This window comes from Elephas maximus, chromosome 15, assembly GCF_024166365.1.
Source record: "Elephas maximus indicus isolate mEleMax1 chromosome 15, mEleMax1 primary haplotype, whole genome shotgun sequence".
In the NCBI taxonomy this organism is placed as follows: Eukaryota; Metazoa; Chordata; class Mammalia; order Proboscidea; family Elephantidae; genus Elephas; species Elephas maximus.
This window is the reverse complement of record NC_064833.1, coordinates 38,941,927-39,086,105: the sequence shown is the minus strand read 5'-3', so window position 1 is coordinate 39,086,105 and position 144,179 is coordinate 38,941,927. Positions and strand designations below refer to the sequence as shown.

Genomic DNA, 144,179 nt, shown 5'->3' with positions numbered 1-144,179 from the left:
GCATATACAGCGTCAATGTGCATATATGTGTGTGGATACATTTCTTTACAAAAATAGCATCATACTATACGTATGCACACATAAAAACACAGTTTCAAGACCACCTTTGAATGAAATAATTTTATGACAGACTTTTCTATGCCACAACATTCTTGGGAAGAAAAATGATCAGAAATGAGAATATCTTGCAATTTATTTGATAAATGCTGGGAGGAAACCGTTCAAATTTATTTTGTAATTTGCACTGCACTGGCCTAGCTGTTCAATATTGACTGGCGGGTGGTACAGGGTAGAGGTTAAGCATACAGGCTTTGAAGCCAGACTTTCTGCGCTTGAATCCTAGCTCCTCTACTTACTAACTATGCAACCTTGGGCAAATTGCTTATCCTTTCTTTGCCTCATTTTTCTGACCTGTATAAAAGGGACTAACAGTGCCTTGGTGTTAATGATTAACACAGTCAGCTGCTAACCAAAAGTTTGGAGGTTCGGGTCCACCCAGAGGCACCTTGGAAGAAAGGCCTGGCAATCTACTTCTAAAAACATCAGCCATTGAAAACCCTGTGGAGCAGTTCTACCCCAACACGCATGGAGCTGCCATGAGTTGGAGTCAACTGGATGGCAAATGTAAAATGCTTAGAACAGTGCCAGGCACCTGGTAACATTCAATGTATGTTTGTATTTCAAAATGCATTTATCTGTCCTCTTTAAACATTTGAGTTGCTAAATCATTCATCCAAGAAAACCCAAAGGGTCAGTTTGACACAGCTGAGGTAGATACAAGAGAATTTGTTCTGGTTGATTCCTGGGGTAGGCCTGGGAATCTGTATTCTTAAAGAGCTACCCAAGTGGGTGGGTCTTAGGATCAGTTGGGTTTATGAGCCATGGGTCTAGAACACCGAACATAGTTGGACAGCAGTTAGATGGTGAGTGAGACTAGAAAGATTCAAAACAGTGACTTTGAGACAACCGGTTCAGAGACAGTGGGTCTTTGTAAGTAGCAAAGCAAGGGTGATATTAAAAGTGAACTTTGTTAACTGAAAATTGATTGAGATAAGAGGGTCAAAGCAATGAAAGGTTGGGAGAAACCTGCAGATAGAGTAGGTTTGTTTTTGAAGTTAATCAGTACTTTTTGCAGATACTTTTTTCTTTTTGTTCTGTTTGGTTTTGTATGCCTTACTTTTAAAATCATTCAGAGATATATTTTTTTCCTTTTGCATGATTACAGCTAATGTTTACTGAGTATGAATCCGGCATAGTGCTAGCATTTTTAAGGTTTTATTTCATGTACACTTCAGGACAGCCATCTGAGGTATGTACAATTGTTCCCATTTTACAAATGAAAAATTAAAAGTTTGGAGAGGAAATAACCAGCACAAGGTGCAATATTCACTTTCCCTTTCTTCTTTAGTAACCAAAAAACCAAACCAAACCAGTTGTCATCGAGCAGATTCTCTTTACTAACAGTATGCCGGTTTTATTTGGAATGGCAAATGAATCCAATTTAAAGACTACATTTCCCAGTGCCCCTTGCAGTTTGGTGTGGCCCTATAACTAAGTTCTAGTCAATGAGATACAAATGAAAGTCTTATGTGGGCCTCCTGGGAAGGTTCCTTAAAGGGTTGACTGGGCCATGAGTGTCCCTATTTGCCCTTCCCCCTTACCTTTTTGTGATGCCTAAAATGCAGATGTGGTGACTGGAGCTTCAGTGGCCATTTTGGGCTTTGTCGTCATTGTTTGCTGTCAAGTTAATTCCAACTCATAGTGACCCTGTAGGACAGAGTAGAACTGCCCCACACGGTTTCCAGGGAGTACCTGGTGGATTCCAAATGCTGACCTTTTGGTTAGCAGCCTGAGCTCTTAACCACTTCACCACCAAACTACATCGTAACTGCCAAACCACTGAGAATCATGACCCACACCTTCGATGATCACAGCAGCTGAGCACTTAACTAAACCACTGTGGCACCAGGGCTTCTACTAAGAAATAAACAAACAAGAAAGTATCAGGCACAACCAGTGCTAAAAAGGAAAGAAATGTGTGGTGGGGGCTCTTTAGGAAGGTTTCAATGAGAAGGAGATCACTGAGTTGAAACTTAAAAGGTAAGAAGCGGGTTCCTCTGCAACCTTTGCCATGAGACCAGAAGAGCTGGATGGTGCCCTGCTACCATTACTGAACATTTTGATCAAAGATTCTATAGAAGAATCCTGGTCAAAAGGAAGAAAATGCAGAACAGAATTTCTGGAGCTGTGGAGGCCGGACGAACCCCTGAAACTATTGCCCTAAAATAAGCTTTAAACCTTAAACCATAAATATCCCCTGAGGTCCTGTTAAAACTAAACCATAGTTTAGCTTAACTAGTAAAGACTGTCTGCCTTGAGCATTATGCTCTTGTAAGATCTATCTGTATTGGATCAAATTGACAACAGCAACTGGAAAGATGAGATAGGAAACATAGAGGGTAGTGAGTTTATGCTAGTGGGGGAGGAACAACTTAGACAAGGAAGGTGAGAAAGTTTGCACAACTCGAAGCATGTAATCAATATCACTGAATTGTACAGGTAGAAATTGTTGAATTGGTGCATGTCTGCTGTGTATATTCTCAACAACAAAAATAAAATTAAAAAATTGAAAAAAAATGTTTCCTTGAGAAGAGCAGGGAAGGGTCTTCCAGGCTGAGGGAACAGTGATTGGGGTTGAAATGAGCATGGCATGTTCAAGGGACAGAAAGCAATCCTATGTAACAGGAACATGAACAAGGGACAGTGGATTAGATGAAGTCAGGTGGGGACAGATCCTGCTAGTCATGAAGGTTTGGGGATTTACTCTAAATGAGAGGGGAAGATATTAAAGGGTTTTAAACAATGTAGTAGACATTCATCGCTCTGGCTGCCCAGAATTCAAAAACCCTGCTGATTTTGGGGAATCACAAAAGTGGTGGGAGGCAGGGCCCCAGTCCCCACTACGGAAGCCAAGGCTCAGGATGAAGAGAGGAGATATTCTCTCTCCCTTCCCACTAGTCCCTTGATGGTGCAAACAGTTAAGCTCTTGACTTCTAGCCAAAAGGTTGGAGCCTGGGAAGACAGGCTCCTGAAAGGTCACAGCCTTTAAAACCCTGTGGAGCAGTTCTACTCTGCACACATGACGTTGCGATGAGTTGGAATCAACTCAACAGCAGCTAACAACAACCCCCTGGCTGCTAGAGCAAGGTCAATTAGATGTTCCTATCCAGGACTTTAATCATGAGAGAATGCCTCAAAGATGCAAGGTTAGTCAGAAATTATTAGGGTGGCCGTGGGGGAGTCAGGAGAGCTCAGGGGTAAGTGTGCAGGGGCAACAGAGTCCCACGTACAGTGACCAGTAGCCACTGGCCCCTCTACTGCCTGTATATGTCCTGGGAGATGGTGTTGGAGGAAGCGTCCTGAGCAAACCATTCCAAGAACTAGCTGTACAACCTTCCTTGGTACCTGTCTCGGTCTTCTTGTTCACTCTCTGAGTTCCCCAACCACCTTTCCATAAATTCCTCTTTAGGTTAGCCACTGCCATTTTCTGTTGTTTGAGACCAAGCACTCTGTTTTAGGGCAGTGACATTATTCTGTATGAAACCACAATGGGGGACACATGACATGCATTTGCCAAAACCCCAAAGACTGTATAACACCAGGAAGAAACCCTAATGTAAACTATGGACTTTAGTTAATAACAGTGTATCAACATTGGTCTGTCAATGTAACAAATATAAGATATTAATAATAGGAGAAACTGTGGAGGAGGGAGAAGAGATATGGGGGAACTCTCTGTACTCTTTGCACAATTTTACTGTTTGCTCTTTTAAAAAAAAAAGTCTATTAAAGAACAACGACAACAAAAACTAGCACTTCGACGAGTATAGCAGGGAAGTGATATAACATCACTCACATTTTCAAAAGATAGCTGGCTGCTATTTGCCAAATGAAAGGGTTATCAATCAGGGGCCAGTCAGAAACAAACCATACAATTTCAAACAGAGAATGCATGGATTGAATTGAAAAAATTCTATTGACATCCTAACTCCTATACTGGTAGTATGACCCTGTTTGGAAATAGGGATTTTTTTGTTATGTTAATGAGACCATACCAGTAGGGTAGGTCCTAAACCTAATCCCTTCTACATGGTATCTTATAAAGGGGAAAACAGACCCAGAGAAACAAACACACAGAGGGGAGACACACACCATGCGATGATGGAGACAGGTACATCTGCAAGCCCAGGATTGCCAAGGATTGCTGGAAATTACCAGAAACTAGGAGAGAGGCCCACAGAAGGAATCCACATGGCTGAGACCCTGATATGGACTTTTAGCCTTCAAAGCTATGAGAAAATAAATTTCTGTTCTTTAAAGTCACCCATTTTTGGAATTTGTGTTAGGATAGCGCTAAGTCAGTAAGATAGAGGGGTTTTCATACAAGTAATTTTTTTCCCCAGGCAGGAGAGTCCAAAAGCATAAAAGAAAAAAGGTAGAGGATGTGGTAACCCAGAGATTAATAACTGTGAGAAACAGATCTCACCTTCTAAGGCTGGAGAACCGGAGGGAAGTTGGGAGCTTGGAGGAGGGGCCAAGTGGGGCTAGTGCTTAGATCTCTGGAGGAAGCTCTGCCCCACTCAGACCTCTGCGGAGGGGGTTGCTGTGTGGCTGGTGCTTGCACCAAGGAGTGAGTCTCCATGGGTGCTCAGACCTCCCAGGGGCACAGTCCAACAGGTAAGGAGTGTGGCATGGGTGGTCTCCCAGGCCTGGCTGGCTGCTGCTGGCAGCTCAGGAGTGAGGGAAGGCACAGCAAGGTTGGAGCTGGGAGTATTCAAAGGAGCTAAAAAATAGAGCCAATTTTCTACTGCTACTGGAGCAACACTGAAAACAGGAAGCAAAAAATAGGAAAGGAGCCCCTTCCTCCTTCCAATCTCCTTCTATTGCCTTGCACCTCGCATTGCAGCACTAATAGGAAGCCAGCTAGCAGGGAGGCGGGGAGATTTGGTTTGCGAAATACCAACCCCAGTATTACAGAAGAGAGTGCAGAAGGGTATCTTGGAGCCCATAGAGAAATAACCAGAACAGAGAGAGCATCAAGTCCCATTAGGAGGTATTACAGGAACCCAGGAGGGAGAAGATGGGGCACAGACTAGTGCAGATAGCAAGAAATAGATTCGAGATTAGAAAGAACTGACAAGAATTTTCTCTGAGAGCTTAGCTATTAATTTAATATTAATAATAAAAAAATTAATAATATAGCTACTAAATTCCAGGGCAGGGTCCCTGGGTAGCACAAACAGGAGTTTGGCTACAAACTGAAAGTTTGGCAGGTGGAATCCATCCAGAGGCACCTTGGAATAAAGGCCTGGTGATCTACTTCCAAAAGGTTGCAGCCACTGAAACCCTAGGGAGCACAGTTCTACTCTGACACACATCGGGTCGCCATGAGTTGGAACTGACTCCACAGCATATGGTTTGTTTTTTTTCGGTTACTAAAAAAAAAAAAAAAAAAAAACAGTGCTAGATGCCCAATATTATACCTTCCTGATGGTTGGCAGGGTTAAGCGCCCAGCAAGAGGAAGGAGAAACGCCAGAGACTCAAACAGAAGGAAGCTGTTAGCACCCCTAGGCCTGATGGGGCAGGGGAGGGAATTACAGCCAAGGAAGAGGGGCCAAGGACAGGTGTTCTTGAACACAGCCACTGCCAAACCGTGACCAGGCAAGCAGGGAGCTGTGGAATGGGTGAGTAAGTACTCTGCCAGCTTCTCTTTCCTCCAACCCTCCAAGCAGAATATCCAACATAGATGTTATAGATGTTGTCTCCAATTGAAGCAAAGATGCTGGGCCTTTATAACACCTCAATGACCAGTCATTCACCAACCATTGGACTATCCCTGCATCAGGATTGTACCCTTGGAGGAGGCAGCACCCTTCAGCCAAGGGCAATTCCAGGGGATGGACTCATCTGTGAGCCTATAACAGGAAACACTCCCCATAGATGGGGGAAAGAGTGCCTCAGTGTTGAAGGGATGATGTGGGCAATGCCCCACAGCATTCGCCTATCCAGGCACAATTTATTTATAACTCTGTCTCCTGCTCTGGACACTAAGCACTTTGAAGGCAGAAACCAGATATGCCCAACAGAGTACCCGGAATAGAGTACACATTCAATTAGTAGAAAATAGATAAATGAATACATGCATGCTTGAAAGAGTAAATATAAACCCACTGACTCTATAATAAATTAAGTATTGGTTGCATTTATGCAGAACTTTACATATGCAAATTATTCTGCTAAAAATATATGTTATAGATATGTAAAGTGCTGCAAGCAATAGTTTCTAATAAGACCTGTCATCAAAGTGAATTAATATTTAGTGGGCACAAGCTATGAGCATGACCCTGCGTTAATCAACTCTCCCAGAATCCATCTGCCTTAATAATAGAACTATTTTAAGGTTTCAGAGCTGGTATCCTAATTCATCTTTTAATTGCTCTTTAGACCTTCTACTTAGTTTAGATACATCTCCACTCCTCATGTCTAACTCTTGTCTTCATTACATAGTGTTTCCAAAGTTTATTGAGCATTTTATCCTTGCTCTTGAACCGTTCAATCTTGGCTGTTTTGCACCTCCTGATCCTTGTAATTCTCTTGCTAATAGTCCTATTTTTCTTGAGCATTTATTGTTTTGACTGTCTAGAACAGCAGCTTCCTTCTTCTGGGAAAGGCTCCTTTAAACCATGTGATCCTAGTGGGTGGGGGCTGCCAATCATATAACTCTGCCTCAGGGCCACAGTGGTTGGTCCACGGTTAGGCACATGACCTAAGCTGGACCAATCGCTCTTCTTCCCTGGGAACTTTTTACCCTGAACTGAGAAAGAAAAGTGCTTTATTTCTGCCTGCCTGCCTGTGAAGCTGTTTGCTAGGCTAGGAGCCCACAGGTGGCAGATGTCATCCCCTACCCTATGACAGAGCCCTCCTGCAATAGGAGCAAATGAAGTCAATCTGAGGAAAGGAAAAAGGTGAGAGGTAGGAAGGCCCTGGGAGTTTTCAAATCCCTGGTTCCAGGAGCTGAAACCCCAGAGATGCTCTGTTTCCTGGCCTTCCAAGCCTTAGCTGTCAACTTCATCCTTCATTCTGGGAGCCATCTCAGTTTGTTGCCAAAAATCTCCCTTTTAACTTAAGCTAGTTTAAGTTGTTTCTATCAATTCCTATCCAGAGAGCCCTCCTCCACACAAATTTTCTAGGATCATTTTGTAAAATCCATAGGATTTGAACACTAATCTGAATACTAACCTTGCAAACTTTGCGCTGTTAAGGCAGGCCACCTACACAAGGCAATACAGCATAGGGCTTATGAGCATGTCTTAGTGATCTAGTGGTGCTGTAACAGAAATACCACAAGTGGTTGGCTTTAACAAACAGAAGTTTATTCCCTCACAGTCTAGCAGGCTAGAAGTCCGAATTCAGGGCGTCAGCTTCAGGGGAGGATTTCTCCGTCGACTCTGGAAGAAGGTCCTTGTCATCAATCTTCCTCTGGTCAAGGAGCTCCTCTGAACAGGAATCTGAGGTCCCAAGGATGCACTCTGCTCCTGGTACTGCTTTTTTGGTGGTATGAGGTCCCCAACTCTCTGCTCACTTCTCTCTCCTTTTATCTCTTGTAAGAGGTGATACAGGCCACACCCTAGGAAAACACCCTTTACATTGGGTCAGGGATGTGATCTGAGTAAGGGTGTTACATCCCACCCTAATCCTCTTCAACATAATCTAATCTTGCCTCATTAACCACAGGCAGAGATTAGGATTTACAACACATAGAAAAATTACATCAATCACAAAATGGAGGACAACCACACAACACTAGGAATCATGGCCTCACCAAGTTGACACATATTTTGGGGGAGACACAATTCAGTCTATAACAGTATCCTACCTTCATCTTCAAGTAGCTAAGTGATCTTGAGTAAGGTATTTAAATTTTACCTTAGTTTTGCATCTGTACAGTTTTCATAATGATAAGAGTCTTATTATAAGCATTAAATGAGATTATATCTTTAAAGTCATAGGACAGCAGCTGGTACAAAGCAAGAACTCAATAAATACAATTACTTTGACCTCTTTCCTCTTTTATCATTGATATCTCCTATGGTACAATCACCGCATGGAATTTAATACACATTAACTCATTTCCAGAATCTCGAATTTCTTTCATTTTTACTTTTAAGTTATTAAATAAATGTTTTTGACATTTCATAGGCTTTCTCTTGGACCACATTCTACTTCTTTCTCTTTTTGCCAATAGTTCGATCCTGATTATTGTTCTTTCCATATTTCTTCTCAATTCTTTTCCACGAGGCCATCTATTCCTATCTTCCAACATTGTACTATTCTGTCATGGATTTGTGTCCCCCAGAGATGTCTGTCTGCTTGGCTGGGTCATGATTCCCAGTGTTGTGTGACCGTCCATCATTTTGTCATTTGATGAGATTTTCCTATGTGTTGTAAATCCTATTATTATGATGTAATGAGACGGATTAGTGGCAATTATGTTGATGAGATCTACAAGATTACATAGTGTCTCAAACCAATCTCTTTTGAGATATAAAAGAGGAAAGTGAGCAAAGAGACAGGGAAACTCATGCCACCAAGAAAGCTGTGTCAGAAGCAGAGCGTGTCCTTTGGACCTGAGGTTCCTGTGCAGAGACATTCCTAGGTCAGGGGAAGACTGATGACAAGAACCTTCCTCTAGAGCTGACAGAGAAAGCCTTCCCCTGGAGCTGACGCCCTGAATTTGGACTTGTAGCCTACTAGGCTGTGAGAGAATAAATTTCTTTATTAAAGCCATCCAAAAAAAAAAAATTTTTTTTTCTTGCGATATTTCTGTTACAGCAGCACTAGATGACCAAGACATCTTCCTTCCTTATAAAATGTTTCTTATTATGCCTACACATTAAAACATTCCTACTATAAGGAGAGATTTGCTATGTGTTTATTTTCTTTGGAATCATCTCTCCTTTATGGAAGAAAGATTAATTATCTCCCTAGGATGTAGCTCTTCCTGGTTTGGTTCAGACATGCTGCAAACTGCCCCTGTAATTGTAAATCCCTGTAATAAAGCCTTTTTTTTTTTTTTTGGCCAGGACATAACAACCACAGTCAGAAAGGTTTTCCTGAGTTCTGAAGGTCAAGCAATCAGAATTTAGAGTTTTCATTCTTTTACAAGAATGACATTTTAGAAACAGGGCCTCCTGTCAGAGGATCTCTGCCTGTAATTCTTTGGGGGAACACTGGACTTGAAATTGGGGGCACCCAAGTTCTAGTTCTGGCTCTGCTACCTCTTGTCAGGGCATCTGTCAAGCTAGTTACTTTCCTTCTCTGAGCCTCAATTTTCTCATCTATAACATAGGTTTACAGAGGCATCACCTTGATTTTGTGTGAAAATTAAAATGAAACAATATGGTAGTCTGTGAACTGCATAACCAAAAAAACCAAACCCATTGCTGTTAAGTTGATTTCAACTCATAGCAACCCTACAGGACAAAGTAGAACTGCCCCATAGGGTTTCCAAGGAGCAGCTGGTGGATTCAAACTGCCAACCTTTTGGTTAGCAGCTGAACTCTTGGCACTGTGGTCAAGAGTGAACTGTAATGTGCTGCATAAGTGGGAGATGCATAGCACAAGTCTCAACAGAACATTCTGGAAGTATAGGAAGGTGACTAACACTGCCTGGGGAAGTGGGGAAGACTTCACAAAGAGCTAATTTTAGAGCTAATTCCTGAAGGCCAAGGAGTGTTGCCAGAAGGTAGAGTGTTGAGAAGGAATCGTGCTCCCCGCATCCCTATAGAGGGAACAGCATGTGCTTTTGACAAAGGCATGAGAGAGCTTGTTGTGTTCGGGCAACAGCAAGTATTGAGCCAGGGCTGGTAGTGTTGAGGAGGAAGATGGGAGGAGGCTGCCCTGCTACCCCACCACGTCTGTCTTTCACAGCTATGAAGAGACATCATGTTTCTGTTACAAATCGAAGGTAATTTTGTAAGGTGCTCTTTGAGCCAATCTTTGACAGGTATTAAAATAACTTTCAGGGTGAACGATTTGACCAGTCTCTTGGGGTAGCTTCTCCATCTCCTTCTTCTCTTTTAATCTCAGCATCTATTTTGAGCCCTTCATCAGTCTTCCTACCTGGAGACACAGGGATTGCAAATAAGGCTCTGGTGGCCTGCTATGACAGCCCATAGTTACCAAGGTCAGTATTCAGATCAAGATTTGAATTTCTCCCATACTGTGTAGTAGCTGTGAACTGGAGCAAGCTACTTAACTGGTCCCTGCCTTAGTTTCCTCATTGGTTAAAGGGCTTTATCAAGTATTAATTTAGATAATGTATGGGCTTCTCTATCTCAAAGCTGGCTTTTTCCCAGTTGTCCCTATCTTGATGAAAGACATCAAGATTAACCCAATTACTAAAACCAGAAACGTGGAAGTCATTCTTTTCTTGTTGCTGTTGTTGGGGGAAAATACGTATGTATTTGACAATTCAGTGTTTTTCACGTGTACAATTTAATGACGTCAATTACATTAATCATATTATGCAGCCATCACCAATGTCCGTTGCCATGTTTTCTATCACCATAAACAGAAACCTGAGAGTCATTCTTAACTTCTCCTTTCCTATCAGTTCTAAATATACCCTTTATCTCTCCACTTCTACTTCCTTAGTCCAGGTCAACACCATCTCTCATTTGACTACTGGATTATCATGCCCAGCTGCTTTTCCTATTTCCACTCATAATGTCCACAAGGTAGCCAGAGTGATAGTTTAAAAATGTTAATCAAATTGTTTCATGCCCCAGCTAAAACTCTCTAAGGGTATTCCACTCTGAGTCAACTCCAAACTCCTTGTCGTGGCCTACAAGGCCCAAGCCCAAATGATTTGGCTTCTCCTTGCTTGTGCTTCTCTCCCTATTACTACTTGCCCTCCATCCACAGTAGTTTTTGGACAATTCCTAGTAAATTACAAGCTCTTTCATGCCTGGAGAACTTTGTCCTTTTTTCCCCTCTGTCTGAATACTATGCCTCTACTTTTCACATAGCTAGTTCCTTCTCATCTGAAAAGTCACCTCCTTGGGTGCCCTTTCCTGTCATTCCTATCTAAAGTAGGTCCCACCATTATTCTCTGTCACAATACTCCTTTCCTCATAGACTCATCATGGCTTATACTTATTTACTTACTTGCTGTCTTAGGTAGAGCTCCCCAGGACTAGAGCCTGAAGTGAAGATTCCTGTGCAAGCAATTTATTAAGGAAATGCACCCAGGTAGATGCCTTGCATTCTTGCTCACCGTTATATCGCTAATGCCATTTGCGTAGTACTTGCCACAGGGCTAGCAATCATTAAATTATTTGAATGAATGATGCTTCCAGTGCAATGTGTGGCATATGTTGTTGTTGGGTGTCATTGAGTCAATTCCGACTCACAGCAACCCTGTAAGGACAGAGCAGTGAATTAATTGTCATGAAGTGAATTAAACACACATAGTCCCTAACCTCATCTCCAACCCTGCCCAATACAGATTCTAATACAGAAAATTCTGATACAGACCTTGTAATGGTTAAACTGGAAGCACAGCAATTGTACTTCAACATCACAGGCTACTCCTGCTGAAGCTTCCTCTTTCCTCTCAATGCAAACTAACCTCCTCATCATGCAGGCCTAGGGTCTCCATCTGTTAGCTATCTTTCTATCTACCCATGTCTTAATCATTAAATCATTAAAACCATTAAAACCAGGACTGTACTCTGTTTCCAGCCAAGGAAACGTACTACCTCTTACCCCACCATTCTGTGGTTTTTGAGTTGTCAAAATCATCTCTGCTTTTCATCGAACATCAAATGCTAAGGCCATGATAGGCCTGCTATTTCACTCTAGACTTTTCCTCTCCCTCTATATGCTGTCCTTGAAGAATCCATCCATTTTTCAGCCTTTTTTGGATAACTTCAAAATCTATAATCTTAGCCCTGACTTCTCTCTTGAGCTCTAACCCCTCATTTCTAAAGGTCTGGTAAATATTTCTAAGTAGATATGGAACTGTTAGTCTCTGGGTGGTGCAAATGGCTAAAGCACTTGGCTGCCAACCTAGAGTCTGGAAGTTTGAGTCCACCCAGAGGTGCCTTGGAAGAAAAGCCCGGTGATCTACTTTTGAAAAACCAGCCATTGAAAACCCTGTGGAGCACGGCTCTAGTCTGACACACATGGCAACTGTTTTCTTGTTTTGTTTTGTTTCATGGGCCTATTAAACCTTGTATCTAAAACAAAGCACATCCCCACCCCCTCAAGCCACTCTCCTTTCTACTATTCCTATGTCTATTAATGATATCAAGTTTTTCCATTCAACAAAGGCCCAGAATAGAAATACCTTTTCTTCCCCCTTCCATCATATTTAACCAGTCACTAAGTTCTGATGAAATTGCCTCTTTGCGTCTGTTTCCATGGCCATCCCACTCCCTCAAACATTTATCCCCTTATGCTTGGAGTAACCCAACAGCCTCCAGTCTCTTTCTCCTCCAATCCAGTTGGAGGAACCATTCTAAAACAGCCCTTTGTTTATGTCACAGTCTTATAGGGAACACCCATATTAGGAATCCCTCACCTTTCTGGGTCACCATACACTTTGACCTGATCATCACGGGGCAGAAACAGATCCAAGTTACATAAAGCCTTTTATTTCCTATTAAATTCTGTGGCTAAAACACACTTAGATTTCATTGATTTGGTTTTCAATGCTCTGCCTGAAGGTAGGAAATTTCCATTGTCTGAAATTCCAGAGCCTCTCTTCTCACTTGTCAACCAAATCATACCCTTTCTCAGGTTCTTTGGACTCCATGAAACCTTCTCATGCTACTCCATACCTTCAGGATGTCTTGTTTCCTTGAATGGTTTGCTGATTTAATATATAAATTCCTTATAGATGATAGTGACTAGAATGCTTTTCCCTATCCTTCCAGGTGGAGAAAACTCCACTGACATGACTCTCTTGGCCCCTCTCGGCCCCTTTACTCCCTCTGCTCGGGGGAGGTTGAGGGACTGACCTGAGAAGTAGATGCGGGGGGAATAACTGGGCATGCACAGCCCAGCGTGGCCTCCTTTCTTTTGAGAGAGTATCTCTCTGCAAAGATGAAGTTGCCCCTGCCTCCCTCCACTCTGTGTGGGAAGGCCGGCCTATCCCATTCAGCATGAAATTCCTTGTAAACTTGTGACTGGCTGGTAAGTCCACCTGATTCTGGGGTTCAGTATCAGCAAGCCCACTTGCCTGCACATATAAGCATTGGCCTCCGACCTGCCCTCTATTAGAAATAAAGAAGATATTTTGACCTCCTTATTTACTGTTTCCCCCCTCCGCCCTCAAATTGTTCAGAACATGGGCAGGGAATAGGATGCTATTTATCAGAGCCGTCTCAAAACTCCCAAACATAGACTTGCCCTAGTTTTTTTTTTTTTATGAAAAAAAAATTTTTTTTAATTACAAAAATGATTAATGCTTACTGTAAATGAGTCAAACAATACAAAAGAGTATAAAGGAGAACATAAAAATTACTGGAAATGCCAGTGGAAAGGGATACCGCTATTGACCTTCTAGTGACACTTTGTTTCTTTAATCTCTAGGCACACACACACACACACACACACACACACACACACACACTTTACATAGTGGGCTGCTGTTATACATGCTATTTTCGTTGGGAACTATTTTATTTTTTGTGAGCTATTTTATATTTTCCCTGTAGTTTTCTTTGCTTACTTTCCTCCCTCCATTTTCCCACAAATTAATATTAATAGCCTCACGTATATTCATCACTCATTTCTCTACCCTCATAAAATCTGATATAGACATGTTGTTGTTGTGTGCCATCGAGTAGATTTTGACTCATAGTAACCCTATAGGACAGAGTAAAATTTTCCCATAGGATTTCCTAGGCTGTAATCTTATGGAAGGAGATTGCCAGGTCTTTTCTCCTGTGGAGCAGCTGGTGGGTTTGGACCACTGACCTTTTGGTTAGCAGCTGAGAGCTTAACTATTGTACCACCAGGGCTCCTTGATATAGACACAGCTACATATTTATATTGTAATATAAATATATTGGCATTGTTATTTTTAAATGAGATTATTATATAGACTTCTTTGGATTCCATTTAACAAAAAATAAATAAAACATGGAAATCTCCCAAAGTCTATTTTAATTCATTTTTTAAATAAGGGAATACTATTTTTTTTTTTTATGGATTGTCATGGATTGAATTGTATCTCCCGAAAATATCTCTCAACTTGGCTAGGTCACAATTCCCAGTATTATATGATTGTCTACCATTTTGTCATCTGATGTGATATAATGAGATGGACTAGTGACAGTTATGTTGGTGAGATCTACAAGATTAGATAGTGTCTTAAGCCAATCCTTTTTGAGATATAAAAGAGAGAAGCAAGCAGAGACACATGGGGACCTCATACAACCAAGAAAGCAGAACTGGCAGCAGAGTTCATCTTTGGACCCGAGGTTCCTGTGCTGAGATTCTCCCAGACCGAGGGAAGACTGATGACAATGACCTTTCTCCAGAGCCAACAGAGAAAGAAAGCCATCTCCCAGAGCCAGCGCCCTGAATTCAGACTTCTAGCCTACTGGCCCGTGAGAGAATAAACTTCTCTTTGTTAAAGCCATCCACTTGTGGCATTTCTGTTATAGCAGCACTGCATGGCCAAGACATGGATGTACCACAATTACCCTAGTGATTGGTGTTCATATCATTGCCAAACTTTTGCCACTAGGAATAAATGCACTGTTTCTATGGAATATCTTCCTTGAAAGAGGGTTACTAGGTCAAAGGATACATTTTTATTGTTTAGCTTTTTATTAAAATATATATACAGAAATAATATACATTAAAATGTAATATACGTAAGTGTACAGCTTAATGAAATTTTATAAACTGAACTAATTGTAACTAACACTGGGGTCAAGAAACATAACAGGATGGATGTCCTAGAAGCTCTCTTCAGGCTCAAAGGGTCGATATATTTTAGATTTTAATAGAATTGCTGGATTGCTTTCTAAAAGGCTGCACAACTCATACATGAAGATGCACTTTTCCCTCCTGGAGCTGGGCTGCTGCAGATGGCATGCAAACTGTGCACCATGAAGTAGGATACAGTTCTGATCAGCCATTCAGGGCAGTGGCCCTGGAAGCACTCTCCTTATGGTTCTTTAGCTTTTCTTATATGTATGAGATTGTGTCATTCTCCTTTATGTGTATCCCTCATAGTAATGAACACAGTAAACCCTTGAGAAGTATTTGCTGAATTGATCATTGAAACCCATTGCTATTGAGTCTATTCCGACTCATAGCAACCCTATAGGACAGAGTAGAACTGCCCCATAGAGTTTCCAAGGAGCGCCTGGTGGATCTGAACTGGCAACCCTTTGGTTAGCAGCCTTAGCACTTAACCGCTATGCTACCAGGGTTTCTGAATTGATCATTAGAATGACAAAAAGGTAGAACAACATGTCTCTTCCTCTTCTCAAAATACTTCCAAAACTTCACCTTTGGGTCCAATAGTGAATGCTCTGTTGCATGTTGAGCAAAAAGAAAATGGAATTTAGAATCAGAAAACTTGAGTTCAAGCTTCAGCTGCGTGATATTGGGAAATAAGTGTAACTTTTTAGGGTTACAAATTTCTGAATCTGTAAAATAGAAGAAGAGAGAGAAACCTCAAATAACAAATATTCCTTCCTCACAATTATAAAAGTAATTAAACAATAACACACGTGAGGAACACACTTCTTAGTTCAATCAAGTATATGAGACCAAATGGGCAACACCTGCCCAAAAGCAAAGATGAGAAAGTGGGAAGGGCCAGGAAAACTGGACAAATGGACATGGGGAGCCAGGGGTGGAAAGGGAAAGGGCGAGAGTGGGGACTGTGGGAATTGCAACCAATGTCACAAAACAATTGTGTATAAATTTTTGAATGAGAAACTAATTTGCATTGTAAACTGTCACCTAAAGCACAATTTAAAAAAAAAAAGGGAATTTAGAGAATATATGTAAAAAGCTTTTTGTAAACTGACAAGTGCTGTTTAACTGTTAGTTAATATTAATAGCTATTCATCCCTTAAGATGTATTTAACTATTATTTATAAAAATACAAGTTTTATTTTTTATTCCACATTCAAACACATTTTATTCCTTGAGCATATATATTTGCCTTCCTCTTACTGATTTGAAAAGAAATTAAAAATATTTTTTCTTTACTATTATATGTTTGGAGCCCTGCTGACGCAGTGGTTGAGAGCTACGGTGTGCTACGGCTGCTAGCCAAGAGGTTGGCAGTTCAAATCCACCAGCCCCTCCTTGGAAACCCTATGGAGCAGTTCTACTCTGTCCTACAGGGTCGCTATGAGTCAGAATCAACTCAATGGCAACTGGTTTATCTATTTTTATTTTTACTTTTTGAAACAGGGACTATAGAAGAACCTCCTAAAAGCTGAACACTGAGTGAACACAAAGAATTCGATATCGGTGGCCCTCAGTAGGGTTGGAGAGAAGAAACAATCAATACTGACTTCTCAGCCTTGCCCAGCCACCTCTTCATCTTCATCTTCCTACTGTTGTTAGCTGCTGCTGAGTCAGCCTAGACTCACGGCGGCCTCATGTGCAACTGAACCAAACATTACCTGGTTCTACATCATATTCACGATCATTAGTGTGCTCGAGTCTATTGTTTTGGCCACTGTGTATTTTGAGCACCTTCCAACCTAGGGGCTCATCTTCCAGCACTATATCAAAAAACATTCTTTTTTAAAAAAATGTTTTATTGTGCATTAGGTGAAAGCTTACAGAGCAAATTAGTTTCCCATTCAATAGATTGTACATAAAGTGTTCTGTAACATTGGTTTCATCCCCCACAATGTATTGGTACTCTCAAAAAATATTCTGCTATGACCCATAGGGTTTTCATTGGCTAATTTTCAGAAGTAGACTACCAGGCCTTTTTTCCTAGTGTATCTTAATCTGGAAGCTCTGCTGAAACCTGCTCGCCATGGGTGATCCTGCTGGTACTTGAAATACTGGTGGCATAGCTTCTAGGATCATAGCAACATGCAAGCCACCACAGTACAACAAACTGACAGGCGGGTGGTAGTCTTCCTACCACCTCCCTTGAAAGTCTATTGGTGCCCCCAGGTTCTTTCAGCTCTTTGACCTTGGGCTGCAGTAGCTATCTGCTCCTTCCCCAAAGCATTTTCCCATACTTCAGTTATTCTCCTACCAAATTACAATTTGTGATATGCATGTACCGTCAGTACACAGATACAGAATATTTACGTAACTGTTGTTATTGTTAAGTGCCATCAAGTCGATTTATTTCAACTCATAGTGACCCCATGTGACAGAGTAGAACTACCTTATATGGTTTTCTAGGCTGTAATCTTTTTTTTTTTTTTTTAACCTTTATGGAAGCAGATGGGTCGCCAGGTCTTTCTCCTACAGAGCGGCCGTGTGGGTTTGAGCTGCTGACCCTTTGTTTAGCAGTTGCTTGCTTAACTATTTAACTATTTCATATAAATCAGTTTACTTTTATAAACTTAGATACATCTGTACCATTATTATATCAGTTCATTTTACCTGTATTTTATTAATATAAAATGCATTTATTTTTCAAAGGAAATGTTACTACTCTAAATGGATAAAACAGCTAACTGTAAAAATAAATAAAATAAAAACAAAACAATGTCATTATATTTCAGCTAGTTGCCATTGGCAACTGTAGGCCCTAAGCCCCAAGACTTTATTAAAAAAAAAAAAAAAAAGACTAGCAAGTGTGGAGAAGTATTAAAAGCCAAGTGGTACCTAACTGAGGAGGTCTGGTGGCGCAACTTTTAAGCCTCAGGCTGCTAACTGAAATGTTGATGATTCGAACCCACCCCATGGCTTCATGGGAGAAAGACCTGGTGATTTGCTTCCTTAAAGACTACAGCCTAAAAAAAAAAAAAAAAAGATTACAGTCTAGAACACCCTATGGGGCACCTATGAGTTGAAATCAAGTCAAGGCACCCAACAACTGTGCCTAATTGAGACTTCCCTCTTCAAATAATCAGAACATGCTTAAATGAATTTTAAGAGGAGCTACTGAGGCAGCCTATCACGGGGTGTGGGAAGAGATGCACAGAGGGTGGTTGGGTGGGCAGGGCAGCTGGTGAGTAAGCACAATGAAATAAACAACAACAACAAAAAAAACCCAAAACCATTGCTATCAAGTCAGTTCCAACTCATAGCGACCCTATAGGACTGAGTAAAACCGAACCAAACCCCTTGCTGTCAAGTCAATTCCTACTCATAGTGACCCTACAGGATAGGGTAGAACTGCCCAAGAGGGTTTCCAAAGAGCAGCTGGTGGATTTGAACTGTCAACCTTTTGGTTAGCAGCCAAGTTCTTAACCACTAGGCCACCAGAGCTCTGGGAATAGGAAAAAAAAAAAAAAACCCATTGCCATCAAGTCAATTCCGACTTATAGTGACCCTATAGGACAGAGTAGAACTGCCTCATAGGGTTTCCAAGGAATGTCTGGTGGATTTGAACTGGTTAGCAGTGGAACTCTTTAACCACCATGCCACCAGGAATTCCAGGTAATATGAATAGCGTGTGGCAAATCTAAGAGAGAGACAATGCTAACCAATACACATCAAGGTTTAAACCATTTGCAGATCATAAGCAACAACAACAAAACCAAGGTAAGAAACCAAGCTGAAGGAGAAAATTTAAAAATCCGATTCCCACTGACTGCTGTGTAACTCTGTGACTCACCTCTTTAGAAAATGGGCACAAAAACATCCAATTAAAGCACATTGTTAATCTGGCGGAGGACCATGACCCAGAGGCACACGTAACTATTTCCTTATTGAGAATGAAAATATCGCATAAAAAATGGGCAAGCATAATTCATTATAATATATGTCCACCTTCCTAGGGTTTCCTTTGCCTTATTACTCATTACCTTTTAAAATCCTCAAGAGCTGGAGTTTAGCTTTAGAAAAAGAATTCATTTAAAACTCTTCAAAGCCACCAATGAAATGCTTGACCAGCAAAGAGACTAGATAAACACTGAGTTAATTGTGTTGACCAGTATCTTCAAAGCTAAGTGGGGAGTGGCAGCTGAGTGGGAGGACTCCAGATTTTAGCTTTACTTTCTAACAGATTTTTCAGCTGGTCATCCCCAGAGCAGGAAGGCTACCGTTTGCAGAGTGAATGCTCTGATCTAGCTTGTGGCATCAGAATGTTAATTGACGTTTGATGGTTGGCATTGAGTAAATCTCTGCATCAACCTAAATTAAAATGAAAATCTTCAGGGCTTTTTTTTTCCCCCTTGGTAAGGAAGTGACCTAGTCTGAAAAAACAAAACCCATTGCAGTCAAGTCGATTCCGACTCGCAATCCAATAGGACAGAGTAGAACTGCCCCATAGAGTTTCCAAGGAACACCTGATGGATTCGAAGTGCTGACCTTTTGGTTAGCAGCTGTAGCACCTAACCACTAAGCCACCAGGGTTTCCTGACCTAGTCTAGGGGTCAACAAACTATTGTTGGCTAGCAAATCTGGCCCCTCCATCTGTTTCTATATGGCCGTTAAGCTAAGGAGTCCCTGTGTGGTGCAAAAAGTTAAGCACTTAGCTGCTAACTGAAAGATTGGTATATCACAATCCACACATAGGCACGTTGGAAGAAAGCCCCGATAATCTACTTCTAAGAGTTCACAGCTCTTGAGAATTCTATGGAGCATGGTTCTACTCTGACCCACATGGTGGTCACCAAAGTTGGAATCAACTCCACGGCAACTCATTTTTTTAAGCTAAGGCTGACTTTTTATTTCTCTATGGTGGTAACAATCAAGAGAAGAATAATATTTTGTGACTTATGAAATTCCAATTTCAGTGTTCAGCATCAGTTTTAGTGAAATTTAGCCACACTCATTCATTTATATATTATCTTTGGGTGATTTCACACTACAGTGGCAGAGTTGAGCAGTTACAACAGAGACAGCCATAAAGCCTAAAATATCTACTATCTGACCCCTGTCTTAGACCAAAAACCCACTGCTGTTGAGTTGATTCTGACTTAGAGAGACCCAATAGGACAGAGTAGAACTGTACCACCGTGCTTAACTGCTGTACCACCAGGGCTCCTTTGTCCTAGACCATTGGTTTCAAACTTGGCTGCATGTTAGAATCACCCAGGAAACTTAAAGAAATACTGATGGTACTGTTGCTTGGGTCCCAACTCAGAGATTCACATTAAGAACTAGGGTCAACAAACATATGAGTCACCTGGGGATCTTGTTAAAATGCAGGTCCTGATTGACTAGGTCTGGAGAGGGGCATTTCTAACAAGCTCCCAGTTCCCTAGGTGTGCAATGAGTTTGCACTCGACTACTAACCTAAAGGTTGGCAGTTCGAATTCACCCAGTGGTGCTACAAAAGAAAGGCCTTGCACTCTGCTTCCGTAAAGATTACAGTCAAGAAAACCCTATAGAGCAGTTCTGCTCTAACACACAGGGTCATCATGAGTTGAAACTGACTCCATAGCAACAGATTTGGTTTTTTCGGTTTAACAAAAAAAACTCCCAGGTAGTAGGTACCAAAGCTACCAGTCCACGGACAACACTTTGAGTAACAAGCACCTATCCTAAGCTGTCTCAGAAAGCAGAGAGAACAAAACTTTTCCACATGTCTTTTATCTTCTCTTAAATGTAGGTTAGATAATGCCATAGAACAAATGTAGCTCATAAAATTAATCACAGACTTGTTTAAAAAAACCTGTTGTCATTGAGTCAATTCTGACTCACAGCAAGTCTATAGGACACAGTAGAATTCCCCCCACAGGGCTTCCAAGGCTGTAATCCTTACAGGAGCAGAATGCCACCTCTTTCTCCCAAGGAGCAGCTGGTGGGTTGAAACTGCCGAACTTACGGTTAGTAGCCAGTCTTTTTAACCACTGGGACATCAGGGCTCTTCAAGCTACCTCCGACTCAAACTACCTTGTATGCTAAAAGGGATTTTGATCTTTTCCCAGAAAATAAATGGTTTTGAGTGCCTGCCTTAACATCAATAGGCGTAGACGTTCCATATTCATTGAAGCTCTGAAAGAGTAATTACAGCCTTCTCCTTTCTCCCCGCCCCCCCCATTCCTTGAAGAAAGTTTTTGAGGACTTTGTATAAAGAAATCCTCTGTTGGTTGATGGCCTTGAAATTGTGGGTGGATTAAGAATTAGTCCGATGCCAATATTTTAGGAAAACACGTTCCTGATTGGCTGTGGTTGCATGTTAGGAATTAACTAGGAGGAATACAATGCTCTGGAATCTAAGTTGGCATGAGTCATTCGAAACCCCTTTGGACTAAAATTGAAAAGGGGAACACTACGAGATCTCATGCAGACATTTTATCCCCAATTTCTCTATCCTTTGCTATGAAGAGGATTAAAAACGTGGAATTTCCGAATCTCTTATCTCATTGTTAGGTTGGTAGATGAAAAATATGCAGTTCTTTTAAATACTTTGCCTGCCACTTAGAGAATGTTGAGTGTTTTGTCACCCTAAACCTATATATTATTGGGATCTACGTAGTCTGGTGAAACCCTGCTGGCGTAGTGTTTGGAGCTACAGCTGCTAAGCAAAAGGTCAACAGTTCAAATCCACCAGCTGCTCCTTGGAAACTCTACAAGGCAGTTGTACTCTGTCCTGTAGGGTCACTATGAGTTGGAACTGATTCCAAGGCAATGGGTTTGGTTTACTCAGTCTTTGGAAATACAAATATTCATGAAACCTTAGATACGTTAAAGTGATATTGATGACTTCTGTGAATATAAGTTTTACTTCCTATTTCCTCGTTTCTGAAACGAAAAGCCATCTCAAAGATATTGTCTTATTGTAGCCTCAATTTCGTGAGAGAAGTCTTCATTCCCTTTGAAATTTACTTAACCTGATAGTGACTGGAAACCCTGGTGGTGTAGTGGTTAAGAGCTACTGCTGCTAACCAAAAGGTTGGCAGTTCGAATCCACCAGGTGCTCCTTGGAAACTCTATGCGGCAGTTCTACTCTGTCCCATAGGGTCACTAGGAGTCTGAATCGACTCGACGGCAATTGGTTTGGTTTTTTGGGGGTTGATAGTGACTGAAACTTTGACAACTCAACCCCAAGTTGCACTCTGCAACTGAAAACCCAAACAGAATGAAGACCCCACGATGCCATAAAAGACCCTGGAAGTAAATATACTGTGGGGGTAGGAGGCTTTTAAGGGATACAGGTGCTCAGCTAGAAACACCTGGATTAGCCCACATGCAATCAGATGTTGACTTCTTTATACACACCCCTACACCTCACACTTGTCTCTGCCCTCATTCTTTGCTCTTCCGAGAATTTCTTTTATTAATGGAGGCAGAGTGATAATGAACAAGGAAGAGACGGAGGTGTCTGCTGTTTTTTTTTTTTTAAATATATTACAATTTTATTGAGATAGAATTATAATTCACACACTATGAAATTCACACTGCTAAAAGGTAAAATTTGGTTGTTTTTCGTATATTCTCTGAATTGTACAACCATCACCATTATCTAATTTTCATCATCTCCAAAAAGAAACCTTGTACCCTTTAGCCATAAAAAAAAGCTCCCCATATTTCCCACCTGCAGCCCTGGCAGCCACAATCCACTTTCTGTCTTTACGGAATTGAGGAAGAAGGATTTTGTGGTTGGAAGTCTGGGTGCTGGTTTCAAAATTGGGCCCCAAGATGGCTCCTTCACTCTGGATGAATCCCTTCACCTCTCTGGGCCTTGGCCTCCTCATCTGCCGGATCCATGATTCTCAGCCTTGGCTGCACATTAGAATCAGAGAATTAAAAAAAAAAAAAAAAATACTGATGCTCAGGCCCCATCCTTAGAGATTCTAATTCAATTGATTTGGAGTGTAGCTATCAACAAACACTCGCCAAGCTGTTTGTTGTCGGTTTATTGTGCCCCCATGTGTATCATAGCAGAACTGTGCTCCGTAGGGTTTTCAATGGCTGCTTTTTTGGTAGCAGAGTGTCAGGCATTTCTTCAGAGGTGCCTCTGGGTGGATTCGAATTTCCAGCCTTTTGGTTAGCAGCCAAGTGCATTAAGCATGTATGCCACCCAGAGGCTTAGGCATTGGAATTTTTAATAAGCTCTGTAATCAGATGGGCTCCAAGGCCTTGCTATCAAAATGTGGTGGGGCGGGGTGGGGGGACCAGCAGAATCGGCATCATGCAGGAGCTTGTTAGAAAAGCAGACTCTCAGGCCCCTCCCCAGACCTATGGAATGTTTATCTGCATGCTAACAGGCCCCCCAGGTGATTCGTGTGCACTTTAAAGTTTGATATGCCCTGCTTCTAGGTCCCATCCAGCTCCAACCAGCTGTGATTTTGTGATTCCTGCTCCATCCTTCATGGACTACCAGGTGATTTTAGGAATCAGTTCCCACAAACCAAAGTTTACCCCACACTGGAAAGTTGGCTGTCAGTTTGCTTGCTGAACAGGATATAGAACTATACCACTGGCAAAGCCTTACAAGAAGTTTGTTCAGTGATAGTTAATTACACAGTAATTTGGAAGAACATCAAGTCACTTTAGAGCTTTTTTTATCTACTGTCCAGGAGGAAAAAAAGGAATCTGGTGTTTAGGTCACTACCTGTAGCCAATTTTGATGCAGCCTGTGCTTTGCACAAGTCACCAGTCAGGCAGGCAATCGGTTTGCATTTAAAGGAGTAGGAGCAGAGCTTTTCTGCCTTAGCTGCCCATTAGAATCACCTGGGAGCTTTTAATACTCCCAATGGCGAGGCTCTCCCACCCAGGCCAATTAAATCAGAACCTTGGTATTTTTTGAAGCTCCTCAGTTGACTCTAATATTCAGCCAAAGTTGAGCATCACTGGTATAGAGGCTTTTCATTTTATTTTATTTTTTTATTGTACTTTAGATGAAGGTTTCCAGAGCAAATTAGTTTCTCCTTAAACAATACACATATTGTTTTATGACGTTGGTTGCCAACCCTACTACATGTCAACACTCTCCCCTCCCCAACCTTGAGTTCCCTGTTGCCAGCTTTCTTGTCCCCTCCTGCCTTCTGGTCCTTGCCTCTGGGCTGGTGCACCCCTTTACTCTTGTTTTGTTTTACCTGCCTGTTTAATCTTTGGCTGAAGGGTAATGGTATAGAGGTTTTACTATTTTTATCCTGTTTTGAATGTGCAGAAAATTCTGGGTTTGTACTTTCTTAAGGTCTAAGGAGAAGCCCTGGTAGCACAGTGGTTAAGCGCTCAGTTGCTAACCAAAAGGTCAGCGGTTTGAATTTACCACCCACACCATGGGAGAAAGATGTGGCAGTCGACTTCCATAAAGATAACAGCCTTGGAAACCCTATGGGGCAGTTCCACTCTGTCCTACAGGGTCACTCTGACTCAGAATGACTCCATGGCAATGGGTTGCTGTAAAGTCTAAAGAAAGAGCCCTGGTGGCGCAATGATTAACCACTTGCCCGGTAACTGAGCTGTTGGCGGTTTGAACCCACCCGGCAGCTCTGTGGGAGAAAAGGCCTGGCTACCTTCTCCCATAGAGATTATAGCCTAGAAAACCCTAGGAGACAGTTCTGCTCTGCCACATGGGGTCACTATGAGTTGGAATCGACTCAATGGCACCTAACAATAACAACAACAACACAGTCTACGGCTGTATTTCCAATGAATTATCATTATCGTGATTCAATAGCCATGTGCAGAGCAATGTCTTAATGTCTCGAGCACCACCAGCAGGATTTGAGAGAAAGAATACCAGTGAAGGAGACCTCAACAGAAGCTCAGAGAAGGCAGATGCATTAACTCTTTGCTTGACCAAGCTCAGGATAGTGGCAGCCCTGACATGTTGCGTGATTTCTCCAGAGTCCCACATGCACAGGAAAGCCTGTGCTGGCATTTTAAACAGGACTTTCCCAAGTTGCCTGTAGATTTCAGGAAGTAAGTCATTGGATATGCATGTTTAACTTTTCTCATGGCTCTCGAATTCATGATTGTGGTGCTAAAACGTTAATTAGCCAACAGATATGTACAGAAAATGGTGCCCAACACCTAAGGGAGGGGCTGGAGAAGAAGCCCTAGGCCTCCGGGATCTGACCAATGACATACTTGTTCTTAGGGTGCCATCAAATCAGTTCTGACCGATAGTGACCCTAGGTACAACAGAACAAAAGACTGCCCGGTCCTGCGGCACCCTCACAATCGTTGCTATGTTTGAGTCCATTGTTGCAGCCACTGAGTCACTCCAACTCATTGAGGGTCTTCCTCTTTTTTGATGACCTTCTACTTTAACAAGCATGATGTACTTCTCCAGAGACTGGTCCCTCCTGATAACATGTTCAAAGTATGTGAGACGAAGTCTTGTCATCCTTGCTTCTAAGGAGCATTCTGGCTGTACTTCTTTCAAGACAGATTTGTTTGTTCTTCTGGTAGTCCATGGTATATTCAATAGTCTTCACCAACACCATAATTCAAAGGCATCAATTTTTCTCCCGTCTTCCTTATTCATTGTTCAGCTTTCACATGTATATGAGGCAATTGAAAATACCACAGCTTGGGTCAGGCGCACCTTAGTCCTCAAGGTGACATCTTTGTTTTTTAACACTTTAAAGAGGTCTTTTACAGCAGATTGGCCCAGTGCAATACATCGTTTGACTTCTTGGCTGCTGTTTCTATGGGTGTCGATTGTGGACACAAGTAAAATGAGATCTTTGGCAATGTCAATATTTTCTCCATTTATCATGATGTTTCTTATTGATCCAGTTTTGAGGATTTTTGTTTTGTGTTAAGGTATAATCCATACTGGAGGTGGTAGTCTTTGATCTTCATCAGTAAATGTTTCAAGTTCTCTTCACTTTCAGCAAGCAAGGTTGTATCATCTACATATTGCAGGTTGTTAATGAGCCTTCCTCCAATCCTGATGCTACATTTTTCTTCATACAGTCCAGTTTCTTGGATTATTTGCTCACCACACAGATTGAATAAGTATAGTGAAAGGATACAACCCTCATGTACACCTTTCCTGATTTTAAACCATGCAGTATCCTCTTGTTCTGTTTGAACGACTGCTGTTTGGTCCATATACAGGTTCTGCAGGAGCACAATTAAGTGTTCTGGAATTCCCATTCTTCGCAATGTTACCCATAATTTGTTATGATCCTGTAAAGCTAACTTCAAAAAGGGGAAGGAGAATCAAGATCAACAACCCAAGGCTGATTCCTATGAGGTGGAGGTCAGACATGCTTCCTCTCTCTGCTGTTTTTACTAATTCTGATACCAACTGTCCCTCCGCAGCACTCTCCACTTCTCTGCTGGGTTTGATAATTCATTGCAGTAGCTACACAGAACTCACAGACCATACTCACAACTATGAGGCTTATTAGGGAAGTAACAGGTTACAAATCAGGCTCAGGAACACTCAAGGATACAGTCCTTCCGTTAGTACAACCTCTCCCCAACCGTGCGCGAAGATGCACCTCTCCCTGGCCCTAGGCCTCTGCTCAGAGGCACTCAATTTTTTCTCTCCTTGGGCTAGGAAGCTCACCACACTGTCTCCTGCTGCTGGGTCTCTGCTGCCACTGCTTCTCACTGTCTTCAAGTTGACAGCTCACTCTCTCTCTGTCTTCTGGTCCCAGAAGCCTCCCAGTGCTGGGATCCTGGTCCTAAGGACGTGCTGGCTCTTCTTCCTTGGTGGTGGTGGTATATTCTCTTCCTTCCCGCCTCTGGGGTGGCTCATTTCAAGCCCAGCGGGATGGCAGAACTAATCCTTTGGCAGCCACAATTACCCTATCACACACTCCTGTCCAATCACTTGTGTGGGAGTTACAAGACCATAGCTGGAAATGCCAAACACAAAAGTGATCTGTCACACCACAGATCCACATTCAAATGCCTTTGCGTAGTCAGTAAAACACAGGGAAACATCTTTCTGATATTCTCTGCTTTCAGCCATGATCCATCTGACATCTGTGATGATATCCCTTGTTGCAAGTCCTCTTCTGCATCTGCCTTGAATTTCCAGCAGTTCTCTGTCAATGTACTGCTGCAACTGTTTTTGAATTATCTTTAGCATAAGTTTACTTGCATGTTATATTAATTATATTGTTCAGTAATTTCTGCATTCTATTGGCTCACCTTTCTCTGGAACAAGCATGAATATGGACCTCTTCTAGTTGGTTGGCCAGGTAGCTGTCTTCCAAATTTCTTGGTATAGATGAGTGAATGCTTCCAGTGTTGCGTCCGTTTGTTGAAACATTTCAGTTGGTGTCTTAGTCATCTAGTGCTGCTGTAACAGAAATACCACAAGTGGTTGGCTTCAACAAAGAGAAATTTATTTCCTCACCGTAAAGTAGGCTAAAAGTCCAAATTCAGGGTATCAGCTCCAGGGGAATGCTTTCTCTCTCTGTGGGCTCTGGAGGAAGGTCCTTGTCTTCAATCTTTCTCTGGTTGAAATGCTTCTCAGGCACAGGGACCCCAGGCGCTAACGACACGCTCTGGTCCCAGTGCTGCTTTCTTGGTAGTATGAGGTCCTCAACTCTCTGCTTGCTTCCCTTTCTTTTTTATCTCTTGAGAGATAAAAGGTGGTACAGGCTACACTGCAGGGAAACTCCCTTTACATTGGATCAGGAATGTGACCTGGGTAAGAGTACTACAATCCCATCCTAATCCTCTTTAACATAAAATTACAATCACAAAATAGAGGACATCCACACAATCCTGGAAATCATGGCCCGGCCAAATTGAAACACACATTTTTTGGGGGACATAATTCAATCCATGACAATTTGTATTCCATCAATTCCTGGAGCATTGTTTTTCACCGATGCCTTCAGTGCAGCTTGGACTTCTTCCTTTAGAACCATCAGTTCCTGATCATATGCTACCTCCTGAAACAGTTGAACACAGATCAATTTTTTTTGGTACAGTGATTCTGTGTATTCCTTCCATCTTCTTTTGATGCTTCCTGCATCATTAAATTTTTTGCCCATAGAATCCTTTGGTATTGCAACTCGAGGCTTGAATTTTTTTTGCAGTTCCTTCAGCTTGAAAAATACCAAGTATGTACTTCCCATCCAGTTTTCTAACTCCAGGTCTTTGCACACTTCATTATAATACTTTTTTATCTTCTCGAGTCACTGTTTGAAATTGTCTGTTTAGCTCTTTTACTTCGTTTCTTCCTTTCGCTTTAGCTACTCTATGTTCAAGAGCAACTTTCAGAGTCTCTTCTGACACCAATTTGGGTCTTTTCTGTCTTTTTAATAACCTTTTGCTTTCTTTGTGGATGATGTTCTTGATGTCATCCCACAACTCATCTGGTCTTCAGTCATTAGTGTTCAATGTGTCAAATCTATTCTTGAGGTGGTCTCTAAATTTAGGTGGGATGTACTTTGGTTCTCATGGACTTGTTTTAATTTATGGACATTAGGGGTCCAGAAATAGAGCAGTTAGTAAACAGTGTTTGCAGAATGTAATTGAGGTCTCAGTTGATAAAATCATCAAGAACTGCAGGAATTTCGAGGAATAGAAATCAAAAACCACTGGGATAGGACTGATAAGCTTCATAACAAAGATGGCTCAGGGAGGGGGTGAAGAGGGTCTTGGAGGAGGTAAACAATTTATATGGTATTCTTGTTATATAGAACACTGTTTGTTGCATTTACTATGAACCAGGCATTGTGCTACAAGATTTCCATGTATTATTTATTCCTCACAGCATTATAAGATAAGAACTACAACTATCCCCATTCTATGGATGATGATAATGAAACGCAGAGAAATGTTAAAAGAAATAAAAATGGAATCATGTGGTTGACAAAATGACAATGGTGTTCAGGTGGACAATGTCCCTAAGACTTGTCTTTACTGAAACTTAAACCTAGCTTTCCTTAAATTAGGCCACTCTCATTGACCAATGAGATCCTGACAGAGCTTCTACCATTGTTGACCGATGAAATCCTGACAGTGTTTTGATAGTAAATTATATAAGCCAATCAGAAATAAGCTTCTATATTTTTGTCAATTAAAAAAGTCACTGCTGGTACTCGGCAGAGTATCTTTCTACACGTGGTTTGGTGCTACCGATACCTAAACCTTCTGCTTGAATAAACCTCATCCAACAGATTAATTTTATTATTAAGTGTCTTATGACAGAAATAACTTGTTCAAGGTCACAATGCAGGTAAGAGACAAAGGAAGGATTTGAACCAATTTTGTAATGCTCCCAAGTCTATGCACTCCACCATGATATATTGAATATTCACTTAACGTTTATTAAGTGCTTACTGTCTGCCAGGAACCAGGCTCTTAACATTTTACATGTATTATCTTATTTAATCCTGAAGACAACCCTTTCAGACAGGCAGTACCATTATTCTTAAGTTCTGCATAAAGAAATTTGGGCATAGAGAGGTTCAATAACTTGCCCAAGGTCTAGGATTGCCAGATAAAATACAGGACACTCAGTCAAATTTGATAAATAAAAAACAATTTATTAGTACAAATATTGCACAGGACATGGTTACACTAAAAATTATTCATTGTTTATGTGAAATTCAAGGAGCTCTGGTGGCGCAGTGGTTAAAAGCTCGGCTGCTAACCAAGAGGTCAGCAATTCTAATTCACCAGTCACTCCTTGGAAACCCATGAGGGAGTTCTACTCTGTCCTACAGGGCCTTGATGAGTCAGAATCGATTCAACAGCAATGAGATCGATTTGGCACATGAAATTCAAATTTAACTGGGCATCTGTTAGTGTTTGTTTTTGCGAAAATATGGTAATTCTACTGAGGTGGCCCTACTGGTCAGTTGAATCCAGGTCTGGCTCTAGGGCCCACACTCTTTTTTGTTGTTGTCATTGAAAATATATGCAGCAAAAAATATACATGTACAATATAGGGACATTGATTACATGCAGCCTCCTTTTCCTATCTGTTTCTCCACTATTGAGATAAACTCACTTTCCCCATTCTTCCTATCTAGGCTTTCAAATTGCTGTTTTCAATTTGATCCCATATAGATGGTTCTTTAGGAGAGCACAATGCTCATAGCAGATACTTTTTCACTAGTTAAGCTGGATTGTTGTTTGGTTTAAAGAAGGCTTTAGGGGATATTTTCAGTTTAGGTTTCAGGTTTAAAGATTATCTCAGGGCAATAGTTTTGGAGGTTCATCCAGCCTACTAGGGCCCACATTAACCACCACATTCCAGTTTGGCTGGAGACCACGGGTCAGAAATAATACCAGCACATTGGGGGAAAAGTGAGTGAACTTGCCTTCCTGAGATTAAGTTGAGGAGGAGTGAAAGGAAGCCAAGGACTCTTTTACCCCTTCTCCACCCCCATGCCCACTTGCTCGTGGTAAAAGAGTTAAAGGCATTTGGTAACAAATGCTTGGTTCTGATACCTAGTATAGAAGGCAAAGGAAAATAGGGAAAAAGAGAGAATATCAGGCATTCTGCAGACACTGTCATGCTTAATGCTTTCCTATACGAATCACAAAAAGGATCCCTGGTGGCACAATGGGTAAGTACTTGTCTGCTAACCAAAAGGCTGGTGGTTCAAACCCACCAGCAGCTCAACAGGAGAAAAGTCCTGGCGATTTGCCCCCGTAAAGATTACAGCCTAGGAAACCCTATGGGGCAGTTCTACTCTTTCATATAGGGTCACATGAGTAGGAATTGACTCGATGGCACACAACAACATATAAGTCACAGTTCAACCTGCAGTCAATCATGAGGATGGTGCAGGACCAGGCAGCATCTTGTTCCGTTGTGCATGGGGTCACCACAAGTCGGGTATTAACTTGAGGGCAGCTAAAACAACAACAAATATAAATCACTGGACCTCCCCACATGGGTAGGTATGTATACCAAAAAGCAACCACAGAAACAGAGGGTACAGTTATGGAACCATTTTGTGGGCCACTATTGACCAGAAAACTAAAGCTTGTCAGGGAGCCTTCAGACAATCAGCCAAAGTAGACCCAAGCGCCATCAGACCTGGGGCCATGTGGCTGGGGTGTCTCTTAGAGAACCAAGAGGCCTGAGAAAGTGTGACTTCTCCAGGGTAGGGGTGGAATATAGCCCCAACCCTTAACATCATGGAAGTCTGGCTTAGCATACTGAGCAGCAGGGGCACACAGCTGCAGGAACAACATTTTCTGTAGTCAAAAGGAGAGAGCAACTCATATACTTGAACAGCAAGCAAATACAGAACAAATCTGAGAGCTTAATGGGAACAGTGTAATAGTCAGGAAAGGGCAATAAGAATTAGCCGTGAGAGGATAAGCAAAAACAGATAAACTATTCCCTCTTGTGGAGGAACAGGGATTCATAAAAGAATTTAACATGTATATAAAGGTATACACACATATTTATGTTTGGTAAAGCTATACAATATGTTGTATAGCTTCTATTTAGTATAAAAAATACCTGTATTATTTCTATTTATTGTTTTCTAAAGGCCTGATTTCTTTAAAGGCCTAAGAGGAAGGATATACATGAGTAGTGCCTGAAATGGCTGAGTTGTAGCCCAAAGATGCCAAGGAGTGGCAGTTTAGATTTCTTCCCAAGACTATTTTAAAAATTTATTAGCCAGCCGCCCTACTCCCAGTCTACCTGCCCTCCAGTTATCCCTCCATACTGCCACTAGAGGTATTCCTGTAGAACATAGATGGGTTAGATCACTATCAATTGCGTAAAAGAGCCCTGGTGGTGCGATCAATGGTCAAGAGCTCAGCTGTTACTCGAAAGGTCATGGTTCTAATCCACCAGTAGCTCCACAGGAGAAAAGACTTGGTGATCTGCTTCCATAAAGATTACAGCCTAGGAAACCCTATGAGGCAGTTCTACCTTGTCATATAGAGCTGAAATAAATTTCACAGCACCCAATAGCAAGAAGAGTGAGTTCAAGGTGCCCCGGTTGCTCCAATGGTTAAGCACTTGGCTGCCAGCTGGAAGGTTGGCAGTTCAAACCCACCTAGGGTCACAATGAGTTGAAATGGACTCAAAGACTCCCAACAACAAGATGAATTCATTGTCACTGCTTGTCAGTTTGTCATACTGTGGTGACTTGCATGTTGCTGTGATGCTGGAAACTCTGCCACTGGTATTTCAAATACCAGCAGGTCATCCATGGTGGACAGGTGGCAATCTACTTCTAAAAATTAGCCATCGAAAACCCTATAGGTCACAAAAGAATATTGTCTGTTATGGTGCTGGAAGATGAGCCCCCTAGGTTGGAAGTTACTCAGAATAACATAGTGGCTGCAACAATGGACTCGAGCATACCAGTGAAGATGGTGCAGGACTGGGCAATGTTTTGTTCGGTTGTAAGTGGAGTCACTACGGGTCGCAGCCAACTCAATAGCAGATAATAACAACAGGGTGGGTTCAATGCATTTTGCAATTTCTTCCCAAACTGTTTTCCAAATTCTTCATAACCTGCTTCTCTCATTATAGGTCACACCTGTCTTTTCTTCATGCATAATCTGGTTCAGACAGCGCATGCTTCTCCATTTCCATCTCTTCCTCAGCCCCTATCTCACACTGTGCAGGACAACAGCCAACTAAACACCAGAGATTTTCAAACATCCATGCCTTCACATGTACTGTTTCTTCTGGTCCTTCCAGTGTTGTGCTGAAGCCAGCTAGAACTAGCTCATCCACATCTAGTACCAACTTAGTGGGCAGTGACATCATATCTGCCACAGTAGGAGTATTTACAAGGAGCCCTGGTGACGCAACAGTTAAGCGGTTGGTTGCTAACTGAAAGGTTGCAGGTTGGAACCCACTGAAAAGTTCCATAAAAGAAAGATCTGACCATCTGTTTCTGGCAAAATTAAGCCAAGAAAACCCTATGGGGCAGTTCTACTTTGTCATACGGGGTCACTATAAGTCAGAGTTGACTCGACAGCTCCCAACAACATCAATAGGAGTATTTACACCACGGAAATTGGCAAATGCTACAAATCGAGTTTTATTCCCCCTCCTAGAGTGCCAGCAGTTAAACATTTACCAGCAAACTGTTGTCATCTCCCATTCTGTGCCTGGAAGACTCCTACTTATCCTTCTCTGTGAAGCATTCTTAGGCTCTCACAAAGGAACAGGGAGAAGAAAGCAACTCCTCTGTACTAAGCACTGGAGCTGGGAGCTTTACATACATAATTTTCATGTTTCTATTAAAGCAGTTGTATCGTAATTATCTGTGATTGTCTTCCTGATAAGTACTAATGGCAAAGATTGCAATCTATATTGATCTTTGAAACTCCAGGAAGCTTCAAAGTATTCTATAAATAGTGAGTTCTTAGTGAATGTCAAAGTATTTAAGTAAGAACTGGAATGAAAAAAATCCATTCCTTTGCTTCATCTGGCTCTGTTCACCCAGAGGGCACCCGCTCACACCACAAGCAATGCCAGATATTTTCCCAAGGTCTTCTGATGAGTGACTTTGCATCTATATGAAACAAATTCACACAAAGGTATCATGGCTTACAGATGTAAAAGGAGGTTGTAGGAACAGATGATGGAGTCCCTGGGTGGTACAAACAGTTAATGTGCTCCACTGCTAATAGGAAGGTTACAGGTTCAAGTCTACTCAGAGGTGCCTTGGAAGATAAGATTGGCAATCTACTTCAAAAAAATCAACCGCTGAAAGCCCTATGGAGTACAGGTCTACTCTGACACACACGGGGTTGCCATGAGTGAGAATCAACTGGAGCTGATGTATAAAGATGGAAATTTTAGGTCTGTGGCTGGAGATGGGGAAGGCATTTTTGGCTAAAAGAGCTCTTTAGTGACTGCTCTTCTTCTGCGAGGGTAAAAGAGGCACTCAGCATAGCGCTCGGTCTAAGATATGGACTTTATAACGGTAGCTATCACTGCCACCACCACCCCCATCTTCATCTTCATCATGGAATACTGGTGATGAGCAAGGCTAAGCAAAGCTAAGAAAACATTCAACTGACTTGAACCTGTGTTTGGAAGCACGCAATTTTCCTTGTTTCACTCTTTCTCAAATTTACTGAAGCACCAAAACATTACATAAGAAAGCTTTTTTCTGTGGCAGTTGGATGCTTTGTAAATATGACTCATCCACCCTCACCTCCCAGTGAGAGAGGAAGGGAGTATTTCTTTATCCTGATTTGAATAGATACTGTGAAATGGTTGGCTGAGAGGACCTCTCATGTAATTTATTCAAGTCAACGTAACCAAAAGATGTTGTTGTTGTTAGATGCTGTTGAGTTGATTTTTGACTCATAGAGGCCCCATGTGACAGAGTAGAACTTCCCCATAGGGTTCCCTAGGCCAATACCTTTATGGGAGCATATCACCAGGTATCCCTCTCAGTCACTGAGTGGGTTCGAACGGCCCGGGCTCCTAAGCTAAAGTTAGGGTATAGATACAAATTACGTCATGTCCATCCTTAAAAAAAAAAAAAAAGAAAGAAACATCACATACAGAAGCAACAGTAAAGCAGTCTTTAAAGGCCAAAGAATTGCAGCAATAAGATCACAATACAGATTATTGTGAACTTTGGAGGGGGCTTCATGGAAGAGATGAGACCTGAACGGGGACAGATACGAATAGAGTATGAAGGATGCCCTGAGGAAGAAAGCAACAGGGCTAAATGCTCTGTGTTTTGCAAAAAAGGCAGTTGGCAAAGGAGGTTCGGTGACCAAAGAAGTTTGGGAAATACAGTAAGTGTCCAGGTTATGAATGTCCGACTTAGGGACAACTCATATTGCCCTTTAATATTATATTTAACGTTATATAAATGTGTCCTCACTTTGACAGAATGGAACCAACCCCTACTTCTTCATCACAAGCACCTGCACTTGCTGCATGTGCGGCTTTTACACCGAAGGTGAAATAAGAACGGTACGACCTGTTCCGCTTACCTCCAAATTCTTAAAGACGCGCTTAGGAACTGACCTCGTTTGTAACCCGGGGACTGCTTGTACGGCATACACCCATCTTGGTTTAGAGGTGGGTATATGCACTGAGAAGACTTGAAGTAAAGAAACCTGTTTTGTTTAATCTAAATTTCCCATACGTGCTTCATCACAGAATCTGCTTGTTAAGAATACCGACAGACATCTTCCAGAATGTTCATGTTCCATGGAATGCTGTTGGAAAGCACTAATTTACAGCATGATATTTTTAATGCTATTATTTATTGTGGCATTTTTTGAGACCTCAGAAAGAATTCATCTTAATCCCCAGTTCATAATATCATAACATTCTAGACAGGGTGCCTCTTTTATTTTATTTCGTTTTCCCCCCTTCATCCCTAATTCCCATTCTCCCCCATAAGTATCCACTTTCATGTTTTTCATACATATCATTAAATATGTCTATATTGTATAAAGTATATTTTTTATGTATATATGTGCTATAAATTTATTCTTAGTATTTTTTGTCACTTATCACTATATTTTAAAGAGCTAAGCTTGTTGTTGTATATTCATTTAGTTTATTTTTAACTGCTAACGTTCCACAGTATGCGGTCTACCCTCTTTACTTATCCATTCCCCTGCAAATGGACTCCAGGGTTGGTGGCATCAGGGAATCTTGAGATCGGAGCATCAGAGCAGAAAGAATAGTGATAGCTACTGGATAAATAGTTTGAATGACTTTCTTCTACAAAACTGATCATGACTTGACCTGCTCAAGTCCTAGGAATGATAAAGAGTGAATTTCAGAAGCAGCAGCTTTTGAATGTTTTGCTAGAGCAGGGACTTAAAATCACTTCATCCAGATTGTCCAAATCTGTTATCTTTATGCAATTTCTAAAATTGTGCCTTAGACCTGAAGTGTGACTGTTGCAAATATTTTCTTAAAAATGCAGAAGGAGAAAAAAATGATTGAAGAAAGGAAAAGAAATGATCAATTACAGACTTATGGCAAGTGGCCTCCATCTGGGGCTTGAACGACCTACCCGGTTCAGCAGGTCAGGGAAGCAGGAAGTTGGGCATAAGGTCCTGATGAGTTTCATGGGAAGTTCATAATGAGACACAGCAACCGTCCCCCACTTCTCTTCTCCATCCTCAAGACCAAAGCCTCCCCGTGTAGTGGACTGGACAAAGTGTTCAATGTGAAGAATCCCACTATATCAGGTAGTAACTATAGAAGAGAATCATGGCAATTTGGGGGAGTCAAGAGCAATACTAACCTCAGTTACGTTGTGAAGCAATGATGAGACCCACAGCTCTGGTCAGAAGAAGAATCTACTGATGTGAAACAGGAAGTATCATGGAGTTCAGGAACTTCTGAGCAATGGAGGAAACTCTTCCAGGTAATTAAAGTACTTAGAACTTGTTGTCAACTTGAAGCTGTTCACTTCCCTCCAAGAGTGATTGTGAAACCCTTCTCAATACTGTACTGCTGTTCAGATGGACATTTGCATTTCCAGGCAAACGGGGTGACTGGACAAGTGGCTTCAGGCTGAATTGTGAAAAATATATATTGAAAAAGAGATTTCTTCAATTCCAGCTTATGTGGATTCCTGCCATGGCTAACATTCATGAATATTTTTGGCAAAGAGGTGAATAAAGTTAGAGAATGAACTTTGTGTATCTACAGATGGAGAGATGGGAAACTTTCTGAAGTTGGGATTAAAAACCGCAAACAGGATGGTCTTGAGTAGAGTGTGGCAGAAAAAGCTTCCTGGACAACAGAAGGAAAGGATCTGAACTAGACCATAACAGCTAGACTTCTGGATGAGAACATCTAAGAGTTTTTACCAATTCGCTATGGAGGGAGGATGGGTTTATACAAGAATAACATTATATATTATTTGTAGTGTTATTCCATGCCTTTTTGGCTCAGTAGCTCAGTGCTTGGAACATAAGAGGCACTCAGTAAATATCTGTTGGATGAACGAATGAATACAAGTAACTTAAATTAGCTGGTAACTACTACATAGAGCTCATTTTATTCTGGAGATTTATAAAGCCGTAAGTTAGAACCTCTTTAGATACTTATCAGTGTGAACTACATCCGAAAATTTGTCAAGGCAGGTGACTATTGCCATCACACTCACTGTCTGCTTCCTTGTCTCGCACCTTGCTCCAGATCCTTCAATTCCAAGAGAGAAATAAGTGTGAGCAGTCGTTACTACTACTACTTATTATTTAGTGGGAAGTTTTTTTTTTTTTTTACCTATTTGATGGATCTGAATTAAAGTAAATCTACCATCCATCCTTTGAGGGATAAAAGGTGTTAAAAAGTAGAATGCCTTTCAAAAAAACACAGTGTATGGGCTCCAAACACTAGTTTTCAAGCCCCCTTCCATTCGTAACAGTCCTCTGACTTTCTTTAGAGGAGCTGCCCCTCTCCCACCCTCTGTCCAAGTGCTTTGAGTGGGGCTCTGACCCAGACTCCAGAACTGTCCTCGACACTCAGGACCAATGATGGACCCAATCGGAGTGAATCCCAGGTCTTCTTCTCTCTCAGGAAGAGTCTGCCCTTCTACCTGAACCTGGAAGGACGTAAAGCTGGAAGTGCTGCAACAAATTTATCACCACAGGGGAGACACTGCCTCAAAAGGAGCCAACACAGAAGCAGCAGAGCGAAGAGATGGAGACATAGAAGAGAGATCCCAATGACATTATTGGAGTGCCTGAAGCCTTGGACTTTTCAGTTCCTTCAACCTAAAGGCTTTCTTCTTGGCTTAACTTAGGTTGGGTTTTCTGTCATGTGCAGAAAGAGCCCTAACTTTTCCAAATATTCTTTTTTTAAATAACAACCATTTTATTGAAGAGACTCACCAAATGTCCACATACATATGCACCCACTTCTGCACAGGACTCCCCCATCGAACCAGTATTGCATGAGAATAGCAGCACCTGATAAAAGGGGAGAAGTAATTTCATGTTACAAATTGTTCCATCAGAACGCTCATACTTTCAGATGCAAGAAGGGTCACCTATCATGTTACATTACTGTCTTTTTAAAATCAAGACTTTTTGCTCCTCATCTAATTCTATCCCACCTTTCACAGGTAGAAGATTGGGCAGTGTGTGTGTCCAAGGAATCCTGTTGTCCTGAAAGATGGGACTCATACCAAATACATGACAATCCATTCCATAATCTCGACAACCATTTATAAGATTCCAGTGTTCTTTTCTGTGCAGACTGGCCCTGGTCAGATTTCCAGGCATCCTGTTGACCTGGGTGATATTCTGACACCTTGGGGACTTAGTGAATAGTGGATCCTATTTGTTATGTGTGCGTTTAACCAGTTCAACTTCTCTCCAGGATTGAGGTCCTTCCTTTGGCCCTCTGCATTACTGTCTGAAGTATTATGGACACACGTTGGAATGTCTGCTTCGAGCATTTGATTGTAAACTTTCTAAGGCAGAGATCATGTCTTATTCATCTCTACGTCGCCCAGATATCGCACATGGTACTTTACACTTAGAAATGCAATATGTGTATGCCTGCTTCCAAATTAACAAAGACAGAAACACGTGTAGCATATAACCACAGTGATGGATTTCATTGGAAGATAAGAAAACTTAGAAACACACGTATTTGGCTACCAGATAAAAATACCAGAGCCAACTGCTGTGGAGTTGATTCAGACTCATGGTGACCCATAGGGTTTTCAAGTCTTTGAACTTTTGCAAGTCGATCACCAAGTGTTTCTTCCAAGGAACCTCTGGGTGGGTTTGAACCACCAAGCTTTCAGTTGGTCAACAAGCCTTTAACTCTTTGTGCCATCCAGACTCCTTAGATTAAAAACAGAAGCCATTTAAAATTTAAATTTTAAGCCAAAGATTCTCCCTCAAATTCCTTTCCTTTGGATTTCTCCTAGCCCCTCCTTTCACTTTAGCAGCCACACTGGCTCCCCTTTCTTTACACAAGGCTCGTTGTCTTTTTTGGAACCTTCTTCTGGGTCATCACAGGGCTTCACAGACTCCAAGAGAATATGGACAAATGTATTGTAAAATCTCAGCTCTTCAGAGTTTTTAGGAACACAGTTTGGCTGGGTTTTCTGAACAACCGAGGATTGGAGGCTTTAAGCGTTGGGACCATAAGATGAAACTACATTTTGAAAGAGCTGTCTTTGCGAGATATACTACATATCGTCTGCTTTCTTAAACCAAGCATAAACCCGTTGCCCTCAAGTCAATTCTGACTCATAGCAACCCTATAGGACAGAGTAGAGCTGCCCCATAGGGTTTCCAAGGCTGTAAATCTTTACAGAAGCCGACGGCCACATCTTTCTCCCACAGAGTGGCTAGTGGGTTTGAACCACCGAACTTTTGGTTAGCAGCCAAGCATCTTAACCACTGCACCACCAGGGCCGCTAAACCAAGCATAGCAAGCATAATTAAACTCTTTGTAGATGATTCAGATAATCTTTTTTAAATTTTTGATCAACTTTTGTTATTATGCTATACTAAAGGTATCACTATAGATATTATTATAATACCTAAATTTGGGTATCATAGATTAAGGTAGGGTCAAATGGAGATGCCCAAAGTGGTCATGGAATTTGCTTGCTAAAAATGTTCCTTTGGTCACTTGCTTTTGGTTATCTGCCTCTTTCTAGGAAGACAGAAATTCCAAATTTCCTGGACAGAGTAATGTGATTTCTGAAAAATTAATTAGAAGTTAAAGCGTGAAATAGCTTTTTCCCAGGAGTATCACCCTCCAAAATCTGTTTTCCCCAGGTGTCACGGCCTGAGTCTCTTCCACTTCAACTCCACTCAAAACCTTTTGATTGCAGCCAGAGTAGATAGGCCTGTGGAGCAATAAATTACAATAGAACATGTGTGATTAATGCAACCACAAAATATGTGCTTAGATCACTGTCTTAGTCACCTTGTGCTGCTATAACAGAAATACCACAAGTGGATGGCTTTAACAAAGAGAAATTTATTTCTTCACAGTAAAGCAGGCTAAAAGTCCAAATTCAGGGTGTTAGCTCCAGGGGAAGGCTTTCTCTCTCTGTTCACCCAGACTAGGGGCTTCTCTGGCGCAGGGACCCCAGGTCCAAAGGACGCGCTCTGCTCCCAGCGCTGCTTTCTTGGTGGTATGAGGTCCCCCTGCCTCTCTGCTTGCTTCTTTTGTATCTCAAGAGATTGCCTCAAGACACAATCCAATCCTGTAGATTGAGTCCTGCCTCACTAACACAACTGCCGCCCATCTTTCCTCATTAACATCATAGAGTCAGGATTTACAACATACAGGAAAATCACATGATACGGGGAATCATGGCCCAGCCAAATTGATACACACATTTTGTGGGGACATAATTTAATCCATGACAATCAGAGACAGAGCAAAGAGTGATTACTTGTCTGATGGGTGATGGAGTGGAGGCTTCATGAAAGAGGTGACACGTTAGGTTTTGCACGATATGTAGGAGTTTGTGAGGTCAATGGGATAAGCTAGGGGTTGGTGTGGTATTATTTATAGGAAGTTGCATGTGCCAAGTCACAGAGTTCCAAACCAACCTGGCGTGTCTTGGGGAGGTGCTTGGCAGCCTTTTCCCTAGAAGCCTAGATCAGAGCTAAACTCCACTAAAGGAACCTAGTTTGAGCTGGACTCTAAGGAAAACTGTCATTTTCTCTGCCTCATTCAGGCTCTGAACTGGGAGTTGAGGTATCTACATTTTAGTGTTAGTTCTGTTCCTAACTAGCCATGTGACAAAGTCACTTATTTTATGTGAGCTTGCTTCCTTATTTGTAAAGTTTGGGGTTGTTCTGGGTCAGGGGTTGATAAACTTTTTTTAATGGGCCAGATAGTAAATGTTTTAGGCTTTGTGAACCATTCAGTCTCTGTTGCAACAACTGAACAGTACCATTGTAGTATGAAAGCAGCCAGAGACGATCAGTAAATGAATGAGCATGACTGTGTTCCAATAAAACTTTATTTAAAAAATAGGAGGCAGGATGGATTTGGTCTGCTGGCCATAATTTGCCAACTCTTGTTCTACATTGTCTTGGAGAGTCTGTCTGGCTTTAAAATATAAAAGGTCTGATGATCAGCACTGTTCCTATTAGTGTCCTTTTACTTTTTTTACCATCTGGCAACCTACTTCCAAAAATCACTCAATGAAAACCCTATGAATCACAATGGTCCTATCCAGTTGTGCATGGGATCACCTTGTGCTGATCTGGCTCAAAGGCAGCTACAACAACAGCAACCACCACCACCGCCATAGTCGAACATTTAATCTCTATCGACAATACAATGGTGAGAATCATCACCACTATTTGTCTACCTTCCGGCCAAGCATTTTTTGTAACTTTATACATTCTTCCCAGTAATCCTATTTAAATAGAAAACCATTGCCATGAAGTCAATTCCAACTCATAGAGAGACCCTACAGGACAGAGTAGAACTGCCTCATAGGGTTTCCAAGTCTGTAATCTTTACAGAAGCAGATCGCCATACCTTTCTCCAGATAATCCCATTACCAGTGCCATCGAGTCGATTCCAACTCATAGAGAGCCTATTAGACAGGCACTATTATAGCCCCCGGAGCCCTGGTGGCCCAGTGGTTAAGAGCTAGGCTGCTAACCAATAAGGTCGGCAGTTTGAATCCCACCAGCCACTCCTTGGAAACCCTACGGGGCAGTTCTACCGTGTCCTGTAGGATCACTATGAGTCAGAATCAACTCGATGGCAACAGGTTTGGTTTTACATAGGAGGGAGCTGAAGGTCAGAGAGGTCCCCTGACAGGTCCAAGGTCACAGAGCTGGTAAGAGCAAAAGGCAGGCTGGTATGACTCCAAAAACTTTACTGGATTTTCTCCACCTCACATCTTCTATATTAAAGGATTTTTTAGCATAGTAGGGAATCTGATTTCTTTGACGGCTATCGGGGGAATAAGAGACAAAACTTTAAATGTGGAAAGCTAAAGATTAAGCTATGAAAATTCCACACAGCCTATTTTTGAATTATAAATAACTAAAGTGATTAGTTGTCATCTTAAATGCTAGCTCTCAAGACACAAAACCAGCAAAAGAACATGTTGGTGCCCTCAAAGAACTTGCCATCTGTCTGGTAAGACTTATAAAATCGGTGAACAAAAATACATCTCTGGATTAATTGGTTACAATAGAAACTTTTTTTAAGTGTTGTCACACTGCATTTTTTTAATACACTTAATTTTTTAAAGCAATTTTGTGTTCAGAAAAATTGTACAGAGAGTTCCCATATGCCCTTGCCCAAAGTCTCTCTGTTATTCATATCTTGCACTAATGTGGTACATCTGTTACATTGATGAACTGATACTGATACATTATTGTTAACTAACCAATCATGTCACTTGTTTCAGAGTCTGTTGGTGATTGGTCTCTATGCAGCTGTTACTCAGTTCACCCACAGACAGCAAGAGGTGTAGCTGTGTTGACTCCTTGTTTCCCATTGAATAAATCCAAATGACATTTTATAAAAACAGATTACTCAGAATTGACCAAAAAGATAGATACTCAGAGATAAACAAAAAGTGGTAACACTGGAAGTAAAAATTGAGTTAGACTTAAATGGAGTTTAGAAGAAAGAGCTCATGGTGGGAATGTTGACGCTGCCGCCTTTGGAGAGACTCTAGATATGCAGCCAGAGGAACTTATTGAAGGCGAACGTGCCCACATAAATTGTGACAAAAAATGACAAAGATGTCCCAAAGGAAGTGACACTGGCAAAGGACTTCACATTGAAGCAACTCTTGGACATTGACAGTGCAAAGGATAAAATGCTGGAAGCTGGTCCAGACTTGGAGTATGACAACGCAACAAGGCACAGGAAAGATGCTTGCTCTGAATCACGAGTCACAGGACGAGAAGAAAGCAAGCACTGTTCAACAACGCTTCATAACTTTTTAAAGAAAGAACTAAACCACTTTCACTTTCAAAGATTCTAATATTTTTAATTAAGAGTGCTCAAAATATTAGTTGGGGAGCCCTGGTGGCACAGTGGTTAAAGTGCTCAGCTGCTAACCAAAAGGTTGGCAGTTCAAATCCACCAGTTGCTCCTAAGGAGAAAAATGTGGCACTGGCGTCTGCTTTCATAAAGATTTACAGCTCTGGAAACCCTATGAGGGCAGTCCTACTCTGTCCTATAGGGCTGCTAAGAGTTGGAATGTACTTGACAGCAGTAGGTTTGGATTTTTGGTTTTAAATATTAGTTTTACTATTTTTTTTTTTTTCATTTCTCTATACATTTATAACCAGCAGTAAGACAGTATCTAATGTATTGACAAACACTTCTAAAGGTCATGGAACAATCATAATTTTTTTCCATTAATTATTAAGATTGCTTTACATGGCTTCAGCTTGCATGGTCATTCTTACAGTCCCACACTACCATGCAAAGCAAGGACTGCTTGTATGTGCGACTGGAAGTTTATGTGGCCTCTGAATCTACCACTGTGGCCATCCTGGGGTGGTCAATGATTTAGAAGGTTCAGTGTCTGAGATGTCAAAATCTTTGCGCGGATCAACCAAGATGTCTCTGTTCCATCTGCCAAAGTTAAAGGTTTTTCCAACCCAGGCCCTGACCTTGGCACAGATCTGCTATGGTTGAGCCTTTAGCCTTTTCCTTGAAGTTCATTCACTCGGACTATTAGGTCTTCAGTTTGGTCCTCATTTTTTCCATCTGCCATTGCAGGGCAGAAGGAGCTTCTTTGTATGTATTCAACAAGGCCCTCTGCTTTCACTCTTGGCTGCTCCGTAACTTTTTGTAGAGCATGAGTGACAACAGTCATCCAACTCTGTTATCCATCCTTATGTCTACCTTGTCCTTCAAAGTCTCAAATGCCTGACACATTGCACCTCCTAGTGTATTCACTCCCACTGGTACATACTCCAATTCACCCTCAGTGGGAGATTTAACAATTGAACGACCACCTTGTACTGGTGGTGTCTGGGCTCTACCTACTGCCAGCGATGGCATCCCCATGGCCAGCTGGGTGGTGAGTGATCCAGTTCCAAAATCTCATCTTATCGCCTGGCTTTCTCGAACTACTCCTAACACCAACTGTTGCAGGTTAGAGTCTCTGGAAATTTGGGGCATAAGATGTTTATTAAAAATCAACAGCAAAATGATAAAGATGGTGAAAAGATCAGAGTCAAGGAGAAGGGGGAGGACTGAATAGATGAAGCACAAGGCATTTTTAGGGCAGTGAAGCTATTCTGTTTGATACTGTAATGGTGAACACATGACATTAACCACTTGTCAAAGGCCATAGGACTGTATAACACAAAGAGTGAACCTAATATAAACTATGGACTTTAGTTAATAATAATGTATTGATATTGGTTTATCAATTATAACAAATGTGCCAGAGAAATGCAAGATGTTAACAGGAGAAACAATATGTAGGGGCCAGGGGGCAAATGGGAACTCTCTGTACTTTCTGCACATTTTTTCTGTAAACCTAAAACTGCTTTAAAAAATAGTCTATTTAAAAAAACCAGTTATACATTTAAAAAAAAAGAAAGATCAATACCTGTGAAAGGATGTGAGCCAAACAGGACTGGACAGGTGAAGAAGTTAACTAAGACAACCAGGTAGCGTTTCGTTCCATTGGGTATGGGGTTATCATGAATCCAGGACGACTCAACGGCAGCTAACAACAAAAATAACAATGATGACAACAAAGCCTTTGGCAACCTAGCAGGAAAATCTAGAGCAAGTATTGCTTGACAGAGTTTCTCCTGTAAGGCCAAAATGGCTGGGCCTTTGTATCCCCCTTCCTTGGGTCACTGGATTCCGGCTGTCCTGGGAAGGGATGACCTTGAGTGGGTGGCTCTCTGCAGCTGGGGCCTACCTTCAAGCAGCTGACTGCTGGAGGCCTTTGCTGACCATGCTCCTCACAGCTGGATAGTGCATCCTTCTTTGAAGAGGGCTCTGGGCTGCCCATCTCTGTGTTTACCATACATATCTTTGGGGTTACATCCCTCACACCCAGCTCTGTTCCAGATGATAGCCTTGACAAAAGTTCATTCCAGTGGCAAACTGACTGTTGGATACCAGGAAACTGGAATAAAAGTCTAGCAGCAGAACTTTCACCCTGAGACTGAAAAAAAAAAAAAAAAAATCACTTATTCATACATTAAAAAAAAAAACAACTCTCTACTATTTCTTTATTACAGCATAGATACAAAGAAAAAATCCATTTATATTTCTCTCTTTTAAATTTTCTAGGGAAAAAAAACAAACTCGAATGATATTTCTTTTCCAGTATCCCTTTAGTTAAATTTCCAAAAGATGATGTTGGAAAAGCAAAGTCATCTAGTGACCCCTATTACTAACATACAATTAAACTGTTCAAAATTAAACACATTTCACATGACTGTCATGGGTTCCCTCTGGAGAGCTGAATCACACAGACAAAAGCAAACTCCCCTGAAATAATAACAGACACACAGGAAAAGAGAGGAAATCTCACTGTTAGAGACTCTGCTGGAAGGGAGCCTGGAGCCTAGCCATGACCTGAATTCCTAAGGTGCTAAAATAGTAAGATGATTTTAGTTAAGCAACAAATGTTTCCCTAGTACCTTCAATATTACAACATCTAATATTGGCCTGAGTGGAGGCTGAGGACCACAGGGACTAATTGACTCCCCAGGGTCATGTTGCTGGTTTCTGGCAAAGCTGGGACTAAAGCCCAGGTGTCCAGACTCCTGGTACAATGCTCTTTCCTCTATCAGGTTGTTTTCTCTTCAGCACTGAATGCTAGGTTTGGTGTTGTTGTTAGGTGCCATGGAGTCAATTCTGACTCCTACCTACCCCATTTGACAAAGTAGAACAGTACCATAAGGTTTTCTTGGCTGTAATCTTTATGGAAGTAGACTACCAGGTGTTTCTCCCATGGGTTCAAACTGCCAAACTTTTGGTTAGCAGTTGAGTGCTTAACTGTTGGGTCACCAGTGCTCCTTTCTTGGAAAATAAGGATTATATATTGTTTCCTTTTATGAAATGGCTCCCCACATGCTTTGACTCCTGCCAGCCAACACCTTCTTCTCTTTGTTGAGATTTTCCTCAGGCTGCCGCTCGCAGAGAGCTGGATGTACCTGGAGTTATCCTGCCCCTCTACATCCACTCCACCTCCCAGGAGTGGCTCTTAATCAACGACTGACAGGTATGGGAGTATCAATATTCCCAGTCCCTGGTGGCATAGTGGTTAAGATCTATGGCTGCTAATCAAAAAGGTCAGCAGTTTGAATCTACCAGCAGTTCCTTGGAAACCCTATGGGGCAGTTTTACTCTGTCCTATAGGGTTGCTAGGAGTCAGAATTGACTTGACAGCAGTAGGTTCCCTCTGCAGAAACAGCTCTGAGATGTGACCTATACTGTCCCCAGAACCAAAGGCAACTCTGCTTTATATCACTCCTTGATATTCACCTTCTTCCCACTTAGGCCCCACTTCTTTACTCTCCTAATGATTTTTCCTGGAAGTAAAAAAAAAAAAAGTACTCCCTAATAAATCATTTTTATATGAATTTTTGTATGAATTCTCCTCACCTCAGAATCTGCTGGAGAACTCAAAAAACCATCAGTTCCTAAATTATACTATCATCACCATCATCATCATAATTACTATTATTATAACCACCCTTTCTTGAACATCTATTATATGGAGGAGAATGTCAGAGAACCTTGGTTAAAATCCTGCATCCACTACTGACTAGCTGTTTGACTTCAGACATTTCACTAAAACTCTTGAATCTAAGTCTCCTCATCTGTAAAACATAGAGCATGACCTCTCTCTCAAGGATGGTAAATGCCCCTTTGTATGTGGGTGTGTGACAGGGGCTGTGCACTCAATTAGAGGGAGGGCCAGGTTGGTGCCCTGGTGTCCCCTCAGTAGTATGCAGTGAGACTGCTCCCAGATAACTTGTAGACTTGTCCATCTCTGATGCCTGTGATCCTAGAGTGAAAAAAAAAAAAATTCCAAACCTTGCTAATCAGTGGAGCAAGAAAAATGGTATTTTTCTGTATCCCTCATGGGACTAGACCACTGAAGGTTTCATGTAAGATCTTTTTGACAGGCTGGTGAACATAGATGGGCAAGTTCTCAGCAGGACTTGGAGCTCTGTAGCCTAGGGGAAGGCAGGCAAAAGTGAGGGAAGCTCAAGGGGAGGGAGTGGAGGAGGCACAAGCTTGAGCATCAAGCCTGATATGTGGAGGGGACAAAGGGGATCTAATACAATGAGGTCGTGGGGACTTGAGCTGAAGACTACGGAGAAGGAGGATACCATAGGAGTGGGAAGTCTTGGGGTATAATTGGAAGAGGTGAAACTGGATGGTGACACAGGCAAACACCCAGAGAAGAGAAACTTCCAGGAATGAAAAATAGGCCCCGATTCAAAAAAATATTTTTTGATCACTTACTAAGTACCAAGCAGCGTGGTGGGTAAAGGGCAGAGGCTTATGCCTCAAAAAATTGCAACACGCATGTCATAGATTGAATTGTATCCCCCAAGATATCTGTCAACTTGATTACCAGTATTGTATGACTGTCTACCATTTTATCATCTGATGTGATTTCCCTATGTGTTGTAAATCCTATCACTATGATGTAATGAGATGGATTAGCAGCAGCTATATTGTTGAGATCTACAAGATTAGATAGTGCCTTAAGCCAATCTCTTTTGAGACATAAAATAGTGAAGTGAGCAGAGAGACACGGGGACCTCATACCACCAAGAAAGCAGAGCCAGGAGCAGTGTATCCTTTGGATCTAAGGTTCCTGTGCTGAGATGCTCCCAGACCAAGGGAAGACTGATGCATCACAATGACCTTCTTCCAGAGCCAACAGACAGAGGAAGCCTTCCCCTGGAGCCAGCACTCTGAATTTGGACTTCTAGTCCACTAGGCTGTGAGAGAATAAATTTCTCTTTGTTTAAGCCATCTACTCATGGCATTTCTGTTATAGCAGCGCTAGATAACTAAGACAACGCCCTATCTATATAACAAGAGCAGGCAAGCTGCCTGTGTGTGGTGATTTGAGACTTTCTGAAAAGATACCCCCAGATAGTTCCTTGTGCAGCCACAATGCCTGGGATGACTGAAGTTAACCAAACCATTTGATTAAGGCAAGATTTCTTTTTTTTTTTTTTTTAATGTTTTCAAAAAGTGATTTTAAAAAAAAACATTAAAAATTTTAAATTAAAAATACAAAGTGTGAAAAGTGGGTATCCACTTTTTTTTTTTTTTTTTTTTTTTTTATAATAACTTTTATTAAGCTTCAAGTGAACGTTTACAAATCCAATCAGTCTGTCACATATAAGTTTACATACATCTCACTCCCTACTCCCACTTACTCTCCCCGTCTTGAGTCAGCCCTTTCAGTCTCTCCTTTCTTGACAATTTTGCCGGCTTCCCCTCTCTCTATCCTCCCATCCCCCCTCCAGACAAGAGTTGCCAACACAATCTCAAGTGTACACCTGATATAATTAGCTCACTCTTCATCAGCGTCTCTCTCCCACCCGCTGACCAGTCCCTTTCATGTCTGATGAGTTGTCTTCAGGGATGGTTCCTGTCCTGTGTCAACAGAAGGTCTGGAGAGCATGACCGCCGGGATTCCTCCAGTCTCAGTCAGACCATTAAGTTTGGTCTTCTTATGAGAATTTGGGGTCTGCATCCCACTGCTCTCCTGCTCCCTCAGGGGTCCTCTGCTGAGCTCCCTGTCAGGGCAGTCATCGATTGTGGCCGGGCACCAACTAGTTCTTCTGGTCTCAGGATGATGTAGGTCTCTGGTTCATGTGGCCCTTTCTGTCTCTTGGGCTCTTAGTTGTCATGTGGGCTTGGTGTTCTTCATTTTCCTTTGCTCCAGGTGGGTTGAGACCAATTGCTGCATCTTAGATGGCTGCTTGTTAGCATTTAAGACCCCAGACGCCACATTTCAAAGTGGGATGCAGAATGATTTCATAATAGAATTATTTTGCCAATTGACTTAGAAGTCCCCGCAAACCATGTTCCCCAGACCCCCGCGCTTGCTCCGCTGAGCTTTGAAGCATTCATTTTATCCCGGAAACTTCTTTGCTTTTGGTCCAGTCCAATTGAGCTGACCTTCCATGTATTGAGTGTTGTCTTTCCCTTCACCTAAAGCAGTTCTTATCTACTGATTAATCAATAAAAGAACCCTCTCCCACCCCCCCTCCCTCCCCCCCTCGTAACCACAAAAGTATGTGTTCTTCTCAGGTTTACTATTTCTCAAGATCTTATAATAGTGGTCTTATACAATATTTGTCCTTTTGCCTCTGACTCATTTCGCTCAGCATAATGCCTTCCAGGTTCCTCCATGTTATGAAATGTTTCAGAGATTCGTCACTGTTCTTTATCGATGCGTAGTATTCCATTGTGTGAATATACCACAATTTATTTACCCATTCATCCGTTGATGGACACCTTGGTTGCTTCCAACTTTTTGCTATTGTAAACAGAGCTGCAATAAACATGGGTGTGCATATATCTGTTTGTATGAAGGCTCTTGTATCTCTAGGGTATATTCCGAGGAGTGGGATTTCTGGGTTGTATGGTAGTTCTATTTCTAACTGTTTAAGATAACGCCAGATAGATTTCCAAAGTGGTTGTACCATTTTACATTCCCACCAGCAGTGTATGAGAGTTCCAATCTCTCCGCAGCCTCTCCAACATTTATTATTTTGTGTTTTTTGGATTAATGCCAGCCTTGCTGGTGTGAGATGGAATCTCATCGTAGTTTTAATTTGCATTTCTCTAATGGCTAATGATCGAGAGCATTTTCTCATGTATCTGTTGGCTGCCTGAATATCTTCTTTAGAGAAATGTGTGTTCATATCCTTTGCCCACTTCTTGATTGGGTTGTTTGTCTTTTTGTGGTTGAGTTTTGACAGAATCATGTAGATTTTAGAGATCAGGCGCTGGTCGGAGATGTCATAGCTGAAAATTCTTTCCCAATCTGTAGGTGGTCTTTTTACTCTTTTGGTGAAGTCTTTAGATGAGCATAGGTGTTTGATTTTTAGGAGCTCCCAGTTATCGGGTTTCTCTTCATCATTTTTGGTAATGTTTTGTATTCTGTTTATACCTTGTATTAGGGCTCCTAGGGTTGTCCCAATTTTTTCTTCCATGATCTTTATCGTTTTAGTCTTTATGTTTAGGTCTTTGATCCACTTGGAGTTAGTTTTTGTGCATGGTGTGAGGTATGGGTCCTGTTTCATTTTTTTGCAAATGGATATCCAGTTATGCCAGCACCATTTGTTAAAAAGGCTGTCTTTTCCCCAGTTAATTGACACTGGTCCTTTGTCAAATATCAGCTGCTCATACGTGGATGGATCTATGTCTGGGTTCTCAATTCTGTTCCATTGGTCTATGTGTCTGTTGTTGTACCAATACCAGGCTGTTTTGACTACTGTGGCTGTATAATAGGTTCTGAAGTCAGGTAAGGTGAGGCCTCCCACTTTCTTCTTCTTTTTCAGTAGTGCTTTGCTTATCCGGGGCTTCTTTCCCTTCCATATGAAATTGGTGATTTGTTTCTCTATCCCCTTAAAATATGACATTGGAATTTGGATCGGAAGTGCGTTAAATGTATAGATGGCTTTTGGTAGAATAGACATTTTTACTATGTTAAGTCTTCCTATCCATGAGCAAGGTATGTTTTTCCACTTAAGTATGTCCTTTTGAATTTCTTGTAGTAGAGCTTTGTAGTTTTCTTTGTATAGGTCTTTTACATCCTTGGTAAGATTTATTCCTAAGTATCTTATCTTCTTGGGGGCTACTGTGAATGGTATTGATTTGGTTATTTCCTCTTCGGTGTTCTTTTTGTTGATGTAGAGGAATCCAAGTGATTTTTGTATGTTTATTTTATAACCTGAGACTCTGCCAAACTCTTCTATTAGTTTCAGTAGTTTTCTGGAGGATTCCTTAGGGTTTTCTGTGTATATAATCATGTCATCTGCAAATAGTGATAACTTTACTTCTTCCTTGCCAATCCGGATACCTTTTATTTCTTTGTCTAGCCTGATTGCCCTGGCTAAGACTTCCAACACGATGTTGAATAAGAGCGGTGATAAAGGGCATCCTTGTCTGGTTCCCGTTCTCAAGGGAAATGCTTTCAGGTTCTCTCCATTTAGAGTGATATTGGCTGTTGGCTTTGCATAGATGCCCTTTATTATGTTGAGGAATTTTCCTTCAATTCCTATTTTGGTAAGAGTTTTTATCATAAATGGGTGTTGGACTTTGTCAAATGCCTTTTCTGCATCAATTGATAAGATCATGTGGTTTTTGTCTTTTGTTTTATTTATGTGATGGATTACATTAATGGTTTTTCTGATATTAAACCAGCCTTGCATACCTGGTATAAATCCCACTTGATCAGGGTGAATTATTTTTTTGATGTGTTGTTGGATTCTATTGGCTAGAATTTTGTTGAGGATTTTTGCATCAATGTTCATGAGGGATATAGGTCTATAATTTTCTTTTTTTGTAATGTCTTTACCTGGTTTTGGTATCAGGGAGATGGTGGCTTCATAGAATGAGTTGGGTAGTATTCCGTCATTTTCTATGCTTTGGAATACCTTTAGTAGTAGTGGTGTTAACTCTTCTCTGAAAATTTGGTAGAACTCTGCAGTGAAGCCGTCCGGGCCAGGACTTTTTTTTGTTGGGAGTTTTTTGATTACCGTTTCAATCTCTTTTTTTGTTATGGGTCTATTTAGTTGTTCTGCTTCTGAATGTGTTAGTTTAGGTAGGTAGTGTTTTTCAAGGAATTCATCCATTTCTTCTAGGTTTTCAAATTTGTTAGAGTACAATTTTTCATAATAATCTGAAATGATTCTTTTAATTTCATTTGGTTCTGTTGTGATGTGGTCCTTCTCATTTCTTATTCGGGTTATTTGTTTTCTTTCCTGTATTTCTTTAGTCAGTCTAGCCATTGGTTTATCAATTTTGTTAATTTTTTCAAAGAACCAGCTTTTGGCTTTGTTAATTCTTTCAATTGTTTTTCTGTTCTCTAATTCATTTAGTTCAGCTCTAATTTTTATTATTTGTTTTCTTCTGGTGCCTGATGGATTCTTTTGTTGCTCAGTTTCTATTTGTTCAAGTTGTAGGGACAGTTCTCTGATTTTGGCTCTTTCTTCTTTTTGTATGTGTGCATTTATTGATATAAATTGACCTCTGAGCACTGCTTTTGCTGTGTCCCAGAGGTTTTGATAGGAAGTATTTTCATTCTCGTTGCTTTCTATGAATTTCCTTATTCCCTCCTTGATGTCTTCTATAACCCAGTCTTTTTTCAGGAGGGTATTGTTCATTTTCCAAGTATTTGATTTCTTTTCCCTCGTTCTTCTGTTATTGATCTCTAGTTTTATTGCCTTGTGGTCTGAGAAGATGCTTTGTAATATTTCGATGTTTTGGACTCTGCAAAGGTTTGTTTTATGACCTAATATGTGGTCTATTCTAGAGAATGTTCCATGTGCGCTAGAAAAAAAAGTATATTTTGCAGCAGTTGGGTGGAGAGTTCTGTATAAGTCAATGAGGTCAAGTTGGTTGATTGTTGTAATTAGATCTTCCGTGTCTCTGTTGAGCTTCTTACTGGATGTCCTGTCCTTCTCCGAAAGGGGTGTGTTGAAGTCTCCTACTATAATTGTGGAGGTATCTATCTCGCTTTTCAGTTCTGTTAAAATTTGATTTATATATCTTGCAGCCCTGTCATTGGGTGCGTAAATATTTAATATGGTTATGTCTTCCTGATCAATTGTACCTTTTATCATTATATAGTGTCCTTCTTTATCCTTTGTGGTGGATTTAAGTCTAAAGTCTATTTTGTCAGAAATTAATATTGCTACTCCTCTTCTTTTTTGCTTATTGTTTGCTTGATATACTTTTTTCCATCCTTTGAGTTTTAGTTTGTTTGTGTCTCTAAGTCTAAGGTGTGTCTCTTGTAGGCAGCATATAGATGGATCGTGTTTCTTTATCCAGTCTGTGACTCTCTGTCTCTTTATTGGTGCATTTAGTCCATTTACATTCAGGGTAATTATAGATAAATAAGTTTTTAGTGCTGTCATTTTGATGCCTTTTTATGTGTGTTGTTGACAATTTCATTTTTCCACATACTTTTTTGTGCTGAGGCGTTTTTCTTAGTAAATTGTGAGATCCTCACTTTCATAGTGTTTGACTTTATGTTAGTTGAGTCGTTACGTTTTTCTTGGTTTTTGTCTTGAGTTATAGAGTTGTTATACCTTTTTGTGGTTACCTCATTATATACCCCTATTTTTCTAAGTAAAAACCTAACTTGTATTGTTCTATATCGCCTTGTATCACTCTCCATATGGCAGTTCAATGCCTCCTGTATTTAGTCCCTCTTTTTGATTATTGTGATCTTTTACCTATTGACTTCCATGATTCCCTGTTATGTGTATTTTTTTTTTTAATTAATCTTAATTTGTTTGTTTTTGTGATTTCCCTATTTGAGTTGATATCAGGACGTTCTGTTTTGTGACCTTGTGTTGTGCTGATATCTGATATTATTGGTTCTCTGACCAAACAATAACCTTTAGTATTTCTTGTAGCTTTGGTTTGGTTTTTGCAAATTCTCTAAACTTGTGTTTGTCTGTAAATATCTTAATTTCGCCTTCATATTTCAGAGAGAGTTTTGCTGGATATATGATCCTTGGTTGGCAGTTTTTCTCCTTCAGTGTTCTGTATATGTCGTCCCATTCCCTTCTTGCCTGCATGGTTTCTGCTGAGTAGTCAGAACATATTCTTATTGATTCTCCCTTGAAAGAAACCTTTCTTTTCTCCCTGGCTGCTTTTAAAATTTTCTGTTTATCTTTGGTTTTGGTGAGTTTGATGATAATATGTCTTGGTGTTTTTCTTTTTGGATCAATCTTAAATGGGGTTCGATGAGCATCTTGGATAGATATCCTTTCGTCTTTCATGATGTCAGGGAAGTTTTCTGTCAGAAGTTCTTCAACTATTTTCTCTGTGTTTTCTGTCCCCCCTCCCTGTTCTGGGACTCCAATCACCCGCAGGTTATCCTTCTTGATAGAGTCCCACATAATTCTTAGGGTTTCTTCATTTTTTTTTAATTCTTTTATCTGATTTTTTTTCAGCTATGTTGGTGTTGATTCCCTGGTCCTCCAGATGTCCCAGTCTGCATTCTAATTGCTCGAGTCTGCTCCTCTGACTTCCTAGTGTGTTGTCTAATTCTGTTATTTTATTGTTAATCTTTTGGATTTCTACATGTTGTCTCTCTATGGATTCTTGCAACTTATTAATTTTTCCAGTATGTTCTTGAATAATCTTTTTGAGTTCTTCAACAGTTTTATCAGTGTGTTCCTTGGCTTTTTCTGCAGATATCCTAATTTCATTTGTGATATCATTAAGCATTCTGTAAATTAGTTTTTTATATTCTGTATCTGATAATTCCAAAATTGTATCTTCATTTGGGAAAGATTTTGATTCTTTTGTTTGGGGAGTTGGAGAAGCTGTCACGGTCTGCTTCTTTAAGTGGTTTGATATGGATTGTTGTCTCCGAGCCATCACTGGGAAACTAGTTTTTCCAGAAAATCCGCTAAAAAAAAACTGCAGTCAGATCCCTATCAGAGTTCTCCCTCTGGCTCAGGCTATTCAGATGTTAATGAAGCCGCCTGGGGAGGGTGGGGGAGGGAACAGAGAGATAGGAGAGTAGCACCTCAGAATATAGCCAGAGTTGCTTGTCTTGCTTGGAATGACTATTATATCTGAGATTCCCGCGGGCGCGTCGCCTATGTGTGCTGTCTGTGTGGAGATTGCCCCCGGGGGGTCTGGCCCGCTGGAGTCACGGTCAGATCCTCCGCTTCCAGCCCCACGCCCAGCGTCAAGGCTCCCCTACTGGGACGGTGCACTCTCGACTCCAAAATCAGTCGCTGCCTCCCGGGGACTTCTCGTCCCTCCAGCCGCGTGGCCGTGCCGCCCCCGTGAACCAGGTGGGCCCCCTCCCGGGGTTAGTTCAGATGGGTGGAGTAGCTCCCCGTGCTTGTGCCGCGACCGAGTGTCCCGGCTGGAACGCTGTTCTCCCCGCTCCAATACCAGTCGCTGCCTCCCGGGGACTTCTCCTACCGGCTGCGTCCCACGCCGCCCGCGCGACCCGGATGGTCACCTTCCCGGGGTTAGTTCAGGGGGTGGAGCAACTCTCCGTGTTTATGGCGTACCTGCGTGCAGTCCAAATCCCTGTGGGACGGTTCCCCGGCTCGGATGCTGCTCTTTCTGCTCCAAGATCAGTCACTGCCTCCCGGGGACTTCTCCTAACGGCTGCGTCCCACGCCGCCCGTGGAACCGGCTAGTCCCCCTCCCGGGGTTAGTTCAGGGGGGTGGAGCAGGTCTCTGTGCTTGTGCCGTACCTGACTGGTACGCTGGCTCCAGGCTCTGGAAACAATCGCTGCTTCCCCGTATTAGTTCGTTCTCCGTCTCTAAATCTGTGTTTGTTGTTCAGGGTTCGTAGATTGTTATGTATGTGATCGATTCACTTGTTTTTCCGTGTCTTTGTTGTAAGAGGGATCCGAGGTAGCGTCTGCCTAGTCCGCCATCTTGGCTCCGCCTCTCTCGGGTATCCACTTTTAAATCAAACTTAATTAAAGCTGAAAACAATTTAATTTTTGAAAATTTAATTATCTTACATAATTTTTATTATATTTATATTAAAAAAAATATGCAGTTCTAGCATTCAATGTCCATCTAGTTATACTTCATGCTTGCTATGTCTGCTGTCTTTAGCTGCCATGGACTAGGCCCCCAACTCTTAACCTGGGGCCCAAGGACCTTGAATTCAGAGGGTCTGTCAACTTGAGTTGGGAAAAAAAAATTCTAACTTCAGTTTTACTACCATCTAATTGAAAGTCCAAGGATGAATGTAATCAACAAACCCTAACACTAAGACTTTGTCACTAATAGAAATCATAGATATTTTCAAATAACATTACAATTGCTATGGATATTTCAAAATATTATTTATGCTCATGATATTTAGAAATTAAGATATCTGACTCCAGAGCTAAACCTACCTTTAGATCTCATTTTTTAATGTATTAATAAAGAAGACCACATATAATTATTTCACATTTTAAAACATATTTTGATAACAGTACTTCAATGTAACCAGTTTCCTTTTTATTTAGTGTTATGCACTCTGAAAAGAGTCTAAAAACCAAAAAAAAAAAACCAAACTCGTTGCCATTGAGTCGATTCTGACTTATTGTTACCCTATAGGACAGAATAGAACTGCCCCATAGGGTTTCCAAGGAGTGGCTGGTAGATCCAAACTGCTGACTTTTTGGTTAGCAACTGAGCTCTTAACCACTGTACCGCCAGGGCTCTAAATACACAGTAACCCCCAAAAAACCAAACCCACTTCCACTGAGTCAATTCCAACTCATAGTGACCCTACAGGACAGAGTAGAACTGCCCCATAGAGTTTCCAAGGAATGCCTGGTGGATTCAAACTGCTGACCTCTTGGTTAGCAGCCACAGCACTTAACCACTATGCCACCAGGGGTTTCCAGAAATACATAGTAGTGCACTCTAAATGCTAAATGGACAATACAGTCATAGTACAGAGATTCAGAAGAAGGACTGCTCAGCGAGTTCTAGGTATCAAATCTAGTGAAGTCCTATTAAAATGCAGATATTCAGGTCCTGTTAAAATCCAGATATTCAGAACCCCCAAAATTCTGGTATGTTGTTTTTCATGGTCCCCAGGTATATGAATGTTTAACAATAACTCCAGGTGCTTTCAGTACAAGCTCCATTGGTATTAGGGAGGGTAGTTATAAGGGTGTGGTTCGGGAAGGTAGGTATAAAACAAACAAAAAACCATTTAATGAATTATCAAATTAAAGAGCTAGTTGTCTGCTTTCTAATATTTGTAAAGTGGTTGCTAGGATCCACGAAGTGGTTTATAGTTCTAACCAAAGAACATATATTCAAGGAGAATTTAGTGTGCAACTTGTCCCTTCTGGGCTTAAAGTTATTGACTGATGAGGGGAAAGATGAACTGCGTCTTCACAATTAAGCAATGTTTTCAAGTTTAAAGGTATTCGTTTTATTTTAGGATACACTCAAAATTATCAGGTTGCTCTTTCATAAATGAATAGAAACATTTGCTTATACATACGCTTTCCCAACATCAAGTTTTCCCCCTGGATTTATTTATAATAAGAAGCCCTGGTGGCACAGTGGTTAAAGTGCTCAGCTGTGAACTGAAAGGTCAGCAGTTCAAACCCACCAGCCACTGCAAGTGTGCTGATGTGGCCCAGCACACTTACGGATGTAGAGGTACACTTCTAGATCCTCTCTGATTGGAAAATCTACTTTTATTGAAAGACTTAAGTTCATCACAGCTCACGTTTAACTGTCTAAAGTGAAGAAATAGAGTCTAAATTCCAGCTAGCATGTTCTGTCATGTTGGCAATGTCATTTTCATTTACATTCCATTTGTGATTTTATTTCTTAATTCACCCTTTTAATTTTAGGTTGTAGGTTGTAGTCACCCCCTATGCTTGATTTGTGTGTGTGCACGCACACAAGAAAAATAAAAATCATAAAACCAAACCCGTTGCCGTCAAGTTGATTCTGACTCTCGACGACCCCACATGTTACAGTGTAGAACTGCTCCATAGGGCTTTCTTGATTGTAATCTTTATGGAAGTGGTTTGCCAGGCCTTTTTTCTGTGGAGATGTTGGGTAGGTTCCAACTGCCAACCTTTAGATTAGCAGCTGATCCGTGAGTGTTTTAATAGAAAATAGGTTGTAATTATTCACAACCTGTAGTTCTTTAGATATTGCTTGTGTTTAGCTTCTGTAGTAGACTCCCGACTTCGCTCTAGTTTCTGGTACCAGCCCTTAGGAGCAGAAATGGGAGGCTCTCTAGTCTACCATGCTGAAAATCTTATCGCCCTGGTGCCTAGCTGACCTGGTGTCTTTCTCCTGGTAACTTGGTTACTGCCTTCTTGGGATTCAATTCCCTTCCTTTTACTCCAGTTATATTCATAAAAATGATAATAAAACAATGATAACTATAGCTAGCATTTTGGGAGGAGTCACCATGTGCCTGCTACTATCTTAAACGCGTTATGAATGTTCTCTCATTTAATCCTTCCAATAAGCTCATTAGAGGGTCTTTACAGATGAGAAAACTGAGATTCATACACAACAAAACCAGCCCACCTTACCCTCTGCATTCAGGTCCCCGCCTAACACCCAGTTCAAGCTCATGAATTACAACCCCTCTTCCTTTTATTGAGCCCATGCTCCCTTTTGAAAATCACAGAAGTCTCACAGACCTTAGCCCAATTAATGTTTGCCTTGAGCATTTTTTTTTTTGAATTATCTACCGGTACATGAGCTTAAACTGACAACAGTTCATCTAAAGCACAGATGAGAACTTTAAGAGGCAGAGAGCCTAAATTAATGGTGACGAAATAATATAGGTAGAGATAGTGAGAATGGTGACATAATGTGAAGTATGTAAGGAATGTTATTGAACTGCTCACGTAGAAAATGTGAATGGATGTGTATTTGGTTGTGTATATTGCTACCCCCAACCCCCGCACCCCCCCCAAAAATCTCATGGACAAGTTAGTCTGCCACAGTTTAATGGATGCTGGTATAAGACACAAGACCCCTGGATCAGAGACAAAGGACGTTATTACTCACAGCCCAGCAAGCATCATGACTCACTGAATGTCTGCCTGAGTCCTGTCTGTGTGCTAGGCTGATGTGATCTACTGCATAGGGCAGTCCTCCTCATCCTCCCTCATATTCACGCCGTGCTGACCTCACAGCTACAGTATCTGAGGTCTGTTCCTGCATCCTCCAGATACCCGGTTTTACTAGTCTGTCTAGCCTTCTCTCACATCTGGCAGATGGCTTTTCCGTGTATAACTCCAAACACTACCCCCCTCTCCCCATCAATGTTTTACTCCCATAGGACTCTACAGTCTGTTCCAGTCTGTTCTCCCCTTCAATTAATAGGCAAAGGCTGATTGAATCCTGAGGTATGACCAAGATCTATGAAGAGACCAGCCTGACCTCTGACCTCAAATTCTATACAACTATTAAAATGGATTGTTTGCCCATTTCAGTTCATTTCAATATATATTCATCAAGCAGAAACTTGGTCCCTGCCTTCCAGGAATTTACAATCATGTAGGATCTGGGGAGCAGATTATCAAGAACTGTGAAGGGTTTGAGGGTTTTTTATCCTGTTTGCAAGCTAACGGGTTAAGTCTGCCACAGTTTAATGGATACAGGTATAAGACACAAGACTCCACAGCCCAGCAATAGCATAATAATAGCAATTAGCATATTTGCATCAGTTCCCTTTGCCTCTAAGTTCCACAAGGTGACATGGATGGACTTAGACGGATGCCTGAAAAAACAGTGGGTTGCATTACAGGAGAGAAATCAACCCTAAGCTTAGGGAACCTGAGTCTTTTAGATTGAACAGTATAAATTTACCTAGACATTTGTATCCTAATGTTAATATAGTTGAAACTAGGTGTAGAGTGTATGGGAGCTCTCTGTACTATGTTCAGAACGTTTCTGTACATCCAAAACTATTTTAAAATAAAATGTCTATTAAAAAAAAAAAAGCTTACCTGCTGTGATGGTTGTATGTCAGCTTGGCTGGGCCATGATTTTCAGTGGTTCGGCAGATAAGATGTAATCATGTTGTGAGCAGCCAGTCAGTTGGAAGGGGAGTTTCTTTGGAGGTATGGCCTGCATCCAATATACATGGATGTTCTGGCAAAACTCGCCCTGTCTCAATCCTGCATCTGACTCATCACCCTCTGAACTCCAGTTCTTGGGATGTGAGCCAGCAGTCTGCTGTCTAACCTGCCAGTTTTGGGTTTGACAGGCCCTGCAACCACGTGAGTCAGAAGAAGCCTCAAGCCTGATGACTGACCCATGGATTTGGGACTTGCCAGCCTTCACAATCATATGAGCCATTTCCTTGAAATAAATTCTCTCTCTCTATATATATACAGGAAAACCTGGTAGCGTAGTGGTTAAGTGCTACAGCTGCTAACCAAAGGGCTGGCAGTTCAAATCCGCCAGGCGCTCCTTGGAAACTCTATTGGGCAGTTCTACTCTGTCCTATAGGGTCGCTTGGAGTTGGAATTGACTCGGTGGCACTGGGTTTGGTTTTTTTGGTCTCCATATATATTTATATATACACTTCACTAGTTTTGCTCCTCTAGAGAGCCCAGCCTAAGGACCTGACCTTTGCTCTGCACAGAGACACTATCTCTGTACTCCAAACCTATTTATTATACAATCATCCTTGAAAAGAGAGTCCTGCACAATGGCAGGCAGTGCCTCTGTTTGCAAGAGATGCAGAAATTGGTGGAGCTGTGTCCCAACAATACCTATCTCTTGTTTCTACACTTATCTTTGTTTCTGGTGACTTTTCCCATAAATGCCATTCCACTGGCCACTCTGATTAACCTAACTGACAGAGGTTGGGACCATATCTGTTCAATGTGCCTCATACAGTATCTAATGAAGGCCACAATTAGCAGGAATCCAAGCAGCTGAAGGAGATCATACTACATTGTTAAACTCAACCATGCCTCACCCCACCCCAGGATCTCAGAATCAACCAGCTGAACAAATCCCATAAACTGCCAGAGCCTAACTTAAGTCAGGGGCTCTCTCAAATTTCTGCATGGACATTCTCCCTTGGCTCAAGGCATTAATGTAAAGGTATAGCAGACTCCTCTTTGGCCCACAAGAAGGAAGTCTAAAGCAATTTATCATCTATAACAACCCTGGCCAACAAGCTGAGGCTGACTTGAATGTCTTCCAGGGCCAAGGGCTAAAGTCAGGGACAAATTTTGAACTACCTTTTCTATCTGGACGACTTTCATTGTAGCAATAACTGGCCACAGATTTTGCAGAGTAGTAAGTCAGTTATCCCTCTGGGAAGCTCCTGTGGATAGTCAAAGGAAACTTCATTTTGGAGAAATCTTCACAGTTGTCTGAGGGCTACATGCTCTATTGGTAGTGTTTCCTTAAACACTTGAAGGTCTCTTACGATCACCCCTTAAGGTACAAGTCACCATGCTTTGGGAGAGAGCAAAGATAATGCCTGTGCTTTCAAAAAACACACATGGTAACCCTAGAAAGAAAGTGTTGTTAACAATTATTGGCGCCCTCCAGATGGAACGTATACCATGCAGTGGGCACGCATTGACTGTGTCTCTGATGTGGCCTCCTAGTCAGCTGGTAAACTTTGAATAATTAAACCTAATCCTTGTTTTTGGAGGAACTGCCTGAGGGCGGTCAGCCTAACCTCTCCTGTTTTTCCATGCCACCAGCCAGGTGGCATTTATATACCCCACGGGATGACTGGGCACTGGCTATGGGAATAGGCGTGGGGAAGACATTGACAGAGATGCTGACAGGTGTTCTGCATGGGAGGTGAAGGAGTAGAGACCATCCCCTGCTGTTTCAGATAGACTTCTTCGTAAAATTAAGGAGAATGGTGACCAAACCATGGTTAGAGCCACCTGGCAGGGGATAGCCAAACCAGCATCTAGTTAAATTTAAGGTGCTTGCAACAGTTTAGGAGAGCCACACAACGATGTTTTCCTTCCTGAGGAAGGCTCCCAGGATGACTATGGGATATATTATTTAATTTTCATCTTATTTCCACTTATAGTCTAAAAACAACAGCCCAGGAAGTTAGTATTTAGTAGATACAATGTATCCGTCAGTTTAACACCAACACTGCCACCACCACCACCAAAAAAAATTAATATATTATTATAAACAGCTTCTCTCCAGTCTGCTTTCATTGTAACAACTAATTCCCAAATTTCTGGAATTTACAAATATCCTTCAAAATGGTTAATAACGCACAGAGCAGTTAACTGACTGAAAGGAAGAGGGTATCTGGCCAAAGAGTTATCAACAGAAATACTGCACTGATTTTAAGTGCTATTGAGTTCTTCTATGACAAAGATTAAGGTCCTTTCTTCCCATGTGCCTGCCAAGGTCTAAGATGCTACTTCCCTAGATACTGGGTTGTTCTCCCTCCACTGTCACAATAGGACAGTGTCCTATTTCAGTACAACTTCACCTTTTTTTTCCCCAGTCATTCCCTCCTCACATCCAGACTTTCCATCTAAGAACAGCCATGTAAAAGGACAAGGGCATTTTTTCAAATCTTACAGAGGCCTCTATGTCTCCCTTTTGCCCGTATGGGCCACTGTAGGGGGACTTGATGAGTTGTGTACTCAACCAAGCGGCCATATCCTTATGATCTCTGTTACTGTTGTTTGATAGAGTATGGAACTTTCTGCTTACCCAGGACAAATATTGGTACTAGTCATTACAGTGGGGCAGACCTAGGCTAACTGCCAGACTGCTAAGGAAGTATGTCAGCCCAGAGAAGAGTAACAAGCAGTGTACTATTTGAGCAGCTTCCTTGGACTTGTTGCCCAGTAATGGCCTGTAACCACCTCCCCAATTCCTCCTCATCAACAGCAATAAAGTGAATAAAGTGGAGGGACATTTATTGTTCGGTTATTCACACAATTTGGCCTATTTCCAAATGCCAGGGACTATACAGTTTGGCTTATTACTCATTCCCATGGACTTCCCTCAAATTCCATTAACTGGCACATGAGCTCTACATCTTTCCTCTTTCAGAAAGCTATGTCTCTGACGTATTCCATCCTTGTCACCAACACTATTGAGAACTGTGAAGAAGGGTCTGAGATTTTACTCTACAAGTTAGCCTGGCCCATTAGTTTCATAGGTGTTGATAGGAGAAACAAGACTCTGGGGTCAAAGACGGAGGGCTTTCTTACTTACAACCCAGGAAGCAGCAAGAGCATCAGTATATTTGCATCAGCCTCCCTTGTCCTCAGTTCCCACAGGGGAGGCGTGAATGGGCCCAGATGGATGCCTGGACATACCCAGGTTTCATTACAGGACCATAACCCTGAGCTTAAACCTAAAAAAAAAAAAAAAAAACCAAACCCATTGCCGTCAAGTCGATTCCGACTTATAGCATCCCTATAAGACAGAGTAGAACTGGGTTCTCTAACCCTGAGCTTAGAGAACCCAAATCTTTTATACCATAGGCTAAGTGTGGCTTTCCATTGCTTCAGCAGGAGACACTATCTCTGCTTTTCAATGCTGTTTGTTATAGAAACATTACTGAAAAAATAGTCTAGAATAAAGGCATTCAGAGCTTCTGCTCTCAAGACATGCAGAAATGTGAAAGATTCACGAAGAATTGTTTCCCAACAGAAGTCACATAAATAAAAATTGTAAAGACTAAGATAGAAGAACTCAATGGCACTTAAAATCAGTGCAGTATTTCTGCCGATAACTTTTTGGCCAGACACCCTCTTCCCTTCAGTCAATCAACTGCCCTGTGCATTATTAACCGTTTTGAAGGATGTTTGTAAATTCTGGAAATACAGGAATTAGTTGTAACAATGAAAGGGAACTAGAGAGAAGGTGTTTATAAAACATATAATTTTTGTTGTTGGTGGTGGTGGTGTTAAACTGATGGGTACATTGTACCTACTAAATACTAACATCCTGGGCTGTTATTTTTAGACTATAAGTGGAAATAAGATGAAAATTAAATAGATTTAGTCCATAGGCAACCATTTCTTTTTACAAAACAGTGGTTGTTCAAAATCTTTCCCTCTGTGTTGTTCAGAGCCAGATTGAGCAAATCAGAAACTAGTAATAAAGAGAACAAAATTGTTAAATAAATGTGGGAGGGCAGAACTACTTTTTTTTTTTTAATATCTTACTTTCACGTTTCTATGAACATTTGCTTCTCCAAAGAAGTTTTCATAAAATTCAATGGAGATAATGACAAAGATGATCATTTCCATTACTTTAGGGACGAAGAACACAGAAAAAAAGGAGCTTACAGGTTTTCTCAGGTAACACAGTATCTCTTCCCTTTCCCTCTGTCATAAAATGTTTGAAATCTGGCCTTGCTTTTGGCTGTGAGATCAATTCAGCTATCATCTATTAAATGTTTACCCTACACAATGCATGTTCAAGACTGAGTAAAAGGTGGTCTTGGTGGGGGTGATAAAATGTAGCCAGTGAAGTTAGCTAAATGCTGTAACACTGCCATGAGATTTTAGAATTATACATTTTGTTTAGTTTGAAGAGTGTAAAAGGATTATGTCTAAGAAAGACAGTGTGAGAGGCTTTATGCTGCAGAGGTTAAAAGCATGGACTCTGGAAACAGCCTGGGTTCAGAACTCAGGTTTGCCACTTACTAACTGGTCAAATAACATAATCACTCTGTGACTTAGTTTCCTCATATGTAAAATACCAATCTTCTAAATTGTCATGAGAATGAAATAAGTTAATTTTTGTAAAGGCACACAAAATAGTGCCTGGCACATAGCTAAGTGCCATGGAAATTATAGCTGTTATTGTTATATCGGATTATGGGGATCACAAAAGGCTTCATGGATGAGGAGGCATTAGAGGCAAACGTGGTCATTAGCAGGGAATGAAATGGAGACGCCCCATATATGACAGCCAAGCTGAGGCACCAGCAGGGTGGATCTCCTCAGCAAGTGCTCTAGGGATGGGTTAGACACAGACACTCCCCTTCTGTTGCCCTGAGCCCATCGCACAGGTTGAATGCATATAAATATTCTCCAGAGGTGCACCAAAGTGATTTTCCCTGGGCAATAAGGAGCCCTGGTGCTAACCAAAAGTTTGGTGGTTCAAACCCACCAGCTGCTCCATTGGAGAAAGATGTGGCAGTCTGCTTCCATAAAGATTACAGCCTTGGACACCCTACAGAGGCAGTTCTGCCCCATAGGTAGAATTGACTGTACAGCAACAGGTTTAGTTTGGTTTGGTTTTACTAACCTAAATGTTGGTGGTTCGAACTCACTCAGTGGCACTGTAGAAGAAAGGCCTGGCGATCTGTTTCTGTAAAGATTACAGCCAAGAAAGCGCCATGGAGCAGTTCTACCCTGTAGCACATGGGGTTGCCATGAGTCAGATCGGCTTGATGGCAATGGGGTTGGTGAGATAATGGGGTGATGTTTATTTTCTTCTTTTTGCTTATCTATACTTTCTAGTTATTGAACAATTAATACGTATTAAATGTCATAGGGGAAAAAAATGAAAGACAAGTTTTAAAAAGCTGTGATTCATTAAATACTTAGCATTTATAAACACAAAAATTATTTATATTCTTCCCAAGCAAGGGCCTATGGCATGTAAAAATTTGTGATCCTGATGAGTCAGGAATTCACTATGAAGCTGGCATATGGGAGCCAATTGCCTAGCTAGTGAGTGAGCCTAGCTGACTGCCTGATGTTCACATCTCAAAGTGGCAATGTCACTGTAATTTGTTACATGGTTCTATTTAATTCTCTCAAGACTAGAGGTAGATATTATTGTCTCAATTTTACAGATTAAAAAACCGAAGGTCTTATATACTATGTTGGTAATCGAGAATTTGGGAGCCTGAGAATATCATGGGTCTAACATACGGTTTCTTAGCCTCAGCACTACTGACATTTTGGATCAGATAATTCTTTGTGTGGGGGTTGTCCTGTGTATTGTAGGATGTTTAACAGCATCCCTAGCCTCTATCCACTAGATGCCAGTAGCACCCACCTCCCAGTTGTGACAACCAAAAGTATTGGTGACAAAATCACCCCTGGCTGAGAACCACTGGTTTAGTATATTCTATTCATTAGGCCTGAGCATTAACCTCTAAAAATTCAAGACACAAACCTGAAGTCTTAACGCCCCAACCTCATAGGAGGCTTACTTTTTCTACTAAATCTTCAATAAATGCTGTTGATGATGAAAACAGACGCAATGATATAATGAACATATTTGCATAAATATTTCCCATTTTTTGTTTTATTTCCATCATAATATGGATCAAATGAACCTTTTAAAGGCTTCCCATCTATACTATCAAATTGCCGTCCAGAAATGTTGTACAACAATTTGCATTTTCAGTTGCAAGGAAAGACTGCCTATCTTACTACACCCTCACCATGACTGGCTACTACATTTTTTATCTTTGCTAGTATAACGGTTGTTCTAATTTATATTTTTGAGAAGAACTTTTCTCAGGTTTTAGCGAGTGATATTTCTTTCCTAATTGTTCATGCTCTTTCCTCATTTGTTAGGGGCTCAGTACTGTTTTTTATCAGTTTACCTGAGCTCTTTATATACTATAATCTGGATTATCATAAATTTCTACATAAAAAAATATCTTGTGGAAAGCATTTGAGTTTAGACTTCATTAAATGCTTGGATATAGGGCAAAGGATTTATACCACAGCAATTGAAGCAATCTCAGAGTTGTGAACACTCCTCTTTTTAGAAGTAGTTTTTCATGCTGCTTTCTTCGTCATCTTCTCTCTTCCCATCACTTCCCTATGCCTCGCCTTCTTTCTCCCCCCAAATTTCTATTCCTTTCCAGTAGAGACTAGTTTAGTTACCTCTTTGTTTCTTTGTCTCCATTTACTCAGGCTCTTTGTTTGTCTTCCACCCCATTGGTTTAGCAAAGTACTTTCCTAAACAAGGGCACTGTCTTTCCTAAGGAGAATACCAGCTCCAACTTTCAAGATACCTTTAATATTATGGGGGGTGGGGTGGGTGAAAAAGGTTATAAATCCTATTGTCCTATTTGTTTCAAATGTTTTCCCCACTTTGTGCAATTACATTTTTTTCCTTGAAGAAGTTGTAAGGAAAAATAGGTCTTCTTTAAGTTTTCTTCCAGTGCTTTCAGCTTAGAAGGTGCTTCCAAGTGGGCAGTACTTAGATAGCTGGAAATGAAGGGAAAAGGTGCAGCAAGCCTGCTATACATACTTACATGCCTAGTATGATCCTATGCATAGTGTGGAAAGTAAACTTCCTCTCTTTTTAAAAATGCATTCTCTTACTATTAGAAGCCATCAGAGAGTAATTATGCCATGTTTACATTAAACACAGTTGCTAGGTTTTTAAATGAGATATGCTAGGCCTAATCATTAGAGCTAGGACCTGGGTGGTGCAAATGGTTTGCACTGGACTGCTAACCTAAAGGTTGGTGGTTCAAACCCACCCAGCAGCACCACAGAAGAGAGGCCTGGTGATCCGCTTCCACGATGATTATAGCTGAGAAAACCCTATGGGGCAGTTCTACTCTGTAACACAAGGGGTTGCCATGAGTCAGAACCAACTGGAGAGCAAGGGGTATGGTTTGATTTGGTTTAATCATTAGAGCTAACATTTATCGAGCAAGGTCCTGGGTGGCTCAAACTGTTAAGCGCTTGACTAGCAGCTGAAAGGCTGGCAGTCTTAACCCCTCCAGAGGTGCCTTGGAAGACAGGCCTAGCGATCTGCGTCTGAAAGGTCACAGCCTTTGCAACTCCATGGAGCGGTTCTAATCTGCACATGTGGGGTTGCCATGAGTTGGAATCGACTCAATGCCAACTACCACCACCAACGTTATACTGCCCTCCCATGTATACATGACAATCAAAGCGTTGGAAAGTGGCAGGAGGTTGGAAGTAGATGTATTTGAGTTTAAAATTTAAGAAACTGAGAAGTTTGCTTCAGGACTACACACAAGCTTAAAGAAACGAAGAGGTTTCAAAGTCAGACCTTAAAACTGTACTCTTCAAAGTGGTACATATTGGCTACTTAAATTTCAATTAGTTAGAGAGAAATAAAATTCAAAATTCACTTTCTCAGTTGCATTAACACATTCCACGTGCTCAGTAACTACATGTCATTAGTGGCTACTGTATTGGACAACACAGAAGAACATTTCCATTATCACAGAAAGTTTTATTGGACAGCACTGACCTAGCAAAAAAGTTGCTTTTAGGCCCATTTTATGATGCCAGATAAAGCCTTTGGAATTTCTGACAAGTTCCAAATCTATGTTAAAAAGATCTGGTTATTGGAATTGCCTGAACTTCATCCAAAGTTGGCAAAAGGCATTCTGGTTGGTTGTTGTTTTTGTTCAACCTAATACTGAAGCTCTAAGAAATTTTGCGGTGAATTTTTACAGGGACCCAACAGCAGAAAGGGTACAGGCTAGGTCAGATAAACCTAGGTCCTATAATATATGGTAACAATGGCGCGCGTTTACTGCATGTTTCTGGGTGCCAGACACTGTGCTAAATGCATACATCATTTAATCCTCACAGTGCCTCTACAAGGTATATATTATTGCCTCCATTTTTCAGGTGAAGAAGATGAAGTTCAGAGAGGCCTGAGGTGGCACAGCTAGTAAGTAGTGATGCGAAGGTTAAAACCAGGTGTATCTTTCTATTCCGTATGCTAAACAGCTCTGTGACTTCTGGTTCTTCACTTTCCTTAAATCCAGAAGGGCTAAATTAGAGAATCTCAAACTAAAACTCTATGCTCTAAATTAGAATAATTCCATTTTTTCTTATATAAAATATGCAGTGTTCAGAACAGCAGCTTGCTCCACGCCTCTGTCTTGAAATCTTCCTTGGTTTCCCCTTTACCTCATGTGGTTTCAACTATTCATGATGTTTATAACATGCCACCCATGTCATCCCTCAACAAGAAAACGCACTCCACTTGGCAAGGGATGATTCGCTCAAGTAGGTCATCCTGAAATATTTAGCACAATGCATGGTACACAGTAAATACTTCATGAACATTTATGGAATTATGCTGGGAGTGGACAAACGGAAGGAAAACTTGAATCAACCCAAACGAAGTATCAAGGGTATTACTCAGAAAATGGGACTGTCCAAGAAAACCCCGAGTGGAGAAGCCTGGAGACAAGTTCTGGGTCGCAGAAACCTGAAGTGGAATAATGTTAGGGACGGTGGCGGTGACATTCACTTCTGGGGCACGAGACGCAACTCGGAACACTGGAAGACGCAGAAAACCACCCACACCCTGCAACAACGGTTCCCAGTCTCCTTCCGTCTCGGAGCCATCCTCCCGCGCCCGCCCCGCGTCCGAGTTCGCGGCGGCCGCGACTGCGACTGCGCAGTGGTGCGCGTAGGCGGCACAGCGCGAGCCCTGGTCAGCTGACTGCTCCGGCTTGCACGTGACTTTCTCCGTGGGTGCTCGGGTAGAGGAAGCCGTGAGGCCGGAGCATAGGTCGGGGAGTGATGGAGCGCTGAGCCGTTAACGTCTGCCAGGCTGTCTGTCTCCGTACCTGTTAGTGCTGGCACCTCCTCCTTTGACACCTTCCTGGGTCGGTGAGCGACGGTTACCCGGGTTGGGGAGTCGTGGCCAGGAAGAAGCTTGCGCTGCGGTCGCCGTCTGGGAGGGATGGGGGCGGGAGCGGGGCCGAGGCTGTGGCGTTGGCGCTGGAGCTGGCAGGGTGGCTATGGCTGGTTTCCTGGCGCCGGTTCTTCGCAACCTCGGGCCTTGGTTTCGTCTCTAAGGAAGAGGAAGAAAGGGAAAGGAAAGGTCCTAGAGGGTATTCAATGGCAGGGGCAGAAAAGAGATGAGACACAGCTGATCTGGGACTTTTCTCCTTGGGTGGGGGTCACAGCGAATCCACTCTTCCCGATTGAGGAGGATTAAAGGGGACAAAGTGGCCCAGGTGAGGACCTGGGGTGGTGCGTGTGTGAGGTCACAGCAAGAGCAAGAGCCTTCTCTGGGTGTTCGCGCGTGTGTGTGTGGAAGAGTGGCGGCTTAGAGGGTCTAAACCCAAACCCACTACGGGGGAGTAGATTCCGACTCATAGCGACCCTGTAGGGTAGAGGGTTTTAGGGTCGCTATGAGTCGGAATCGACTCCATGGCGCTGGGTTTGGTTTGGTTGAGGAGCCCTTAACTGCAGGCAGGGGGGTCTTGTAGAAGGCTCAAAGTTTCTGTAGGCTGGAGAAGTACAGGAATTCAGAGAACGCATACCTTTTTTTAGTGGAATGAAGGAAGGGTAGGCAAGAAACTCCTGAAAAGGAACTTGGGCGAAGAGTCACGTAAGGCAAATTGAATCACCTGAGAAACAGGAGTAAAAGGGAAGCTCATATCCTTTTCAGAGGAAAGACCTGGTATGTTAGGGAAACAAACATTTCACTGAGAGCTCACTACTGTTCTGGAAGTGGAGGAGTGGGATGTAAACAGTCCAGCGTTAGGAGTTTGCACCATTGCGGGGGAGATAAATCATACACATACCACACATTTCAGTTCCATAAGGCTATGAATTAAAAAAAGAAAAAGCTAGGTGCTTTGGCAATGTAGAGCAGGGACAGATGTATGAACTGGTGTTACCAGGGTAAACATCCTAGAGGAAGGAAAACTTGTATTGAGTCTTGGCAAACCAGTGGGATTTGAACAGGCAGAGAAAAATAGGGTAAACTTTAGGCAGGGAGAGCCATGGGGTTTGAGGGACAGAAGATGAAGAAAGAGTGGTTCTGGGGGAGTCAGAGTTCTGGTTTGTGGTAGATTTGATTTGTGGAGAAGTGGGAGATAAAGTTGAGGGTCAGGTGATAAAGGTAATGAAGACTTTGAATGATACTCATTTACTTATACATGCAACGAATATTTATCGAATGCGTGCTGTATGCCACATACTTTGCTGGAGTCCTGAGTGGTGCAAACAGTTAATGTGCTTGGCTGCTGACAGAAAGGTTGGAGGTTCAAGTCCACCCAGAGGCATCTATAAGGAAGGCCTGGTGATCTACTTCCAAAAAAATCAGCCATTGAAATCTGTATGGAGTACAGTTCTACTCTGAAACATAGGGTTGTGGTGAGTTGGAATTGATTTAGTGGCACCTGGTTTTTAGACTAGTGCTGATGCTAGGGCTATATAGTATAGAAAATAGAGTCCCTGGGGAAGGAACCCTGGTGGTGCAGTGGTTAAAGTGTTTGGCTGCTAACTGAAAGGTTGGCAGTTCAAACCCACCAGCTGCTCTGCGGGAGAAAGGTGTGGCAGCTTGCTTCCATAAAAATTTACAGCCTTTGAAACCCTATTGGGCAGTTCTTCTCTGTCCTATAGGGTTGCTATGTGTCTGAATCAATTTGATGTGCAGTGGGTTGATTCTCATAGAACTTCAGTCAAGTGGAGATGGATTTTCATAAGTAATCATGCAAATGTGAAATATGCTTTGAAGTAATATCAGAGAACTCTGTGAAATAGTTTACCAGAGACATGACCTCCATGGAAGGTTCAAAGAAAGCTTTGCCTAGTATATGACTTTTGACCTGAAAAGAGGAATAAAAATTTATTGGGGATATTAGGTGTGAGGGTATGAGTGAAAAGAGCATCCCAGGCTGAGGGAACAGCATATGCCAAGGAGTTGAATGAAGGCCAGCTTGGTTAAAACTTTTGAGGAAGGAGCAATGTAAGAGATGCGGGTGGGGAATGTTGGGGTAGGCTTGGCAGAAATTTTATCCTAAAAGCAGAGGGAAGCCAGTGACTATTATAGGCAAAGGAGTAGATCGATAGTGGAATAGATCAGATGTGACTTTTGAAAAGATAATTTTTGTGGAGAATGTGGAGTGTGGCAAAAGTGAATGAGGGGAGACCACCTAAGGAGTACATTGTAATTCAGCCAAGAGATGGCAAGGCAGTTTAAATTGTTTCCTGTAGGAGGTGGAGAACTGCTGAAGGATTTGAAGGCAGGATTCATTTTACTCAGGAATTACAGAGACTGTTTTAGCTGTATTCACTTTCAGAGGGGCTTAGGAGTTTGGGAAGGGAAAGAGTGATTAGATTCTATTTGCACACTTCATTGAGGTGGGAGGAATTTATTCATAGTTAGAGCTACTCCCTAAGTTGTCCTGAAGTACAGAGGGGAGGCTGGACCATTTTGGGGTTGGTAGGAGACCCCTTTGCAAAAATTTGTTTTGAGTTTTTTTTTTTTTTTTAGGAGACCCCTTTGCAAAAATTTGTTTTGACTTTGTAAATTTATCCTTTTGCAATGGCATTTATTCCATAGTAGCTTTTGTTGAAATGAAGTTAGTTATGGGAAAGACTCAGTTACCTTTCATACCTACTTTGTTCTCTCAGGTCTTTCAGGAAAGATAGATGAAAGTGCATAGATAGGAACCCATCCTAGACCCTTCGAGCTAAAGACAGATACAGTGATTTGTCTATGTCTGACATAACATCCACAGTCTTCTGACTGCTGGTGTATTGTTCCTGTTGATGACCTACACAGTACTTAACAGTCACATCTAGAGAAGAGGATGAGTTTCTTGAAGTGCGTTGGAATCTTTGACTCAGCACTTTTGGTGGACTTTTTCTAGTTGGACAGCTTCGGGGATTTGGCAGTGATGGCTAGTACTTAAAAATCTACTTCCCTATAAGCTCAGGTAAAGCTAGCCAATTTACAGGTCAGGTGGAGGAGATAATAAGCAACAAGGTGAGCTGAAATTGCTTAGGTTGTCAGTCATGGCTCTTGGCAACAAGCAAGTCTCACGTTGTGTTGAAGGGTTGTGTCTCAGAAGCCCCGGATCGTTTTCTCTTGGTATACCATGCAGGACCTAGATAAAATCTAAAGAAACAGTTCTCGGGATCTGGCTAAAGTAAATGCTGAAGGCTATGTGGTTAGGGTAATTCTGCTTTTAAAACTGGACAGGAAATACTCTTTATTTTTTGGTATGTTAGTGTTAAAAACCAGAGAAGCAAACCCGTTGCTGTAGAGTCGATTCCAACTCGTAACGACCCTATAGGATTCTGATTTACGTCAGTTTTTACAACCTAAAGAGAAACTTCGGGGGTTCAAAAATATGACTCTGTGATGATTTCAACAACTTGTGAGGTAATTCCATTGTCCAAGGAGGAAAACTGGGATGCCAGAACAAACCTTTGCAAAAGGATCTTCTTGTAGTCTACCAGTCCCTAGGCACTCAGTCGTCTTTTTAGACTTGAGTCTGATGAGGGGTGACTACAGTTCGGAATACCAGTCTGCCAGTTGCTGTTGGGTCAGTTCTGACTCAGGGTGACCCATGTGTGTCAGAGTAGAGCTGTGCTCCCGAGGGTTTTCAGTGACTGATTTTTCAGAAGTAGATGGCCAGGGCTTGCTTCTGAGATGTCTCTGGGTGGACTCAAACCTTCAATCTTTCAGTTAGCAGCCGAGCATGTTAACTGATTTGTTCTTGTACATATCCTGATCTATCTGCTTTTCCTTTTTTGGATGTGGAATCATATATCACTTTAGTTGTAAATTCAGGTTGGATTTCCATTTCATTGATGCTTTTAATACATAATTGAAGCCATTAGCCTAGTACCCTGGGAAAGATAGCCCAAACAGTCAAAAATTTCCTATTGATACAAGTGACCCTTAGAACTAGAATTTCACAAACATTCTTTTCCAGTAGGAAGTCTACTTTTAACAGCACCATTGTGTAAATCTGCTATACATCTATTGCATTAAAAAAGGAGAGGGGGGTTAGTGGAGGAGAAGTGCTTTGGGTACATCACGGGATAGAAGATTGGATCCTTGGCTTCATATCTAACATGAGATTTATGTGCATGTGTGTTTTAAAATAAAATGCCAGATAAATTTAAAAAATGGTGTTGCATGGAAAGATTAATGTTACCTTCTAGGATATTTTAAGCAAACTATCAACGAATAGGAAGATATTTCTAAAATATTTTGATTAACAGATGGACTAATTTTATCATGAAAGTTTTCCTTGTGAATCAGCCTACAGTTTAGTGTTTCTGCGTGGGTGCTGTTGACATTTTGGGCTAGACTATCCCTTGTTTAACCCCATCCACTAAATGCTGATGATAGTGACCCCCACATTAGGACAGCCCCAGATGCTCCCATACATTGCCCAACTCCCCCAGAGGAGAGGTACCATTTGGTTGAGAAATACCTCATGTGGTGCCTTTATTTTTTGGATGAATGTTGGAGGCACTGTTAAGTGAAATGCATTTTACTAGATGCTGGGTATACAGCTTTTAAGAGTAATATTTTAATGAATTAGCATATACTTGAATTCAGATAATTTAAAATTCAATTTTTGATGTTTTAATGTTGCAGTGCCTTTAGTATAAAACTATAGAAACTATATTCAGATATCACTTTGAGGAACTTGTCGGTTGTAAAAACTACAGGAATAACTCAGAGGTTCCCTTCAGTTCCAGTAAAATGTATGGAGTCACTTGGGCAACTAATTTTATTAACTGTTCCCTTATCTGCAGATGGGGGTAGGGGTAACATCTACATTGAAGGAATTAAGTAAATCACTTAGCATATTAAAATGCTTATTATCATTGGGCAGAGCACATAGTACATAGTAAGTGGCTGTCATTACCAGTAAACAATTTCAGGCTTACTGAAATGATGAATTGGGGAAAACGAACTTATTTTAAGTCTTTAACTTGATGAATTTCAGCCTAGAATACATGTGGTAGATATTAGCATTTAATGAAATGTGGTATTTGTTGGGATCCAGTTTCAGTGACTTTTATGAATTACCAGCCCCTCCAAAAAGGGAAGTAACAAGTTGGGAGCCATGAGTGTAGATTCAGGGAATCCCCTGGCATGGAAGAAATTGTTTGCTCTTTGGATCACTGGTGACTTGTCTGTGGCAGAGAGGGGCTCTGAGAGTTGGGAAGATTCTGTCTTCAATAGATGTACTTCCAGTGATAAGTGTGTACTGACAGATGCCTTCTTTTTCAAGTCCTCCAATTCACCCAGCTTTAGCAAAAATTTCAATTTCCAACGCTGTATTATGTGTTACCCGCCAAACATATTTCCAGTTTTATAAGACATCTATGTGAAAGTAAGGTTTTATATTTGAAAATTTATTTCTAGCCAACTGTGGAATAGAGATGGTATCTAATAAAATATGCCTATTAAAGATTAAATTTTCTTAATATTCATGGCATGCAATTCAGTTAGTCTTGAATAGAATTATAGAGTTTTTATAAATATTATTTTGGTTGAGAATAAGTCAAAGTTAAGATTTATTTAACAAAAAAAAATCCGTTGCCATCTAGTTGATTCCAACTCAAAAAAGATACATATTGTGACAGTTCTAAATGTTTAAATTTCAATCCATATGAATTCTTGAAAGTATTCCTTGAAAGGTAAAACACCCATTTTAGTTATTGGAAAAACTTAAGTTGTATTGTGAGCAAGCCCTTGCCACAATACCAATTAAGATGGTTCTGTTTTGAAGAGTAGGAGCCCCTGGGTGGTGTAATGCACTTGGCTGCTAACTAAAGGTTGGCAGTTGAGTCCACCCAGAGGTGCCTTGGAAGAAAGGCCTGGTGATGTACTTCTGAAAAGTCAGCGTTGAAAACCCTGTGGAGCTCAGTTCTCCTGTGACACACATGGGGTTACCAGAGGTCAGGATTGACTTCATGGCAAGTTGTTTGGATTTTGAAGGGTGAGTTTTTAATATTAAAAGAGGAAGCAGTTATTCTTACTTTTTGTTTGTATGGTGTTAATTATTTCTAGTGTAGAATATGTCAACTTTTTGAAGATGTATTTTACGCAGATCAGCTCTGTTAAAAGTTCCTGTGCCACATTGGAAGGCAGTGTGACACTATTTCATTGATATTTGAGGCATGCCTTCTTTTGTTCTGGTTGAAATAAGCCACTTTAGTAAAATTAACTCGGCGTTTTCAAGGATTGTAAATACCACTTTCCAGTTTTTAATTGTTGAGAAAGGTGATCACATTGAGAAACTGAAGTACTGGTTTCTTGAAAGCCTTAAAGTCAGCACTGAAGCACTATTCGTGGGAGGTGCCAGTTTCTAAGGTCAGGCTCATGCCTTCCAGGCACGGAGGTGCCGGCCCCTCCCCTGTTCAGGCTCATTTCCTCACATTTTGTGGTGGTGTGATTATTGTTTTACTGTCTTTTATATTTAAGTCAATTCTGGTAGGATAATAATCCAAAGCCTTCAAGCTCACAGAAATGGGTAATACGTTAAATAAAGAGTCCCAGAACTTTGGACCCAGGTTTTCCCTCTCTCGCCTCCCACGTTTCCTTCCTTCCATTTTAAAAAAGAATTGTTTACTGCCTTAAAAAAAAAAAAAATGTGTATATGTATATATATATATATATATGTTTTTTTGTGGGAAGACAACGTAGAAGCGTTTAAAGTTTGTCTAGTACCATAGATTTGGGAACTTAAGCACCCAGAAGGTTTGTGAGAGGAATGATATGCCCCTAACTTGAAAATGAGCTCTGGTTGCGCAGTGGGTAGGAGCTATGGCTGCTAACCAAAAGATCAGCAGTTCAAATCCACCAGCTGCTTCTTGGAAACCCTATGGGGCAGTTCTACTCTGTCCTATAGGGTTGCTATGAGTCGGAATCGACTCGATGGCAATGGTTTGTTTGTTTTTTTAACTTGAAAACAGTTATAGTCAAATAGGAGATAAGCAACCAAACACAAAATAATGCATACAGCAAAATAATAATGCACTTAATTACATGGGTTTAGATGGATATTTGGGCCGAAAGAGAAGGAGTAATTTGGGATTATATTAATGGGTTTGGTGCATGGATGGACTTAGTTTGGAAAGTCTTTTTGTTAAGGGAAGCTAAGTTGATTTAAAGAGGAGAAAGACAGAAGTTTGAGAAAAATAGGTTGTCCAAGCAGAAGCAGAGATAGGAAGAAGCACTAAGGACAGGACTGCCTGATGTCAGGGTGGACAAAGAGAGCTCAGGAAGGGTGTGAGGCTAAGGCAGAAAAATTCAGACAAGGACAGTAGTGGTGACGGTGAAAACTGGCAGATCTGAGTTTTATTTCCATGAAGGAAGCAGGAGTAGGGGTGTATGTTTTAGTGAATCTTTTGGCCTCCCATCGCCTGGAGCAGTTTTTTTTAGAGCAGGAGAATTTTTTGATGAAAAACCTTGGGGATTAATCAGGACTCTACACCGTGGTCACAAAGTCATCTGTATGTAGGGCTTCTAAAATCCTTTGTGTCCTCTCCTTCATAAGTTAAATAAAATTGTACATCTGTTGAGCGAAGCAAGGGCTTACCCAGATTTAATTTTGTTCTATACTTTATATGTTATTTTACTATTGAAAATTTTTAATATTTGTAAGCTGCCATAGAAAGTATGCAAAAAATGGGTTGATTTATTTAAGGTTTCTAAATTTTACAGAGCAATAATAATTTCTGTGTTGTAGTACTGCATGATTCTTAATAATGAAGAATGTGACATTTTAGCCATCTTATTAAAGAGCATTGCCTTTTCTTGTAATGTTAAACTCACTGTATAATCATGGAAATGCTAGTACAGTGGTTCCAAAACCTGGCTCATCATCTGAATTACCTGAGGGACTGCACTAAGCAAGGGGCAAAGTGGGTAAGTCCTGCCTTCATTGCTAACTGTGTGGGAAGGATCGGCATGAATCCAATCCCCAAAATGTGTGGATGGATCCGGTTCTCACCTACCCACTTCCCTATCCTCGTTGCCAGCTGCCCAAGTGGCACTCGCGCTCTCCAACCCTTGCTGCCTGGAGCTGGGTCCAAGCTCAAGTTAGACACTGTTTTTCAGACCAGCTGCCCATGCAGCCTTCTCTGACCCTAGTCACTCGGAGCTCACAGGTTGGAAGGACACCTTCTTTCAGCTGCCAAATAGGCAGACCCCAGCCCCTGTGGGCTATCACTGCCCCTGTGGGTTTGTTAATTTGCTGGAAAGACTGAGAGAATTCATGGAGAGTACACCATACTTCCGGCTACAGATTTATTACAACCAAAAAGGATACAGATGAGATTTATTACAATAAAAAAGGATAAAAATGAAGAGACACATATGGCTAGGTCTGGAACGGGTCCCAGTGTGGAGTTTCCATGTCCCAGAGAGGGACACGCTACCCTCTCTTTTTGTGCATGGTCACCAGCCAGGAAGCTCATTGGCCTCGCCACGTTGCCAAGATACATCACCTCATGTCTTCTGAGGCTTAGTCAACATTGAGCCCTCACTAGTCTGGCCAGTCCACCACTCATTAGCCTCAGGTGTGGCTTGGCTAGAATGAACCAGGATCAAAGGCCTAATTGCTTTCTGCAAGGTGATTCCACACCTTGCAGGAACTTGAAAGAAAAAGAGTCCTGGGTCCCATTCCAGTATGGATTCAGGGAATATAGGAGCAGAAAATGATCTTGAATATTGTAATCCAGTTGTCCCATCTTATAAATGAAGGAATTTAGGCAGACAGTGACATGCAGAACTGGGATTAGATCCCAGATCTTCGTTCTCACGGCAGTGCTTGGGCTGTTGTGTCATGCTTTCCAAAGTTGGCATTTGGGTGTCCTCTGGCTATAATTCCCAGTGAGATAAAAAGACAGCTTCCTCACCTTGATCTCATGCTTCAGACAAACTGTTACTAACTAGCTTTGTCTCATCTCCCTTGTATTATTATCTCCAGGGATCATTGTTAGAATGCCATGTGGGATCTCTAAAATTGTCAACTCTTTCAAGTGTGGAGGTACTGCCCCACTTTTTAAAAAAAGTGTTCTTTTTGGTGTTTACACATGTTGTTGTTAGGTACCGTCAAGTTGGTTCCGACTTGTAGCAACTCCATGTACAACAGTACGAGACACTGCCCAGTCCTGTGACATCCCCACAGTCGTTACGCTTGAGCCCGTTGTTGCAGCTGCTGTGTCAGTCTACCTCATTGAGGGTGTTCCTTTTTTTTGCTGACCCTCTACTTTACCAAGCATGATATCCCTCTCTGGAGACTGGTCCCTCCTGATAACATGTCTGAAGAATGTGGCATGTAGTCTCGCCATCCTTGCTTCTAACAAGCATTCGGGTGTACTACTTCTAAGACAGATTTATTCCTTCTTTTGGCAGTGCATGGTATATTCAGTATTCCTCGCCAGCACCACGATTCAGAGGTGTCAGTTCTTCTTTGGTCTTCCTTATTCATTGTCCAGCTTTTGTATGCATATGAGGCAGTTGAAAACACCTTGTCTTGGGTCAGGCCCAACTTAGTCTTCAAGGTGACATCTTTGCTTTTTAACACTTTAAAGAGGTCTTTTGCAGCAGATTTGCCCATTGCAAGAGATCGTTTGATTTCTTGACTGCTGCTTCCATGGGTGTTGATTGTGGATTCAAGTAAAATGAAATCTTTGACAACCTTAGTCTTTTCTCCATCTATCATGATGTTGCTTATTAGTCTAGTTGTGAGGATTTTTGTCGTCTTTGTTTACATGTAGTAATTCATTGTTTGAAAATTAGGAAACAGGCGTATACAGAAGGAATGAAGACAATCATCCATAACCACTCTCCAGAGATAATCATTAACAGCTTTTTATAACTTAATGTTTTACCTATACATAGCCTTATTTCCTTAGAATAACTTCTTAAAATTAGGATAGCTGGGCCAAAGGGTGTGCACATTTTTATCGCTTTTGGTAAATATCACCAAATTACCTTCCAGAAATTATCCACTTTTTTTTGTAAATAGAACTTTTTTGGGCTCTCACATGATATAGTCATTTTAGATTGAGAAAATATTAATGATGGCAAGTTATATCTTTATTAATGCTTTTAATTGAGTTTGTATTTTATTAATCATAATAACATGCCATACATTTGCAAATTAATGGCAGGCACATGAATGAATGTGTAGGACATTTGTTCAAGTTGCATCTTTTTTTTTTTTTTTTTTTTGAGAAAATGAACTTTCCCGTTATTACAAAAGTAATATGTATTCATTATTCTTGTACTCTGCTGTTTATACAGTATTACTTCAGTCCTTCAGACTGGGTTTGTTAAATATTTGGTGTTCCTTACAGGTAGTCCCTGACTTACACTGTATCAAGTTACTACAGCTGCACTTAGGACTGTTCTGTACATCTTATCATTAGTAATATGTGCTATATACAGTGTTTCAACCTTCAAAGAAAAATAAAGATTGGATTTATAGAGATACCGATAATAAAAGGCAATAATAATGAAAACTAAAAACAGGTATCCAACTTCTGTCAGAACCAGCATACGAAGGAGTTGGGGCAGTGGAACCCCGTCATAAGTTGGCAGGTATCTGTATTGTCATTCTTGTTTTCTATTAAATGTTAAAACATGGGCATGCTGTTAACTTTGGTGAAGGGCAAGGCAACAGACAACAAAGGGGAGGTCAGCACAGTTTAACTGGACAGTGAGTAAGGAAGACCGAAGAAGAATTGATGCCTTGAATTATGGTGTTGGCAAGGAATATTGAATATACCACGGACTGCCAGAAGAACAAACAAGTCTGTCTTGGAAAAATACAGCCAGGGTGTTCCTTGGAAGCGAGGATCGTGAGACTTCGTCTCAAGTGCTTTGGACATGTTATCAGAGGTACCAGTCCCTGGAGAAGAATTTCATGCTTGGGAAAATAGAGGGGCAACGAAAAGGAGGAGGACCCTTAACAAGGTGGATTGACACAGTGGCTGCAACAGTGGACTCAAACATAGCAGCAGTTGTGAGGATGGCGCGGGACTGGGCAGTGTTTCGTTCTGTTGTGCGTAGGTTCACTATGAGCCAGAACTGACTCAACGGCACCTAACAACAACAGCAGCACAGCTTGACCAAGGCAAAGTCGTAGAAGCTCCCTAGACACATCCAAGTACCGTGAGGGACTGAGTTGCTGGGGCTGAGGGCTGGAGACCATAGTCATGGGGACATCTAGGTCAGTTGGCATAATATAGTACATAAAGAAGATATTCTACATCCTACTTTGGTGAGTAGCATCTGGGGTCTTAAAAGCTTGCAAGTGGCCAACCTAAGATACATCTAGTGGTCCTATCCCGTCTGGCGTAAAGGAGAATGAAGAAAACCAAAGATACAAGCAAAATACTAGCCCAAAGTACTAAAGGACCACATGAATCAGAGCCTCTACCACCCTAAGCTCAGAAAATTTAGATGGTGCCTGGCTACCACCACCGATTGCTCTGACAGAGGCCACAACACAGAGTCCTGGATAGAGTGGGAGAAAAATGTGCAACAAAATTCATATTCACCAAAAAAGACCAGACTTAATGGTCTGACAATGACTGGAGGAACCCATGAGACTGTGGCCCCTGGATACTTTACTAACTCAGAACTGAAACCACTCCCAAGCCCACTTTTCAGAGAGATTAGACAGGCCTTTAAAATAAGCAATAATACGTGTCAGGAACGTGCTTCTTAGTTCAATCAAATATATGAGATCAAATGGGAAACTCCTGCCCAAAAGCAAGACGTGAAGGCAGAAGGGGACCGGAACTGGAAGAATGGACACAGGGAACCTGGGATGGAAAGGGAGAGAGTGCTGTTAGGTTTTGGGGATTGCAACCAACATCACAAGATGGTATGTGTATAAATTTTTGAATGAGAAACTAATTTGAGCTGTAAATTTTACCTAAAGCGCACATACACACAAACTAATGAGATAATAAAATTAAAAATAAATAAAATGACAAAAAAAAAAAAGAATGGCCCTGGGAGTGTCCTGGGAGGTTGTGGCCAAATCCCAAGATAGAAACAAACAGCAATTAGATAGCAAACCGAAAGCCCATGAACAAATAATACATATAGTAAAACAGATGAGACTTCATTTTCTGGCCATGATGAAATAACTAGTATCAGACTTGCAGTCCCATCATAAACAATTAGAAAATTGGACAAAATATATGAAAAAATTGTTTCTAGACATTGGACAACAGGCAGCACTGGATCTGAGAAAAGGGAAGCAAATGAAGTGAGTCCTGGGATCACTCCAGCTGCCTGACTGAAGACATTTTCCTGACCCTAGTTTAGGAAAGGAGGCTCAAGCAGAGCTTGTTGGTCTTGTGTTGAAGGGGCTGGATTTGGAGGGAAGGCTCATCTGGTTGGAATTTGCAGGTCTGTAGAGAGAAGAGAAGTAGGCCAAGAAAGAACACCAGAAATCTGTATAGGGGTCTTTGCAAGAGGTTCAGCAAATCATGACTAGAGAGCTATAAGCTGAACAGTTAATTGCCAGTGCTCACACGGCTGGGAGGCATTTGAATTCTGACCTGGTAGAGGGGAGAGGCCTTGTTGAACACCTGGGGCATTCAGTAGAATCCCCAGAAGATCACACTTTAATAATCCAAAAACCAAACCCATTGCCATACCGTCAATTCCGACTCATAATGACCCTGTAGGAGAAAATACAACTGCTCCACAGGGTGTCCAAGGCTATAAATCTTTACGGAAACAGACTGCTGCATCTTTCTCCCACAGAGTCTCTGGTGGTTCAGACTGCCAACCTTTCCATTAGCAGCCGAGTGCTTAACCACTGCCTGGAGTGTAGATATGGTCAGCAAGAGAGAAACTGTACACGTGTTTCTACACACAGAGATGGACTTGGACCTAGATCTGAATCTTGAGGCACTCCCATCGTTTAATTGGGATGCTTTTCTAGTAGTCTTTTGTTTAGCATATCATTTGCCAACGTTTATGCTAGACTTGCGGTATACAGTAGTAAACAAAGGAAAATAATTAGGTATAAAAAAGTCATTTGATGCAGTCAGAGGAGGTGGCAGTGTGCAGGTCCTTGGTGAGTTGATAACCAGTGGACATCAGTTTTGACCCTTTGTTTCTTTGCAGTTGAGAGAAAAGGGAAACATGTTCAGTTAGCAACGTGGATTTCATTTTCTGACCAAAAAAAAGCATCCATATTCATCTGCAGAGATAATTTTTTTTTTAAACTAAGCTTAAATGTCTTAAATTTTAATGAGAACATTTTTATGTGGCTTCTTGTATAAGTGACAGGTTAACGGGGACGTTGTCTAAAAAAAGAAAAATGTGGCTTTACAAGCAAGGCTGATGTATTCTCAGGGGCAGTTCTTGCATTCACCATTAGGGACTTAAGTAGCTTGCCTTTACCATCAGACTTTTAGAGTTTGCTCTGACCAGGGGACAGAAGAACTGAGGCCATGGTCTTTCCTGAAGTGCCAGAAAGCCAAACCCATTGCCATTGAGTCAATTCTGACTCATGGCATCCCCATGTGTTACAGAATAGAACTGTTTCATAGGGTTTTCTTGGCTCTAATCTTTACAGAAGCAGATTGCTAGATCCGCCTTCTGCAGCATTCTTGTATGGGTTTGAACTGCCAACCTTTAGTCGAATCAACCAAAATCAAGTGCCTGAAGTACAGATAGATTCTTTCTCAGGCCCTCTCTTTGATATTTTTTTACTCTATTCATCCTTTTAAATTAAAGAAAAAAAAAAAAGGCTTAGGAACCTGCAACTTTATCGATTTTAAATTTATGAACTACTCTAAAATGAGAATTTGTTTTCCTAAAAATCCTTAATAAAGACAACTTTAAAAAACATGATTTAAATGTTTTTCATGGCACCTAGTCTTTCTCTAACTGGACTTTTTGATTAGTTCAGATTCATTGTTATACTTACATTTCATTTATTCATTAAACAAGCATTTGTTAAGTGCCTGCTATTGTCAGGAGTTGTATATGCTGGGACCTATAAGGCCTGTAATGTCACAGAGAAGGTATGACCTTGCCCTTCAGGTTTTCCCGGTCAAGTGGAGAGGAAAACAGCGTTTATAAAAAAAATAAGGGAGCATAGCGTGATATAAGTACTTAATAGTGGCATTTATAAGCTATTAAGTAAATCAGATGTTTCCCACTTGGAGAACTGGGGAGAGGATGGGTTGGGATATCAGCTAAAACAGTCACCCCCAGGAATGGAGGTGGTGTGGGAAGGGGAAGATCTGTGTTTATTATTTTATTCATTTCTTCTGACAGCTCTGTGAAGAGATTTATAGTATTCTCACTTTACAGATGAGGAAGCTAGTAAGCCAAGGTTTTGACTGTGGTACGATCTCAAAGCTTGTGTTCTTTATGATTTTGCAAGTCCTTTGAGCCTTTGATTTTTTATTTTTGCTTTTCTGTTTGGAGGAGTCTTTGTTCTTTCTGAGAGGTAGCATAGTTTTGGTTATTGGACTATGCTGTTCTCGCAATTGTGATGAGCCTGGATGAAGAGGGAAAGGTAGCTCAGATCCCTTTATCTAACAGGGTTTGTTGGGCGTAGAAGGTGCCCTAAGCCCGAAACTAAACACCCGGCAAGGGGGTTTGAGGTTACATGTGAATGTCTTCAAATAGAAAAGCTCAGGCAGGCTTGAGTGCAGAACATTCTCTGCTCCTTGCATGGCACAGTAGAAAAAACATGGCCTTTAGAGTCAAACACAACTGGATTTGAACCGCATCTGTCATGTTGTGTGTTCTTGGGTAAATTATCTAAACTCTATCTTACAGGGTTGTTACGAGAATTAAATAAGGATGATGTATGAGAAATATATAGCGCAGACTAAACATACAAGGCACCTTTTTCTTTTCCTCCTTATCTCCAGTTAGACTCTAGAGAAGGTTCCAGCTAAAAGGGAGCTGCTTTATAATTTTCCTAGGCATTCTGGACTATTTGTTTAGAATTTATTGCATTTGCCCCCGATAAAAGCTCAGTGAAGTAGGTAGAACAAGTATTGTTTATAGATGAGAAAATGATTTCTTGAAATCCTTTGGAAACCTATTGGATGAGAAAGATTTTGCAGAACTCTAAATGGTATGATAGTGACATCTACTGTAACAGCTCGTATTATTGCAGTCTTTGAAGAAGCTGAGGTTAGATGATTTAATATGTAGTTTTACTAATCATTGGGAGGAATTTAACACTTGATTTCATTACTTGACCTTTTTTGGGGGAGAGGAGGTATAAAACATGTCATAAACATACTTTGTTAATAGAACCAGTTGTATAAATAATTACAGTAAAACTTCAATTTACCAAAAATAACCATCACTTAAAAGACCTGTGTCTTAGTTATCTAGTGCTGCTGCAATAAAAATATCACAAGTATGTAGGTTTAACAAACAAATTATTTTCTCACGGTTTAGGAGGCTGGAAGTCCGAGTTCAGGGCCCTGGCTCTAGGGAAGGCTTTCTGTCCCCATTGGCTCTGGAAGAAGGTCTTTGTCTCTTTTGAGCTTCTGCCCTTGGGCGATCTCCATGTGGCTTGGCATCTCTGTTCTTCCGTCTCTGCTTGTTGCTTGGTTGTTTAATCTCTTTTCTATCTCTAGAGAGATTGATTTAAGACACACCCTAGCTTAATGCTGTCTCATTACCATAACTAAGAAAACTGATTCCCAAATGGGATTATAACCGCAGTTACAGGAGTAGGATTTACAGCACGTATTTTGGGTGGGGACACAATTCAGGCCATAACAACCTAGATTTCTAAAAGAGGTTTAGAAATATTACAATATTCACAGAACTTTAAAGTTCAATATAGTCCTGTGATTGTGTTTGGGCTAAAACTGGATTTGATAAATTCAGGAATATTAGATGGAAGAAACCAGAGATTGGGAAACAGTCCAAGCCAGAGTGGCCAAAGGAAAGTGAAAAGGTAGCAAGTGTTGGAGAAACTTAAGCAAGGTGATCCAGATGTGGCAGAGAACAGGAATAAGGGCTGACAAGAAGGTAAAAGATAGCATTGCAGCATTTCATCAGGAATTTATTTTGAAAAACTTCCTGAGATTGATTCTGGAGTGATAAAGATGTGGGCCCTGTAACAACACACCATTAAAATTGTTGAACTTATTAACCCTGAAATACAAAAAAAAAACCCCAAAAAACCAAAACAAACAAAAATTGTGTTCAGTGCATTATACTTGGTCACAAAAGGATATAAACAGAAAGCATTCTAGAAGAAAACGGAACAGAAAAGTTGTGCTTGGAGGATTAATTGGTAACTAGACCACTTTATTCTCAGAATATCCCGTTTTAAAGTTCACTAAAATTGTATTTTGTATAAATTGGTTCTGTGTTGTTATATTTTAACTTCTTTGTCAAACCCTGGTGGCGTGGTGGTGAAGTGCTACGGCTACTAACCAAAAGGTCGGCAGTTCACATCCACCAGGTGCTCCGTGGAAACTCTATGAAGTAGTTCTACTCTGTCCTGTAGGGTCGCTATGAGTTGGAATCGACTTGACGGCAGTGGGTTTGGTTTTTTTTTTTGGTAGTAAATCAGTTGTATTTTCATAAAATATTTAATTCTGAAATATTTCAAATATGTGGAAAAAGTTAAAATATTTCAGATTACTATACACTCATGTACCCACTGCATAGATTTATCAGATGTTAACATTTTGCCATATTTGCCTCAGATATTTTTTTAAAGAAATAAAATATACGTACAATTAAAGTCCTATTTATACATGTTTTTGTGCTTTTTGTAAGTATATAGCTATGAACAACGTATACCATTTATATTTTTAAAATTAGGGAAATACAAACTCTGCAGGTGAAAACTTAAGTTGGTAATGGCTTTGGAGAACAGTTTGGCAGTGCCTGATAGAGTTGACAGTGGTCTGTATCAGTTAGCTCATGCTGCTAACAAATCACCCCAAAACTTAAAATTATGGCTTAAAATTATGATTTATTATATCTCATCATTTTGTGAGTTGTCTGAGTGGTTCATTGCTTCTTTTACCTGTGCTTATTGACGTGGCTGCATCAGCTGGAGGATTGGCTGGGCTGGTAAGTTCAAGATGGCCTCACCCACTTGTCTGGCAGTTAATGCTGGTTGTCAGCTGTGGTGGCGTTGGTTGTCCACTATGTGGCCTTGTGTCTTCCAGTAGGCCAAATTGGCTTTCTTATATGGTGGCCTGTGGGTAGAGGCCCAAGAAACAGAAGCCGTACTTAAGGCTACAGCTTTATTACAGCCAAAAAAAATACAATTAAAGAGAGTGCGAGGTTTGGGGTGAGGGGCACAGTGCCAAACTTCCATGGCTGCTCTTCATGTATGGTCACCAACCAGGAACCTCATTTGATCTTCAGGATGTCAGGCTCTTATCGGCCTCTCCACATGGCCATGATAGATTACACTATGCCTTGTGAAGCTTGGAAACCCTGGTGGCATAGTGGTTTAGAGCTATGGCTGCTAACCAAAAGTCGGCAGTTTGAATCTACCATGTGCTCCTTGGAAAACCTATGGGGCAGTTCTACTCTGTTGTATCGGGTTACTGTGAATTGAAATTGACCCTACGGCAATGGGTTTGGTTTGGTTTTTTGTGAAGCTTAGTAAGCATTGGGCCCCCAGGTAGTCCCTCTTGGACTGGACAGCTCCCATTCATTGGCTTCAGGTGTTGGCATGGCTAGAAAGAATTGAGAACAAATGTGAGATTACCCCCCCTCCCCAGCCCATTGGCTAGAAGGAATAAGAGCAAAGTCCAAGTTGCCCTCCTGCCCACCCCATGATTCCGTACCTTGTGTGGTGGTTCTAATGAGGACATGTTAAAGTGGAAGTAGTAGTAATGTAGTGTTTTCATTTTTACTAATTCTTTTGTGTTCGTGGGATTTATCCCCTTACATTCTGAATAGATTTGGCCCCCACTCACCTTCTTATGTGTGAGTGGGGTGGGGGGTAGAGAGACTGATGGTCGAAGGGGGGGAGGATGATTCTTAATGGGACCCTTTTTGGAGAGGCAGATCCACGGCCTTTGCCTCACTCAGACCACACGGAGTTGTATTTAAAAAAGAAAGTCTTATATTTTAGATAGCAGTGCAGATTGGAAAGAATGTTTTGCTCATTCGTACATGTTTTAGCTTGATAGCAAGTAAGTATAGCAGGGATTTGAGGCGATTCCTCTAGGTTGGCTGTGGTGTAGACTTAACCAGATTTGACTAGGGTAGGATTTGCCAGATGAGGCAGATTTATTTGGTGGCTGCTGTTCAAATGCACTGATTTAACTCAGAAATCTCCCAGAGGTAAAAGTTATGCATATTTTTTATTTCCTACTTTGAATTTATGTTTTAAAAGTTAAAATAGACCTATAAATTTGTTATCCCAGCTACTGTTGTGGAATGAAATTAGTTGGTGGCTGCTGTTTCGGGTAGTCTCAGCTCTTGCATTATTCTCATTTAGGATGTTTTATAATTAAAAAAATTAGGTACTTTGTGTTTTCAGGTCTTTATCATCTTTTTCCTAGTATCGTAAATACAGTCACCTTTTAACTTGTAGATAGATACACTTCCAGGTAAGCAAAATTGACTTGACTTTGGATCCTACTGCAGTGTTTGCATTAGTTTTGATACAGCTTGTACTTGATCACTTGTCCTGAGACTCTGAAGCACCTTAGAAACAGATAATATTAAATGTAGGTTTTTTTGTTTGTTTTGTTTTATATCTTAAAGTCTCTCTTGATATTGGAAGAAATACCTGGTAACAGACATGACTGAGTTCTGGCTTATATCGGCTCCTGGGGAGAAAACCTGTCAGCAAACATGGGAGAAACTGCATGCAGCAACTACAAAGAACAATAATCTCTCTATTACTTCAAAGTTCAACATTCCTGACTTAAAGGTAAAGCTCTGCTTTCTACAATAGTGTGTGAATTTGTTATCAAGAGAAGGACCAATTCTCTTCGCTATTTCACTTTGCTTAGCGTTTGGCAAAAATGAGGTACCAAGGTACCCAGATGAGAAGGGAACCCTCTTATCTCTAGTCACTGGCATAATTTAAGTCGTGTCTTGACCTTTCCAATCTTCAGATTTTAGGTAGTGAGGAAATTGAGATTTTAGAATTAAATTCCCAAAAGGAAATAACACTTCTTGCTACTTAAACTTTTTTTTTCAATTGTAATTTAAGTTGTTATGAGAAATCTTATGAAAATATTTGATATACATTATTTTGCAGAAGTGAAAAATCTTAGTAATATATTTTTACAATACCACAGTGAATAAATTTTTCTTTTATGTAATGCTCACTAATGTTGTAAATGTTTAATGACAGCACCTACTTAATCATACTTGGCAAACCTAACCTAGTTATTCAGTCTAATTGATGTGTTTAACATCAGTCTAATTGATGTGTTTAACATTATTGAAGATCAATAACCTAGCAGCATTGAAGAGAACCAGACTGCCAGGAATCAGTTGACTGAACCTTTGTAAAGGACGGAAAAGACTATGTTTTGCTAGTTAAGTGAAGCAATCATAGGCAGCGCTGGTTTAAGAAATATGTGATCACTGGTTCTTGTATTTTTTTGGATTATGGATTCCTTTGAGACATTGATATAAGCTGGACATTTCTTCCAAAACATGCACATTTACACACATACAGTTTTGCATACAAATTTCAATTCCTGACTTTGTGATACACGTCAGCCTCAGAGTCTGCTCAAGAGCCCCTGTTGTAAAGCATGACTTCCGGTGACCCACCATCACTGTGTAGTGCGAGCAGAGGAATAGGCCTGCCTTGGAGGAGGCTTCACATCTTCAATGGAGGATGTACCCATAAATTAGAGGATTATCTTGTACATATAAATAATTTTTGAAGGATCTGGCAAACTTTGGTCTTTTAACCATGTTTGCAGTATATGAAATAAAATGTGAAGAACTTAAGATTTCTGGGCCCTTCAGATCAAGATGTCCATCATCTTGTAAAAGAAAATAGGAGGAAACCTAAATAATAAAATGCTGTCTTTCTCTTTTAGGTTGGCACACTAGATGTCTTGGTTGGTTTGTCAGATGAACTGGCTAAGCTGGATGCATTTGTAGAAGGGTAATGTACTTCTTCATTTGCATAGAGTAGAGCAAAATGAGCCGCTGTTATTAAGCTACCTGGACATTGGGTTTATTATCGCATGTACGCTCTGCTTATTAGAATGGTTTTAGAAAATGGTGATTTTTTTTTTGTTTGCCTGTTCATAAATTGCTTTATGAAGGTGTAATTTACATACACTAAAATGCACCTGTTTTAAGTGTGAAAATGATTCTTTTTAAAATAATAACTGAGTTACAATTCACATGCCATGCAATTCACCTTTTTAAAGTGTTCAATTCATTGGATTCTAGTATATTCACAAGAGTTGTGCAACCATTACCACAACCAATTTCAGAAGATTTTCATCTTCCCCCCAGCAAACATCCTGTACACGAGCGGTCACTCTGTCCCTTCCCCACTAATCTTTCTGACTGTATAGATTTGCATATTCTGGACTTTTCATCTAAATGGAATCATACAATATGTGGTCTTTTGTGCCTAGCTTTTTTCACTTAGTGTAATGTTTTTAGGATCTGTATGTGTCGCAGCATGTATCAGTACTTCGTGTCTTTCTATTGCATAATATTTCCATTGTACGGATATACTACATTTTATTAATCCGTTTATCGGTTGATGGACATTTGAGTTGGTTCCACTTTCTGGCTATTATGAATAGTGCTGCTATGAACATTTGTGTACAGTTGCTGGGTTGTATGGTAACTCTATGTTTAATCTTTTGAGGAACTTCCAAAGCAGCAATGTATGAGGGTTCCTATTTCCTACATCCTTGCCAATAGTTATTGTCTGACTTTTTGTTTATAACCATCCTTTGTTGTTGTTCGGTGTCATCGGGTCTATTACGACTGATAGTGACAGAGTAGAACTGCCCTGTAGGATTTTCTTGGCTCTGATCTTTACAAGAGCAGATCACCAGGTCTTTCTCCTGCAGAGCTGCTGGGGGGCTTGAACCGCTAACCTTTTAGTTAGCAGCCATGTGTTTAACTGTTGTGCCACCAGGGCTCCTAGTGGATGTTAAGTGGTAAATTGTGTTTTTTGATTTGCATTTCCCCAAGAACTAATAATATTGAGCATCTTACTATGTATTTATTGGCCATTTATATACCTTCTTTAGAGAAATGTCTGTTCAGATCCTTTGTCCAGTTTTTCATTGAGGTATCTTTTTATTATTGAGTTGTAAAAGTTCTTTTTTTTTTTTTTAAATATATTTTGCTTGCAGGTCTCTTACCAGGTATATGATTTGCAAAGATTCCTCCCGTTCAGTGGATTGTCTTTTTCTTTTTTCTTTACTGTGCTTTAAGTGAAAGTTTACAGTTCAAGTTAGTTTCTCATATAAAAACTTACAACACATTGTTGTGTGACCCTAATTGCTCTCCCTACAATGTGACAGCACGCTCCCCTTCTCTACCCTGTATTTCAGCCAATTCCTGTCTCCCTCTGCCTTCTCATCTCGCCTCCAGGCAGGAGCTGCGCACTTAGTTTCAGGTGTCTACTTGAGCCAAGAAGCACACTCTTCACCAGTATCATTTTATGTCTTATAGTCCAGTCCAGTCCCTGTCTGAGGAGTTGGCTTCGGGAATGGTTTTAGTTCTGGGCTATCAGAGTCCGGGGGTGGGTTGTCTTTTCATGTTCCTGAATAGTGTCCTTTGAAGCACAAAAGTTGTCAATATTTTAAAAAATTATGGCCCTATTGGTTCATGTTTAAACTATTGAACACATGTCTTAATTTAACTTCCGCTATCCCTTCCCTGCCATTGTGCGTATAACCATCAGAATAATTGTCCTGTGCCCCATTTTCATTATGCTACACCCCTGTCTGAAGTCCAGGTTTTAGAAGCTCCAGTCTACCTTTCTGTCTGCAGCCTGATGCCAGCCTACTTTCCTATCCTAGCCCACCCTCCCCTCCTCCTCAGTATGAAACTCCTCTCAGTCTCAACTCAGTTTCTCTTAATGCCTCTTGTTTTTCCTCCTCTTCTAATCTCTGATTCATATGATACCCTGTGGCAAGAATATGCCTTCTTTCCATCATCCCATTCCATTGCCCTGCTCAAGAGCCATTATGCTTTCTTACTTACAGTACCTGGAAATGATCCGTTCTTCCTTTATGAGTCTCCTTGTAACAGCTGGCACTTACTACACATTGCTTTATATTTAGTAATTTGTGTTACTTTGATATCTTTCCAATTAGATTTTAAGCAATGTAAAGATAGTGACTGTGTCTTGTGTAATTTCATATCCCACTCAGGGCCTATAGGTGGACGTGTTATGGGGAAAAGAACATCAGGCTCCAACCAGTCTTGTGACTTTGGATAAGTCACGTAATCTCTTTATACCTCGGTGTCTACTTATAAAGGGATTGACAAGTTGAAGTCTTGTTGCCTCAGTAGTTATGGTAGTATGGTTTTCTCTATAGCACAGTTCCTTGTAAATAGTAGATGCTCAATAAATAATGAATAATGTTGGACCTCATTCTTCATCTCTGTGGTTGTGTTCTGTTGCCTGTCATATCCCTTGTGTTCTATGAGGAAGCACAGTGTCTGGGTACTTGATAAATGCTCCATCCCCGACTCCTCCTTTGTTCTTGGTTCTTGCAGTCTGATCCATTGTCCAGTTTCTCCTCATATAATGTATGGCTATTTACAGACTGTTTCTCACTAGCTTCCCACCGCTTTTTTTCCAGTTAATTTTTGCATCCAACAAAATCTTGGTCCATTTTACTCTTAAAATGTTTTATAGGAGGTAGGACCCCATTAGTTCTGTATTATACATGTATAAGTATAATGGATGGGATGAGCATATATAGTCAAATTCATATCTTAATGTAATGTGTTTATTGAATAGCATGGAATTTAGGTCTTTTTTCTGAAAATAGTTGTTTTTTTCTTTGAAGGGTGGTAAAAAAAGTGGCCCAGTATATGGCTGATGTATTAGAGGATAGTAAAGATAAAGTTCAGGAGAATCTCTTGGCCAATGGAGGTAAGCTCATGTTTGATTTGGTGATCATTGACTTAAATAAAATGAATGACTTAGTTATAAAAATAAAAAATAATGTTAAAAAAAAAATCCTATAGATAAGGATGTAAATATAGTTAGAAAGCTGTTACAGTTCTTTTGGCGATATTGCCAGTTACATCTTATCCCCTGAAACGCAATCTCATTTAAGACAGTCTTATGTAATATATAATATGGTTAACGATGTGGATGTCGAGTCTTCCCCAAAAGCAGTGTTACAAACATTTACCTTAGTTTTTTCCAGGATCTATTCGTTAACTCACAAGTAAGTTTCCAATTTATGTGACTTAGCATTGTTCCAGTTGGATACCTGCTGTCTTCTCTAGCTTTTCATATTTAATAACACCCAGCTGCTGTAACTATAGTAGATTAATAAAATTATTGCAAGTAGTCTCTGATTTACTACGGGGTTCCATTTTGACAACTCCATCATGAGTTGGTTCCGATGTAAGTCTAATACCTCTTTTTTTTTTTTTTTTTAGATTTCAGTATTACTCCCTTTTATTATCAGTATCTTTATAAACCTGATTTTTGTCTTTGAGGGTTGAAAACATTACATATAAGCTTACAGATACGATGACATCAGCAAATTACAAGCTGTAATGTTGTATGTAGTAAATACTACTAACAATATAAATATTAAAAAAAAGGATGGTCAGAAGTGCAATTTGTCATAACTCCAATATGTTGTAAGTTGGGGACTGCCTGTAATTTTATTGCAGGGTAATACTTCTGCTCAAATTTGAATATGTCAATACTTTAATACTCACTAAGGAGCACTGGTGTGCAGTGGTTGAGCGCTCAGCTGCTAACCAAAAGGTTGGTGGTTCGAAGCCACCAGCTGTTCCACGGGAGAAAGATGTGGCAGTCTGCTTCCGTAAAGATTTATAGCCTTGGAGACTCTATGGGGCAGTTCTACTCTGTCCTATAAGGTTGCTATGAGTCAAAATTGATTCAATGGCAGTGGGTTTTGTTAATACTCATAAAATATTAGGCTGCTGACCTCTCTGTAGCTAGAAACTAATATTTACCTAGAGTTTGCTATGTGTTAATAACGGCTTTGTAAAGATAGCTTTGACCTTATTGTTGTCGTTTATACTTGTTATTTCCTTATGAAATACCACTTTAGCATTTGCTTCATTTTAAATTAGGTCCATCATTGGTGCTATAAGTCATCGTAATAGGAAGTAACTGTTTCTTTTAACTATATACTGTGTTGCCTGCTGTGATAAGGTCATTATATTTTAAATCCAGTGTTCTCTAACTTCATTTCTTTTTGTAAATAGATGATAAATATTTATTTAATAAAAAAGATAGTAATTTATCCTTATCCTTTGTTGTAGTGATCTGACCTAATTTTTTACTGTGTCCATTGATTTGTGTTTTGGGACATCAGAACAGAAGGGAGATGTGTTAATTTATGGTGTCTTTATTGATCTTCTAGGTATTTGATGAACTAGGGCAATCAGTCTAGTACGTGAAACGGGTGAGCAGTTTGTGGGACAATGCATCTAATGTTACTTTCGGAATATCGTCTATGTTTTTGACTGTGGGTATTATGTAAGGAGACGTCAGAGAGAAAGATACTTTGATAGGAACTGTGTTGTCAGTTAGCTCTGTCATACTCGACATTTGGTTTCTCTGACTCTGAGCCCGTCAGATTTGAGGGTGAAGTTGTCTTGATTCCTAAACTTCCAAGTAGTTTAGGTGTCTTCTTGGCTCTGCATTTTTTATTTTCCCTATTTGAAAGTGAATGGATCTGTGTTTTGAAGACTGTTGAAGTGTGTTGTTAGTTGGTGTCAAGCCAATTCAATTCCGACCCACGGCAGAGTAGAACTGCTCTATAGGGTTTTCAAGGCTGTGACCTTTTGGAAGCAGATTGCCAGGCATGTCTTCTGAGGTGCTTCTGGGTAGGTTCAAACTATTAACCTTCTAGCTAGTAGTCGATCATGTAACGTTTGCGCCACCCCCCCCCCCCAGGATTACAAGTAGTGTAGACTATGCCCAGTGTAGACGTCTAGAAACAGTCATCACATACTTCTAACCGGCAGGTTCATTTTCAGTTTGTTTGGGTAAGTTGGCAAAGAAAGAACATACTTTTGTCAGATTCTACTTGTTGAGGAGACAGTTTGAATTGGCTTGTTAATATTTATGTCTCTTTCTATGTGAGGAATATCACGGGTATATGCATATTCCATTTATTAAATCATCAAAATAGGGGAAGTGTCTTAATATGTAAAGTTTTGATTCAGAAGAAAAGATCTGACTAGAGTGCAAGGTATGAGTTTTGATTAATTCCTGTTACTTAATATAGTTCCATATTTGCTTAATGAGGACTCTACAGAAATAAGATCTTTGCTAATTTTTTTAAGGCCGCTTTCAGCATTAAAATTTATTAGTGTGTAACAAGCTATAAAAAAAGCTCATTTCTTCATCTTCAGTAATTGATTCCCTCATTTCAGTTGACTTGGTCACCTATATAACAAGATTCCAGTGGGATATGGCCAAATACCCAATCAAGCAGTCCCTGAAAAATATATCTGAAATAATTGCCAAGGTAAGAGCAAAATTGAGACAGGGAGGCTACACTGATTTATGGTGGATTCATTTTGTAAGTATTTTGCTTTGAAATACTTTGTAGGTTTTTGACAAGGCATCTTAACTGTTTGTCAGATACAAACAGGAGGTGTTCTTGTTATAAGTTTACTAAAAGATGCTATAAAATATAACTCACAGGAATGTAAGATGTTAAAAGTAGGAGAAACTGCTAGGGGGAAGGAGGGTATATGGGAACTCTGTACTTTCTGCACAATTTTTCTGTAAACTTAAATCTGCTCTAAAAAACTCTATTGAGATATATATGTATATTTAACACCTTCATGGGTAGATTATCCAAGTTATGTAATTAATTGCCTCATTAACTTTTAAACATTGCGTCAACAAATTTTAAACAAGAAAAGTAACTTTAAAATTCATAATTATTATTTATACAAGGTTTAACAGCAACTGAAATCACTGGAAATTGGAATCTGTTAAAGGTTTATGAGTCATTCAGGTAGATGGTAATAGTCACTTTAAAAACAAAAACCAAACCTGTTGCCGTCAAGTCAATTCCAACTCATAGCGACCCTTTAGGACAGAGTAGAACTGCCCCACTGGGTTTCTAAGGTGTAAATCTTTATGGAAGCAGACTGCCGCATCCTTCTCCCACAAAGCGGCTGGTGGGTTCGAACTGCCAGCCTTTTGGTTAGCAGCTGAGCATTCAACCACTGCACCACCAGGGCTTCTTAATAGTCACTTAGGTATATTGGATGTACGGTACTCAAATATACTGAAGATACGAAGATGGCACAGGATTGGGCAGTGTTTAGTTCAGTTATGCATAAAGTCACCATGAGTTGGGGCCAACAGGACAGCAGCTAATAACTGATTAAAGACAATAAACCTTTTGGGGCCTCTGACCCCTTGTGACTATGCAGTATTGATCCTCTACCCAGGAAAATGCACATACTCATGTATCACATGGTGTTGTGCACAGTTTCAGAGAGTACGTGAACCTTGAAGCCCATTCATTAACTTCCAAAATAAAATTTTCTTTTATATTGAGGGAGCTGTGGTGGTGCAGTGGATAAGAGCTACAGCTGCTAACCAAGAGGTCAGCTCTTCAAATCCACCAACTGCTCCTTGGAAACTCTTATGGTGCAGCTCTGCTCTGTTCTGTAGGGTTGCTATGAGTCGGAATTGACAGCAACAAGTTTATATTGAGAATCCTTGAGCTTGAGAGAGAATGTAAAATTCTTAGCAGAAATTATAATGGGACGAATAGACCCCCCCCCCAAAAAAAACAAAACTCCAAGAAACCCATTGTTGTCAAGTTGGTGCTGGCTGATGGCAACCCCATGTGGAACAGAGTAGAACTGTGCCATAGGATTTTTTTTGGCTGTAATCTTTAAGGAAGCAGATCACTAGGCCTTTCTCCTGAAGAGCTGCTGGGTGAGTTTGAACCACCAACCTTTAGGTTAGCAGTTGATCACAAACTATAAGGACCTATTGTTTGCCGACAATTTTAATGGCCTGGTTAGGGTGAAAAGTACGGTTTAGCTTGTTAAGATCTGAGGGCATGCATGACTTAAAGGACAACGTGTAAAATAATTTGAATAGAAAAGTTCAGTTTTAATGCTGGTTTAATTCTTCATGTACTTTTGAGTACGTTAAATGTGCCAAGTATATGAGCTAGGCTCTGGGAATACAAAGATGGAAAAACACAGCCCATAACCTTCAAATTGAGTTTAGAGTGAGGAAAAGAACCAAAGAGATAGTTACAGAAACATAATGGCAGAGTGGTATGGGAACACAGAGGAATGAACTATTAGTGAGGCAGGGAAAGTTTTACAGAGGGTGATATTTGAGCAGGGTCTGAAAGGACACGGAGTGAAGGCAAAGAAGAGAGGGACTAAGAGAGTAGCATTTATAAGGTCCTGGAGCTGGCGGAGGAGCACGTACAATCTAGGGAAAAGATTAGCTGTGGCATTAGATAAATGGTAGAGTAGCGAAAAGATGAGGCTGTTAAAGGAAAGCTGGCATCAGGACTTCATATAAAGCCTTGACAAATTGAATTACAGACCTCATTTTTTTTTTTTTAATTGTGCTTTAAGTGCAAGTTTACAAATCAAGTCAGTCTCTCACACAAAAACTTACATACACCTTGCTACATACTCCCAATTGCTCTCCTCCTAATGAGACAGCCCACTTCCTCCTTGCATTCCCTCTTTTCATGTCCATTTCGCTAGCTTCTAATGCCCTCTCCCCTACCCCCTCCAGGCAGGAGATGCCAACATAGTTAAAGACCTCGTGTTTTAAATGCGTAAAATTACTCAGCTTGAGAAAATTCCTCACAGCAGGGTTATCTACAGAAAAGTGTAGTCTCTTTTATTCAGTAAGCAGTAAATTGTACAATAAAAAAAAAATGGACAAAAATTTGGACCATGGTTAATTAAAATTGTGAGCAGGAAGTTACACAGTAGAAATCTTATAGTCACTTATGAGGATGATGTTTATAATAAAGGAACCTTTTAAGCTGTGGTTACCTGGTAACAAACCACTTGAAACACTAGGTTTGTGCTTAAATTCAAGTTAACACCAGTGGTTTTCCTATTACATTTAGAATTAAAAATTGAGCCAGCCCATTCTGTGAAAGTGGAATGTTGATGCTTAAAGGGGGGAGGAAGAAAGAGGCTAGTTAGAGATGAGCAGTTTTAATATAATATGATTCAGTCTAATCAGCGTGAAACACATGCTACTTAACGTCTTGTATTCTTTTGGGTAGGTTGCAGTGCTATTAGGAAAATACAATCTTGGTATTTTAAAGTTGAGACCTTGGAAATCCTTCAGCCTTATAATTTCAGAGATGGAAAAAATTAAGGCACAGAAAAATGTACATTTTATATCTTGTACAAGTGAAATTGATACTGCTTCTAATTTTAAGTAACTCATTTACATTAGTGTATCTGATTAAAATGAAACTAATGATTAGTGAGCCATGTTTTGAGTAGAGCCAGAAAAATTGCTGTATTAGGTTATAAGGGTATAACAGTATTTAGAAAGGTTTTTTTGTATGTATCAGATCTAAGCCAATATTTACACTCCATTTTACAGATGAGGAAACAGACTTAAAGGTGAAGCAGCTTACCCCAGTGCCACGCAGCTAACCGTGGTACAGCCTTGAGTTGAAACCAGCTCTTAAAGTTTTAAATCTACTACTTTGTTTTTTCTAAGTTATTGGAGATCTTTTTGAAAGATCTCTGGTGAAAAAAGTCATCTCTGGTGACATTTATAAACAAATTCAACTAAATTTTTAATTTCGTAGGGAAAATATTTGGTGTAATGACAGTAGATTTGTGAACAAGAAATTCTCTTATGTAATTTAGTTCTTTTTAGAAGTTAACCCTTCAGCCTTGTGAACAGGAGACTTTAATTAGTAATCTCCAAACCCAGTGACCTAGATTCCATTCACAGGATGTAGCAAGTAATACAAGAACCCTGGTGGCACAGCTGCCAACCAAAAGGTCGGTGGTTCGAACCCATCAGGCACTCCTTGGGAGAAAGATGTAGCAGTCTGCTTCCATAAAGATGACAGCCTTAGAAACCCCATGGGGCAGTTCTGCTCTGTCCTGTTGGTTCTTATGAGTCAGAATTGATTTGCCAGCAACAGGTTTGGTATAGCAATAATAATTAAAATACGTGTGGACTAAAATATTAGTAGTAGAAAAGATTCGTATTGAAATTATCATGATCATATTTAAAGATAAGCTTATTTTTAAAATGGCCTTTTAGAGGTATGCTTTGAAGTAATAGAATATTCTTAGATCAGGAACTAATGATTTTTTTTGGTGAAAGTTAATGTTAAAATACAGCCACTTGTATCAGTAGAAGCAGATTTTAGGGAAATATTGCCTTTTTTTTCTTTTCTTTTCTTTTTTTAAAGGGAGTAACTCAGATTGACAATGACCTGAAATCTCGAGCATCTGCGTACAATAACCTGAAAGGGAACCTTCAGAATTTGGAGCGAAAGAATGCGTAAGCATATCACATATATGTGCATATTAAAAATTGGGGAAACATTCTAACAGGTATTGAATTAGGTATCATTGTGATATTAAAAATTCCGGTTTATTTTGTTTCTGTAATCAGAGTGTATTTTTTTTCAATTTTTTTTTTTTTTATAGACTATAGGCTAATTAAAGCAGGTGGGAGGCTGCTTTATTATTCTTTCCTAATTAATACTTGTGAATAGAATTAGGCTCTGGTTTAATCCCATTATTCATTTGGTGTTTCACTGAAAATTTGTCTAAATTTAATTTTTTAAAATTCAAATCGTAGTTTAATTGCATATCTGCTGCCTAAAAGAATTATGTAGAAACCAAAAAAACCAAACCGGTAGATGTCAAGATGATTCCGACTCATAGTGACCCTATAGGACAGAGTACTCCATAGGGTTTCCAAGGTTGTAATCTTTATGGAAGCAGACTACCACATCTTTTTCCTGTGGGGCAGCTGGTGGGTTTGAACCGCTGACCCTTTCGCTTAGCAGCCGAGCACTTAACCACTGCACCACCAGGGCGCCATACAAGAATTCTGTAAAAGAACCCTCCTTTTATGATGTAAATAATGATTCTCTACCTATTTTCCAAGTTTAGATTTTCACACAGTAGATTTTTTAAAAATAGGACATACTTCCTTTGGTTGATCTTTTATTTGGTATGACTACGACAAGTGTAGCTTTAAGAATGGAACTATTGAGATTGTGCATTTCTCTCTCGAGGGAGATTGGTTGGGTGCTATACTGGAAGACCAAATGAAGACTTAACTTGAAAGAGTTGATTATTGTGCTAACTAACCAAAATTGCCTGGTACCAAATGATACCCAAGGAGAGGGAGGGAAACCAGAGTTCATGCTTAGATGATATAATTTCATAATTATGATGAAGTAGACTTTTAATTGATGTCTAATGGATAGCACTTTCCCAGTCAAGATGTCATATGTATAATCAAGAGAAAAGCTGAGTTAAAATAAAGCAAATACAAAGGGAGATACTAGAGGCAACTTTACAAAGGGAGATACTAGAGTCAACTTTTGGTAAGTTTCACAGACAGGTTTTTGGTTGCAGGATGGGAAACATTCTGCTAATTTTTGACTTCTTACGAAATAAAAATGTTAACCAAGGCTGATCTCACTCTCTTGAGATATGTATGTAGTGTGTGTGAATATGATTAAGCTGCTGTTTCGTTATTCTAGCACAGAGTTATTTACATAATTGCAGCATGTAATTATTGGCCTAGTGATTTTTTTTCTTATTCTTCAGGGGAAGTTTGCTAACTCGAAGCCTAGCGGAAATTGTGAAGAAGGATGACTTTGTTCTTGATTCGGAGTATCTCGTCACATTATTGGTGGTAGTTCCAAAGTATGTCTGTTACAAAAGGTTTTTTACTTGTTAAAATACAAGAACAATGTTAGTATCTGGTATGACAACGTGAAATTTCTCATAAAACCTAAGTGTAAACAGTGTAACCTTGGCATTCACTCCGTCAGCCAACATGTACTCCTGTGACACAGACAGTAGAATTTAGTTCATAACTTGGTAAGGGAGATACCAGTTATAAATAGAGATTCCAAATCAGTTTTAGTAACTTGGTGGAGTTGACTCATTAAAAAATTAAATAATGTTAAAAAAATTTTTTTTTAATACAGATTTTAGATTTTTCAAAAAGTAAGAGAAGTCTTTGTATTCATTTTTCTGAAAAGTCTTTATGACTGATTAGGATGAATTAGGAGCCCTGGTGGTGCAGTGGTTAAACACTCAGCTACTAACCAGAAGGTTGGCAGTTCAAACCCACCACCCTGCTCTGTGGGAGAAAGATGTAGCAGTCTCTGCTTGCATAAAGATTACAGCCTTGGTAACCCTATGGGGCAGTTCTGCTCTGTCCTATAGGATAACTTTGAGTTGTTAAGATACCAGCTGGCAAAGGGTGGGAAAGGTACCCCCATGGAATTTACAGTGGCTGCAGTATTCTCTGACTTCTGTATTTTTTTCTCTTTACTGCAGAATATAGGCTTCTGCATTATTCTTTGTGCATGGAGAAGGGCTTAAAACTAAGGGTTTGGTTCTGAAAGTTTTACTTTGTGTTTTAGTTAGATGACTCCTCCCTGCTATACTGGAACACTGATTATTTGTGGTAAATGTCTCTGTATCTGTGTTTTTATACCATGTAGGAAAATAACCTTTGCCTAAATAAGAGGTTTGTCTCATACAACCTTTATTTAAAATTTGTTTTTAGAACTAGAAGTGTTCGTAGTTTTCTGTACACTATAATTGAAACATAAGACCTAGGTCGTCTTATGTAATGCACTATTCTCTGTCCTGGCCTGTAAACACTGGTGTTATTGTTGTTAGGTGCCATTGAGTCAGTTCCAACTCATAGCGACCCTTTGTATAGCAGAATGAAACAAGTACTTCTTACTCTAAATTTTACATCTCAAGCATAGTTGTTTCTCCCCATACCCCTAAAAGCCAGTGGCCTCTAGAGAAGGTGGTTACACAGTGTTCTTGGCGATGTAGTTTACTGTCACTTTACTTACGTAATACTTCCTGGTACTCTGTATATCCAGTAAATATAGTTTTGTCCAACCCTTCATGATGGCCACTTAATAGAAATGGTAGAGATTTCAACATTTTTTTTTTTTTTAAATGAGATAATGTATATCAACCATAACGTTTGAAAGTAATTTAGGACCTAAACTTCGCTTTATTCCTTTCCAAGCTTAGTCCTAGGATGTACCTCTTTTGCAACAGTTACTGGGTATGAGAGGGTGGTGAGCTGTACTTCCTGCTTTACTCAGTGTATTTGGAATTCATTCTCAGGAAACTAGAAAGATTTTTTTTGTTAGGTTTGAGGTATACTTGCTATAGCTGAATTTCCTATTTGTCTCATAACTTTTTTCTCTTCTGGGTATGGCAAGAAGTAGAATTATGTATTCTTCTCCAATGCTTATTGCACTTTCTCTGCAGGTTAAACCACAATGATTGGATTAAACAGTATGAAACACTAGCTGAAATGGTCGTTCCAAGGTCTAGCAAGTAAGTAGTAGCCTCTGTAAAGCTGTTCACTTCCTAGAATTCCTTTTATAGTTTGGATTAGGAAATAACTTTTCTTTCTTTTGCAGCAAATTTATAGTTTTAGAACGATCATTTTTACCTTGCAAGTAAAGGAGTTACATTTTCTCTGTCTGATTTTATATCTGGAAGGGACTGCACACAGCCTGTTCTGCATCTATAAACCCACTCATGTTTATAGATGTAGAAGTTTGAGGCCATGAAGCTGAAGTCGTTAGCCCGGAGTCACACATGTTATTAGGGCAGGGCTAGAACCGGAACCCAGGTCTCTGGTGTGGTACTTTTTCTGCTGCACTGTGCTACCTTCTGTAAGTTCTTTATTCAGTATTCACTGCATACCTGCCTTATGGCTATAATTTCTCGTTTTACCTTGTAAAGGATGTACATTAGAATGGCAGTGAGAATATTCTACCAGAGTACAGCTTCTACCACCATATTTTCACCATCACTTTCCAGTGAGCCTAGAATTTACACAATCTATGCTTTCCTTAAAAAAAAATTCAGACTTTCACAAAGCACTTTTTTATTTGTGGATTTACCATATATTGTCTAGTTTGATATTTACTACAATCTTGTGAAGTGATTTAGGCAGTTGTCATTCTCCTAGATGAGGAAGTCAAAATGCAGAAAGGTTAAATAGTTGCCTAAGATCTTTGATCGTATGTGTCCAGTGACATAGTTAGAACTAAAACTCAGTCCTATTAGCTCCAGACCCTGTACTCTCTTGACTATACATGTTACTTTTTCTTATGTTCTGCCACTGCCACATGAAGTGTTCCTTGGGGAAGTATATAAATACAGGGTATATGCAACCCACAAAGGATTCTTTTGTATGTATATGCCTCAGGAGGGGGCAGCCTGGTGGAAGGAAGGTAAAGGAGATAGTAAAGAGGTAAGCAGTATTAGTACAGTATTAGTAAGGCTAGGCCCATGAAGTACTTTCTTTTCCAGTTTCATTGTGTCATATGGGAGGTAGCTTAGCATAATGGATAGAGTCCTGGATCCAGGGATCTGAGCTATAATGCTGGTTCTGCTGCCACCTTGCTGTGTGACCTGAGGTAAGTCTTTTAACTTCTCTGGGCCTCATTTTCTTTATCTATAAAGCGAGCATAGTACCTTCTCTGTGTATCTCATGAGGTTATTTTCAGACTCAGTAGGGTATGCAAAATACAAACTAGCAATAATACAAGTTGTTATTGTAGTTTCACAAATGTTAATATTTTAGAATTAAACAAATCTGTGCACATCATGAATTTTTTCCCCCATTTTGGGGGAGATAAAACCAGCCCTTTTCTCTCATACCAGCCCTTCACATGTGAACTAAAGACTAAGATTGTACCTTGATAATTTTTTACTTAGAGATTTATCCTGACAGAGGTCACCTTCTCACCTGTGCTCTATCGGGGATTAGTCAGAGAGGTTGGCTTTCTGTCTAGGTGGCAGGTGAAGGGGAAGGGGAAGCCAGACTTCCAGGTAAGTGGTGTGTAGGCTAGTTAAGTAGACCCAGATTTTTTCCTAAAGAAGGGCTTTAAAAATATCACTTTACCTGGAGCAGCAGAGGAAGGAGGAGAGTCCAGGAACAGGAGGAGGATGTGGAATGTGTAGCTAATCGCCTCTTGTGCCATGAGACCAGAACTGGAAGGTGCCTGGCTATCATTTCTGCATGTTTTGATGAAAGAGCTTATAGAAGAATCCTGATCAAAAGGGAGAAAAACGCAGAACAGAATTTCAAATTCTCATGGAATCCAGAATCTCTAAAGCCATGTAGGCTGGATGAACCCCTGAAACTATTGCCCTGAGACTTTAAACCTTAAACCAGAAATACCCCAAAGCCTTCTTAAAACCAAATAGTACTTTAGCTTAAGTAGTAAAGACTGTCTGCCTTAAGCATTGTGCTCTCTTAAGATCTCTTTATATGGAATCTAATTGGCAACAGCAACTGGAAAGGTTAGGTCGAAAACTTAGGGAGCAGTGAATTTATGTTTAATGGGAGAGGACCAACTCAGGGAAGGGTGAAAATGGTTGCACAACTTGAATATAATCAGTGTCGCTGAATTGTACATATAGAAATTGTTGAATTAGTATGTTTTGTGTATATTCTCAACAACAAAATAAAATTATTTAAAAAAAGAATTCTAAGGTTTCCAGAAAACAGGTTACCCTCTCATGGAGTTTTCTTTTGGGGGCAAGTGACTTGTGACCCCCAAATGAAAACAGACTCTTAAGATGTCAATGGTGATACTTGGGTATTATTTTTGTTTTAAAAAATTTGAATTTTGTAGATACAAGATGCTTGTAGCACAAGTAATGTCATTAAATATGTGCACGTATCTGGAAAAAAATATTTCTTCAGAGATTCAGATCTTGTGAAAATCACGTTAGTAAGTTTAAAGGAAAGAAGATGTCAAACAATAACATTTTAATGCAGGCAGTGCTTGTCTTATGGATGACGAATAAGTGTACTCTGACCTGGTGAGAGTTCCCAGCCCTTTGAAACAGCACCACAGACTCATTGGTGCTCTACAGAGGTTTTCATTCAGGGAGCTAGAATTCCAAACGAAGCCAAGGATCCTAGCTAGGAAGGCCTGGAAAAAAGTGATACTAGCCATTGTATGGAGGAAAGATGTTCCTGTGTTTTGGAGCAGGGGTTGAAAAGATAACTTTTATAAAGAAAGGCAAGGGAGGGATAGGTTGAGGCAACAGAACAGGTGTAGGAGTGAGCAGAGGGGATGGCAGTTCTTAGGAGAGAGAGAACTAGCAGTGGGAAGCTCCGGAGAGCGTTAGTAGTTATATGGGTGACTGATAATGCTGTGAAATACCTGAAAAACATTGACAAGCAGTTGAATTTTCATTTCCTGTAGCCTAGTTGCATCTGTTAGAAGATAGTGCTACTAGTTCTACATAATAGTTAAACTAAAGGGGGAGAGAGTTTGGGCTGTTTATTTGAACCTAGTAGAACTTCTGCATGTTAGGTTAAACTGTACTAAGCCCCCTTTCAAGCACAGCTCTTGGACAGCATCCCATCTGGGGAGGCGTCAAGTCCATGCTTAGTCATTAAAAGATGTTACTTTCTCATCTTCCATTCCTCTTTGCTTTCATTTTGTTTCTTTACCTTGGTCTCGTATATCACTTAAGATCACCTTGATTTGCCTTGGTTTAAAATCAGTCCAGCATTTGGCTTCTCAGCTCCCTGGTGCCTGCAGCCCATGGATTGTCACCTCCACTTGACTTCTACAGCCTGTTCTATTGGCCTCAGCCCCAGCCACTAGCAAGGCTTTACTTCTGGAACCTATGTATAATCCAGCTCCTCAACCAAAACTTTTCCTCCATCTTCCTCACTTCCATTGAACCTACTCTTTGACCTTGTTTGCATCTCCAATCCCCCAGTCCTTTGTTTGCATTGTCTTTGTTGATTCCTCGGAATCATGCTTCCTCTCTTTTTGACGTAGACTCCTTAGTCAGCACTTCAGACATTCTCTTGGCAGCACCATCAGCTCTGGCCCCTATGACCTTCTGAAAACTCTTAAACCTTGATTGAATCTTTATTGTAGTTTCCTGTCTATGCCTATATTGTTGAGTGAGCTGGAGAGAATCTGGTAGCCCTGAATATTGGCCACTCCAGACTTAAGCTATTCCATTTTAGCAGGGCAGTTTGTTCTTCTGTCAGCCTGTTTCAGTCGCACCCATTGCTCTAATCTCTGTCTGTAGCCTGCCTTCCCTCCATAGTTCAGACCTGCATAACCAGGTTCCAACTGGACCACTCCGTGCAGATGTTCCTCGGTAGTCACCAGTATCACAGCATTCACTCCAATCCCAGTCTCAAACTGGTCATTTCTCTTGTAGCATGTGGCAGCGGCATCTGCCTGGTAATCCAAACCAGAAGCATGGTAGTCAGTCATGTTGGACTTGTTACCTCTCCCTCAGCCCCCATCTAATCAATTGTCATTACCGCCTTCCGTGGTATTTGGTTGAACCATATGAAGCGGTTGTTTCATAGGTCAAAAATGGCCAACTATCAGAAATTTCTTGTTTTGACCTGCTTTAAACTGTTCTTTTTTTCCCCTGTACTTATTGCTGCTGCCTCAGCTTGGGCTTCCATTCTCTTGCCAGGACCTTTGTAATTGCCATTAACCCCTTATCTCCAGCATTTCCCCCCTTACCAGTCCTCCACATTACTGCCATTTTCCTCTTTGTGATACACAAATCCATCTGTTACTCCCACTTAAAACCCTGTCTGTTCTTCTTCAATTTTACTGCCACCCCTCAGCACACATACACACCTCGGGCCCTGTGTTCAGCTATACTAAATTTCTGGTAGCTCTCCAAATACACTGTCTATTCCACCTGCATGCATTTGCATGTGGGAGTGTGGCTGGAATTTTCCTCTCTCCTTTGCCTGTCTTTCAAACTTCCACTTGGCACTGCCTTTTTGTACCCCTCAGGCAGAGTTATTCATTCCCTTTTTTCCCCCCAATATATCATACGCATCTCTTAAACAGTGAAACACGTGAGAGCTGGAACTTGATGGGACTGCATTACTTTTCTGGGTCTTCCAAGTTTTCCACCCCTTTAACACAGTGCAGTCACCACTTTTCTGTCACTCTCTGTTTAGTGGAAAATATTTGAGTTTTCCTTCTCTGACAGGTTTCTGTCTTATGCAAGTTCTGGCTTTCACAGGATTTACTGTAGTGCTTAAAACTCTATTTGTAGTAATCTGTTTATATACATTTTTCCTTTATAGACTCATCTCCTCGAGGTCAGGGAAACATGTCTTAATTAGTGGTTATTCCTCATGTTTACCAAGAGCTTGGCACATGTATGGAGGCCTAGTATGTGCTAAATGACTGAAAATTGATCACACTCAGAATTTGTGGGTTTTTTGTTTGCTTTTTATAAGGTTTTGAGAAATATCTTTCTTGAAGATTAGACGGAAAAGCAAATGATTTTTAATCTTGTTTAAATGCTAATCTTATTTTAATAAGGCGGTGCAGTGGGATTTAGTCATAAAACAAGACTGGCTTCTTTCAGTGTAAGGGTTTTGAGTAAGTTGTGCAACTTTGTGGCCCAGGTCTCCATGTGACAGATGGCACTCTGTGTAGTAGACACCCTGTTTGCTGATACGGCCCTGCCAAGCATCAGATGCTTTTGAAAGGACCTTGAGAATAGCAAAGTGCTGTATAAATTTGAAGGATTAATATGATAATGGTAGAATACTGTTTATGGGTCTGTAGCCTGTCAAGTTGGATTTGGATTTGTCTCAATCTCAACCAATTTGCACATCACTGAGTCAATTCTGGCAAAAAAAATATTTTATCGTTACCAGCTCTGTCCACATGGTAGCTGCCTTTTGGACTTGAAAGGCGCTGGGAGCAAGAAGTAAGGGTCATAGTTTTGAGAAAGGCAAAGTTTGAAAGGAAATTTAAACGTTATCAAACCAGAGCAGTTAAGTTTCTCCACACATCTGTGATTCTAGTCACCAGTACTCCTGCTGGTGTCTGCAGGTCACACTGTGGGGCGGTCGACCCTGCGGCTGGCTGACGAGAGCCAGGGTGGGTTCTGTTTTTAAAAGCATCCTGAGGTTAAGCGTTGTAGTTACCCCCTGGATTTACTTGGCTAACCAGGCAGTTCTTAGGCTTCCTGGAAAAACAAAACTAGCTTTTTCTTTTCTCTTGTGTGTATGTGTGTGTTTAACAAAGTATCTTTGAATTCCACAAGCACTTCCTCAGTTTTGTAAAACCTTTATTACTTTTTGATTGTGGAAGTAACACCTTGTAAATGAAAACAAAGCATCATATTAAAAACACCCAGAAACAAGAAAAATAAAAAGGTGAAGAGGACCCTCACCACCAGTATGTAATATTCTCCCACCCCAAGACCATCACTGTTGAACAGCGTGAGCCTTATGTAGACCTTGCATATGGGTTTCCATATATAAGTAATTTTGAAAACCAAATTAGAATTATGCTATACATGAACTTTTCCCCAAAGCATTACAAATTTATTTGACAGTTCAAATTTCCTGGCAGATGTGTCTGGAAAGCTCTTTCTGGTGATGTCCATACACTGTGACCAGATAGAAGTTCTGACTCCACTTGGACCTTCGAACGCCTAGACCGGACCCCTGAGACGCATAAAAGTGTGTTTACTCAGGGGTTACGTAGACAGTTAACGTTATCAATTTTTGATTAGGGTGTGGGGAGGGGAAAGATTTGAGATACTGACAGTGCAGAGAGGGTGGGCCAGGCTCACTGGGGATGAGCCGGGATGGAGAGATGAGAAGTAGCCTTCCAGAAGAGAAGAAGGTAGTTAACAAGGAAGGAAGGAGACACTGGAAACAAGCCACCTACTCGACGGTTTTGCGTAGGTCATTCTGATACTGACAGAGGTAGAAAATCATGGTTTTCACGGTTTGAATTACGTAATGAGTTAATATCTTCAGTGTTTGAAGCAATGCAGATGGATAGAATTGAGGTGCTGGGGAGGGCTTTTAGACCCCACTGTTTCTCTTTCTCCCTGTTTCTGAATTCTGCGTTTTATGTGAAGGAGAGAAGGAAATGTAAATCTCTAACTGGACTTTGACCTTTTCTCATAGCGTTCTCTCAGAGGACCAAGACAGCTACCTTTGTAATGTCACCTTGTTTAGGAAGGCAGTTGATGACTTCAGACACAAAGCCAGGGAAAACAAGTAAGATAATTATTATTTTTTATGTTGTTTTTGAATTTGTTAAATCAGCTGTGCATTGCTTGAACAGTTTTGTTTTTTTCCTCCCAAATTTAGATTCATTGTTCGTGACTTCCAGTATAATGAAGAGGAGATGAAAGCAGATAAAGAAGAAATGAACAGGCTTTCTACTGACAAGAAAAAGCAATTTGTATGTGTTCTTAATATTTAGTATTATCAATGTTAAGCACAAGAAAAAGTGGTATTGCTTTGATTTAAGAGAAGGTAAAGCTTCTCTGATTTTGCTTTTAAGACATTTGTGTTTTGGTTTTTTTTTCTATTGAATAATCGGAATGAAATTTCTCTAAGCAAGCTTAGATTTGTGAGTAGTTATCTCAAAAGGCAGACCGTAAAATTAATTACTCCTCCTACTAAATCCTCATCAAAATTTAATTTTAAATGCATTGTTTTAGTTAATGCTCCTGTAGTAGGGTATTATTTCAGTTAAATAATAAAGTCCTTTTTTTGCAGTAATAATTTTTATTTTCTTGAGGCAAGTTTTTTTAATGCCTCAATCTTTTGTTGAAGCAATTTGTATTTAAATCATTGAAGAGTTAGTATTCCAGGCATAATGGGGAGCAGGGATGGAGTTATGAAAATCAAAGATGCTATCAACTTTCTTGCCATCAGCAAGAGTAGGATTACTGTGAAGACTAAAAGCTTGTGTGGGAGGGAAACGTGATAAGTGAAGATGTGTTTCTCTTGTAATATGAAAGCAAATAAAACCAAATACCATTTTAAATGATTTCAAGTGCTTTACAAACCACATCATCTCTGTTGGGAGAAAACTACCCCAGTAATGTTCAATATAACCAGCTTGTTAGGGAAGATCTAAAACCCTTTTTAAGAACATATTTTAATCAAAGATTTTCAACTTTTTTTTTTTAAATAATAATTTTTGCTTAAATTAATTGGTTGGTATATCCAAATGTGCCTGATGTTGTCCAGGTAACTATTAATTGATAATGTATATCTTTTAATACATATTTATTTTAATAATGGAGAGGAGGCATTAAGTTATTTGAAATCCGTTAGTTTACAGAGGTATTTTAATTTAGTACTGGAAATCATATTAAATATTTTAAGTTCAAAAAGAATTTACGTAATAAAGTCATTAAAATTTTAGCTCATGAACAGCTTTTAGAGATCTGTATCAACCCCTGTAGTTTACAGATGAGAAAACTGAGGCCTTACGGGTATTAAGTGACTTGCCTATGTAACTACTTGTCTTTGTTCACAGGAGGTTGTTTGTAAGTTGAATTATATTTTAAATACATTAAATGCTTTAAAGTATTGGTTTTGGTTTTCAAACCTAGGACACCCCTATATTTTGTCCCATTCTAAACTACTTTCATTAAAACATATGCCTTTTTCTATGTAGTAAATTGGTTCTGTGCATTTTAATATTTGTTAAAGTTATGCAGTAGTAGCTAACTTTTTAATTTAAGGTAACGTGCCCAAGATAATGAGACTAATACTCGTATTTTTTTTAAGTGAAATATAAGGAGACTTAATTCTCTGTAGATTCCTGAGTGGATACTTGTTTCTTTAAAAAATATTTGTTCTAATTGCTTTTTCAAATTTCTGGTGATTGATTTTTTTCCCCCCTTTTTATAGGGACCGCTTGTGCGGTGGCTGAAAGTGAATTTCAGTGAGGCGTTTATCGCTTGGATTCATGTGAAAGCATTAAGGGTTTTTGTTGAGTCTGTTTTAAGGTAAAGAAAGTAAATTGAGAAGCTTGGGGCTCCGGCTCTTAGGTCCCTTTACATTGGTCCTTCATTATAACATAGTCCAATAATGTGAAGTTGAATTGAGAAACCAGAGCGCTAATCATCGGGGAGAAATTGTCAATATCATACAGCTTATAAAGTATATATTAGTCCTGTCCCTTAACATCAGGTTTAGAGAAAGAGACTCACGCTGCTGTACTCTCTGGATCCCTTCTTACATAACATTTAAGTTAAAAGTAGATCATGAAATATTAGCCAATGTTTGTTTACAAAGGAGGAGTCCTGGAAGCACAGTGGTTAAGCTCTCGGCTACTAACTGGAAAGGTCAGCAGTTCAAACTTACAAGCTGCTCTGTGGGAGAAAGTTGGGGCAGTCTGTTTCTGTAAAGATTATAGCCTAGGAAACACTGTGGGGCAGTTCTTCTCTGTCCTGTAGGGTTGCTGTGAGTCCCAGTCGACTTGATGGGTTTTTCTTTACAAGGAAGCTCTTCATATATTTTACATGTAGTTTTGGTATATTAACCTAAGATACTTTAACATTTGGAGATACTTAAAAACCGCAATCATTTTGTGATTGTCTGTTCGTGTTGATTGTAATAGGAATAGTTGAATAACTTACCGGCAGCAATGTTCATTATTTTTAAATTCCTCCCTTTGTCATAGTAGGTATGGGCAATCTCATGTTCTTTATTACAAAAGTATATGCTGAGCTTACATACTACCTGTATTTCCTGAAGTTATTCATAGATTACCTTAAAAATTAAATAGTAATTAACGTAATTCCTGGAAGAGAATTGGTACTCATTTTAAAGAGAGGCAGAGAAGGTCTGAGTTTCTCTGTGTATTAGTTGAACTTGTAAAAATGGTCATTAAAATGAGGTTCCCTCTCCCCTTTAACCGTGATTAGAACAGTGAGTGAACATTTGCCTTAAAATTTATTTATGTGTTTGCTTGTACTATAAACTGTGTTTCTGCTTCCTTCTAAGGTATGGTTTGCCAGTGAACTTTCAAGCAATGCTACTTCAGCCCAATAAGAAAACAATCAAGAAACTGCGAGAAGTATTATATGAATTGTATAAACATCTAGACAGCAGTGCAGCGGCTATTATTGATGTAAGTACTTCCTAGATGGCCTTGGTAGAGGAGGAACTGGAATGAATTTCAGAAAAATTAATGGGAGAAGATAGAAAAGGGGTAGTAAATATTGTGATACTTAATCTTTGCTAATCTGAGGTCTTCAGTTAACTCCGAGTTTGTTAAAGGGAGCAAGTAGTTAACCTCCAGCATCATACGACTGACACATGTTGTAAGGAATTTAAGCTTGGCTGATTGATGTAGCAGTATCGCCCAAGCTGGTGTTTATAAGGCATTATTTCTCTAAGCCTTTTTCTATCATCTTATTAAAATGGAGTAATTCCCCTTACAGATTTCTCTTACTAGGTTTAAAATGTTTTCAATGCTTTTGCTTATTCTGGGACTTATAGAACTTTAAAAAGTTCTGTTGAAAGTCTCATCCAACTAACATTTGAGTACTAGGTCGGCAGTTTGCGGGGACTTTTTCACACGTGATTTTTCTTTAATTTAGCCTTCAAATCTTGGAAAGAAATCAGTGAGGTGTAGCTGTTAGAACCCCTCTTTTCTTCGTACAGAATTGAAGTCCTAGGACAGTAAGGCATTTGCCCAGGACCACTAGACTAGTGAGTGGAGGATCTAGAATTGAAATTAACACTCAAGACTTTAAGTCTTCAGGTGGGGAGGCCGCTTCTGGGGAAAAATGTGTGTTTTGTTTTACGTTAGTTTATAAAACATACAAGTCCAAATTTATCTATTAGATTCAAAAGACACGAAATTACCCTGTCAGATTGTTAAAAAAGTTTCTGGGAACTTTCTGGTTCTGTACTTAATCTCATTGTGATATGGTAACAAACAGTTGGTAGACTAGGACCTGTTCTTGGGCCATACTTTGATCACTAACTTAAACAATTAAAAGTAAGAAACAACAATAGCAAAAGACCCCAAATCATTAAAAACAAAACCCAAACTTGTTCTCTTGGTAGGAGAGGACTTACTAAGTGGAATAGTAATGGCACGATGGGGAAAAGAAATCACAGAAGAAAAAACATTGATAGATTTGATGTCATGAAAATCCTGCAGTCCCAGGACGTTTTAAGGCCTTTGTTCAGGACCGTTTGGCTAGTGAGTGGAGGATCTAGAGATGCAGGACTTGAGACCGCCTTCTCTTCTACATTGAGCGGTTACTTCCAGAAAGAAATGTTTGTTTTTGTCATTACTTTATTAATCCTATCAAAACCTATTTTACTGTGTTGCATCCTCTTTACCTTTTACCCAAAAGGTCACAAAATCCTTAAGTTAGCGTGTATATACAGTTAACAATTTTATGTTTGATACCACTGGATTCTCAAGCTAGGAATCTTACGCTTTGTGTAAGATGTTTAAAAAACAGCAGAATGTAGTGGTTAAAAACAAGAGCTGTGGACAGGATTTTCTGAGTTAACATTCTGGCTTTACCACTTAGTGGCTATGAGCTTAGACAAATTACTGGTATGTTACTTCCTCAATTTTCTCTCCTATAAAATGGGAATAACAACAGTACCTCCTATAGAGTATTGTTGGAAGGATTAAATGAAGCCTTTTGTAACTAATGCTTATCTGTCTCTCAAACTCTAGACGTGTTACTTCTAAATAACTGTAGAAGGCACGTTAAAGGTACCACTGAAATAGGTAGAGCTGAACTATGGTATATGAATGTTGTTTTTCTTTCTTTATAGTTGCAAGTACATAAAATGAAGTCATGCATGTTTTACATCATTTCCTTATATAAATAGGGTTTTCAGAGCGTACAGAACTCTACAGATTCTTGATGGTCTCTGATTTATCTCAAAGACCTGAGCTTTCTGAGGCATGCTCTGAGCATAACAGCCATGAGCATCATCTTATAAACCTTTATATCCAAGGTGCTCTGTTGGATGCACTACCTTAGAGGGATCCTGTTTTCCAGCCTCCTTGCTTTCAGGGACTCAGGTAGACTTCATAACACCACACAGTTAAACACTTCGTCCGTATTGTTGGGGGTGTATCTTCAGGTAAATTCCCAGAAGTGGGATTTGCCAGGTTGAAGGGTAAATATATATGTAGATTTGTCAGATGGTTCATAGGCCTTGCGCCGTTTTGCACTCCTACCAGCAGTGTGTGAAAGTGCCTGTTTCCACAGCCTCGCCAGTAGATCTTGCCAGTCCGGTGGGTGAGAAATAGTATTTCAGTGTAGTTTTAATTTACATTTCTCTTTTTATGAGAGAAGTTATTTATCGTTTGCGTTAGTTTATCATTTGTTCTCTTTGGTTTCCCAGGTTTATTATCAGTGTCAACTGCAGATGGTTTGTTTTTTCTTTTCCTGTTCTTCAGTGAGTTTTCTCTGTTCTTTTTTTTTTTTTGGTGGCATTTGTTTAGTTTTGTTTTAATGCACGATACAAATATTTTGGAGATTAATACTTCGTACATTGTCTTTGCTCAGCAAGACGTAGTAGATCTTCCATTGGTTCCAACAGAGATATTTTCAAAATTACGGGCACATACTTTTAAAAGCAATCATTGATAAACTCGATTGCTTGATTGACTCTGTATTGGTTTCTCTATTCTGATTGCATTGCCGAGTATCTTCAGAACAGTGTTACTAGTTGTGGAGTTAATGACATCCTTGTCTTTTTCCTTACTTTAGTGGGAGGGTCTCTAAGGTTTCCTCATTGAGCAAGCTGCTGGCTTTGGGAGTGAGGTACATAAAACATTTATAGCTTTTATAACTAATGAATTATTTTAAAGGCCTTACTGATAACTCTTTGGAACCTTTTCAAAGGGAAGTGATAGAACCTAGCATTATAAGCTAATAATACTTGCCAGTCAGTTACTGTGACTAACTGCTCCATGCAAAGGAAGGCCTTTCTGGTCATGAACACAGGGAAGCACAAGGCACCGGCTTTGCTTCCTCTGTTACCCAGGGCCCATGCAGGCACTTTCCAGCAAGCTGCTTGTATTCCTGTGGCTTTGCCAATCCTTTCACATTCTTGCTGTTTTTTTTTTTTTTTTTTTCATTACTCTTCTCAGGGCTTCCTTCTGCTTAAACTCCTTGTTCTTCACAGTCAAGCTCAGGTATTGCTACTTGGCTCCTTCAGGCACAGCTGCTGCTTTGAACTTACAGAGCGTGTTGCATGCGGGTGGGCTCCAAGCCTGGCTGCTTGTCACAGTCCCTAGACTTCCTGAACTGAGTCTTTAGGGATTGTTTAGAAAGTGCCTCCCGGTGTTTCTGAGACAAAGTCGTGTGTGGGGAACCGCTGTTCTGCATGGTTCTTAAGACACCTTCCTATGCCAGCTAGAGCTTGGGTGGTAATTACTTCTCCTTTTCCCTCTGGCTTGCTCGTAACTGTCACAGAACCTCATCCTATTCAATAAATACTTGTGAATAAATGATTGGTGGGACTCTAGCCTAGTAAACAAGGTATATAAAGAAGGAAAGAGAATACTATTAATCTGTATTTAGTAATACATGATAGGTGGCGTTCCTGTCAATTGTATAGGAATACCTATAAATGTACCTTTGCTTGCGTGCATGCATATGGTAAACATTCACTTTCTGGTGGTTTTCTGTGTTGCTTCTCCCACACCCCCAGCCATTAAAAATAAGGGCAAAAAGTTTAGTAAAGGTTTGTTGTGGTTTTTAGCTGCCATCACTTTGGCCCTCATCTTACGGCAACCCCATATGTGATGGAATTGGACCATTGTGATCCATGGGGTTTTCACCAGCTGATTTATGAAAGTAGATTGGCAGGCCTTTCTTCCTAGTCTGCTTTAGCCTGGAAGCTCCACTGAAACTGGTTCAGCATCACAGCAATACAGAAGTCTCCACTGACAGGTGGTGGTTGTGTGTGAAGAGCATTAGTCAGGAATTGAACCCTGGTCTCCTGCATGGAAGGTGAGAATTCTACCACTGAACCTGGGAAAAGTATAATGACTGTAAATTAATGAAAATGTTATTACATGTTACTAAAGTCCATTTACCCAACAGTATTCTATATTCTAAACATCTCTGTCACTCTGTTCCCCCAAAATCATGTTCTCTCAAAATCACGTTCTCTTGATCTTAGATAAGGTAAAGGCCAGAAAGAGTAGGGCCAGGTTAACAATTTGGATTTGGTGGGGTTTTTTTTGTTGTTGCTGCTGTTTTTAATGAAAATTTTTATTGAGATAATTGTAGATTCACTTGGGGTTGTAGAAAATAACACAGAGAGATCCATCGTATACTTTGTCCATTTTCCCCAGTGGTAGCATTTTGTGTGTGTGTGTGTGTAAGTTAACACGGCAAATTAGGTTCCCATTTAACAATGTCTATACATATTGTTCAGTGACATTGGTTACATTCTTCGCAATGTGTCAGCATTCTCATTATTTCTATTCTTGTTCTGTTTCCATTAATCTAGTTTCTCTGCCTTCCTGCCCCATCTTTGCTTTGTGGTAAATATTGACCATTTGGTCTTATATAGCTGATTATTTAAAGGAGCAGAGTACTGACGGGTGATGTTTTATTTTGTGAACCTGTCTATTACTTGGCTGAAAGGTGGCCCCTGGGAGTGGGTTCAATTCCAAATTTAAAGCCTATCACAGGGTGATAATCTTGGGGGTTCCTCTAGTTTCTACCAGTCCCGTAAGTCTGGCCTTTGTTAGAAATTTGAGGTTTGTTCTACATTTTTCTCCCATTTTGTCTGGGACCATCTGTTGTGTCCCTGGTTAGAAATGGTGGGTAGTGGTAGGCAGGCACCATCTAGTTCTTCAGGTCTCAGGAGAGATGAAGCTGTGGTTTACGTGAGTTTGGGGTTTTTTATGTTAGAATACTTCACCTTGTTTACCTTGTTTTATGCTAGGTAGAGCTGTGCTTTGCTTCTTAGTTTTCTGTAGATTAGATGTTTATAGCTGCAGAAATACAGAAACAACCAGTGATACTAGTTGTTTACAAAAATTATAAATTGGTAAAGAGGACTAAAAGTAGTAGTTATTTTAATTTGGTTAAATTTTTGGAGTCAGTGGATGAGCATTTAAAGGCAACCATCATTTTTCTAAAATTGACAGGATCTCACGTGTTGCGTCAGTTAGAACCCATGAAAAACCAGTTTCTCTTAACAGATAGAAGACAATGCAGGAAATAAATTTCTATATTTTCATAGAATTGTGGTTAAAATATGAGACCTAACTATTCGTTACATAATTTCCTACCAGTAAATTCTTATAGCATGCATATATAATAGGTGATATCTTTAAAACCACACTTAGTTTACTTTTATCCAACATTTTGTAAGCCTTGTATCACACAAGCTCAATAGTAGACTCAGTACCCTGAGCTCAAGATTAAAAAAGTAATTTTTTACAGTATACATGAAAAAGAGTGATAGTCATGGCTTAATACATAGACTCTTGAGTCAGAGAGAGCTTCAATCAGGCTGTACTAGTCACTGTCAACCTTTCTGAGACTCAGTTTCTTCATTTGCAAAATGGAGATGATAATAACTAAGTCAGACTAAATTAGCATCAGTGTATAAATTTAGTGCAGAGTAGGTGTTCAGTAAAAAAGGTAAGTGGTAATACTTTTTTCCTTTTTATTTTGAGTTCTGTAACTACATAATTGGAAACCCTGGTGGCGTAGTGGTTAAGTGCTATGGCTACTAACCAAAAGGTCGGCAGTTCAAGTCCACCAGGCGCTCCTTGGAAACTCTATGGGGCAGTTCTACTCTGTCCTATAGGGTCGCTATGAGTCGGAATTGACTCGACGGCAGTGGGTTAGGAGGCCCTGGTAGCACAGTGGATAAAGCTTTTAATTGAGAGTTTGGCGGTTTGAAGCCACCAGTGGCTCTGTGGGAGAAAGATGTGGCAGTCTGCTTCCGTAGAGATTTACGGCCTTGAAAACCCTATGGGGTCGCTCTGAGTTGGAATCGACTTAATGGCGGTAGGTTAACTACATAACTGAAAAATTGTCTGATTTTTCCCGTAGGCTCCTATGGATATTCCAGGCTTAAACCTCAGTCAACAGGAATACTACCCCTATGTTTACTACAAGATTGATTGCAACTTGCTGGAATTCAAGTAAAAATGAGCTCCTCGCCAGACAATCTTGTCCTTGTGTTGGTGTATGCTAACAGACACAGGTTGCCGTATAATAGTACTTTTAGCTCTATTATCCTTGGCTTGCTTCTGACCCCCATCCTGGGTGACTTCTCCCACAGTGGTCCATTTCTCAACATTTTCTTCTTAAAGGAAAATATATGTATTGTTTCTTTTTATTGATCAGGTATGTAAATGTGTAGTAAAAAAAAAAAAATCAGAGTTTATTTATAAACTGAATAGTTTATTTAAAGAGAAGGTCTTTCCTCACTGATATTGTGGTATGCATCAATTCCATTTGTTACTGTTGTGCACAAAGACCTTGTTTACAAGGGAATGGTGTAAACTCTTATACCATTTTGCTCACTGTATTTGGTAGACATAACTGTTTAATAGTTATTGAATCATGATGTAAAGAAATGTGACAATATTCAGGTATGTGCTTTCTGAATGTTTCAAATTACAGTGTGCGAGCACTGTCAACACCCACAGGAGAGAATAAAATGACCTGTGCAAAGGTGTATTGTGGCGTGTGTGACTTCAGAAGATTCCACTTCAGTTTGAGAGTCTAATAAATGATGTCATAGCTAACTTGCTATGTTACTTTCAGGCTTTTGGTATATGCTGAGGTGACAGTTTTTGTCTGACTTGCGAGTGATTTAACTGTGCCAAATTTGAGGCAGAGCACATACTTGAAGATTATTTTTCAACAAATAATGGGCGTTTACATTTGTTCACTGAACTTTTAGTTCTCTAATTAGGAAGTAGGGCCGATTCTGAATAAAGTACAGCAAAACTATGTAGCTTAGTCATTTTCTTTCTAAGTCTTTATTTTTCTTCTTTCCTTTTAAGATCTACAATTATAAAAGCCTTGATTTATGACAAAGTCTGAAAATAGAGGCCTTGCTAGCCTTTAAAATCTGAGAAGACTTTGTCTAGCACCCTGAAAGAGTTTTCAAAAGAGGGTTTTATGGCATTGCTACCCTTACTCTGTTGTCACGGTTTTGTAAATGGGAGAAAGAGGTTTACATTTTATTTTATTCCCTCTATTTAGGAAATTACATAGGCTCCAAAATCTGTTTACTTCAAAAATTTAAAGTAATTTCAGAGGTACTCATAACTTCAAACAAATACAGACTTATTTCTACTCTCTCTGTGTTCTTCCAGGCCTTTACTCTATCCCTATTATATATTTCTCACACATTTGCATAGTTTACTTTTAATAAAAAGGATCATACTGCAAATATTCTGTCACTTTTTTTTGCTTAATATTATACGCAAGTTATCTGTACATATCAGTGTGTCCACAGCTACCTCGTTCTTTCGTATGGCTACATGGTGCTCTATCATGTGTCCGTGCCATGAAAAATTTAGCACTCACCTATTGATGGATATTCCGGCTGTTTTTCGTTTTTGCTATTCAAACACTGCTGAAGCAAACATGTTTGCACAAATATTTTTGCACACTTGAGCTAGTATTTCTGCAGGAGAGAACCTAGAAGTAGGCTTTTGTAAAGTCATGGGGTTATATATATCTAAATTTTTGATACACACAGCAAGGTTATCTGTTAGAATTCTAAATTCAGAACATGCGTAGAATGTGTATTTTAGGTTTGGTTTTCATTTGGACAAGAGGAAACGAAATTTTTGGTTTCAATATCAGAAAATTCTGGTTCTCTGTATTTTTTGTAAATGTCCTTTGAATTTTGCCAATGTTAGTTGCCTTTGAGTCGGCTCTGACTGATCCAGTAGAATGAGACATGGCCTGATCCTTTACCGTCTTCTTGATGGTTAGCATGCTGCATAAGACCATTCTTGGAGCCACTGTGTATTTTTAGTGCCTTCTAATCTAGGGGGCTTATCTTTCAGCGCTGTATCAGATGTTCTGTTGTGGTCCATAGGGTTTTCATAGGCTGGTTTTTGGAAGTAGATCAGGAGGCCATTCTTCCTAGTCTTAGTCTGGAAGCTCAGCTGAAACCTGTCCACCATGGATGACGCTGCTGGTATTTGAAATACCAGGTGGCATAGCTTCCAGCATCGTAACAACACACAGGCCACCACAGTACAACAAACTGACAGATGGGTGGTAGCCCTGAGTCTTAGTATCTGTAAGATGGGGATAATATCTCTATCACAGGGATGGATGTGTTTTGAGGATCAAAGTAAAAGATTGGTAGGTCCACACAATGACTTTTAAGATTTTATTTAGACTTTAATATTCTTTTGATGTGAGTAGGTAGGGACTGTTTTAGGTTTAAAATCTCAGCATAGTTTTGTAACTGGGGGATTTTGACTATAATTTCTATCACTGATGCGATACAGCAGAGTGGCTGAGAGTGGAATCTGGAGCCAGATGGCAGACATTCACACCCTAGCTCTGCTACTGACTAGCTCTGTGTTCCTGGGCAGAGTGGTCTCCGTGCCTCAGCCCCTCATTTGCAGAATGGGGATCATTGTAGTGCCCACTTCATAGGGCTGTTGTGATGAGTAAATGAGCTCCCACATGCACACAAAGTGCTCGAGGTGGTGCCCAGTGCATCATGGGAGTGCCACACCTGTACTTACTGTCACCCTAGAGCAGCAGATGTAGCTCTTTTTCCACTTGTGTTTATTTTGGGAATCTCAAAGTACATATCATTGTAGAGTTTTAAGGTTAGAAAGAAGTAATTGTGTGTGGCAGGGGGAGGGTGATAGAGTTTGTAACCTAACGTTAAAGCAGTTTGAGTGTCACTGAGCATCAGACTGTTGGATTGTTTATATTGGGCATGGTGGCTACCATTCCTGGGAAGGGACTGCCCTCATCCATTCACTTGCCTCACTTTGTTTGCTGAGGAGTCTGCTGACTCTCCTCCAGGATACAGCTCAGATAACTTTGAGATTCGTTTAACATTTATTGTCTTGTTAGAGCTGCTTTTACATACGTTACCTCATCCCTTCCTCAAGTTGTTTGTGATGAGAGGACTGCTGGGTCTTCATTTTACTTACGTGCAGACTTAGGTTCAAAGAAGTTAAGTGACTTCTTGGTACAAAATCACAAATTTTGAGTCAGAATAAGAATTTGAACCTAAGATTTTTGACTGTGGGACTCTGTCCTTCGTATCATACCTCTCACTCACCGCTAGGCGCTACGTGAGCGACCTAAACACATTCCTTCATCTTAGTCCAGGGTAGACGGTGATAGAGAAAAGGTATTAAAAAAAAAAATTTTAGGTATGGACAATCGGATACTTAATCGTGTTGATATTCTGCAGGAACCGAGGGGCCCAGAGCGTTTCGTTGAACATAGCTTGTTGCATCCTGATTTCAGTAGTAATTTTTAAGTTATTCAACCTAGGAGATTTTTTCTGCCTCTGATCCTACTCTGCTAAAGTTGCTCTTAATTAAGCAAGAACTCTGTGTGGTCTTGGTGGAATGTACTCCACATGGCTTTTTGAATGAGCATGTACCATGTAGTACCTTTAAAGTAGTACTCTACATAATACTCAACAAGTGTCAACTTTTCCTTGTTCTCATTTTAAAGTTAAATAGTCCCACATCTTGGAAATAAGGTATGAGAAATTGATTTAGATGTGAGGTTAGTCTTCATTCTCAGCTGTCCTTTTTTTCTAACAATAATAATACACGAGGCTAAAAACCACATACACAAATATTACAGAATAGCTTGTAATGAAAACTTTGCCTGCCTTAAAAAAAGAAAAAAGTCATCTTTTAACATCAGTAAAAGATGGTTTGTGCTGGAAGGTCTATAAAAAAAATAAAATAAAACCTGCTTCTGTCGAGTCGATTCCGACTCATAGCGACCCTATAGAAAGAGCAGAACTGCCCCATAGAGTTTCCAAGGAGCGCCTGGCAGATTCGAACTGCTGACCTCCTGGTTAGCAGCCGTCCCACTTAACCACTGAAGGTCTGTAGTAGTAGTATATTCTAGAAGAAACTTACTGAAAACTTGCTTAATTTAGTACTTGTCTCTAAACTGAAGTTTACCTGTTTCAATAATGAAAACTTATTCATGGTCCTTATTTTTCTAGCCTATAGATAGTGTTACTTTATATTAATATGTAAATATAATTCTGGCTTTAAAAGAAAACGGTGTTTCAGAGCCATCTTATTTACTATTGGATTTACCGTTAGAATACTTTGAGTTCTGAGTGCCATGACTTGTGAAAGAAAAGGGGAACTGAGTAAACCCATGGAGGCGATTAACGGTAAGAGAATGCCTCCTGGGGTTGTTTAGCCTTAGAGAAGAAGACAAGATTGAGGAGAAACAAGACAACATCATGCCAAGAACAGTCAAGATAATACAAGAAAAAACTTAAAACGAAATAAGAGGCAGACAACAAACACAAAGAGGAAATTTGCCGACAGAGTTGCTTAATGTTAAAATTGGTTGTTACAGCGACAGCGGTTGTTACCAGGGAAATTATACTAAAAATGCAGATTCATTGCCAGACTCTACAGAGATGTGATTAACAGTCTTGAGTAGAAACAAGGAATACATTTTTAACCAACACCCGGGAGAATCTGATGCTAGTGGTCAGCCAATTACAATTCGAAATTGCCTTTTAAAGTCTTCCTGTGAACCCTCAGATTGGGTCATTTACTTACGATTTGTGTCTTGGTCTTATTCATATGAGATTCTTCTCTCTGTATTTCACACAGACCGCTCTTAATAAGATCATTATGGATAAATTAACTTTTCCTACTTTGTCACCTCAGGAAGCATTCAATAGAACCAGAAAGTTCTGCCTCGGCAGAAACTGATCATCGTAGGTGTTCTTTGCCTTTGTAAGGTCGTAAAGTATCAGATTGAAATTCTGGAAAACTCTAGACATGATCAAGGTCACATTTATCTTTTAATGGAGGACCCGACTTTAAAAAACTTTTTTTGTTTCAGTTGAAAGTTCACACAGCGAATAGGTTCCCATTTAACAATTTTTATACAAATTGTTCTGTGACATTGGTTACAGTTTTCACAATGTGTCAGCATTTTCATTATTTCCATTCTGTTTGTTCTGTTTGTACTGATCTAGCTTCCCTTCTCCTTGCCTTTTCATCGTTGCTTTTGGGTAACTTGACCGTTCGGTCACATATAGTTGATCTTTTAAGGAGGTACATTACTCATGGGTGTTATAAGCCAATCTGTTGTTTGGCTGAAAGGTGACCTCCAGAACTAGCCTTGATTCCAAGTTCAAAGAGTATTTTAGGGCAGTGGCCTCAGCGTGGCTGGGGACCCACCTCGGGCATGATTTATCACCACCGATAAAGCGTAAAAGAAAAAGCGAAACAGGCTTTCAAAGAATGATTTGTATGAGGAAAGTGAGGGAAAAAATAAAGTCGGATGCAGTAAAACTTACTGTCGGTATTAGACAAAAGAAAGAACAGTGTCATACGATGCTACCTTGAATTCGAAAGTTTTTTTTTTAAACAGGAGGAAGAAAGAACAGAATACTACCCCAAATTATCAAATCCAAAGAGTGGCTTTCATGTATTCTGTTCATTTCGTGGGTATGTGGGTGACCTCACTAGATAGATTGTGACAAATCTGAATCTTTTTCGTCGACACAGCTTGTCAGATTTCGTATTTAACTAGGTACATATTTGGACTCATTTCTCAGTAATTATGGATCAGTACAGGTTTAATGCATTATTAGAAACACGAAGTCGCTTGTTTTTAAAATAGACTACACAGGGACTTACGTTACCATAAGAGGGCACTCCTGTGTCACTAAAAAAGCAAATGGGTAGGTTGCCACAAGTCAAAGGCAATTTTTTTTTTCCTTTGGCAGTGGTGGTAGGGGGGCTTCCTCTCCACCGCTCTCACCCCCACCTCCCCACTGCACATGGTTGGTTATGAAACATACAATCAATTTAGAGAAGCTTACAAAAACACTTAGTAGCATTCTGAGTTGAAATATTATGTGACACGTGTTTATTAATGTAAAGCTCTCAGAAAATGTTAGAGCACTCAATCATTTTGTGACTTAATCCAGCCTCTGTGTGTGTGTGTGTGTGTGTGTAGTGGTAGTATACCAGTGGTTCTCAAACACCTGTCAGCAGCCTGATGTCAGCCCGTGACAAAGTTTTCACCGAAGGTAAAATGAACAACAAAAATACAAGGAGATATGTGTTTGTGTGTATGTGTGCATATATGATCATATATTGAGCAAATACTATGAACTAGGCATTTTTTCTTTAGCTCCTGGAGATACAATGCTGAGCAATCAGATACTAAGAACATTGCCTGCCTTCATGGGGCTGATAGCCTTGTCATCTGGGGGCAGCCTTTTGTGCAACAATCCAGAATTAAAAGTATTTTACTGATCTACTGAAATCCAAAGTCTAAAAGCATACTGACTTAAGGGTATTTGTCCAAAAAAGTCAACCCATAGTATCAGTCAGCGGGTAAAGAACAGACCCAGATTTTTTCAAACCTGACCGCACAATTGGTCTGGCTCAGCACCATCCAGAATTTTCTGTGATGATGGAAATTCTGTATCCGTACTACCACATACGACAGCCCCTAGCCACATGTGGCTGTGGAGCACTTTAAATGTGGCTAGTGTGACTGACAAACTGAATTTTTAATCTTGCATAATTTTAAATAGCCCCATGTGGCTGGTGGCCACTGTGTTGGACAGTGCAGGGCTAGTTGGTCACATTTGGGTAATGAGCCATTCTATCCCTGAGTTTCCAATATGTCCCATATCCTTTGGCCTTTTGTTGTTCGTTTAACTGAGTCAGCCTAGCGTCCATTCACTTAGATTGCTGGATTGAATTTCCTCACGAGGCTGAGGACCAAGGAGAGGATTGATTGCTTCCTGAATCGCTGTTGATGTGCCTCAGATTGCTACACAGGCATCAATATTCTTCTTGACTACAAAAAACAGCTAAGTATACGCTGTGCCTTTATGTGCATGAGAGGAAACCAGTTGCAGTATTGAAAGACCAAAGGCTGTTTGTGATGGGAAATATTGAATCAGCAGAATTGGAAACACAGCTGTGTGAGTGTAACGGGAACGTAATCTCTTCTGTCAGTCAGTGCTCACTTAGTGTGCATTGTACGCAGGGCATTTGCTGTGACTGCTCTGTAGGGAGACATCTAGAAGATGCTCAGCTCAGGTTCTCAAATGGTATTATTTGTTTGTCTTTACCCTTCCAGGAATTTAAGAGGGTCATAACATGGCGAAAGAGCAAGGTCTCTAGTAAGAAGGCTGACGAAGGGGCAAATTGTCTACAGAAGGAATAGCACCCTATCTATGTTGTCATTTGCTTCTGAGTTGATTCCTACTTACGGCGGCCCCATGTATGCAGAGTAGAACTGCTCCATAGGGTTTTCAGGGCCATGCCGTTTTGGAAGCAGATGGCCAGGCTTTTCTGTGGTGCCGCTGGGTGGGTTTGAACCACCAACCTTTCAGCTAGTAGTCAAGTACTTAATCGTTTTCACCATCAGGGATTCCAGTACTCTATCAGTGGGTTGTTTTTTCAGTAGTGATGTATTGGCATGGATCACCTCACAAGGCCAGTGGCATGACTGCAGGACAACTGGCTGAAGGAGGAAGGAGAACGTCGGAAACCAGCTCCTTACCTCAAGCCATGTGCTCCCACCTCTGCTCATTGCCCCTCTCATTCTTGCATCCAGACATATCAAGCATCTGCCCCACCACCACCTCACTCTCTTCCTTCTCCACATCTACTGGCCTGATTTCTTTGCTCAGTCTATTTCAACAGCCTCCTGACTGACCCTTTTGTCCCCAGTCTCGCTTGCCTTCAGTTCACCCCAGCCCGCTGCCAGAGGAATGTCGAGTCACTGCACAGGCTCCTGAAGAGTCCTCATTTACCGCAGAATAAAGGCCCTTTGTTCAAATTGGATTTTTTCCATCTTTTTAATTTAGCTACTCTGTGTTTTCTGAAAGAGGAATGTTGTTTGTTTTTAATTTGACTGGAGCCTCTTTGATGGGGGAATTTAGACCATTGATGTTTGTTATGAATGCCCCAGTAGTTTGCTTTTCTCTCTCAGCTCCCCCAGAGCTGGCCACATGGGCCAGGGTCAGACCTGTGTTCTCTCAAAGTATGATCCCCTCTTGGGATCTGAACCTGTGTCTTTATCTGTAGAAGAGGGATAATTACAATAACAAGACAGGATGGTTTTGAGCATTAAGCCTTGGGATGCGTACATATTTCTGGCAAGGGGCTTGGCACAGAGGAGGCATTAAAAATGTTAGCTGCTGTTTTTAATACTATTACCGTCCTTTTTTATATTCATTGGGTTTTGTTTCTTGCTTCCTGTATCTTATGGTAGTTGAAATTAATTTTCCTTTAATGTACATTGATTTAGAAGGCAAATGCCTTGTTAAAGAGCTACCAGGATCATATGACCAGCAATTGCGCTCCTGCTGGAATTGAAAACACATGCCCACACAATAACTTGTACGTGAATGCTCATAGCAGTGTTAGTAGTAGTAGCCCAAAGTGGGAACGACGCAAATATCCATCACCTGATGAATGAAAAGATAAACAAGATGTGTATCTAAACAAGGGAATGATATTTAGCCATTAAAAGGAATGAAATACTGATATATGCTACAGCATGGATGAACCTTGAAAATATGCTGTATTAGTTATCTAGTGTTGCTGTAACAGAAATACCACAAGTGGTTGGCTTTAACAAAGAGAAATTTATTTTCTCACAGTCTAATATGCTAGAAGTCCAAATACAAGGTGTCAGCTCCAGTGGAAGGTTTTCTGTCTCTCGTTTGCTCTGGAGGAAGGTCTTTCTCTTCAACCTTCCCCTGGAGTAGGAACCCCAGGTGGTGTGAGGTCACCCTCTCTGCTCCCTTCTGTCGTTTATATCCCAAAAGAAATTGGCTCCAGACACAATCCAATCTTGTAGATTGAGGCCTGCCACATTAACATAACTGCCACCTGTTCCCCCTCGTTAACATCATAAGAGGCAGGATTTACAACACGTAGGAAAATCTCATCAGATGACAATATGGTGGACAACCACATAATACTGGGAACCATGGCCTAGCCAAATTGATATATTTTTGGGGGACACAATTCAATCCATGACACATGCTGAGCAAAGCCAGACACAAAAGACCACATACTGTATGATTCCATTTATATAAAACGTCTAGAACAAGCAAATTCGTAGAGACAGAAAGTAGATTAGTGTTTGTCAGGGCCAGGAGTGTTGGGGGAGATGCAAGTGACTGTTGGTACAGTTTTTTGAGGGGATAATTAAAATGTGAAATTAGTGGTGATGCCCAACTTTGCGAATATACTAAAAACCACTGAACTGTACACTTTAAAAGGGTGAATTTTATGGTACGTGAATGAACCTAAACCAAAAATACCAAACCCATTGCCATGGAGTTAATACTATAGACTCAGCCACTCTATAGGACAGAGTATAACTACGCCCTAGAGTTTCCTAGGCTGTACTCTTTTAAGAAAGCAGATTGCCAGGCCTCTTCTCCAGCAGAGCCGCTGGTGGGTTCGGACTGCTGACATTTCCTTTATTGTGCCACCAAGACTCCATAGCTTAGTGAGTAGGGAGGTGTAACCAAAAAAACCAAACCCATTGCCGTCGAGTCGATTCCGACTCATAGCGACCCTATAGGACAGAATAGAACTGCACCATAGTTTCCAAGGGGCGCCTGGTGGATTTGAACTGCCGACCCTTCGGTTAGCAGCCGTAGCACTTAACCACTATGCCACCAGGGTTTCCAAGGGAGGTGTAGAGAGTACAAAATCCAAACCTGTTGCCATGGAGTCAATTCCAACTCATAGTGACCGTATAGGACAGAGCAGAACTGCCCACTGGGTTTCCAAAGAGTGGCTGGTGGAATCGAACTGCTAGCCTTTCAGTTAGCAGTCAAGCTCTTAACTACTGCACCACCAGGGCTCCAGCAAATGCAAATGAGGTAGGGTCTTAGATTTGATTTTAATAACAAAGGGGGCCCATTGTAGGCTCTGATTATACACTTCAAGAGTCACCTTAGCAGTGGTCTTCCTCATCTGTAACCCCAATTTCTTACATAGTGCTTGGCACTCTCTTAGGCACTTGGTTCTGCTTCTCAGATGGATACATTTATCACATAGATTCTTTGCCAGGAGGTGTGCTGGACTCTGCTCTCAAGTGCAAACATATTTAATGCTCTCCCTCCAATGCCCGTAAAGATCCAGGCAGAATTTAGTCACTTGTAAACTTTGTTACTGATTTCTTTCGCAATTGCTCTGATTTCTTCAAAATCATAATCATTGTGTTTATAAAATTAGCTGGCATTTTAGTGTTTGACACATGAGTGGCTGGCTCTGCAGCCCGTTGTTAGTCACACGATATCCTTTGACAATAGCCAACATATGACAACAATTCTTTTGTTTTTCGGCATTCTGGTTTCTTTTTAGTTTTCCAATGTGTGTTTCTCACTTCCGTTTTCTTTAGAGCTTTGCTTCAGTGTTATATCCTCTTGCTGGGAGACCAGAGGTTATGACCCCTGCTCTGTAAGAAGTGTAACTCTGTCATCTAAACTGTTGCTACTTGAACTTCTCTCTTGCCTCTGCATCCTCAGTTATTTAAGGTGTTTGGGTCATCTATACCGGATCCCTCACACTCTTTCCAGGGAAATGCTGCAATTTAGAGACACACGAACATTGGAATATAGGAGTTGATTACTTGAGAAGGGCTAGTGTTAGTTCTGGAATGGGGCTGTGTAATTTGGTACCTAAATTGAAGTGTAAAATTTTCCATAGTCGAAGCTTTCCAGATTTTAATTGGCTGCTTGCCCTCGCGTCAATTTCTTTTCGGACGGAAATAAATGATTTTGGGAAGCCCTTATCTTTACAACCAGACACAGTTTTAGCTCCTCCTGACTAGGAAAATCAGCTCTTTAGCCATAATGTGGTACAGAGTTGTCCCTGTTTAGCCAGCCTCCTCAAACCACTTAAACTCCACAGCAGAAACTCTTTTTTTTCTTATTGATGCTGTTGTCTACTAATTTATTTTTCTTGCTTTTTCATTGTTTCCTAATTTACCCCCTATTCTTTGCTTCTTAACTGTTGTTGTAAAGTCTTTCTTTTAACATTCTGGTTCCCTTTTGACCATCGCTAGTTGGTTGGTCTTCCCATGTTTATACTTTCTTCCTTTGTTGCTGTTGTTATTGTATCAAGTTGGCTTTGACTCATGGCAACCCCACATACAACAGAATGAAATGCTGCCAGTCTCCACACCATCCTTGTCGGCATTCTTGAGTCCATAGCTGCCTTCCAACCTGGGGTGCTCATCTTCCACCTCAGTATCAGACAATATTCTATTGTGATCCGTAGGGTTTTCAGAGGCTAATTTTTGGAAGCAGATCGCCAGGCCTTTCTTCCTACTCTCTCTTAGTCTGGAAGCTGTGCTGAAACCTGCCCACCATGGGTGACCCTGCTTATATTTAAGTACTAGTGGAATAGTTTCCAGCATCATAGCAACATACAAGCCACTGCAGTACAACAAACTGACAGACAGGTGGTGCTATTCCTGTTTCACTCGGTTAATCTCAGAACCCCTCTCCAATGAGCCTGGTTTTGTTTTTTGCTAAGAATTTCAGTTTAAAGCGTTCCTTGCCTGAAACTTCATGTAGTTAAGGAGCCACTTCAAACCCTTTCTGGAAGTTGAGAGTGATGAATGATAAAATCATGCAGCTTGTCAGCTCTTGCTTTCTCAGTAACCACACCACTCAGTCTTGCATAGGGGATTATTTGTTCTTTGGTGTATTTGGAAACTGAAAAGAATAAGTAACAAAATCTCCGTTTATAGTTGCGCCATTATTTTCAAAGTTACGTGCCACTGTTTTCTATTCATACCTTTTTTACCATGTTCCGTACATGCGCTTTTATTGGTTAGCTGTCTCCCATTCCCCACAGGAATTGTTTCAAATCTTCTCTCCTTTTCTCAAGGTCCTTTCTCAATTCTGCTAAAAATCTGACCTCCTACCTGGTCTGCGTTTGTCCTGGGAGCCTATTGGAACCATGTTGTTGTTTTTCTTAGCTGCTCTCAAGTCAGCTCCCAACTCATGACGATCCCATGCGCAGTGGAATGAAACACTGCCTGGTTCTGTGCCATTCCCATGATAAATTTCAGATCAGATAATTTCGAACCATAAGGTTTTCACCGGCTTTTCAGAAGTAGATTGCCAGGCCTTTCTTCCTAGTCTCTCAGCCTGGTAGTGCCAGTGAAATCTTTTCAGCATTGTAGCAACATGTAAGTCCCCACTGATGGGTGGGAGCTGTGCCTGAGGTACATTGGCTGGGAATTGAACCTGGGTCACCTGCATGGAAGGTGAGAATTTCACCACTGAACCACCACTGCCCGTCTAGAAACCAAGTGAACTGCTTAATACTTTTGATTTCCCAACATCTCTCGCCTCTGCCATCAATTCTGGAAAGGTATGTCCTCTTCCAGCCAGCGTTTCTTTGCCCCCTCCACACACAACACTCTGCTCTGACCTTACTCTCCAAAGCCCACTCCTCAACACACGGGCATCTGAAGCTTCTTTGGCTCCTACAGTTTTTTCTTCTTTCCTGTTTTTTTTTCTTTTATGCTTGGCTTAGTAAGCATAGTTCTCTTTCTTTCATTCTAAAACACTCTTCTTTGAGTCTGTGTTCCTCTCAAGCTGCTACCTATCCCTTTTTTTTTTTAACTACCCCACTCTTTATTCAACCTCCAAATAAGACCTCAACATGCTGAAACCTACTTTTGCCTCATTCAATGAAACTATTCTTGCTAAAGTCATCGATAGCATCCTGGTTAGTCAAATGAAGACACTCTGCTTGACTCCAGAGCGTTTGTCATTTCCGACTAGTCCTTTCTTCCTGAAACTCTAAGTTCTTCTTTCTTGCACAGCTTTTCCTTCATTTTCTCTGTCCAACCCTGACACCAGTGGTTCTCAAACATGACTGCATCAGAATCACCTGGAGGGCTGGGTCTCAACACAGGTGTCTTAGGTTGGGTTTTCTAGAGATACAAAACCAGTAAAGTGTATATATATATGTAGAGAGAGGGGGAGAGTTTTATCAAGGAAATGGCTCATGTGGTTGTAAAGGCTGGAATGTCCCAAGCCCGTGTGTTAGGGTAGAGGCTTCTCCTGATACACGTAGCCACAGGGGCTGGTGAACGCAAGATGGGTAGGTTAGAGAGCAGGGCTCTTGTTTACAGGCTGTGATGATCAACGAATCCCAAAGATTGGCAGGCAAGGCCACAGGTAAGCTGCTAGCTCAAGTCCTAAGAACCGGTGATCAGATGAACAGGAGCCTGCTGCAGGACCAGAACAAGCAAAAGTCCACAAACCTTGCCAGAATATCTACTTATATTCAAAGCAGACCACATACCCCCAAAAATCTGCCTTTCCACTGATAAGCTATTGACAGCGGATCCCGTTATGGAAGCGACCACACCATCACAGACTATCAAATCACTGACAATCACGGCCTAGCCAAGTTGATACTCAACCTTAACCATTATGCCAGGAGTTTCTGATTCAGTGGGTCTGGGGTGGGGCCCAGGGTTTTGCATTTTGAACTGAATTCCAAGTAATGCTGGTGCTGCTGGTCTGGCGACCACACTTTGAGAATCACTGCCTGTCATGGATTGAATTGTGTCCCCCCAAAATATCTGTTAACTTGGCTAGGTCAGGATTCCCAGTATTGTATTATTGTCCACCATTTTGTCATCCAGTGTGATTTCCCTATGTGTTGTAAATCCTATCACTATGATGTTAATGAGATGGATTAGCAGCAGTTATGTTGATGAGATCTACAAGATTAGTGTATTAAGCCAATCTCTTTTGAGATGTGAAAGAGGTGGGCAGAGACACTGGAACCTCATACCACCAAGAAAGCAGCACCCGTAGCAGAGTGCGTCCTTTGGACCTGAGGTTCCTGCACTGAGATGTTCCCAGACCAAGGAAACACTGATGACAAGGAGCTTCCTCCAGAGTCAACAGAGAGAGAAAGCCTTCCCCTGGAGCTGACACCCTGAATTTGGACATGTAGCCTACTAGACTGAGAGAATAAATTTCTCTTTGTTAAAGCCATCTGCTTGTGGTATTTCTGTTGTAGCAGCACTAGATGACTAAGGCACTGCCTTACACACCAGCGTTGCTGGTTTTTCGGAATGCTTTCTTACTGCGTGCTCCCCTTGGTATCATCTGGTCTGTTCCATGGATTCTGGAATCATCTATCTGCAGATGACTCTGAAATCTCCATCTCTCACCCCCACATCTCTCCAGTATGGCAGATTGATGTCCCATGAGATGATCTATGTTCCTTGAAGGAGGGTGCTTTTGGCATTTGGAACGTGACAGTTCACTGTTGAGTGGGACTGTCATGTGCCTTGAAGAATGTTTGGCCCCACCCAGTCACTATAGCAACCAAAACAAACAAAAGCTCCCCACATTTCCAAACACCCCCAGGGCTGTAGTGCTGCCCCTGGCTGAGAAGCACTAGACCTCCCCCCTACCTCCCCATCCTAGCACCAGGGCTTCAAACCAGTTCGAATCCCTCCTGATAATTTGCATTTCCACCTCAGATGTACTGAATCAGAATCTACATTTTAACAAGTTCTCCAGGTTATTCTTATGTAGAATAAATTTTGAGAACCGCTGTTCTACTAGTGGAGCCATGGCGGCATAGTGGTTAAGAGCTCGGCTGCTAACCAAAAGGTCAGTTGTTCGAATCCACCAGCCGCTCCTTGGAAACCCTATGGGGTAGTTCTGCTCTGCCCTAAAGGGTCGCTGTGAGTTGGAATCAGCTCAGTGGCAACGGATTTGGTTTGTTTTTTGCTCTACTAGTGGTCCTCAGAACTGGCCTCTAGCCAACAGCATTAGCATCACCTGGTAACTTGTTAGAAAGGCAACGTCTCAGCAGGGATTTGAAACAGAACGAACCAGTTTAAAGCCCTGCCTAACACACACCTAGTTAATCAAGCAGAGACCTCTCCTTTCTCCCTCAACCCAGCCACTTTTCATCGGTCACCAAATTCCCTCGATTTATTTCTAAAATAGCACTCAATTCTGTCCCCACCTCTACATTACACATAGTGTGGTTAAAAGCAGGTTTTAACTCTGGCTATTGACAGGAGTTCAAATTAAATCCTGATTTGGTCATTCAGTACCTGTGTGACTTTAGGCAAGTTACCTAACCTCTCTGAGTCTCAGTTTCTACCATCCATAAAAAAGAAAGTAAGACCTTCTTTATAGGATTATTGTGAGGATTAGAAGTAAGAAACACTGAGCACTTTTCCCTGACACATACTGGGCACTCTGCCTACCAACTTACTATTTCTCTAAACTTTCTGATACGTGACAATGAACATTAGTCCCTTCTTTGAATATCCTGTAGTCATTTTCTTCAAAGGACTTTTTTGTTTCTATGACTCCAGATAGCTCTCCTGCTTGGTGAATGTACTGGATTGTTGTGTACCATTGAGTCGATTCTGACTCATGTTGTTGTTAGGTGCTGTCGAGTCGGTTCCAACTCATAGTGACCCTGTATGACAGAGTAGAACTGCCCCATAGGGTTTCCTGGGCTGTAGTCTTTATGGAAGCAGATCACCAGGTCTTTCTCCTGTGAGTGGCTCAGTTCGAACGGCCATACTTTCCATTAGGAGCTAAGCATTTAACTGTTACCCCACCGGGGCTCCAGCGTAGTGGATATCAGCTGTTTTTGCCAGTCCAGATCTACTACCCCTACTTTCTGTGATGGTACCCTAGTTTTCCCTGCGGGAACTGTCCATCTCCCATTCTCAGTGTAGGTTAGATGGTGCTGACCCAGCTCAGAGTTGGGCTCCTGACCAGACTTGAACAACCAGATCAGGTTAAAGTGATTGCGGGAGGAAGGGAGACCCGTCCCACACAAGGCCCATATGACACAGTCCTAAGAGTTTTGCTGGAACTATTGGGAAAGAGGCCTTTCTCTTTCCACTGGGAGAGCTAAATGGCTAACAGCCCAGAGATGGGGTAGTTACCTTTACATCACGAGGGTAGAGGGGAGCCTGCCTAATAAATGGAAACCAATAGATTCCCACTGACATAGTTGGAGCCCCTGGATTCAGGACTGCCTGAAGCCCAGTGTGCATCTGGATGTTGAAGTTACAGGAGCCAATAAATTTCCTTTATTGCTTGAGGAGAGTTCAGCTGGGATTGTAACAACCTTGAGTCCTAACACAGTGAGTGAAGGTGGAATTAGAGGACTTATATGTTCGGATAATGTAGCTCTCTCCACCTCTTTGCTGACATTTTGTTGAGTGTCCTGATATTATTTTGTGGTGCTTGTTATTATTTCTCTGGAGTTTATCTGAGGATCAAAGAATTCCTACAGCATAGTAGAAGAACCTCTCTTTAGTTACACATCTAGTTTCCGTGATAGGTTACTTGTTTTTTGTTTTTTCATAATAATTTTGCGGGAAGGAGATGAGTCTGCTGCTAGGGAAATGTGAGGTGCCCTCAAGTCGATTCCAACTCAGACTGAGCCCATGTGACAGAGTAGAACTGCCGCATAGGATTTCCTAAGCTATAATCTTTACTCTGTCCTATAGGGTCACCACGAGTCAGAATCAACTCAAAGGCAAGTAACAACAGTCTTCACGGAAGCAGATTGCCAGGTCTTCCTCCCACAGACCCTCTGGGTAGGTTCAAACTGCCAACATTTTGGTTATCAGCTGACCACTTAACCATTGCACCACCAGGGCACCTGAGGGAGATATAGGCAGAACAATGTGAATATTGTACCCATGAGGCAGGGCAGGGTTTGAAGGGCCTACGGCGCCCAACAAGAAGAGCGAAGGAGTCCTGACCATTGCCCGACTGCTGAAGGCAGTCTGCTAAACAGACAGCGCTCCCAGACGGACCTAGAGGGACTTGAATACAAAAATAAGCATCCATCCAGGAGTTCCCGAATGTTGAAGAAAACCAGCATGGCGAATGGGAGGCACTGAACTCAACAGAGAAACTAACATGGAGGAAAACATGACTCAGGTAGAGTAAGATGTTCAAATAAATGTAAGAAGACATTACATTCCTGTTTATAGGCAAAAGCTAGATATCTTGGGAAGTGTTGGTTACCTTCTAAGAAATAATTTACTATCAATCTAACTTAACATTTCAATAAATTCTTCCAAAATGTCCAAATATAATGTGCTTATTAGCACACATGCTCAATAAATATTAGCCAGTATTAGTTAGTATTAGTCGGAAACCCTGGTGGCATAGTGGTTGAGTGCTACGGCTACTAACCAAAAAGCTCGGCAGTTCGAATCCGCCAGGCACTCCTTGGAAACTCTATGGGGCAGTTCTACTCTGTCCTATAGGGTCGCTATGAGTTGGAATCGACTCGACAGCAATGGGTTTTGGTGGGTTAGTAAGAGGAAACCCTGGTGGCATAGTGGTTAAGAGGCATGGCTGCTAACCAAAGGGTTGGCAGTTTGAGTCTACCAGGTGCTTCTTGGAAACTCTATGGGGCAGTTATACTCTGTCCTGTAGGGTCACTATGAGCTGGAATAGACTTGAAGGCAATGGGTTTGGTTTTGGTTTGTTTTAGTATTAGTTAAGAAATGAAAAAACAAGTTGAAGAGCATTATTATTATAATGTGACTATTTATATTATTAAAACATAGAACAAAGCTTCTATACCTATATGTATGTAAATGCCCAGGAAAGTTCTGGAAAGCAGTTACCACTGGGAAGAGGTCCAGGGTGGGAAGTGAGGAGTGGTCCACAAGGATTGTATTTGTTACAGTGAGAATGTATTCAAATTCAGTATCATTCTTTTAATTAAAACATATATGTATACGTGTGTGTGTATGTAGAGGGAGAGTTTTGGTTTAAGTAAAGGAAGAAGTAATAAAATCCCAGAAAAGCCTGCTATTATAGTTGGTAATATGGAAATTAATTTTATCCCCTCAGCACAGATATTATAAGTGACAAGTATCCTTTGTGTTAATCCTTTATTAATTTATAATCACCATTAAAATCCGGTGTTTTTCAAACTTCAGGTCAAGATACATTAGGATGTTGTGAAACCAGTGTAGGGTGTTTCAATCAGTTCTTTCTTTAAAAAAGAGCATGAGAAAGTCAGGGAGGGAGGAAGAAGGAAGGGAGGGAAGGAGAGAGGAAGGAAGGAAGGAGAAAATAGAATAGAACAGGATAGAATAGGAAAAAAATTAGTGTGCTTCACAAGTAGTAAGAATAAATATTGTTTTGTGAAACTTCATTATATGAAATGTCTCTCTTATTGTGGGTCATGGCCCTAAAAGTTTGAAAAACACTGATTTAACTTAGGCTGCTAACCAAAACTGATTATCTCTCATGCACTTTCAGTACACGTTATTTTGAATAATTAAACACTGGGAAAAAAAGCAAGCACTTCGGATTTATTCTTGCCCATCTTCTCAGTAAGTCCAACTTTGAAAAGCAGAACCAAATACATTGTAAATGTTGATGTAGGAATTTGTCCTTACACACTCTCATTTGCGCAGTCGAAGAACCCCTAAGTGAGATGTTCAACAGGCTTCTCTTAGGTTCTAAAGTGCAATCTTCTGTAACAGAATGAGGAAACTAGCCAGCAAATAAGTGGGCTTTTGAGAATTTATTTTAACCCAGGTTTTCTATGGCAGAATATCAAAGAGATACATCTAGAATCATGAGTATTTCAGTTTTTTCAATAAACTACCAAGAAGTTATACTTACGTAGACAGAGGAATTTAAGGGTTGGATTTTCTGAAATCATGTGTCTAGGAAAGGCATATGATTTTTCTTTCTTGTGCTACTATATAGTTATATTTGTCCATATAAACCTAGTAAATTGTATTAGTCACATGAAATACGTTTAATAAGAGAAAGTTCTAAGCTGTACACACATGACCTACATTTAAAAATGGAGACTAAACTGTCCTCTTCCTGGCTTCTTTCCCGGATCCCAACTAGCTCTCCTTACTCTTGGAGCTAAATTAGCTCTTTACGCACATGCTGCAATGCAGGACTCTTAATTGAGGCTTCGAAGAGCCTTAGTGTAAGCGAGTGAATGAGGCGCTAGGAAAATTTTGCTCAAATATGTCTAAAGCCAAATTGAATTAATTTAGTTATCTGTCATTTCTGTTTCCACAACAGATAACAGTTTAAAATAATCCATAATCCCACATAACTATATTATTTTTATAACTCAGCCTATATTACATTATATATGTATGTATATATTTATATACATACATGCATACCTATATACATGTAAGTGTGCGTGCATAGTGTAGTCCTGACTTATTTTTTTGTATTCTATTTGGTATTCTTTTTTCATTTATATAGTACATTTGTATCTGGTGTGCTTAATTATCTACTCTTAATTTTAGTGCAAGCGTTTGGACGGCTTCCTTTTAATAGAAAAGGAAATGGAACTAGATGCAGATGATGGCATTATTCAAACCTATTTTTGCTTCTAGAAGCGGTGTTCCTGCTGTTTGGCTCTAATACACAGTGGGTCCTAAATAGAAAAGCAACAACCAGTCTTCCCTGTTTACTACTGAACTAGGTCCCACCTACCAGCATCCTCAGAATCAGGTTCTATTTTCAATCCATACAATTATTTGGGTTATTCTACTTAGACTAAAGATTGGGAAATATAAACCTTTGGGAAAACCCTTCAATTCTGAACTCACACTTAGGGGATTTTGCTAGTGATCATTGTGATGGCAGGCCCTGAAGAGGCTAAGAGCCTTCAATGTTCTAGTAGGATTGCTTACATAAAGGGGATTGGGGGTGCCCCACTATCTTGGCTTAGAGAGAGTAGTAAGGAGATGAATCTAGAGGAATCTTCCAGTTTGCCTTGTCCAGGTGCAAGTGTGGAATGTTTTCTCCCATACCATCACCCCAGTAGGTGTCCAGGGACCCCTCTCCTCCAGGAGGCTTTAAGAGTGTCCTGGGACATTAAAAGTCAAGTCAGAAAGGAATGAGCCTTCGGCATAGACAGGTGCCCTCTTGGAGGATGGCTAATGGATGACAGAGAACTTAGTATCAGAGAGGTTGTTGCAAACATTGTTGGTTATATAGAATAGTCCATATTCCTTTTCTCTTCATCCCTGTTAGAAGAGCTCACCTCCCACGTTAGAGACTGAATGTGCCAGATATTCCCACCCTGCAATGAAGCTAGAAAAGGGCATGTCCTAATCTATGACATTCAAGGGGAAGTCTGATGAAGAGCTTCTAGGAAAGATTTTCCTCCTTGCTAAAAAGAAAGCTGTGTAAAAAGAGCTCTTCTTCCCTGCCTCCTTTTGTTCAGTCGTTGGATGCAGATATATGAGGGTGTGATGCTTGGACCTGTGGCAACCATCTTGCATCCATGAGGTGACAGTCCTGAAGAAAAAAACCCAACCCTCTAAAATAACAGAATATAGAGCCTGGGTCCTTGATGCTACTATCACTGAGCTGCCAAACCAACCTCAAGATTTTTTTCTTAAGACTTCATGTGTGATTACTAAATGTCTCTGTTGTTAAGCTACCTTCAGACAGGTGTGTTACTTGTAGCCAAAACACTGTAACAAGAAGCCAGTAGGAAGGATATCCAGAGAACTCAGTCCAGGTGGTATTTCGTGCTCACTGGGGTGGAGGCTGAGGATGCTGACTTAGCTCCCGAACCAGTGGCCCTTTCAGGTATATGGTCTCCTTGTCTTGGGCTATGCTGACCTTTTCCTTTCTTCCCCTCATTCTTGTTGCCCTCGTAGCCTCCACCCCCAAAAGCTGGGAAATCTTTTTCTGGTCTGAGGGTAGGTAGAAAAATCTGACCCGTACTCATGATGATTTTTTCAGGGCCTGGGCTTTTCAAACTCAAAACAGCCTCCTCTTTTTTTTTTCTCTTTTCACTGAGCATTTTTCAATTTGCTAAAGAGTCTAGATGCTTAAATGGGGAAAAAGCCAAGGGGGTGCATATGTGTTATAGTTGGGGTGGTGGTGGTGGTGATGGTAGAGAGGATAAGGTAGACAGAAGAAGAAACACCAGGGAAAAAACACTATCAGTTAATATTTTATTTTAAGACTTATATCTATTTTTTTAAAACTTTAATCTTTTTAGAAGGAGTTCTGGTGGCACAGCAGTTAAAGAACTTGGCTGCTAACTGAAAGGTCAGAGGTTCAAACCCACCAGCCACTCCATGGGAAAAAGATGTGATAGTCTGCTTCTGTAAAGATTATAGTCTTGGAAACCCTATGGGGCAGTTCTGCTCTGTCCTATAGGCTTGCTATGAGTTGGAATCAACTCCATGGCAACGCTTTTTTTTTTTAAATCTCTTCAGAGATGCTTGTCATAAACATTCATGGTATTAATATTTCCTGGAGGTCATGGGTAAAAATCACTAATAACATCCAGAATCCAATGAGAATGAAAACACTTCCAATCAGAACCTTTGGGACACAGCAAAAGCAGTGCCCAGAGGTCAATTTATATCAATAAATGCACAATACAAAAAGAGCAAAGGGCCAAAATCAAAAGAATTATCCCGACAACTTGAACACATAGAAAGGGAGCAACAAAAGAAACACTCAGGCACCAGAAGAAAGCAAATAACAAAAATTAGAGCAGAATTAAATGAAATAGAAAACAGAAAAACAATTGAAAGAATTAATAAGACCAAAAGCTGGTTCTTTGAAAAAATTCACAAAGTTGATAAACCATTGGCCAAAGTGACAAAAGAAAAACAGGAGAGGAAGCAAATAACCCAAACAAGAGATGAGATGGGCGATATTACAACAGACCCAACTGAAATTAAAAGAATCATATCAGATTACTATGAAAAATTGTACTCTAACAAATTTGAAAACCTAGAAGAAATGAATTTCTACAAACACTATCTACTTAAACTAACACGAACAGTGGTAGAACAACTAAATAAACGCATAACAAAAGAAGAGATTGAAAAGGTAATTTAAAAACTTCCGACAAGAAAAAAAGCACTGGCCTGGGACACCTTCACTGCAGAGTTCTACCAAACTTTCAGAGAAGAGTTAACACCATTACCACTGAAGGTATTTCAAGGCATAGAAAAGGATGGAATACTCTCAAACTCATTCTATGAAGCCAGCATATCCCTGATACCAAAACCAGGTAAAGACACCACAAAAAAAGAAAATTACAGACCTATATCCCTCATGAACTTAGATGCAAAAATCCTCAAAAAAATTCTAGCCAACAGAATTCAACAACATATCAAAAAAATAACTCACCATGACCAAGTGGGATTCATACCAGGTATACAGGGATGGTTCAACATTAGAAAAACAATTAATGTAAACCATGATATAAATAAAACAAAAGACAAGAACCACATGATCTAATCAATTGATGCAGAAAAGGCATTTGACAAAGTTCAACACCCATTCATGATAAAAACTCTCAGCAAAATAGGAAGAGAAGGAAAATTCCTCAACATAATACAAGGCATGTATACGAAGCCAACAGCCAACATCATCCTAAATGGAGAGAGTCTAAAAGCATTTCCCTTGAGATCGGGAACCAGTCAAGGATGCCCTTTATCACCACTCTTATTCAACATTGTGCTGGAAGTCCTAACCAGAGCAATTAGGCTAGATAAAGAAATAAAGGGCATCCAGATTGGTAAGGAAGAAGTAAAAGTATCTCCATTCACAGATGACATGATCTTATACACAGAAAATCCTAAAGAAAACTGCTGAAACTAATAGTTCAGCAGAGTATCAGGATACAAGATAAACACACAAAAATCAGTTGGATTCCTCTACACCAACAAAAAGAACATCGAAGAGGAAATCACCAAGTCAATGCCATTTACAGTAGCCCCCAAGAAGATAAAATACTTAGGAATGAATCTAACCAGAGACATAAAAGGCCTATACAAAGAAAACTACAAGACACTACTGCAAGAAACCAAAAGAGACCTACATAAGTGAAAAAACATACCTTGCTCATGGATAGGAAGCCTTAATATTGTAAAAATGTCTATTCTACCAAAAGCGATCTATAGATACAATGCAATTCTGATCCAAATTCCAACGACATTTTTTAATGAGATGGAGAAACAAATCACCGACTTCATATGGAAGGGAAAGAGACCCTGGATGAGTAAAGCATTACTGAAAAAGAAGAACAAAGCGGGAGGCCTCACTCTACGTGATTTTAGAACCTATTATACTGCCGCAGTAGTCAAAACAGCCTGGTACTGGTACAACAACAGATAGATAGACCAATGGAACAGAATTGAGAATCCAGACATAAATCCATCCACATATGAGCAGCTGATATTTGACAAAGGCCCAAAGTCAGTTAAATGGGAAAAAGACTGTCTGTTTAACAAATGGTGCTGGCATAACTAGATATCCATCTGCAGAAAAAATGAAACAAGACCCATAGTTCACACCATGCACAAAACTAATTCAAAATGGATCAAAGACCTAAACATAAAATGTAAAATGCTAAAGATCATGGAAGAAGAAATAGGGACAATGCTAGGAGCCCTAATACATGGCATAAACCGTATACAAAACATTACTAACAATGCAGAAGAGAAACTAGATAACTTGGGAGCTCCTAAAAATCAAACACCTATGCTCATCCAAAGACTTCACCAAAAGAGTAAAAAGATCACCTGCAGACTAGGAAAAAGTATTTAGCTATGACATTTCTGATTAGCATCTCATCTCTAAAATCTACATGATCCTGCAAAAACTCAACTACAAAAAGACAACCCGATTAAAAAATGGGTAAAGGATATGAACAGACACAGAAAACATTCAGATAGCTAACAGATACATGAGAAAATGCTCACGATCATCAGCCGTTAGAGAAATGCAAATTAAAACTACAATGAGATTCTATCTCACCCCAACGAGGCTGGCGTTAATCCAAAAAGCACAAAATAATAAATGTTGGAGAGGCTGTGGAGAGATTGGAACACTTATGCACTGCTGATGGGAATGTAAAATGGTACAACCACTTTGGAAATCAATTTGGCGCTTCCTTAAAAAGCTAGAATTAGAACTACCATATGATCCAGCAATCCCACTCCTTAGAATATATTCTAGAGAAATAAAAGCCTTTATATATATGCACACCCGTGTTGATGGCAGCACATTTTACAACAGCAAAAAGCTGGACGCAACCAAGATGCCCATCAACGGATGAATGGATAAATAAATATAGTATATTCACACAATGGAATACTACACATTGATGAAGAACAGTGAGGAATCTGTGAAACATTTCATAACATGGAGGAATCTGGAAGGCATTATGCTGAGTGAAATTAGTTGCAAAAGGACAAATATTGTATGGGACCACAATTATAAGAACTTGAAAAATAGCTTAAGCAGAGAAGAAAATATTCTTGATGGTTAGGAGGGAGTGAGAGGCGTTTTCACTAATTAGATGGTGGATAAGAACTATTTTAGGTGAAGGGAAAGACAACACACAATACAGATGAGGTCAGCACAACTGGACTAAACCAAAAGCAAAGAAGTTTCCTGAATAAACTGAATGCTTCGAAGGCCAGTGTAGCAGGGGTGAGGGTTTGGGGACCATGGTTTCAGGGGACAACCAAGTCAATTGGCATAAAATCTATTAAGAAAACATTCTGTATCCCACTTTGGAGAGTGGTGTCTGGGGTCTTAAACACTAGCAAGTGGCCATCTAAGATGCATCAATTGGTCTCAACCTACCTGGAGCAAAGGAGAATGAAGAACACCAAAGACACAAGGTAATTATGAGCCCAGGAGACAGAAAGGGCCACATAAACCAGAGACTCTTTATCAGCCTGAGAACTAGATGGTGCCTGGCTACGACCGATGATTGCCCTGACAGGGAACACAACAGAGAACCCCTGAGGGAGTGGAAGAGCAGTGGGATGCAGACCCCAAATTCTCGTAAAAAGACCAGACTTAATGGTCAGACTGAGACTAGAGGTACCCCAGAGGTCATGGCCCCTAGACCTTCTGTTAACCCAAGACAGGAACCATTCCCAAAGCCAACTCTTCAGACAGGGATTGGATTGGACTAAGGGATAGAAAATGATACTGGTAAAGAGTGAGCTCCTTGGATCAAGTAGACACATGAGACTGTGTGGGCGGCTCCTGTCTGGAGAAGATAGGGCAGAGGGGGGCAGAAGCTGGCCAAACGGACACCAAAATAGAGTGGAGGGAAGGAGTGTGCTGTCATCATTAGAGGGAGAGCAGCAAGGAGTATATACCAAAAAGAACCCAAACCTGCTGCCATCGAGTTGATTCCGACTCATAGCGACCCTATAGGACAGAGTAGAATTGTCCCATAGAGTTTCCAAGGAGCACCTGGTGGAGCTGAACTGCCGACCTCTTGGTTAGCAGCTGTAGCACTTAACCACTATGCCACCAGGGTTTCCAGGAGTATACGACAAAGTGTATATAAGTTTTTGTATGAGAGACTGAGTTGGTTTGTAAACTTTCACTTAAAGCACAATAAAAATTGGAAAAAAAAATCACTAATAACATTCCAACAACTTTAAAACTTTTCCCTTTTGTGAGCTATCAAAACAGTAAAGTCAGTTTTCAAACCCAGTAAATCATTTTCATTTGATTAATTTAACGAATATTTTCAGAGCCCATTGTGTGCTGGGGCTAGGTATTACGGATATAGCAGTGTATAAAACAGAAAATGAAATCCCTGTATGTGCTCAAAAGATTGGAAAACAGGTACTTTAAACCAATTCTTGTACACAAATGTTCATTGTAGTATTATTCACAATAGCTGAAAGGCAGAAACAACCCAAACTGTTGTGTATCCATATAAAAAGCCAAACTAAACTCGTTGCTGTTGAGTCAGTTCTGACTCATCTGGACTCTTTAGGGTAGAGTAGAACTGCCCCCTGTAGTTTCCAAGGAGCGCCTGGTGGATTCAAACTGCTAACCTTTTTGTTAGCAGCCGTAGCACTTAACCACTATGCCACCAGGGTTTCCACATAGTGGTATATTATTCAGTCATAAAAAGAAATGAAATACTGATATATGCCACAACATGGATAAACTTTGAAAGCATCGTGCTAAGTGAAAGAAGCCAGACACAAAGTCACACACTGTATGATACCATCTAAATGAAATACCCTGAATAGGTAAATCCATAGAAACAGAAAGCAGATTGGTGGTTGCCAGGGGGTGGGGGAAAGGCAAGTGGAGGGTAACTGCTTACTGGATACAAGGTTAACTTTTGTGACGATTAAAGTGTTTTGGAACTAGATAGAAGTGGTGGTTGCCTAAAATTGTGAATTTTTCTAGGGTAAAAAAATCATAAAATTTAGTAAAGCAAAAAGTTTAAGTTTTATTCAGCATAT

General features: G+C 40.5%; 1 protein-coding gene across 2 annotated transcripts; it reads left to right on the top strand.

Annotated features, from left to right (window-relative positions):
• The first annotated feature begins 69,130 nt into the window (after window positions 1–69,130).
• On the top strand, window positions 69,131–128,861 carry ATP6V1C1 (ATPase H+ transporting V1 subunit C1). 2 transcript variants are annotated; one of them, XM_049853773.1, is made up of 13 exons: window positions 69,131–69,291; window positions 88,161–88,329; window positions 89,462–89,529; window positions 92,420–92,505; window positions 95,004–95,098; window positions 99,026–99,117; window positions 100,404–100,502; window positions 102,108–102,176; window positions 108,805–108,897; window positions 108,991–109,084; window positions 110,551–110,648; window positions 111,649–111,775; window positions 117,714–128,861. In XM_049853773.1, the coding sequence occupies exons 2-13, from the start codon at window positions 88,198–88,200 to the stop codon at window positions 117,807–117,809; spliced, it is 1,149 nt and encodes a 382-aa protein (XP_049709730.1). In that variant the 5' UTR covers window positions 69,131–69,291; window positions 88,161–88,197; the 3' UTR covers window positions 117,810–128,861. The 2 variants fall into 2 exon arrangements, with proteins under 2 accessions (XP_049709730.1, XP_049709729.1); XM_049853772.1 differs by having other exon boundaries at window positions 69,131–69,295.
• The last annotated feature ends 15,318 nt before the right edge of the window (window positions 128,862–144,179 follow it).

Bases quoted from the DNA above. Each gene is read 5' to 3' on its own strand.
- ATP6V1C1 (XM_049853773.1), top strand. From the start codon at position 88,198: ATGACTGAGTTCTGGCTTATATCGGCTCCTGGGGAGAAAACCTGTCAG. The intron at 92,506-95,003 runs GTAAGCTCATGT...CCCTCATTTCAG, and splicing joins GAATCTCTTGGCCAATGGAG to TTGACTTGGTCACCTATATA. The intron at 100,503-102,107 runs GTATGTCTGTTA...CTTTCTCTGCAG, and splicing joins TTATTGGTGGTAGTTCCAAA to GTTAAACCACAATGATTGGA.